Here is a 144,179-nt window from a genome sequence, read left to right on the forward strand (position 1 = left end):
ACCGTGGATAACGCAGCAATCTCGACTGCGGAAAAAGGAGACTCGGCGTTGCTGGAGACACTGAACCGGTGCGAAGGAGAGAGGTCGCTGGTATAGGGGGATCCGGGATACGTTATCCACGTACAAGTGAACGAAGGAAATTCTTCCTATACGCGGGTCGTGTTCTTCGCGAACCAGAATCACGTCCCATTCACCAAGTTTTTCTGTACTAACAGACAATGGTCGGAAGGATAAGCGGCGGTCCGCTCTATCGCAACTCTGTAAAGCTGGGTTCTATACTCCTTCGAGGTGTTGGACAGCTACCCAGTTGTATGGAAGTGACACGTGGAAGTATTCCTACCTAAGGGTTGTATTAAATGCGAGAAATAGTATTTAGATTTAGTAGATTTAGGAACTAGTAGATATGGTGATGAACTTGTAAACAGGATATAGTAAAATAAATGAAATATGTTCTAAGTTAAAACTATACAAGGTCAAAATTATTCTAAGTTATAACGTATGAAATAGAAATAATAGCCTAATCTCCACGTAGCCTAATCTCCATATAGAGGCGGCTAATGGCTTGGGTATATGATATGGTACTGGAGGATTCGACTCCATGGAGTGGTATCTCGATGTAGACTGATCTCTGGAGTCGCGTCTCAGACATCCTCGGTTTGCGTAGCGCATCGGTAGCAGTCGCTCGTAGTGGGGAGCGCGTGGTCCAGCGAGCGGGAACACGCGGCTCGTCGTGGTGATACCTGTGCGTGTCGTTCGCGCAGGTACGTCTTAATATCTAATCTCATATGTACGGAATTAGAATTACGTGTTTCTTGTGGATTGTTACAATATATATCATGAGAACTTACATCTAGGGTATGATACAGGTACATAGATATAACATTAGAAATAATATATAGGTCCTGGCAATGTAGGTTCCTTGAACTGAAATACTCCCCATTCCGGTAACGGGCTGCTGCTTCTTCCTTCTAGCCGGAGACTTCAGTGCGAGGGAGGCGGGTATATTCGTAGGTACGAACAATAGGGCGATCAGCATAGGTGCGAGTGAGACAAAGTTGCACTTTGGTGCGAACGAGACAGAGCTGCTCGTTGGTGCAAGCAAGACAGCGATGCGTATTGGCATGCATGAGACAGAGGTGCTCGTAGGTGCGAGTGGGCGCGTGGACATCTGCGAGCGCAAACGCTGCTGGTTGCAGGATACGCAGAAGTGTACGGCAGGTTCACTGCGTGCAGGGATTGATGCAGGAGGCGGCGAAAAGGCTGATGGGTGGCAGGCGCAAGGCCTGACGTAACACTACAAATCAAAAGAAAGTAAATGCCACTCTTCCTTGCTACGGAACAGCTTTCCTAGGTGCCTACGTTCCGAAGCAATAGAGTTCTAACCCTTTATAAAACGCGATATCGCAGCTCATTTCTATGTCTCATGATAAGCAGTAATATTCAATGCAACGCGTTATGTATATCTAGCCCATACCTCAAAAGAATGTAAATGCCACAATTTTATGGTACGGAATAACGCTTCTAGTTGTCTACATAACGAAATAGTAGTATTCTAATGCAGCATAAAACACGATATCGCATCTCATTTCTAAGTCTCATGATAAGATGTAGTATTCATTGCAAAGTGTTATGTATACATCGTCTACACTTCAAAAGAATGTAAATGCCACACTCCCTCGCTACAGTGTAGCGTTCCTAGATGTCAACGTACCGAAGCAATTGAGTTTTAATTCTTCATAAAACGCGATATCGCATCTCATTTCTATGTCTCATGATAAGGCGTAATATCAATGCATCGCGTTACGCATATCTCGTCTACAATTCAACAGAATATAAATGCCATACTTTCTTGCTACGGAATTGCACTTCTAGACGCCTACATATCGAAGAAATAGAGTTCTAATTCTTTATAAAACGCGATGTCGCATCTCATTTCTACGTTTCATGGTAACATGTTACATTGAATGCAACGAGATATGTATATCCCGTCTACACTTCAAAAGAGTGTAAACGCCACACTTACTTGCTACGGAACAGCATTTCTACATGTCCACATATCGAAGCAGAAGTTCCCGAATTCTTCATAAAACGCGATGTCGCATCTTAATTCTATGTTGCATGATACGATGCAATTCAACGCAACGCGTTATGTATATCTCGTCAACATTTCAAAAGAATGTTCAATCCACACTTACTTGCAACCGGATAGCGTTTCAAGATGTCTACGTATCGAAACAATTGAGTTCTATCTCTTTATAAAACGCGAAATCGCATCTCATTTCTATGTCTCATGATAAGATGTAATATTCAATGCAACGCGTTATGTGTATCTCGTCTATACCTCAAACGAATGTAAAAGCATCTCCTCCTTGCTAAGGAACAGCATTTCTAGATGCCTACGTATCGAAATAATAGGGTTCTAACTCTTTACAAAAAGCGATATCGCATCTCATTTCTGTGTATCGTGATAAGATGTAATATCCATGAAACGCGATAAGTACCTCTCCTCTGCACTTCGTAAGGATGTAAATGCAAAACATCCTTGCTGCGGATTAGCGTTTCTAGATGTCTATGCATCATAGCAATAGAGTTCTAATGCTTCATAAATCGTGATATCGCATCTCCTTTCTATGTCTCATGACAGGATGATGAATTCAATGCATCGCGTTATGTATATTTCGTCTACACTTCAAAAGAATATGTGTGCCACACTTCCTTGCTACGGAATATCTTTCCTAGATGTCGACGAATCAGAGTAATAGAGTTCTAATAATACTTCACTAATCGCTATATCGCATCTCATTTTTGTGTCTCATGATAAGATGTAATATTCAATTGCAATGTGTTATATATATGTCGTTTACACTTCAGAAGAATGTAAGTACCACACTTCCTTGCTACGGAATAGCGTTTCTAGATATCTATGTTTCGAAGAAGTGGAGTACTAATTTTTCATAAAACGCGATGTCGCATATCATTTCTATGTCTCACGATAAGATGTAATTCAATGTAACGCAACAACTATATTTTGTCAACGCTTCAATAGAATGTGAAACCCACAATTCCTTGCTACGGATTAGCGTTTCTAGATAACCACATATCAATACAATTTAGTTCCAATGCTTCATAAAACGCGATATCGCATCCCACTTCTATATCGCATGGTAAGATGTAATATCAATGCAACGCGGTATATATATATCTCATCAACACGTCAAAAGAAATTAAATCCCACACTTCTTAGCTACGGAATCGCGCTGGTAGATGTCTACATATGGAAACAATAGAGTTCTCGTCTAGATAGTCGTCTATATAGAGTATATCTCGTCTGCTCCTCAAAAGAATTTAAATGTCGCCCTTCCTTGCTACGGAACAGCGCTTTTAGATGTCTACAGTTCTAATTCTTCATAAAACGCGCCATCGTGTCTCATTTCCATGTCTCATGACAAGATGTACTATTCTATGCAATGCGTTGTGTACATCTCGTCAAAGCTTCAAAAGGATGTAAATGCCACAATTCCTTGATACGGAATAGCGTTTTTTGATGTCTACATTTCGAAGCAATAGAGTTCTAATGCTTCATAAATGGCGGTATGTCACATCCCGGGGTGCGATTTCACTCGAAACGATGACACGACGTCGTAGCCATTCCCGAAACGTACGCGAATTGCGCCTGGACCGGGTTCGTTGGCGTTCTGGACTCTAAATTACAGAATATTAACGCTAAAGCTTACGTATAAGCTTACGATACGCCGTATGGCTGCGGCATATGGCCGGAACGGTTGTATGGTCACAGGGACGAGTTTCCATACGGGCTGACCCTAGCTGGCAGGTACGGACCCTGGGACAGGGCGATCCTGAACACGAACGGGTCGAACGGCGGAAAAGGTATCCTTCGCAGGAACAGGAACTCGATTGCAGAGATTGACGTATGCAGGAATATTGCCCACGTATTCACGAATAAGACGACGTATGAACACCTTCCTCCCCGCGCGTCGTGTACGCCTTTTCGGAGTCTCGAAGTTCATCAAGAGCACTTGTACTTCGGAAGATAACGGCACGGCTAAGCGCTGGTTCGCTCTAGCAGTACAGTGTCGACCTGGGCGCAAGATACTCGATTACTGCAGAACTGAAGTAAGAGCGGCTAAGCGGTGGTTCGCTCTAGTTGTCCACCTCCGGGACTATCGCAGAAGAATTATGGAATTGTATAATATTCGCGAGCGTACCCATGGAATAGAGTTAAGGAATTTGTAATTGAATTTGAAATAAAGAAGATTTGGATCGGGTGTAAACAACGTATATTCTATGAACTTCCCTATACTAGTACACTTGTCTAACTCTAAGTTATTAAACTAAGATTGTAATAAGGAATAGAAATAGTCTAAGTTAAGTTACGGACTCCGCTAACGGAGATGAGATAGAGTCAATGCCATTGAGCTGGTAGCTAGTTGCATATGAGCTAATTGATCGAGTCGGATTGAAACTCCTCGGTTCGGAGGCGCGATTACAAGTGAAGATCAGATCTCGCGTCCGCGACCTCCTCGGGTCGCTGGGCCCTCGCGGTGGGGCGGACGGTTGGAATACGGCGGCCGCTCGGCCTTCGAGGTGGGGCGGCCGGTCGGAGTGGGGAGCAGCTCGCAACTTACCTCTAGCGTAATAACTAGGCGGCGTATGTACATGTATATACTTAACTCTAGGTGTGTGTTGTAGTGTATGTACAGAGGTGAGTAGTGTACCTATACTAGGATCGTATATACGAGAAGAGGGTATACGGGTGCGTGATCGCCGGTGACTTGATGCGGTACGTGGCGTGGTGCTCCTCGCCCTCGTAACGCAAGGTAAGGTCTTCCCGGTCGTATGTGGAGTACCCTTCCTCTCTCTCTCTCTCTCTCTCTCTCTCTCTCTCTCTCTCTCTCTCTCTCTCTCTCCCTCCCTCCCTCTCTCTCTCTCTCTCTCTCTCCCTCCCTCTCTCTCTCTCTCTCTCTCTCCCTCTCTCTCTCTCTCTCTCGTATCGTCGTCTCTGAATACTGGAGCGGCGTGTTGACGAGTGGCCCACGTACAGGGGCTCTGAATACGGATGCCGCTGGAGAAGAGGTTGACGCCGGAGGGCGGCAGGCGGTACGCCTGACGTCACAATTCATTAAACGCGATATCGCAAATCCTTTCTATGTCTCATGATAAGATGTAATATTCAACGCATCGCGTTATGTATATCTCGTCAATACTTCAAAAGAATGTAAAGCCCACACTACGTTGCGGTGGAATAGCGTTTCTAGATGTCTACATATCGAAGCAATGGTGTTCTAACTTTTCATAAAACGCGATATCGCATCTCTTATCTATGTTTCATGATAAGATGTAATTCAATACAACGCGATATGTATATCAGGTCAAGTCTTCAAGAGAATGTAAATCCCACATATGCTGCTGACTGAATAGCACTTCTAGATGTCTACGTATCGAAGCAATGGAGTTCTAATTCTTCAAGAAACGCCATAACGAATAACATTCCTATGTCTCATGATGGGATGTAATATTCATTGCTACGCGTTATGTTTATATTGTCAACACGTCAAAAGTATCTAAATCCCACAATTCCTTGTGACGGAATAGCGTTTGTAAGTGTGCGCACATCGAAGTAATAGAGTTCTAATGCTTCATAAAACGCGATATCACATTTCATTTCTAAGTCTCATGGGAAGATGTAATATTCAATGTAAGCGTGGCTGGTTCGCGTTGCAGCTAATTTAAAGCTATCGTGGAATCCGTCCAGAAGTTAATCGAGTCAAATCGGCGTGCATTACTATTTCGGACGTTAGAAAATAATGACGCCAGTAGCACCGCACCGCAAAGATCGAAACGTGCGAGGCTGACAACTTTTACTGACGCGACCCGAAATTTCGCACATAATAGTATCGTTTCAATTCGGCCGCGATTGTTGATTGACCGTACATACACGCACGCTCCGTATGCTCGTTCGCTCGCGTCGAAGAACCCATGTAATTCCACTCTTCTCACCTTTGATTGGCATACGTGTCGCTCGGAGAATGTTTCGTTATCTAATTGCAATTCCTTCACGTACGTGGACTATTCTGTACGGAGGCTGGTTGGTAGTGATTCGTCCAAGGCCAATTGCAGTTTCCAAAGGTGTTGCATAAATATTTTTGCTGTTATTATTACTGGCACCAGTAAACCTAACGTGTCGACTATTTTTGTTATGGTGGATAAGATCGTGCGTTTGGTGATCCTCGTATCGATGTTTGGATCCACGGAATACATGATTCGGTCGTTCTGCGCGTGCCACGAGGCGCCGAGAGTTTTCATGGTTGCATCTCCAAAATACTTTGGGTGAATTTCGCCTTCCGGAAGTCCTGCTAAAAGTTTCGGTTCATTCGAGACCCATTGTTGAATGTGGAGGCTGCCGCGGTTAAGTAGCTTGATTTCCTGGTCCCGTAGTTGTCTAGCGTCTTCGTAATTATCTGTGCCAGTTAGGAGATCGTCGACATATAGATCTCGCTGGAGCACGGTCGATGCGAAAGGAGCATTCACCTTTTCGTCGCCCGCTAGCTGATGAATTCACCTGATGGCGAGGAAAGGCGCTGAAGATAGACCAAACGTGACCGTGTTCAGCTCGTACGTTTTCACCTTTCCGTTGTTATCTCGCCATAATATCGTCTGGTGTCGGCGGCCTTCCGGTCTTACGAGGAACTGCCGATACATCTTCTCGATGTCTCCGGTTAAAACATAGGTGTGTTGACGAAACCTTATGAGAAGCGCGAATATGTCGTCCTGTATCGTTGGTCCTGCCAAAAGCGTGTCGTCCAATGACAGTCCACTGCTCGTTCTTGCAGATCCATCGAAGACGACGCGAACCTTCGTTGTTGAGCTGGACAGTTTGATGACGGCGTGGTGGGGGAGGTAGAAGCCATCCGAATCGCGTGGTTCTACCTGGATCATGTGTCCCATCTCGAGATACTCCTCGATGACGGCGGAGTATTCTCGTTTCAGTTCTGGACCTTTCATGAATTTTCGTTCGAGCGAAAGAAGACGGTTGAAGGCGGGCGACCGAGTTTCGGCTAACTGCATCTTCTTTTCATTGAACGGCAGTGCGACAATATAACGACCGGTTCGTATCCGTTTAACGTGGTCGTGAAAATTCTGCTCGCATTCCTGCTCCGCGGAAAATAGGTGTCGTACGTGTGTACCCTCTTCTAGCTCCCAGAATTTTTGAAATTCGAAATTCAGGATTTTAACGAACGTTTGATGTTTCCTCCACGATGCCGATGTGGATACGCTCCACGACGAACCATCCAAATTGCGTCTTTTGGAGGATTAATTCAGGATCGTTGCGAGGAGAAAGCTTGTACTGGCCTATGCTAAGAAATGATAAAGCGGGGCCGGTGCCGATTAACATATCCACATTTGCCGGTCGATGAAATTCTGGATCTGCTAGTTTTACAGTTGCCGGAATCGGAACCTTCGCCCTATCGATTTGCTCTTCCGGTATCGGTCCAGCGATTCGCGGTATCGTAAAGAATGTGAGCTTCCGGCCGAAGCCCGATAACCGGGATTTGATCTTCGTTGAGGCAATTTATTCGCGACTTTGTGTAATTGGTTCGACGCTTCGATGGTTGTCGTGTTATTCGTCGTGGGAAATCCAGGCTTTATTGCCAGGTCGTCTGTAATGAAGTTTGCACTCGAACAGGTGAGGATCAATGTCCTACACTCGATTCTGGTCGCGATCAAGAACGCCGACGATCGCGGTGGCCATCAGCTCCGTTGTGCGACTGTTGACGACTAAGCTCTTGAACTTTGGTACGAGCTTTTCGACTTTCCGTTGCAGTCATGCATATTCCGGTTGGTGGACCTCGTGCAGCTTCGCATTCTGTTGTTGGTTGCAGACACGTCGTCCTCTTTTTCTGCAGCGTATACAATTCAATACAATGTAAATGCCACACTTCCTTCCAACGGAACAGCGTTTCTAGATGTCTACGTATCGAAGCAATAGAGTTCTAATGCTTCAAAAAACGCAATATCGCATCTCATATCAGTGACTCATGATAAGATGCAATATTCAATGCAACGCGTTGCGTTCCTCTCGTCAACACTTCAAAAGAATGTAAATGCCACACTACCTTGCGATGGAGTCGCGTTTCTAGCTGTCATCGTATCGAAGCAATAGTGTTCTAATGCATCATAAACCGCAATATCGCATCTCAACACTTTGACTCACGATAAGATGTAATATTCAATGCAACGCATTACGTTTATCTCGTCTACACTTTAAGAGAATATAATACCACACTTCCGTGCTAGGGAATGGCTATTCACGATGTCTACGTATCGAAGCAATAAAGTTCTAATTCTTCATAGAACGCGATATCGCCCCTCATTTCTATTTTTCATGATAACATGTAAGTCAATGTAACGCAATAACTATATCTCATTAACACTTCAAAAGTATTTAAATCCCATACTTCCGTGGTACTTAATAGCGTTACTAGATGTCTACCTACCGAAGTAAGAGTGTCCTAATTCTTCATAAAACGCGACATCGCACCTCATTTCTAGGATTCATGATAAGATATAATATTCATTGCGATGTCTCATGTATACCACGCGTACACTTCAAATGAATGTCAAGGCGACACTTCCTTGGTAGGAAATAGCGTTTCCGGATGTCCACGTATCGTAGCAATAGAGTTAAAACGCGATATCGCATCTCATTTATATGTTTCATGATGAGACATAATATTCATTGTGCAGTGTTATGTATACCTCGTATTCACTTCAAAAGAATGTAAATGCGACACTTCCTTGCTAGGAAATAGCGTTGGCAGATGTCACCGTATCGTGGCAATAGAGTTCTACTGCTTCTCAAAACGCGATATAGCATTTCATTTCTATGTTTCATGATAAGATATAATATTCATTCCGAAGTGTTATGTATACCTCGCATACACTTCAAATGAATGTAAATGCGACACTTCCTTGCTAGGAAATGGCGTTTGTAGATGCCTACGTATCGAAGCATTAGTGTTCTAATGCTACTTTAAACGCGATATCACACCTCAGGTCTATGTTTCACTATAAGAAATAATATTCATTGCGAAGTGTTATGTATACCTCGTCTGCACTGCAAAAGAATGTAAATGCCACACTTTCTTGCTAGGAAATAGCGTTTCAGGATGTCTACTTATCGAAGCAATGGAGTTCTATTGCTTCTTAATGGGCGATATCGCATCTCATTTATATGTGTCTTGATAAGATATAATATTCATTGCGAAGTGTTATGTATACCTCGTCTACACTTCAAAAGGATGTATATCCCGCACTTCCTTGTATACCTGGTCTGCACTTCAAAAGATAGTAAATGCCACAATTCCTTGCTAGGAAATAGCGTTTCCAGATGTCTACGTATCGAAGCAAAAGAGTACTAATGCTTCTTTAAACGCGACATCGCATCTCAGGTTTATCTTTCATGATAAGATATAATATTCATTGCGAAGTGTAATGAATAACTTGTCTACACTACAAAAGAATGTAAATGGCACACATCCATGCTACGAAATATCGTTTCCAGATGTCCACGTATCGAAGCAATAGATTTCTAATGCATCTTAAAACGCGATATCGCATCTCATTTCTATGTTTCATGATAAGATATAATGTTCATTGCGAAGTGTTATGTATACCTCGTCTGCACTTCAAAAGATTGTAAATGCCACACTTCCTTGTATACCTCGTCTGCACTTCAGAAGATTGTAAATGCCACAATTAATTGCTAGGAGATAGCGTTTCCAGATGTCTACGTATCGAAGTAATAGACTTCTAATGCTTCTTAAAACGCGATATCGCATTTCAATTCCATGTTTCATGATAAGATATAATATCCATTGCGAAGTGTTATGTATACCTCTTCTACACTGCAAAGAAATGCAAATGCCACACTTCCTTGCTAGGAAATGGCGTTTCCAGATGTCTATGTATCGAAGCAATAGAGTACTAATGCTTCTTAAAACGCGATGTCGCACCTCATTTCTATGTTTCATGATAAGATATAATATTCATTGCGAAGTGTAATGAATACCTCGTCTACACTTCAAGAGAATGTAAATGCCATACTTCTTGGCTAGGAAATAGCGTTTCCAGATGTCTACGTATCGAAGCAACAGAGTTGTAATGCTTCTTAAAACGCGATATCGCCTCTCTTTTCTATGTTTGATGGTAAGATATAATATTCATTACGAAGTGTTATGTATACCTCGTCTACACTTCAAGAGAATGTAAATGCATCACTTCCTTGCTACGGAATATCGTTTCTATATCTGAAGGTTTAGAAGCAATAGAGTTCTATTGCTTCTTAAAACGCGGCTGCGCATCTTACTTCTATACTTCATGATAAGATGTAATATTCATAGCATCGCGTTATGTTTATCTGCTTCTGCACATGAATTGAGTGTGAACCCTACACTTTCTTGCCCGGGGATAGCGTTTCTGGATGTCCAGGTGCCGAAGCATTTAATTTGTCATGCTTCATGCACCGCAATATCGCATTTCATATGAACAGTTGAAAGTAAGTTAGAAGGTTGTAAAGCTCTGTGCATCGCATTATTCTTATCTGCTTCTGTGCTTTATAATGCTCTGGGATGTGCGAAGTTTCTCAACCATCCTTAACCACTTAAAGAGAAGTCAAAAGTCGAGCGGCCCTGCAGGTGGGCCATGGGAGCGTGGCGCGCGAGGCGCTACGGAATTTAAATGATCAGGAGGATCCCCTCAGAGACACCCAAGGGGGCGAGAAGAGGAAATCGCCGAAATCCACTGATCGATGGACCCGAACAATACCGAAACCTACAGCCCACTCCACCATGGAGCCCCGAGGAGGATCCAGGAGACCCGAGGACCACCAGCGAATTCAAGGAACCTGAAGATGAGAACGTGAGAGCTTATTCGCTAAAGCGTCCCATTTCTTGTGTCGCCTATTGTATATTGTATCTTATATCGTGACGCGATTTATGATACCCGGTAATTCGCGGCGTGTTGCGTAGTTTCCCGTAGCCCTTGTTAGTTAAACCCACGTCGAGACCATAAATAAACATGCCGTGACTTCAGTATCTCGCGACCTGAGTGTGTGTACTTGGCTAGGCGTAGTCGAGAGGAGGAGCATTTCGAAGTTTCAAAGGTTGTTCCGCCCCAGGGTTCCCGGAGTCGTGTAGTCTATCCCTTTGCTACTTTCTGAGCAGCTGGCGCCCAAGAAAAGTTGTACGTGATCGGATACCTTGGAACGATAGATCGCTTTAGATTAAAGTACGTTTTACACCTTAAAGCATTTAGATAATTAACCCCTTCGAGCTTCACTGACTTACTATATATAGGTTTTCGTCACAAATAATTGGAACCATCACTTTACATAGATATATAGAACACACATAGTTTTAAACGTAGAACTGAGAATTTGAGAACATACTTTGAAACGTTAGTAGTAAGGAATTACATCGGATTTCATAGAAATTCAGAACTTACTTGCTATGAAACATAGGCAGATAAGGGCCATCGCGTTGCTTAGAACTTTAGAACTTGCTTACTTCAACAAAGGTTTCTATTGGCTTCGTCCGTTCTTTTAGAAGAGTTTTTGATAAACCACATACTTTTCACGCTTCTGATATCTTTGAAAGTTCGCGAGATGTAATCGTTTAAGTTTTAAAATGATTACTTATTGTGGATTATTATTTAGTAACTCGCTTATAAACGAGTCTGCATAGGATTTAATTCATAAGTTTTTAAGCCTGGAATTTATGCAGTTATTTGTTATTCACTTATTGCTCAAACGACAAAGATTCTGACCACTTCAAAATGGTTAACTTTCATCAATTTTCTTAAAAATTGAAATACTGCCCAACCGCTTGCATTAAAGACTGTAATTAAAGCTTTCAAAACATTTTACCTCTTATAGATGAATTCTGGAATTGAAATTGAATGTTTGACTGTTCTAACTCCTGTTTAGACATCTTTCTATTGGAATATTCAAGTATTTTTCATATTCGTAATTATTAAAAATGTTCTACTTGATTCTTTAATTTAATATTTAGAATTTTCTGAGAAATATTTTTTATCGCAATGAACTATATAATTGCAATTATAATTCTTTATGAAATAATAATAACAGAAAGGTATGTATCCATTCTTGTAGTTTTGTAAAGAGTATCTAATCTTACTATCTAAAATGAAACATTGAGATCTGTTTACAATCTAATGGAATTTAATTACCTTTTGATTCAAATTCATAATGATAATCTTCCATAGTTCAACAATTTTGTGAGCTGTCCTCAGTAATCCGCAGCTCAGTACTTATAAAATGAACGACACAAAGAACAGCCTAACCAAACGTATTCGAACCGATTTTTCAATACTAATCTTATCATGTTTAACTTATGCTGCAAACTATTGGAATGCCCTTCGAAAAGTGTTTATTCACAGTGAAGTAAACGGTAAGTATTACGCCTTCCACCACTGTTTATAATACGTATGTTTTAATTACTATCAAATCCGTGAGTATTATCGCCTTTCTTTACTTTTTGTAACCTTCAATGCCTTCATGTTACAGATCGTTAAACTTGCTTTAAAATGCTCTATCGTATTACGGAAGAATGGACATACCAATTCATTTTAAAAAATGAAGGTAACCTTCATATGTCCAACATAACTCCACTTACAAAAAAACTATTTTCATCAACGGATGGGCCCTTTGTACTATGCAATTTTATATTAGCAAAAACTTCTATGAAACTTATAGTTTCGTGGATATCTGAGGTGCTAATTATTACTGCCCCACCCTGTATATTGCTATGGATGTGTCCAACAAGGCAACGATGAACAGAGTTAAATTTAATATTATGATGTTTATTATTTTACTCATAGTATATTTGTTTTTCTGGAATTTTACCAAAAAACAATGTTCACGATGTCGACAGATGAATATATTTGCCTTAGAATTACAAGAGCCAACAATTTCGAAAGTAGAATATTTCTTTACTTCGCTAACCGAATCATTGCAAACGTTAAGTAAAGTGCGTGCCTTTCAAAACAGTCAGATGCAAATTACGATACAACGTCTCCAAGAAATGGTACGTGCCACTGTTTTTTAATTTCCGTTTATTTAATCAAAGGAAATTTAATTGTAATATCCGCAAAATTTGAGGACAAAAAGTTATTGTAATTTTACGCAACATATATGATGGTGATAAAGGATAAGTATACGGAACTGAAAACGGAAAGTAGCGAAAGAAAAAGAAACTGATGGAGCTACAAAGTAGATTGATACATCCCTCAAATGATGATTCTACGTTAATAAAATCTGTTAATCAAAGAACTATTGCAAAAATCAAGTATAATCAATATCACTCAAATATATAATCAATATTACTCAAAGGCTATAATAGAATTGGACCGAAATGGGTACGAAACAGGCAATTATATCTATATGTTCCATTCTATGCAAAGGCAAATATTTCAAAGAGAAAAGATGTGTTACTTACAAATTACTTATGTTCCTAGATATCTCACTAATTCAGGCTTCTTGTCTTGCAGAACTAATCATTCATTTAACATGTAAAGGGGTCGAAGAATAGTAAAAGATTTTTATATTTCATAGCCTCACTCGATACGTCGATTGGATCACGTAAAATATCGGACATTAATTGCATCTACATCTTCAGACCTGAAATATATAATTGCAACAACATATTTAATAGCGTTTTAATAACATTTTTCTAATTGTTTATATCTATATCTAATAAATATATATTAATCGAATAAGTTGCTTTACCAAAGAATAAAAGTATCTGAGGCTTACAAGTCGGAGCATTACATAACAAACGTGCATCACATATATAATATTACATGTAACAAAAGATGAAGACCAAAAAGATCGTACATAAGTTGAATTCACAATGCGGTCATATAGATACAGAAACGGCAAAAATTCCAAACAATAATTTAAAAAATTCAAAAAGGGGAGAGTGAAAATCCATCTCCTTGACGATGATAAGGAACAAGTCTGCCTCATGCACTACAATATCCCAAACAGCCAGCGATTGGCACGCCAATGACAACGGGTGGAACGAATTCCGTGACAGAACTGTGCTAACAAAGTGCTCCTACTCAGCTTTCGAAATGGCATACTGTTAGTGCTGGGGCGGCATTCGTATCACGGCACTATTAAAGTACCGAGAAATAGCACACGGGCTACACGGCCGTGACAATGACACTATCAGCTCACCATAGCTACACGCGTGGTTGTGGCGTAGGCTCACATTTACTAATGGGGAAGCTGTTTCCATAAAAATTATAAGCAAATATGAAAAATGACTAAACTGCGCAATTTATTTATTTTGATTCCAAAATAGATACACCGGCACAAAACAAAGATATAAGAACTCGATTTTATTATTTTCTATAAACTAGCTCGATAGGGCGATTTTTTCCATAAAGTCGATAATTACTTTGTCATATAAATATATGCACTTATTTTATGTATATTTTCTACAATTTATTGTTACAAATTCATGCAATTGAGGGTTACATTAAATACGATGAGAACATGTTATTTCAAAAATTATACAAGGCGAAGTTTGGGGCGCAACAGCATAAATTTTTATTTTATAAGTAATATTTTTTTTATAAATAATATCTTTAGTCTATGATGGATTGAAAGAAATATATACGACTGGCTCAATAACTATAAATATAGGAAAACGACCATCAAAATGTCTATCAATACTCATATGCTGAACATCTACTGACATCTAACGGTTCTAATTTGTATGAAAGTACATGTTCCCCATTGCCAAATGTGATCCTGCGTCATTGCTGAGAAGATTCATGAATGGAGCTATGATACGCGTGTCACCATGGTGCTGGTGCTGCGCGATTCGCTTGTCTAGAACGTGCTGGTAACACGTTCTGGCATTTTAGTTAACGAATCCGATTACAGATGACTACGAATCAGTTGACACTCCTCGGAAGTGGCAATATAGTGCTGGCATGGTGTCGCTACCATCTTGCCGTTTGTTATCTGGGATGCTTTTTAGTGCATTATTCGGAATTGAATTTGAACACATGGCTACTTAATCGCGAATTTGTATGTACATAATTATACATGACTGCATAAAAAGGATATCATATACCTTTATAATCAATGCGATATAAGAATATAAAACGAAGAACTATCCACTCCCATCAGGAGTAAAAACAATGTTTGGTACGCAAAGTTCATTGCAAAATATAATCAAGCAGTTAATATATCAAATCACAGCACACAATAAATCACTGAATGTATAATGATATGAATAGTAAGAAAAACATATTTACCTGTTAGATGTTTATAAATTCAAATTTAAAAGTCCAAGTCACATTTAATATATTATTCTTTAACAAGGTGATTTAATGTTGTTTCAAATAGGCGTGCAGAACTAGCTCGTACTTCTGTAAATGTAATTTCATTCGAAAGATACAAAGGATAAGAGGAAGTATTCTCCAATATATAACATATATAAATCAACGGATGCAAGAGAGAATACTCGATCTCGGTGTAACGAGACCGGGGCGTCATCCTGCAGTAATCGTATAACGCCTGTTCCGAGATGGTGTAGAGAGGGAATGTAGAGGGTGAAAAGCATAAAATAACAACAATGTAACTAAAGAGAAAGAGAAAGAAAATATGTGGAAGCATTGCATTTATTAAGAGGAAATCCTAGAAATATCAAACAACAGATTATATACCATACTGTAAGGGTAAGGTACAACGAAATAGACGATATCGTGAGAGAAACTAAAAAAATCTAGAAATTTAAAAAGAAAATAATAATTTAGATTGAGCGAATCAATATCACTGATCCCGGCAAGCTTAATGGAAAACGCATAACGATGAATCGGTTAGAGTATAAGATAAATGTTGGTCGCGGTTTGAGTGGCCCTGGGAATCCTTTGCCCGCATCAGGGCAGGCAGTAGGATGGTGGAGGTCTTGCCCTCCTGTTGCTTGGATCTATAGAATTCACATTCTTTTGTTGAGTAGAAGCAGATAATTATAATGCTTTTCATAGAAGATTACAGCTTACTTAATTCGAAACGTTGAAATGAGATGAGTCATGGCATTGTATGATGCATTAGTACTCTATTGTCTCGACATGTAGATACTACGAAGGGCAATCCTGTTGCATGGAGCTGTATAATTTACATTCTTATGAAGTTTTAAAGCAGATAAGCATAGAGCTATGCATGAGAGATTACAGCATTCTTACTTTGAAACGATGAAATGGGATGCGCCAGCGCATTGCATGGAGAATTCTAGCTCGATTGCTTTAACAGACAGACACTACGGAGCGCCATGCCGTTGCATGGAATTATATAGTTCACATTCTATTGAAGACCTCTAACAGTTAAGCATAATGTTATGGATATATGATTACAGATTCTTTGCTTTGAAACGTTGAAATGAGATGCGACATCGCCCTGCGTGAAGTATTAGAAATGTCTTGCTTGGACACGTAGAGATCTGGAAACGATATTCTATTGCAAGTAAGTATAGGATTCACATCCTTTTAAGGTCTAGATGCAGACAAATGTAACATATTGCATAGAGCACTGCAATTTACCATGAATCATTGAAATGACTTGCGACATCGTGTTGAATGAAGCATAGAACTCTATTGCTTCGAAAAGTGGACATCTAAGAACGCAATTCCCTTGCAAGGAAGTGTAGAAATCACAGTCTTTTGACGTGTATATGCAGACAAGCATAACGAGATGTTTAGAGCATTTTTATCTACTTACATACTTCGACCTGTTGATATCAAATGCGATATCGCGTTTTATATAGCATTAGAAATCTATTGCTTCAAAACGTGCACATCTAGAAACGCTACCTCCTGGCAAGATATTGTAGAATTTTTATACTGTTGACGTGTAGAAGCAGATAAACGTAACGCGTTTCTTTGAATATTACATCTCTACATGCGGCATTGAAATGAGATGCGACTTCGATCTGAATAAAGTAATAGAACCTTATTGCTTCGACAAGTAGATATCTAAAAACGCTATCCCCCTGCAAGGGAGTGTAGGGTTCACATTAGCTAGAAGTGTTGAAGAGTTAAACGTAACGCGCTGCATTGAATATTACATCTTAAATTACACATTGAAATGTGGTGCGAGATCGCGATGAATGATGTATTAGAACTCTATTGCTTCGACACATTTACAACTAGAATCGCTATCCTCTTGTCCGGAAGTGTGGAAACCACACTTTTGGGGCGCAGAAGCAGATGAGCATAATGATATATATAGTGCATTAAAATCTACAGACATACTTCGAACTGTTGATATGAAATGCAATATTGCGAAGCATGAAGCATGAGAAATTAAATGCTTCGGCACCTGGACATCTAGAAACGCTATCCCCGGGCAAGGAAGTGTAGAGCTCACATTCAATTGGTGTGCAGAAGCAGGTAAACATAACGCGATACAATGAATATTACATCATATCATGCGGCATTGAAATGAGTTGCGACATCGCTTTGAATGAAGTAAGAGAACTCTTTTGCTTCTACGCGTAGATACCTAGAAACGCTATCCCGTTGGAAGAAAGAGTGGGATTTATATTTTTTTTGTATGCAGATACACAAATCGCGTTGCATTGAATACTATATCTTAACGCGGAACAATGAAATGAAATGCGACATCGCGTTTTAAAAAGCACTACAACTCTACTGCTTCGATACGCAGACACCTGCAAACGCTATTTCCTAGCAAGGAAGTTTTGCACTTACATTCTTTTGAAGTGAATACGAGGTATACATGACACTTCGCAATGAATATTATACCTTATCATGAAACATAGAAATGAGATTCGACATCTCGTTTTAAGAAGCATTAGAACTATATTGCTTCGATACGCAGACATCTGCAAACGCTATTTCCCAGCAAGGAAGTGCGGCATTTACATACTCTTGAAGTGTAGACGAGGTATACACTTCGCAATGAATGTTATATCTTATCATGATACATAGAAATGAGATGCGATATCAAGCTTAAAGAATGATTAGAACTCTATTGCGTCGATACGTAGAGATCTGGAATCGCTATTTCCTAGCATGGAAGTGTGGCATTTACATTCTATTGAAGGTTAGTGGAGATATACATAACGCTTCACAATGAATATTATATCTTATCATGAAACATAGAAATGAGATGCGATATCGCGTTTAATGAAACATTAGAACACAATTGCTTCGATACGTAGACATCTGGGAACGCATTTCCTATCACGGAAGTGTAGCATTTACATTCTTTTGAAGTGTAGACGAGGTATACATATCACTTCGCAATGAATATTATATCTTATCATTATGCTTATAACTGAGATGCGATATCGCGTTCTAAAAAGCATTTCAAATCTATTGCTTCCATACGTAGACATCTGGGAACGCATTTCCTAGCAGGGAAGTGTGGCATTTACATTATTTTATAGTGTAAACGTGGTATACATAACACTTCGCAATGACTATTATATCTTAGTATGAAATATAGAAATGTGATGCTATATCGCGTTTTAAGAAGCATTGGAACTCTATTGCTTCGATACGTAGACATCTGGGAACGATATTTCCTAGCAAGGAAGTGTGGCATTAACAATCTTTTGAAGTGTAGACGAGGAATGCATAACACTTCGCAAATCATATTATATCTTACCATAAAACATAGAAATCAGATGTAATATCGCGTTGTAAGAAGTATTCGAACTCTATTGCTTCGATACGTAGACATCTAGAAACGCTATTCCGTTCCAAGGAAGTGTGGCATTTACATTCGATTAACGTGCCGACAAGATATAAATAACGCACTGCACTGGACATTTCATCTAATCATGGGACATAAAAATGAGATGCTATAATGCGTTTTATGAAGCATTAGAACTCCGTTGCTGCGATACTTAGACATGTAGAAAAGCTATTCCGTAGCAAGTATGTCTGTGATTAACATTCTCTTGAAGTATTGGCGAGATATACGCTACGGGTTGCTTTGATTTATATCCTATCATGACAAACAACTACATTGCTACGGAATAGTGTTTCTAGATCCCTACGTATCGAATCAGTAGGGCTCCAATGCTTCGTAAATCGCGATGATGCATCTCATTACTATGTTTCATGATAAGATATAATATTCATTGCGATGTGTTATGTATACCTCGTCTACACTTCAAAAGAAAGTAAATGCGACACTTCCTTGCTAGGAAATAGCTTTTCCAGATGTCTACGTATCAAAGCAATAGAGTTCTAATGTTTCTTAAAACGCGACATAACATCTCATTTCTATTTTTCATGATAAGATATAATATTCTTAAAATATTCTTAACTTTCTTGCTACGTAATAATAGCGTTCCTAGATGTTTACGTATCGAAGCAATAGAGTTTTAATGCCTCATACAATGCGATATCGCATCTCATTTCTATGTATCACGATAAGGTGTAATATTCAATGCATCGCGTTATGTATATCTCATCTACAATTCAAAAGAATGAAAATGCCACACTTCCTTCCTACGGAATAGCGTTTGTAGATATTTACGTTTCGAAGCAATGGAGTTCTAACGCTTCATAAAACGCGATATCGCATCTAATTTCTATGTCTCATAGTAAGATGTAATTAAATGCGACGCGTTATGTTTATCTCGTCAGCACTTCAATAGAACGTATATACCACACTTCCGGGCTACGGAATAGCGTTTACAGATTTCTACATATCGAAGCAATGGGGTTCTAATGCTACATAAAACGGGATATTGCATCTCATTTCTATGTTACGCAATAAGATGTAATACAATGCAACGCGTTATGTATATCTCGTCAACACCTCAAAAGAACGTAAACTCCACAACACATGGCCATGGCATAGCGTTTCTAGATGTCTACGTTTCGAAGCAATCGAGTTCTAATGCTTCACGAAACGCACTATCGCTTCTCATTTCTATGTGTCTTAATACGATGTAATATTCAATGCAACGCAATATGTATATCGCGTCTACGCCGAGGAAGAATGTAAATTCCAGATTTCCTTGCTGCGGAATAGCGTTTCTAGGTGTCTATTTATCGATGCAATAAAGTTCAAATTCATCATTCAACGCAATATCGTATTTCAGTTCAATGTTTAATGTAAGATGTTATACTCAGTTCAACGCGTTACGTTTATCTCGTCTACACTTCAAAGGAATGTGAACCCTTTACCCCCTTTCAGAGGGATATCCTTTTAAGACACTTCTGCCCATCAATTGTATGTGTATCCTGTACGTCCTTGCAAAGGCATAGCGTTCCTAGATGCACAGAGTGTCGACGCAATAGAGTACTCGAATACTTCATTCAACGCGATATCGCATCTCACTTCAATGGTTAAAATGTAATATTCAATTCCACGCGTTATGTCTATCTCTTACACACTTCAAAACAATATGAGATCTACATTCCCTTACAAAGGGATAGCGTCTTCAGATGATTACTTTTCGATGCAATAGAGTTCTATTGCTTCAGTCAAAGCGTTTTCGCATTTCATTTCACTGCCGTATGATAAGTTGTAATATTCAATGCAACGCGTTATGTTTGTCTCGACTACACAGCCGAAAGAATGTAAATCCCACACTTTCTTGTCAGGGGATAGCGTTTTTAGATGTCTACTTTTTGAGGCAATAGAGTTCTAATGCTTCGATGTATGTCAGTGGATTTTCATGCTGTATACATCTCATTATGCTTCTACACTTCAAAATTATGTGAATTCTGCTGTTCCATGCAACGCGATAGCCCTTCATATTTTGTGCTTGACAAGGTAATGCAGTTTTATTGCTACATTCAATGCGATAGCGCAACTCATTTCACCGTTTCAAGGTAAGTGACCTGTAACCCTCTATGCATAGCAAAATGCTTCTACACTTTTAATGAATGTCAATAGAAGGAATGTCCATAAAGCGGGATCGCGCTTCATAGTTACTACGTGTCAAACAAACGTATTTCCTTGGGTCCACGCAATAAGGTGACGAATCTATTATGAAGATGGTAAAACATGTACCATGTGGTGTTATATTCATGTCATTATACTTGTCTGCTCCTACACAGCAATCGATTGTAAATTCTGTTTCTTCCAGCGGAATAGAGTTTCATATTGTCTGCGTCTCAAAGCAGTAGATACCTAAAGCATTACACCATGCAATTGCGCATTTCATTTCGACAATTCAAAGTAAAGAAACTGTAATCAAAAATGCATAGCATAATGCTTATCTGCTTCTATGCTTTATAATGCTTTTAGATGTGAGAAGAACCTCAAACTCCCTTTAACCGCCTAAAGAGAAGTCAAAGGTCCAGCGTCCCTGCAAGTGAGCCATGGGAGCGTTGTGCGCAAGGCGCTCCGCAATTCAAATGATCGGGAGGACCCCCCTCAGAAACACCCGAAGGGGCGAGAAGAGGTGATCGCTGAAATCCACTGATCGATGGCCCCGAACAATACCAAAGCGTACAGCCCACCCCACCAAGGAGCCTCAAGGAGCTTATTCGCTAAAGCATTCCATTTTCATGCCGCATTTCTTGTATCACATATTGTGTATTGTATCTTATATCGTGAAAACGGGTGGTGATCCCCGGTTATTCGCGGCGTGTTGCGTAGTTTCCCGTAGCACTTGTTAACTAAACCCACGTCAAGGCCATAAATAAAGAAGCCGTGACTTCAGTATCCCGCGACCCGAGTGCGTGTACTCGGTTAGGCGTAGGCGAGAGGTGGAGCATTTAGAAGTTTCGAGGGTTGTTCCTCCCCTTGTTTCCCGGGGTCGTGTAGTCTATTTCTCTGCTGCTTCCTGAGCAGCTGGCGCTTAAAAAACTATAGTCTCTCAGTTTCGAAATACCCCTCGTTTCGGTGAATATTGTAACGATAGATTGCTTTAGACTAAAGTACGTTTTATACTTTAAGGCATTTGGATATAACTACTTCGAGTTTCCCTGACTTACTGTAGACAGGTATCCGTCACAACTGATAGGGAACATCACTTTACATAGATATATAAAACACACATAGCTTTAAACGCAGAACTGAGAGTTTGAGAACTTCCTTCGAAACGTTGATAGTGAGGAGCTCCATCGGATTTCATAGAACTTCAGAACTTACTTGCTATGAAACGTAGGCAAATAAGGGCCATCGCGTTACTTGGAACTTTAGAACTTGCTTACTCCAACAAAGATTTCTATTGCCTTCGTCCGTTCTTTCAGAAGAGTATTTCATAAACCACATACTTTTCACGCTTCTGATATCTTTGAAAGTTCGCGAGATGTAATCGTTTAAGTTTTAAAATGATTACTTAGTGTGGATTATTATTTAGTAACTCGGTTATAAACATGTCTGCATAAGATTTAATCTATATACTTATAAGCCTGAAATTTATGCAGTCATTTGTTAGTCACTTATTGCTCAAACGACAAAGATTCTGACCACTTCAAAATGATTGACTTTCATCAATTTTCTTAAAATTGACATACGGTCCAACTGCTTGCATTAAAGACTGTAATTAAAGTTTTCAAAATATTTTACCTCATATAGATGAATTCTGGAATTGAAGGTGATTGTTTGATTTTTCTAACTCCTGTTTAGAACATCTTTCCATTGGAATGTTCAAGTATTTTTCATATTCGTAATTATTGAAAATGTTTTGCTTGGTTCTTTAATTTAATATTTAGAATTTCCTGCGAAATATTTTTTATCGTAATGAACTATATAATTGCAATTATAATTCTTTATGAAATAATAATAGCAGAGAGGAATGTATCCATTCTTGTAGTTTTGTAAAGAGTATTTAATCTCACTATTTAAAATGAAACATTAACATTTGTTTACAATCTAATGGAATTTAGTTACCTTTTGATTCAAATTCACAATGTTAATCTTCCGTAGTTCAACAATTGTGAGCTGTCCTCAGGAATCGCAGCTCAGTACTTATAAAATGGACGACAAACGAACAGCCTAACCAATTGTAATCAAACCGATATTTCAATACCAATATTATCATGTTTAACTTATTCTGCAAACTATCAAAATGCCCTTCGAACAGTGTTTACTCACTTCCTTCCATCACTGTTTGCAATACGTAAGTTTCATTTACTATCAAAACCGTAAGTATTATCGCCTTTCTTTACTTCTTGTAACCTTCAATGGCTTCATGTTTCAGGTCGTTGAACTCGTTTTGAAATACTCTATCGTATTATGCAAGAATGAACATATCAATTCATTTTAAAAAATGAAGGTGACCTTCACGTGTCCAACATACCTCCACTTACAAAAAAACTATTTTCATCAACGTCTGGGCCCTTTGTGTTATGCAATTTTATATGAGCAAAAATTTCTGTGAAACTTATAGCTTTGAGAATATCTGAGCTGCTAATTATTACTATCCAATCCTGTATGTTGTTATGGATGTGTCCAGCAAGGCAACGATGAACAAAGTTAAATTTAATATTACGATGTTTATTATACTATTTATAATATATGTGTTTTTCTGGAATTTAGCTCAAAAACAGTGTTTACGATGTCGGCAGATGAATGTATTTGCCTTAGGATTCCAAGAGCTGACAATTTCGAAAGTAGAGTATTTCTTTACTCCGCTAACCAAATCATTGCAAACGTTAAGTAAAGTGCATGTCTTTCAAAACTGTCAGATGCATATTACGATACAACGTTCCTGAGAAATGGTACTTGTCACTCTTTTTTAATTTCCGTTTTTTTAAGCAGAGGAAATTTAATTGAAATATCCGCAAAATTTAAGGACAAAAAAGTTATTATAATCTTACGGAACATATATGATGGTGATAAAGGATAAGTGTACGGAACTAGAACTACAAAGTAGATGAATACATTCCTCCAATGATGCTTCTACGTCAATAAAATCAGTTAAACAAAGAACTATTACAAAAATCAGGCATAATTAATATTACTTCTGAACAAAAGCTATAATATAATTGAACCGAAATGGATATAAAAGAGGCAATTATATCTATACGTTCTATTCTATGCAAAGGCAAATATGTCAAAGAGAAAAAATGTATTACTTACAAATTACTTATGTTCCCAGAGATCTCACTAATTCAGTCTTCTCGTCTTGCAGGACTAATCATTCATTTAACATGAAAAGGGGTCGAGAAATAGTAAAAAGTTATTACATATTTCATAGCCTCACTCGATACGTCGATTAGATCACGTAAAACATTGGACACTAATTCCATCTACACCTTCAGATCTTAAATATGTAATTTTAACAACATATTTAACACTGTTTTAATAACATTTTTCTAATTATTTATATCTATGCCTAATAAATATATATTAATCGAATAAGTTGCTTTACCAAAGAATAAAAAAACTGAGGATTACAAATCTGAGCATTACATAACAAACGTGCATTACATATATAATATTACATGTAACAAAAAATGAATATCGAAAAGATCGTACATAAGTTGAATCCACAATGCAGTTATAGAGATACAGAAATGGCAAAAATTCCAAACAATAATTAACAAAATTCAAAAAGGGGGAGTGAAAGTCCATCTCCTTAACGATAATAAGAAACAAGTCTGCCTCATGTACTATAACATCCCAAACAGCCAGCGATTGGCACATTAATGACAACGGATGGAACGAATTCCGTGGCAGAACTGTGCCAAAACTGTGCTCCTGCTCAGCTCTTGCAACGGCATACTCTTAATACTGGAGCGACACTCGTATCAGGGTACTACTAAAATACCGCGATAAAGCACACGGGTTACATGGCCGTGGCAATAACACTATCAGCTCACCATAGTTACACGCGTGTTAATGGCGTAGGATGACATTTATTAATGGGAAAGCTGTTTCCATAAAAATTATAAACGAATATGAAAAATGACCAAACTAAGCAATTTATTTATTTTGATTCCAAAATAGATACACCGACACGAAACAAAAACATAAGAACTCGATTTTATTATTTTCGGTAAACTAGCTAGATACGGCGATTTTTTCCATAGAGTCGTTAATTGCTTCATCATAAAAATATATACATTTACTTTATACATATTTTTTCATTTCATCATTACAAATTCATGCAATTGAGAGTTATATTAAATACGATGACCGCATGTTATTTAAGAAATTTCACAAGGCGAAGTTAGGGACGCAACAGCATGACTTTTTATTTTATAAGTAATATTTTATTTTATAAATAATATTTATAGTATATGACGGGATGAAAGAAATATATCTGACTCGCTCAATAACTATAAATATAGGAAAATGACTATCAAAATGTCTATCAATACTCATATTGTAAAACATCTACTGACATCTAACGGTTTTAATTTGGATGAAAGCAGAGGTTCCCCATTACCAAATGTGACCCTACGTCATTGCTGAGAAGATTCATAAATGGAGCGATGACACACATGTCACGATGGTCCTGGTGCTGCGCGATTCACACGGTGTGCTACGCTTGCCTAAAACGTGCTGGTAACACGTTCTGGCATTTTAGCTAATGAATTCGGACACAAATGGCTACGGATCAGATGACACTCCTCAGACGTGGCAATATAGTGCCGATATGGTGTCGCCACCATCTTGCAGTTTGTTATCTGGGATGCTTTCTAGAGCCTTATTCGGAATTGAATTTGAACACATAGCTACTTAATCGCGAATTTATATGTACATAATTATACATCACTGCATAAAAACAATATCATACACTTTTATAATCAATGCGATATAAGATGTGACGTGGTGACGTCACAAGGCTCGCTAACCACCCCCCCCCCCCTGCTTCGGTTAGACTAGCTCGCAGATCACCACCCATGCAAGAAGCGCGACACGGACCATCGCGATAGCTGTGTTCTTTTCTTTCTCTCCGTTCTACGGATTAGACTGGCGAGCTGATGGAAGAAGCGACCCAGAAGACGTCCCTTCGGCGGATAAGAAGACCGCAGGTTCGCGGAAGGGCTGTGCGCCGAAGTAGCGTGACGGGATCGACGGTGGAGGAGTCGGGAAGTGAGCAAGAAGAGACCCTGAAGCCCGAAGGATACGATCCAGAGCCCAGCAAACGATAAGACCGCTGCCACAGTCCATGGAGACGAACAGGATGGTTCTCGGGTGTGAGAAGGACCTCCACCCCTCCCCTGAGCCCATGGAGAGGAAAACTCAAGATGCGCAGCGGAATTGCAGGTGAGCCGTGGAAAGCGCGGCGCGCGACACGCGCCGCAGTTCAGATGATCCAGAGGACCCCCTCTAGACACACCAGAGGGGGCGATCAGGGAAGATCGCCGAAATCCACCGATCGATGCCCCGAACAATACCGAAGCGTATAGCCCTACCCCACCAAGGAGCCCTAAGGAGGATCTAAGGGGATCCGAAGACCCCCAGCAAACCTATATAATGAGCTAGCCAGCATGAAGACGGCCTACTCTACTACTATTCTTCTTCCCAGCGACTTAGCGACTATTTAGCGAGCAACCAAGCAAGCGATTATACGGAGCGATTCAGAGGAGAGAGAGAGAGAGAGAGAGAGAGAGACGGACTGAACGAGATTCATACTTGTTGGAAACGAGAACGTGAGTCCTTATACGCTAAAGCGTCCCATTTGTTCCCTGCTGCATTTGTGATATCGCGTATTATAATTTGTATTGTATAACGGGTGGTGATCCCCGGTCATTCGCGGCGTGTCGTATACCCTTTTGTAATGCCGTGTCGAGGCAATCTAGAAAGAAGCCGTGAGTTCAGTATCCCGCGACCTTATATTGCGCACTCGGCTAGAAGTAGTCGAGCGAGGGAGTATTTTGAAATTTCGGGGATTATCTTGCACCGGGTTTCCCCGGGTTGCTTGGTCTAATAGTTTTTGCTACTTCTTGAGTAGCTGGCGCCCAAAAAGTCTCCGCCTCGCAGTTACGAAATACTCGCTGGATAGGAAATTCTTTGTTCTGTATTTGGCGTTGGCGAATTCGTCGACAATCATACCACGCGGATATTTTGTACCCCGATATTCTGTACCCCGGATTAAACTTCTGTATACCCCTCTATTATTGGTTCTATATACCCCCTTTTCTTGCGGATTGTAACGGGAAAACCCGTCACAAAGAATATAAGACGAAGAACTATCCACTCGTATCAGGAATAAAAATTAATATATCAAATGACAGCACATAATATATTACCAAAAGTATAATGATATGGATAGCAAGAAAAACATATTTATTTGTTAGATGTTTATAAATTCAAATTTAAAGGACCAAGTCACATTTAATATATTATTTTTTAACAAAATGATATAATGTTGTTTCAGATAGGCGTGGAGAAGTAACTGGTACTTCTGTCAAGGTAATTTCATTTCTTCTGGATACAGTAAATACACATTTGCAATCTAAGCATGGTTTCATTGGATCTGGTGTAATTTCCAAATTTTAAAAAGGGATGATGGCAGTAGTAGTTGGTTCAGCGCCAGGTGATAAACATATGCAACAAGTAAAGCGACGTAAACGGATTTAAAATGTTCAAGATTATGTAAATTACACTATTACACTTTTTTAATCCATGTAGCGTTTCTGTTCTGTGTAACTTGCAAAGAGTCTTAAGAATATAACGCAATGTAAAAAAGTTTGGATACAAAGTAGGCTGGCCTTAATCTCAGATAAAGGAACCCTGGATCTGCTGGGTATCGTGGTTACCGGCCTGCTGTGTCAAGAGACATGTCATTCAGTTTTAATGTTCTAAACGAGAACAATTCAAATAAATCTGGAGTCAACAGATTCGAAGAAAAATTCTTCCAGTGAAGAATGCTGTCTGCTGTGCAATAACAGCTTTACACCCACTTGATATTCTGCAGAAAATCTTATGCCATTTTTTAACTATGAAACCTACTATGTGGTATTTCTGCAACTGCTACAGAAATTTAAATACGTCAAAATTGCAGCACGCAGGTGTGTAAATATCACTTCATGATCTCATTTCATTTTGGCAGTTATACTTGTATATAAGCAAGCATCCAGGCATAAAGCTTGATAATCTTTCAACTATAAAATAATTATGATACATTAGACTTTTTGCTGGCGTTGGTCTATTTTATCATTTTCGGAACCTGTGGAAATGTTGAATATGAATAGCTATGTTCATTTTATTATAAATGTATGAGTAAAGTTCAATCTACATAAATAAATATTTTCATACGTAATTTATTTAATTTTTATCATTTAGCGTTACAAAATATATAAAAATATATTTTACTTCAGTTTTTTTAATATTTTAAATAATTTATATTATCGTATTAAACTTTTACAAAAAGTAACAAAACTTTTATAAGTAGAAATAATTTTTCCTTAATTAGTTAATATGTCGGTTCTTTTTAATAAAACGGTATTTAATTTTTCAAAGTAAGTTTCCACTTTAAATTGACCATTAATTTCACTAATTTCATGCCTTTCGTAGATCACCCCTAATTTTCAACTTTCCCACTACGGCTTTGTCGATGCAAATTTTAATTCTCCGAAAGATATATAATATTATGTTATTAGTAAAATTATTTTGCATTTCCAATTAAGTTGAACGTAAAAGATATATTTTTTTTATGAGAAAGCATTGCGAGCAAATTTTGAGAATCCATTTTTAATGTTGTACCTAGTGGTTGACTAGGTTCTCCTCTCCCTGCCGCATCTTTCTACCATTTTTAAGATGTAAAAACCGTGTACCAGCTTCGTCACCATTAAAATTTACGAAATTTACATATTGTAAATTTTTGCAAAAGTGATGTTAATTAACTCTTGAATTATGGTTGCTCCGGCAATTAATCAGACTGATCTATGATGTGCTGTAATGTACGAGTTCTAATAAATTTTTTTTTAACATAATGAACAATATAGTATTTGTGCTTACAGTCTTGTTAACAAACTCGCTGTTTAAATTAGTTTGGATGACGATTGATATTTGCATGATCTTTTCCTCTGATTTATCTGTATAATTTGTTTCTTCTTTTCAATAGTCATATATAATTATCCAAATCTATCTGTTCCAAATTCTCCTCTAGGAAGGAATCAGGCAACAATTTATCTTATCAATAATATTTACATTCTATAGAATAAATTAATTTGTTTACTAAAATATATATTATACATTCATGTATTAATTGTAAATTAATTATTATTAAAAAATTAATTATTCACACCTGGATTATATGCATAATGGGTAAAATCAGACATTCCTTCAGTTTTTTAATATTGTCTCATCGATTAAAGACTAATTAGTAACAGATTTACTGTCTTTGCAAAATAAAAGCGTACTTTGCATCACACATTATTTTTAGCTTCCCACTATAATTTTGTGATTCTGAACCAACGAACATCTCTATTGCAGCCATATGTATACCTGAAACAACGCGTGCGTAAGGCAATCTCAAATTGAGAGAATTATTTTTCTTAACAATGAAATTAGAAATATATATAAGTTACTGCAGTCTTTGACAAGAGTGCATTCACAGCAATACCATTATTTCCATATTCATCGGTCCTTCCAAGAGCACACATTAACATTCCAAACTTGGATATTATATAATCGACACGAGTTTGAAACCAAATTCGTTTAATTTTTACACTTAGTGATGGGCTGATATTTACTATATGAGGATTTGTGACTCTCTTTAAACATGGTAAGGATACTTTGCATCTGAAAATAAGTATAGTGTCATATTAGAGAATTTTATTTCTGCAACTAAGACAGAACTTTTATACGTACATTAGAAATGGTCCTCCAAAATTGATATTATTCACCAGGACATAATTTTTCATACCTATGGATTCTACGCCTGGTTAAAGAAATAGCGCTAGCATTATTAACCCTTTCAGCACTGAGTTGCGTGGCAAATGGTTTTGTGAGAACCTACATGTGGCACCCGTTGTTGCCAGACCGGTGAAGTCATCTGTGTGAAAACTGCTCAAGCTGTTCGCAATTCTGTTTCAGCACAGATTGAAGGGATGGCGAAACGAGTCATTACATGCCTACGGATGGATGTTCCCATTAAGAATAACTTATAAGTTACCGATGGATGGTGCTGCTGGTGGTCGGTTACTCACAATCGACCGACGGGTGATGCTGCTTGTGCTTAATGATCCATAAATTGCCGACGACTGGTGTTACCAACAGCCGATAGCGCATGCTTACACAAACAGCTGGTGCAACTAATAGTAGGTAACTCAAGACTTATCAAAGACTGGTGTTGCCTGCGGTCAGTAACTTACCATATATCGACAGTAGGTAATGACTGCGGTCGATAACTTATGATATAATAACGGCTGGTATTGCCAATATTCGGGAATTCGAGAACTATCGAAGAATGGCATTGCCAGCTATCGGTAATCCATCTCTTACTTGGCTTAACTTAATCTAGCATCCTGTGAATTTAATTTAAACCAAGCTAACCTCAGTTGCACTTAATGTGACTTACCCTGCCTGCACTCAAATCTAACTCAACCTAACACAATCTAACATTACCTTCCTTAAACATAAACAAATCGAACCTACTCTTTCTTAAATCTAACTCAACATAACTGAGCAATCTACAAACATTCCCAAACATATTTCAATCTAACCTAACCTAGCGTAATCTAACTAAATCTAACACAATCACACTTCCATCTCGGGACGGAAGCAGCCTCCGCAACATTCCCAGGGAAGAGGCTATGCAGTAAGACAGTCCGCAGTTACGGAGTGGCAGAAATCCGCTCCGATTGAACGTTTATTCACGTAATATAATATAATAATCGGCGGGTTCAATCGCAGTGACTCCGCAATGAATACAGGAACGCCTTCGGCTAAATGAAAACAAATAGTCCGAAAAGAAAAAAACTTTACTAACAAATCGAACGGAAATCAGATATTTCGACGCATATCCAATATACAACTAAACCGTAATTCGAAGAATACAAAGAATAAGTGGAAATATTCTCCAATATGTGACATATACAAAACAGCGGATGCAAGGGAAAACACTCAATCTCGGAGTAGCGACACCGGGGCGCCATCATGAAGTAATCGTACGATGCCGGATCCGGGATGGCGCAGAGAGGAAATGTGGAAGATAGAGAACATAAAATAACAACAACGTACCTAAAGAGAAAGAAAAAGAAGATCTGTGGAAACATTGCATTTATCAAGAGGAAATCCTACAAATCAATACAATATCAAACCTATCCTACAATATCAAACAACAGATTATATACCATACCGTCAGGGCAAGGTACAATGAAATAGACGATATCGCGAGAGAAAATAAACATATCGAGAAACTTAAAAAGAAAATAATACTTTAGACTGAATGAATCAATATCATTGATTCCGGCAAGCGAATGGAAAACGCGACAACGAATCGGTTAGAGTATAAGATAGATGCTGGTCGCGGATCAAGTGGCCCTGCGTTCCTCAGGGCAGGCAGTAGGATGGTGGGGGGTCTACAACCCCCCTAACCCCCACGAAAGGTGCTGCTGGCTCACGATTCGGAATCAGTCCCATCGGGTTCTGGCAGCAAATTAATTGTTGGGCAAGCAGTTCGAAGTTCCTTGTTGATGACACCAAAGGATAGGAAAATATAAAGGAGAAAAAGAAAGCCGCCTCGGAAGACACAGGCACGAAAGGAAAAGCATCAGGAGCCGAAGTAAGGGAACCAAAAAGAAAGGGCAGGATAATGGAAAAGCTACCGATAAGAATAACGTCCTTACTTTCAAATAGAAGAATAGGCAGCCACACATCAGACGTAATGATAGATATTATGAGCGAGGATACGACGAAGGTAATGACATATTAGGAAACGTTAATGGGAAACATCAGGCATATAAAAAAAACTGAGATCGGACACTTGATCGAACTAGTGGCGAACGGTACAGGGAAAATTGAAGCAATTAAAGGAGCAGTAAGCATTCGAGGACAAACAACGGGATGAGGAGAAGCAGGAGAAACGACAGAAATACGAAAATATGACGCAAGAAAATCGAGAGCGGGAGATATAATCCTAGAATTTAACAAGAAAACAGGTATAGAGAACATAATAAAGGAGATAAAAGGAACTCTAGAAAAAGAATTCGAAGAAAAACGTACGAGTGCGAGTACAATGCTCCAACTAAAGGACATATACCCGTTAGGTGACCAGAGAAGAAATGAAGGAGTACATGAAACGAACACTGAAAATAATCGTAGTAAGGGATAGCGGTATAAACGTCAAGTTGTTGAAACAAACGTGGAGGGGCTACCGAGTCGCGTTAGCTGAATTTGGACAGGAATACAGTAAAGAGATGGAAAAGGTCAAACGACTCAGAATACCATTAACACCTTGCCTCTGCAAAGTGCTACCGAGAATAGAGAGATGCTTCAAATGCCATAATGTGGGACATATCGGCAGAAATTGCGAAGAAGTCAAAGATAATAAGGGAATCTGCAGGAAATGCGGATCTCAGATTTATACGGTAATCGGTTGTATCGCGAATAAACCGAAATGTATCATCTGCAGCGAGGAAGGAAGAAAGAATCCATACATCAGTCACGTTACCAGAGCTTTAATTGTCCGGCCGACAGAAAGGCGTTGATAGAAAAGAAAGAGAAACGAATATGGAATTGAAAGTCCTACAAATCTATCTGAACAGATGCCGAATCTCGCGAAATATCATGCAGCAAATGCGAATGCTTCAAGGGACAGACGTGGTAATAATATCGGAAACACACAGGATAGAAGAATACTGACTGCAAGACGAGAACGGTGACGCTGCGATATGGATAACCGGTGTTAATCGAAAATGTTTCACATATGGCACCACATATTCCTCGACCGGAATCGTTCATGCAATGGTCGAAGGAACAAAATCTATAAGCTGCTACTTCTCGCTTAACAGGAACGGAAAGAAAACGAAGAATATATAAACCAAGCTGAGGATAACATGGAAAAGGGAGAGAAAGCAAACAGAATAATAATCGTGGGGTGACCTGAATGAAAAATCGGTAATCTGGGGTAGTAAGACGAACAACCATAGAGAGGAAAAGATCATCAAAATGGCTCTAAGAAACGATCTAATCACGACCAATCCGAAAGAAGGCTATACATACTTTAAGAACCGAAACAGATAAAAAATAGATATAACGTTGACGGGAGGTTGCATATACGCTAAATTGAGTATAGCAGAAGTGCTTAAGATATTTTCAGCGTTGAACCATCAATACGTACTACATACCTTCTAACGTACGAATTACAAGAATAACGAAGAGGGATTTGCAAGCCTCGATGGAAAGAAAGCGAACTCGAACGATGAAAATAAATGATCGACTTATATAATATATAGATACTCATTTTTATTTAGAGGGAATGATCTATATTTAAGTAACTAAAATATATGATAAATGTAATTATATAAACCAATTTCAAATATTTATTTAAAACATCATGAAATGGTATGAAATTAGATAGGATTTTAGATGTAATGGAGTATCTTAAGGAGATATTGTATTCAGAATTAACTAAAATATAAAATATGTATTAATATTTATACCAGTTTGAAACATTTACTTGACAAATCATGAAAGCATGTGGTCCAACGAGTGGGAGATTAACGGATCGTTGCGTGGAGCATGCGGTTCAGTGAGTGTGGACTCGTGTATCGTGGTGGGACTAGCGGCGCGCCTTTCGCGTTTAACTTATGAAATTGTATAATGAAGTAAGTATAGCATGAACTTACAGTTACGCGTGTGTTGTTCGTGTCTTGGATTCTTAACGAGTGTAACTTGGATTTATGAATTCTTATATGCTGCAATACATTAGTCCGGATATAGTATATATATAATTCTGCTAAAGTCATTATAGTATATATATGTATATTATTCTGCTAAAGTCGGCTCCCTGAATTGGAAGAATCCCCATTGAGGTGATGGGCTGCGACTGCGCCTTTTAGCAGAACGAAATCACTGTTGCAAGGTAGTCAAGGGTGTTCGTCGTTAGTCCGAACGGAGATATACTCGACAGTGGGAGTGAGACAGTAGTCCTCGCCGGTGAGATTGAATCAGCGATGCCTGGTGTGTACGAGCCATGTGTACCGGTCGGTCAGTTCGAGTAACACAGCGGTACTTGGTGCGTGTGAGCGCGTGCAGGAGTGCGCGCGCGAACGCTGCGATTGCCGGCGCTGTATGCGAGCACGGCAGGTTCCCTGAATCCAGGGGTCGATGATGGAAGTGCGAGAAGACTCATGTGTAGAATGGGTGGCACGAGTTACGCATGACAGTACACTTAGAAGCGCTATTCCATTGCATGAATTTCTAGAACTTACATGCCTTTCAAGAGCAGATGCAGATAAGCATAATGCAATGCATAGAACATTACAAATAACTTACCTTGAAATGTTCAACTGAGATTGGCACTCACGTTGCATAAAGCATTAGAACTCTCATGCATTGGCACCCAGACATTATGAAACACCATCACATTTCATGCAACATTAGGATTCATGGGATTCGTAAGTATCGAAGAAATAGAGTTCTAACGATTCATGTATCACGATGACACATTTCAATCCAACGTTTCAAAGTAAGTAAGTAGTAATGCCCTTTTCAATGCAATATACTCATCTGCTACCCCTCTTTAGAAGAATTAGATTACGAATATTTCATGCAACGCGATGTCGCATCATATTTCAATGCCGCATGATAAAATGTAATAAAAATGCTACACGATACGTATATCTAATCTACATTACTAAAGAATGTAAATGCCGCACATCCTCGCTAGGGAACAGCGCTTCTAGATGTCTACGTTACGAAGCAATGGAGTTCTAATGCTTCTTAAAACGCGATATCGCATCTCATCTCTATGTTTCATGGTAAGATATAATATGATTTGCGAAGTATCATGTATTCCTCGTCGACACTTCAAATGAATGTAAGTGCGACACTTCCTTGCAAGGAAATAGCGTTTGCAGATGTCTACCTATCGTAGCAATAGAGTTTTAATGCTTCTTAAAACGCGATATCGCATCTCATCTCTATGTTTCATGGTAAGATATAATATGATTTGCGAAGTATCATGTATTCCTCGTCTACACTTCAAATGAATGTAAGTGCGACACTTCCTTGCAAGGAAATAGCGTTTGCAGATGTCTACCTATCGTAGCAATAGAGTTCTAATGCTTCTTAAAACGCGATATCGCATCTCATTTCTATGTTTCATGGTAAGATATAATATGATTTGCGAAGTGTCATGTATTCCTCGTCTACACTTCAAATGAATGTAAATGCGACACTTCCTTGCTAGGAAATAGCGTCTGCAGGTGTCTAGGTATCGTAGCAATAGAGTTCAAATGCTTCTTAAAACGAGATATAGCATCTCATATCTATGTTTCATGATCAGATATAATATTCATTGCGAAGTGTTATGCATTCCTCGTCTACGAGTCAAATGAATGTAAATGCGACACTTCCTTGCAAGGAAATAGCGTTTGCAGATGTCTACGTATCGTAGCAATAGAGTTCTTATGATTCTTAAACCGCGATATCGCATCTCATTTCTATGTTTCATGATAAGATATAATATTCATTGCGAAGTGTTATGCATTCCTCGTCTACGAGTCAAATGAATGTAAATGCGACACTTCCTTGCAAGGAAATAGCGTTTGCAGATGTCTACGTATCGTAGCAATAGAGTTCTAATGCTTCTTAAAACGCGATATCGCATCTCATTTCTATGTTTCATGGTAAAATATAATATGATTTGCGAAGTGTTATGCATTCCTCGTCTACGAGTCAAATGAATGTAAATGTGACACTTCCTTGCAAGGAAATAGCGTTTGCAGATGTCTACCTATCGTAGCAATAGAATTCTAATGCTTCTTAAAACGCGATATCGCATCTCATTTCTATGTTTCATGGCAAGATATAATATGATTTGCGAAGTGTTATGTCTTCCTCGTCTACAGTTCAAATGAATGTAAATGCGACACTTCCATGCAAAGAAATGGCGTTTGCAGATATCTACGTATCGTAGCAATAGATTTCTAATGCTTCTTAAAACGAGATATTGCATCTCATATCTATGTTTCATGATAAGATATAATATTCATTGCGAAGTGTTATGCATTCCTCGTCTACGATTCAAATGAAAGTAAATGCGACACTTCCTTGCAAGGAAATAGCGATTGCAGATGTCTACGTATCGTAGCAATAGAGTTCATATGATTCTTAGAACGCGATATCGCATCTCATTTCTATGTTTCATGATAAGATGTAATATTCACTGCGAAGTGTTATGTATTCCTCGTCTACACTTCAAATTAATGTAAATGCGACACTTCCTTGCTAGGAAATAGCGTCTGCAGATGTCTAGGTATCGTAGCAATAGAGTTCTAATGCTTCTTAAAACGCGATATCGCATCTCATTTCTATGTTTCATGGTAAGATATAATATGATTTGCGAAGTGTAATGTATTCCTAGTCTACACATCAAATGAATGTAAATGCGACACTTCCATGCAAGGAAATAGCGTTAGCAGATGTCTACCTATCGTAGCAATAGATTTCTAACGCTTCTTAAAACGCGATATCGCATCTCATTTCTATGTTCCATGGTAAGATACAATATGATTTGCGAAGTGTTATGTATTCCTCGTCTACACTCCAAATGAATGTGAACGCGACACTTCCTCGCTAGGAAATAGCGTTAGCAGATGTCTACGTATCGTAGCAATAGATTTCTAATGCTTCTTAAAACGCGATATCGCATCTCTTTTCTATGTTTCATGGTAAGATATAATATGATTTGCGAAGTGTCATGTATTCCTCGTCTACACTTCAAATGAATGTAAATGCGACACTTCCTTGCTAGGAAATAGCGTCTGCAGGTGTCTAGGTATCGTAGCAATAGGGTTCAAATGCTTCTTAAAACGAGATATAGCATCTCATATCTATGTTTCATGATCAGATATAATATTCATTGCGAAGTGTTATGCATTCCTCGTCTACGAGTCAAATGAATGTAAATGCGACACTTCCTTGCAAGGAAATAGCGTTTGCAGATGACTACGTATCGTAGCAATAGAGTTCTTATGATTCTTAAAACGCGATATCGCATCTCATTTCTATGTTTCATGGTAAAATATAATATGATTTGCGAAGTGTTATGCATTCCTCGTCTACGAGTCAAATGAATGTAAATGTGACACTTCCTTGCAAGGAAATAGCGTTTGCAGATGTCTACCTATCGTAGCAATAGAATTCTAATGCTTCTTAAAACGCGATATCGCATCTCATTTCTATGTTTCATGGTAAGATATAATATGATTTGCGAAGTGTTATGTCTTCCTCGTCTACAGTTCAAATGAATGTAAATGCGACACTTCCATGCAAAGAAATGGCGTTTGCAGATATCTACGTATCGTAGCAATAGATTTCTAATGCTTCTTAAAACGAGATATTGCATCTCATATCTATGTTTCATGATAAGATATAATATTCATTGCGAAGTGTTATGCATTCCTCGTCTACGATTCAAATGAAAGTAAATGCGACACTTCCTTGCAAGGAAATAGCGATTGCAGATGTCTACGTATCGTAGCAATAGAGTTCATATGATACTTAAAACGCGATATCGCATCCCATTTCTATGTTTCATGATAAGATGTAATATTCACTGCGAAGTGTTATGTATTCCTCGTCTACACTTCAAATTAATGTAAATGCGACACTTCCTTGCTAGGAAATAGCGTCTGCAGATGTCTAGGTATCGTAGCAATAGAGTTCTAATGCTTCTTAAAACGCGATATCGCATCTCATTTCTATGTTTCATGGTAAGATATAATATGATTTGCGAAGTGTAATGTATTCCTAGTCTACACTTCAAATGAATGTAAATGCGACACTTCCATGCAAGGAAATAGCGTTAGCAGATGTCTACCTATCGTAGCAATAGATTTCTAACGCTTCTTAAAACGCGATATCGCATCTCATTTCTATGTTCCATGGTAAGATACAATATGATTTGCGAAGTGTTATGTATTCCTCGTCTACACTCCAAAAGAATGTGAACGCGACACTTCCTCGCTAGGAAATAGCGTTAGCAGATGTCTACGTATCGTAGCAATAGATTTCTAATGCTTCTTAAAACGCGATATCGCATCTCTTTTCTATGTTTCATGGTAAGATATAATATGATTTGCGAAGTGTCATGTATTCCTCGTCTACACTTCAAATGAATGTAAATGCGACACTTCCTTGCTAGGAAATAGCGTCTGCAGGTGTCTAGGTATCGTAGCAATAGGGTTCAAATGCTTCTTAAAACGAGATATAGCATCTCATATCTATGTTTCATGATCAGATATAATATTCATTGCGAAGTGTTATGCATTCCTCGTCTACGAGTCAAATGAATGTAAATGCGACACTTCCTTGCAAGGAAATAGCGTTTGCAGATGTCTACGTATCGTAGCAATAGAGTTCTTATGATTCTTAAAACGCGATATCGCATCTCATTTCTATGTTTCATGATAAGATATAATATTCATTGCGAAGTGTTATGCATTCCTCGTCTACGATTCAAATGAATGTAAATGCGACACGTCCTTGCTAGGAAATAGCGTCTGCAGATGTCTAGGTATCGTAGCAATAGAGTTCAAATGCTTCTTAAAACGAGATATAGCATCTTATATCTATGTTTCATGATAAGATATAATATTCATTGCGAAGTGTTCTGCATTCCTCGTCTACGAGTCAAATGAATGTAAATGCGACACTTCCTTGCAAGGAAATAGCGTTTGCAGATTTCTACGTATCGTAGCAATAGAGTTTTTATGATTCTTAAAACGCGATATCGCATCTCATTTCTATGTTTCATGGTAAGATATAATATGATTTGCGAAGTGTTATGTCTTCCTCGTCTACAGTTCAAATGAATGTAAATGCGACACTTCCATGCAAAGAAATGGCGTTTGCAGATATCTACGTATCGTAGCAATAGATTTCTAATGCTTCTTAAAACGCGATATCGCATCTCATTTCTATGTTTCATGGTAAGATATAATATGATTTGCGAAGTGTCATGTATTCCTCGACTACACTTCAAATGAATGTAAATGCGACACTCCCTTGCTAGGAAATAGCGTTTGCAGATGTCTACGTATCGTAGCAATAGAGTTCTAATGCTTCTTAAAACGCGATATCGCATCTCATTTCTATGTTTCATGGTAAGATATAATATGATTTGCGAAGTGTTATGCATTCCTCGTCTAGGATTCAAATGAAAGTAAATGCGACACTTCCTTGCAAGGAAATAGCGATTGCAGTTGTCTACGTATCGTAGCAATAGTGTTCATATGATTCTTAAAACGCGATATCGCATCTCATTTCTATGTTTCATGGTAAGATATAATATGATTTGCGAAGTGTTATGCATTCCTCGTCTAGGATTCAAATGAAAGTAAATGCGACACTTCCTTGCAAGGAAATAGCGATTGCAGTTGTCTACGTATCGTAGCAATAGTGTTCATATGATTCTTAAAACGCGATATCGCATCTCATTTCTATGTTTCATGGTAAGATATAACATGATTTGCGAAGTGTTATGTATTCCTCGTCTACACTTTAAATGAATGTGAATGCGATACTTCCTCGCTAGGAAATAGCGTTTGCAGATGTCTACGTATCGTAGCATTAGCTTTCTAATGCATCTTAAAACGCGATATTGCATCTCATTTCTATGTTTCATGGTAAGATGTAATATGATTTGCGAAGTGTTATGTATTCCTCCTCTGCACTTCAAATGAATGTAAATGCGACACTTCCTTGCCAGGAAATAGCGTTTGCAAATGTCTACCTATCGTAGCAATGGAGTTCTTATGATTCTTAAAACGCGATATCGCATCTCAATTCTATGTTTCATGGTAAGATATAATATGTTTTGCGATGTGTTATGTATTCCTCGTCTACACCTCAAATGAATGTAAATGCGACACTTCCTTGCAAGGAAATGGCGTTTGCAGTTGTCTACGTATCGTAGCAATGGATTTCTAATGCTTCTTAAAACGCGATATCGCATCTCATTTCTATGTTTCATGGTAAGATATAATATGATTTGCGAAGTGTTATGTATTCCTCGTCTACACTTCAAATGAATGTAAATGCGGCACTTCCTTGCAAGGAAATAGCGTTTGCAGATGTCTACGTATCGAAGCAATAGAGTTCAAATGCTTCTTAAAACGAGATATTGCATCTCATATTTATGTTTCATGATAAGATATAATATTCATTGCGAAGTGTTATGCATTCCTCGTATACGATTCAAATGAATGTGAATGCGATACTTCCTCGCTAGGAAATAGCGTTTGCAGATGTCTACGTATCGTAGCAGTAGCTTTCTAATGGTTCTTAAAACGCGATATCGCATCTCATTTCTATGTTTCATGGTAAGATATAATATGATTTGCGAAGTGTTATGTATTCCTCGTCTACACTTCAAGTGAATGTAAATGCGACACTTCCTAGCAAGGAAATAGCGTTTGCAGATGTCTACGTATCGAAGCATTAGAGTTCAAATGCTCCTTAAAACGAGATATTGCATCTCATATCTATGTTTCATGATAAGATATAATATTCATTGCGAAGTGTTATGCATTCCTCGTCTACGATTCAAATGAATGTAAATGCGACACTTCCTTGCAAGGAAATAGCGTTTACAGATGTCTACCTATCGTAGCAATAGAGTTCTAATGCTTCTTAAAACGCGATATCGCATCTCATTTCTATGTTTCATGGTAAAATATAATATGATTTGCGAAGTGTTATGTATTCCTCGTCTACACTTCAAATGAATGTAAATGCGACACTTCCTTGCAAAGAAATAGCGTTTGCAGATGTCTACCAATCGTAGCAATAGATTCCTAATGCTTCTTAAAACGCGATATCGCATCTCATTTCTATGTTTCATGGTAAGTTATAATATGATTTGCGAAGTGTTATGTATTCCTCGTCTACACTTCAAATGAATGTAAATGCGACACTTCCTTGCAAGGAAATAGCGTTTGCAGATGTCTAGGTATCGTAGCAATAGAGTTCTAATGCTTCTTAAAACGCGATATCGCATCTCAATTCTATGTTTCATGGTAAGATATAATATGATTTGCGAAGTGTTATGTATTCCTCGTCTGCACTTCAAATGATTGTAAATGCGACACTTCCTTGCAAGGGAATTGCGTTTGCAGATGTCTACGTATCGTAGCAATAGATTTCTTATGATTCTTAAAACGCGATATCGCATCTCATTTCTATGTTTCATGGTAAGATATAATATGATTTGCGAAGTGTTATATATTCCTCGTCTACTCTTCAAATGAATGTAAATGCGATACTTCCCTGCTAGGAAATAGTGTCTGCAGATGTCTAGGTATCGTAGCGATAGAGTTCTAATGCTTCTTAAAACGCGATATCGCATCGCATTTCTATGTTTCATGGTAAGATATAATATTCACTGCGAAGTGTTATGTATTCCTCGTCTACACTTCAAATGAATGTAATTGCGACACTTCCTTGCTCGGAAATAGTGTCTGCAGATGTCTAGGCATCGTAGCGATAGCGTTCTAATGCTTCATAAAACGCGATATCGCATCTCATTTCTATGTTTCATGGTAAGATATAATATGATTTTTGAATTGCTATGTATTCCTTGTCTGCACTTCAAATGAATGTAAATGCGACACTTCCTTGCAAGGGAATAGCGTTTGCAGATGTCTACGTATCGTAGCAATAGAGTTCTAATGCTTCTTAAAACGAGATATAGCATCTCATATCTATGTTTCATGATAAGATATAATATTCATTGCGAAGTGTTCTGCATTCCTCGTCTACGAGTCAAATGAATGTAAATGCGACACTTCCTTGCAAGGAAATAGCGTTTGCAGATGTCTACGTATCGTAGCAATAGAGTTCTTATGATTCTTAAAACGCGATATCGCATCTCATTTCTATGTTTCATGATAGGATATAATATTCATTGCGAAGTGTTATGCATTCCTCGTCTACGATTCAAATGAATGTAAATGCGACACTTCCTTGCAAGGAAATAGCGTTTGCAGATGTCTACGTATCGTAGCAATAGAGTTTTTATGATTCTTAAAACGCGATATCGCACCTCATTTCTATGTTGCATGGTAAGATATAATATGATTTGCGAAGTGTTATGTATTCCTCGTCTACACTTCAAATGAATGTAAATGCGACACTTCCTTGCCAGGAAATAGCGTTTGCAGATGTCTAGGTATCGTAGCAATAGAGTTCTAATGCTTCTTAAAACGCGATATCGCATCTCAATTCTATGTTTCGTGGTAAGATATAATATGATTTGCGAAGTGTTATGTATTCCTCGTCTGCACTTCAAATGATTGTAAATGCGACACTTCCTTGCAAGGGAATTGCGTTTGCAGATGTCTACGTATCGTAGCAATAGATTTCTTATGATTCTTAAAACGCGATATCGCATCTCATTTCTATGTTTCATGGTAAGATATAATATGATTTGCGAAGTGTTATATATTCCTCGTCTACTCTTCAAATGAATGTAAATGCGATACTTCCCTGCTAGGAAATAGTGTCTGCAGATGTCTAGGTATCATAGCGATAGAGTTCTAATGCTTCTTAAAACGCGATATCGCATCGCATTTCTATGTTTCATGGTAAGATATAATATTCACTGCGAAGTGTTATGTATTCCTCGTCTACACTTCAAATGAATGTAATTGCGACACTTCCTTGCTCGGAAATAGTGTCTGCAGATGTCTAGGCATCGTAGCGATAGCGTTCTAATGCTTCATAAAACGCGATATCGCATCTCATTTCTATGTTTCATGGTAAGATATAATATGATTTGCGAATTGCTATGTATTCCTTGTCTGCACTTCAAATGAATGTAAATGCGACACTTCCTTGCAAGGGAATAGCGTTTGCAGATGTCTACGTATCGTAGCAATAGAGTTCTAATGCTTCTTAAAACGAGATATAGCATCTCATATCTATGTTTCATGATAAGATATAATATTCATTGCGAAGTGTTCTGCATTCCTCGTCTACGAGTCAAATGAATGTAAATGCGACACTTCCTTGCAAGGAAATAGCGTTTGCAGATGTCTACGTATCGTAGCAATAGTGTTTTTATGATTCTTAAAACGCGATATCGCACCTCATTTCTATGTTGCATGGTGAGATATAATATGATTTGCGAAGTGTTATGTATTCCTCGTCTACACTTCAAATGAATGTTAATGCGACACCTCCTTGCTAGGAAATAGCGTTTGCAGATTTCTACGTATCGTAGGGATAGTGTTTTAATGCTTCTTAAAACGTGATATCGCATCTCATTTCTATGTTTCATGATAAGGTATGATATTCATTGCGAAGTGTTATGTAAACCTCGCATACACTTCAAAAGTATGTAAATGCGACACTTCCTTGCAAGGAAATAGCGTTTGCAGATTTCTACGTATCGTAGCAATAGAGTTTTTATGATTGTTAAAACGCGATATCGCATCTCATTACTATGTTTCATGGTAAGATGTAATATGATTTGCGAAGTGTTATGTCTTCCTCGTCTACAGTTCAAATGAATGTAAATGCGACACTTCCATGCAAGGAAATGGCGTTTGCAGATATCTACGTATCGTAGCAATAGATTTCTAATGCTTCTTAAAACGAGATATTGCATCTCATATCTATGTTTCATGATAAGATATAATATTCATTGCGAAGTGTTATGCATTCCTCGTCTACGATTCAAATGAAAGTAAATGCGACACTTCCTTGCAAGGAAATAGCGATTGCAGATGTCTACGTATCGTAGCAATAGAGTTCATATGATTCTTAAAACGCGATATCGCATCTCATTTCTATGTTTCATGATAAGATGTAATATTCACTGCGTAGTGTTATGTATTCCTCGTCTACACTTCAAATGAATGTAATTGCGACACTTCCTTGCTCGGAAATAGTGTCTGCAGATGTCTAGGCATCGTAGCGATAGCGTTCTAATGCTTCATAAAACGCGATATCGCATCTCATTTCTATGTTTCATGGTAAGATATAATATGATTTGCGAATTGTTATGTATTCCTTGTCTGCACTTCAAATGAATGTAAATGCGACACTTCCTTGCAAGGGAATAGCGTTTGCAGATGTCTACGTATCGTAGCAATAGAGTTCTAATGCTTCTTAAAACGAGATATAGCATCTCATATCTATGTTTCATGATAAGATATAATATTCATTGCGAAGTGTTCTGCGTTCCTCGTCTACGAGTCAAATGAATGTAAATGCGACACTTCCTTGCAAGGAAATAGCGTTTGCAGATGTCTACGTATCGTAGCAATAGAGTTCTTATGATTCTTAAAACGCGATATCGCATCTCATTTCTATGTTTCATGATAGGATATAATATTCATTGCGAAGTGTTATGCATTCCTCGTCTACGATTCAAATGAATGTAAATGCGACACTTCCTTGCAAGGAAATAGCGTTTGCAGATGTCTACGTATCGTAGCAATAGAGTTTTTATGATTCTTAAAACGCGATATCGCACCTCATTTCTATGTTGCATGGTAAGATATAATATGATTTGCGAAGTGTTATGTATTCCTCGCATACACTTCAAAAGTATGTAAATGCGACACTTCCTTGCAAGGAAATAGCGTTTGCAGATATCTACGTATCGTAGCAATAGAGTTTTTATGATTCTTAAAACGCGATATCGCATCTCATTTCTATGTTTCATGGTAAGATATAATATGATTTGCGAAGTGTTATGTCTTCCTCGTCTACAGTTCAAATGAATGTAAATGCGACACTTCCATGCAAAGAAATGGCGTTTGCAGATATCTACGTATCGTAGCAATAGATTTCTAATGCTTCTTAAAACGCGATATCGCATCTCATTTCTATGTTTCATGGTAAGATATAATATGATTTGCGAAGTGTCATGTATTCCTCGACTACACTTCAATTGAATGTAAATGCGACACTCCCTTGCTAGGAAATAGCGTTTGCAGATGTCTACGTATCGTAGCAATAGAGTTCTAATGCTTCTTAAAACGCGATATCGCATCTCATTTCTATGTTTCATGGTAAGATATAATATGATTTGCGAAGTGTTATGCATTCCACGTCTAGGATTCAAATGAAAGTAAATGCGACACTTCCTTGCAAGGAAATAGCGATTGCAGTTGTCTACGTATCGTAGCAATAGTGTTCATATGATTCTTAAAACGCGATATCGCATCTCATTTCTATGTTTCATGGTAAGATATAACATGATTTGCGAAGTGTTATGTATTCCTCGTCTACACTTCAAATAAATGTGAATGCGATACTTCCTCGCTAGGAAATAGCGTTTGCAGATGTCTACGTATCGTAGCATTAGCTTTCTAATGCTTCTTAAAACGCGATATCGCATCTCATTTCTATGTTTCATGGTAAAATGTAATATGATTTGCGAAGTGTTACGTATTCCTCGTCTACACTTCAAATGAATGTAAATGCGACACTTCCTTGCAGGGAAATAGCGTTTGCAGATGTCTACGTATCGAAGCAATAGAGTTCAAATGCTTCTTTAAACGAGATACTGCATCTCATATCTATGTTTCATGATAAGATATAATATTCATTGCGAAGTGTTATGTATTCCTCGTCTACACTTCAAATGAATGTGAATGCGATACTTCCTCGCTAGGAAATAGCGTTTGCAGATGTCTACGTATCGTAGCAATAGCTTTCTAATGCTTCTTAAAACGCGATATCGCATCTCATTTCTATGTTTCATGGTAAGATGTAATATGATTTGCGAAGTGTTATGTATTCCTCGTCTACACTTCGAATGAATGTAAATGCGACACTTCCTTGCCAGGAAATAGCGTTTGCAAATGTCTACCTATCGTAGCAATGGAGTTCTTATGATTCTTAAAACGCGATATCGCATCTCAATTCTATGTTTCATGGTAAGATATAATATGATTTGCGATGTGTTATGTATTCCTCGTCTACACCTCAAATGAATGTAAATGCGACACTTCCTTGCAAGGAAATGGCGTTTGCAGTTGTCTACGTATCGTAGCAATGGATTTCTAATGCTTCTTAAAACGCGATATCGCATCTCATATCTGTATTTCATGGTAAGATATAATATGATTTGCGAAGTGTTATGTATTCCTCGTCTACACTTCAAATGAATGTAAATGCGGCACTTCCTTGCAAGGAAATAGCGTTTGCAGATGTCTACGTATCGAAGCAATAGAGTTCAAATGCTTCTTAAAACGAGATATTGCATCTCATATCTATGTTTCATGATAAGATATAATATTCATTGCGAAGTGTTATGCATTCCTCGTATACGATTCAAATGAATGTGAATGCGATACTTCCTCGCTAGGAAATAGCGTTTGCAGATGTCTACGTATCGTAGCAGTAGCTTTCTAATGGTTCTTAAAACGCGATATCGCATCTCATTTCTATGTTTCATGGTAAGATATAATATGATTTGCGAAGTGTTATGTATTCCTCGTCTACACTTCAAGTGAATGTAAATGCGACACTTCCTAGCAAGGAAATAGCGTTTGCAGATGTCTACGTATCGAAGCAATAGAGTTCAAATGCTTCTTAAAACGAGATATTGCATCTCATATCTATGTTTCATGATAGGATATAATATTCATTGCGAAGTGTTATGCATTCCTCGCCTACGATTCAAATGAATGTAAATGCGACACTTCCTTGCAAGGAAATAGCGTTTACAGATGTCTACCTATCGTAGCAATAGAGTTCTAATGCTTCTTAAAACGCGATATCGCATCTCATTTCTATGTTTCATGGTAAAATATAATATGATTTGCGAAGTGTTATGTATTCCTCGTCTACACTTCAAATGAATGTAAATGCGACACTTCCTTGCAAAGAAATAGCGTTTGCAGATGTCTACGAATCGTAGCAATAGATTCCTAATGCTTCTTAAAACGCGATATCGCATCTCATTTCTATGTTTCATGGTAAGTTATAATATGATTTGCGAAGTGTTATGTATTCCTCGTCTACACTTCAAATGAATGTAAATGCGACACTTCCTTGCAAGGAAATAGCGTTTGCAGATGTCTAGGTATCGTAGCAATAGAGTTCTAATGCTTCTTAAAACGCGATATCGCATCTCAATTCTATGTTTCATGGTAAGATATAATATGATTTGCGAAGTGTTATGTATTCCTCGTCTGCACTTCAAATGATTGTAAATGCGACACTTCCTTGCAAGGGAATTGCGTTTGCAGATGTGTACGTATCGTAGCAATAGATTTCTTATGATTCTTAAAGCGCGATATCGCATCTCATTTCTATGTTTCATGGTAAGATATAATATGATTTGCGAAGTGTTATATATTCCTCGTCTACTCTTCAAATGAATGTAAATGCGATACTTCCCTGCTAGGAAATAGTGTCTGCAGATGTCTAGGTATCGTAGCGATAGAGTTCTAATGCTTCTTAAAACGCGATATCGCATCGCATTTCTATGTTTCATGGTAAGATATAATATTCACTGCGAAGTGTTATGTATTCCTCGTCTACACTTCAAATGAATGTAATTGCGACACTTCCTTGCTCGGAAATAGTGTCTGCAGATGTCTAGGCATCGTAGCGATAGCGTTTTAATGCTTCATAAAACGCGATATCGCATCTCATTTCTATGTTTCATGGTAAGATATAATATGATTTGCGAATTGCTATGTATTCCTTGTCTGCACTTCAAATGAATGTAAATGCGACACTTCCTTGCAAGGGAATAGCGTTTGCAGATGTCTACGTATCGTAGCAATAGAGTTCTAATGCTTCTTAAAACGAGATATAGCATCTCATATCTATGTTTCATGATAAGATATAATATTCATTGCGAAGTGTTCTGCATTCCTCGTCTACGAGTCAAATGAATGTAAATGCGACACTTCCTTGCAAGGAAATAGCGTTTGCAGATGTCTACGTATCGTAGCAATAGTGTTTTTATGATTCTTAAAACGCGATATCGCACCTCATTTCTATGTTGCATGGTGAGATATAATATGATTTGCGAAGTGTTATGTATTCCTCGTCTACACTTCAAATGAATGTTAATGCGACACCTCCTTGCTAGGAAATAGCGTTTGCAGATTTCTACGTATCGTAGGGATAGTGTTTTAATGCTTCTTAAAACGTGATATCGCATCTCATTTCTATGTTTCATGATAAGGTATGATATTCATTGCGAAGTGTTATGTAAACCTCGCATACACTTCAAAAGTATGTAAATGCGACACTTCCTTGCAAGGAAATAGCGTTTGCAGATTTCTACGTATCGTAGCAATAGAGTTTTTATGATTGTTAAAACGCGATATCGCATCTCATTACTATGTTTCATGGTAAGATGTAATATGATTTGCGAAGTGTTATGTCTTCCTCGTCTACAGTTCAAATGAATGTAAATGCGACACTTCCATGCAAGGAAATGGCGTTTGCAGATATCTACGTATCGTAGCAATAGATTTCTAATGCTTCTTAAAACGAGATATTGCATCTCATATCTATGTTTCATGATAAGATATAATATTCATTGCGAAGTGTTATGCATTCCTCGTCTACGATTCAAATGAAAGTAAATGCGACACTTCCTTGCAAGGAAATAGCGATTGCAGATGTCTACGTATCGTAGCAATAGAGTTCATATGATTCTTAAAACGCGATATCGCATCTCATTTCTATGTTTCATGATAAGATGTAATATTCACTGCGTAGTGTTATGTATTCCTCGTCTACACTTCAAATGAATGTAATTGCGACACTTCCTTGCTCGGAAATAGTGTCTGCAGATGTCTAGGCATCGTAGCGATAGCGTTCTAATGCTTCATAAAACGCGATATCGCATCTCATTTCTATGTTTCATGGTAAGATATAATATGATTTGCGAATTGTTATGTATTCCTTGTCTGCACTTCAAATGAATGTAAATGCGACACTTCCTTGCAAGGGAATAGCGTTTGCAGATGTCTACGTATCGTAGCAATAGAGTTCTAATGCTTCTTAAAACGAGATATAGCATCTCATATCTATGTTTCATGATAAGATATAATATTCATTGCGAAGTGTTCTGCATTCCTCGTCTACGAGTCAAATGAATGTAAATGCGACACTTCCTTGCAAGGAAATAGCGTTTGCAGATGTCTACGTATCGTAGCAATAGAGTTCTTATGATTCTTAAAACGCGATATCGCATCTCATTTCTATGTTTCATGATAGGATATAATATTCATTGCGAAGTGTTATGCATTCCTCGTCTACGATTCAAATGAATGTAAATGCGACACTTCCTTGCAAGGAAATAGCGTTTGCAGATGTCTACGTATCGTAGCAATAGAGTTTTTATGATTCTTAAAACGCGATATCGCACCTCATTTCTATGTTGCATGGTAAGATATAATATGATTTGCGAAGTGTTATGTATTCCTCGCATACACTTCAAAAGTATGTAAATGCGACACTTCCTTGCAAGGAAATAGCGTTTGCAGATTTCTACGTATCGTAGCAATAGAGTTTTTATGATTCTTAAAACGCGATATCGCATCTCATTTCTATGTTTCATGGTAAGATGTAATATGATTTGCGAAGTGTTATGTCTTCCTCGTCTACAGTTCAAATGAATGTAAATGCGACACTTCCTTGCAGGGAAATAGCGTTTGCAGATGTCTACGTATCGAAGCAATAGAGTTCAAATGCTTCTTTAAACGAGATACTGCATCTCATATCTATGTTTCATGATAAGATATAATATTCATTGCGAAGTGTTATGTATTCCTCGTCTACACTTCAAATGAATGTGAATGCGATACTTCCTCGCTAGGAAATAGCGTTTGCAGATGTCTACGTATCGTAGCAATAGCTTTCTTATGCTTCTTAAAACGCGATATCGCATCTCATTTCTATGTTTCATGGTAAGATGTAATATGATTTGCGAAGTGTTATGTATTCCTCGTCTACACTTCGAATGAATGTAAATGTGACACTTCCTTGCCAGGAAATAGCGTTTGCAAATGTCTACCTATCGTAGCAATGGAGTTCTTATGATTCTTAAAACGCGATATCGCATCTCAATTCTATGTTTCATGGTAAGATATAATATGATTTGCGAAGTGTAATGTATTCCTAGTCTACACTTCAAATGAATGTAAATGCGACACTTCCATGCAAGGAAATAGCGTTAGCAGATGTCTACCTATCGTAGCAATAGATTTCTAACGCTTCTTAAAACGCGATATCGCATCTCATTTCTATGTTGCATGGTAAGATATAATATGATTTGCGAAGTGTTATGTATTCCTCGTCTACACGCCAAATGAATGTGAACGCGACACTTCCTCGCTAGGAAATAGCGTTAGCAGATGTCTACGTATCGTAGCAATAGATTTCTAATGCTTCTTGAAACGCGATATCGCATCTCTTTTCTATGTTTCATGGTAAGATATAATATGATTTGCGAAGTGTCATGTATTCCTCGTCTACACTTCAAATGAATGTAAATGCGACACTTCCTTGCTAGGAAATAGCGTCTGCAGGTGTCTAGGTATCGTAGCAATAGGGTTCAAATGCTTCTTAAAACGAGATATAGCGTCTCATATCTATGTTTCATGATCAGATATAATATTCATTGCGAAGTGTTATGCATTCCTCGTCTACGAGTCAAATGAATGTAAATGCGACACTTCCTTGCAAGGAAATAGCGTTTGCAGATTTCTACGTATCGTAGCAATAGATTTCTTATGATTCTTAAAACGCGATATCGCATCTCATTTCTATGTTTCATGATAGGATATAATATTCATTGCGAAGTGTTATGCATTCCTCGTCTACGATTCAAATGAATGTAAATGCGACACTTCCTTGCAAGGAAATAGCGTTTGCAGATGTCTACGTATCGTAGCAATAGAGTTTTTATGATTCTTAAAACGCGATATCGCATCTCATTTCTATGTTGCATGGTAAGATATAATATGATTTGCGAAGTGTTATGTATTCCTCGTCTACACTTCAAATGAATGTAAATGCGACACCTCCTTGCTAGGAAATAGCGTTTGCAGATTTCTACGTATCGTAGGGATAGTGTTTTAATGCTTCTTAAAACGTGATATCGTATCTCATTTCTATGTTTCATGATAAGGTATAATATTCATTGCGAAGTGTTATGTAAACCTCGCATACACTTCAAAAGTATGTAAATGCGACACTTCCTTGCAAGGAAATAGCGTTTGCAGATATCTACGTATCGTAGCAATAGAGTTTTTATGATTCTTAAAACGCGATATCGCATCTCATTTCTATGTTTCATGGTAAGATATAATATGATTTGCGAAGTGTTATGTCTTCCTCGTCTACAGTTCAAATGAATGTAAATGCGACACTTCCATGCAAAGAAATGGCGTTTGCAGATATCTACGTATCGTAGCAATAGATTTCTAATGCTTCTTAAAACGCGATATCGCATCTCATTTCTATGTTTCATGGTAAGATATAATATGATTTGCGAAGTGTCATGTATTCCTCGACTACACTTCAATTGAATGTAAATGCGACACTCCCTTGCTAGGAAATAGCGTTTGCAGATGTCTACGTATCGTAGCAATAGAGTTCTAATGCTTCTTAAAACGCGATATCGCATCTCATTTCTATGTTTCATGGTAAGATATAATATGATTTGCGAAGTGTTATGCATTCCACGTCTAGGATTCAAATGAAAGTAAATGCGACACTTCCTTGCAAGGAAATAGCGATTGCAGTTGTCTACGTATCGTAGCAATAGTGTTCATATGATTCTTAAAACGCGATATCGCATCTCATTTCTATGTTTCATGGTAAGATATAACATGATTTGCGAAGTGTTATGTATTCCTCGTCTACACTTCAAATAAATGTGAATGCGATACTTCCTCGCTAGGAAATAGCGTTTGCAGATGTCTACGTATCGTAGCATTAGCTTTCTAATGCTTCTTAAAACGCGATATCGCATCTCATTTCTATGTTTCATGGTAAAATGTAATATGATTTGCGAAGTGTTACGTATTCCTCGTCTACACTTCAAATGAATGTAAATGCGACACTTCCTTGCAGGGAAATAGCGTTTGCAGATGTCTACGTATCGAAGCAATAGAGTTCAAATGCTTCTTTAAACGAGATACTGCATCTCATATCTATGTTTCATGATAAGATATAATATTCATTGCGAAGTGTTATGTATTCCTCGTCTACACTTCAAATGAATGTGAATGCGATACTTCCTCGCTAGGAAATAGCGTTTGCAGATGTCTACGTATCGTAGCAATAGCTTTCTAATGCTTCTTAAAACGCGATATCGCATCTCATTTCTATGTTTCATGGTAAGATGTAATATGATTTGCGAAGTGTTATGTATTCCTCGTCTACACTTCGAATGAATGTAAATGCGACACTTCCTTGCCAGGAAATAGCGTTTGCAAATGTCTACCTATCGTAGCAATGGAGTTCTTATGATTCTTAAAACGCGATATCGCATCTCAATTCTATGTTTCATGGTAAGATATAATATGATTTGCGATGTGTTATGTATTCCTCGTCTACACCTCAAATGAATGTAAATGCGACACTTCCTTGCAAGGAAATGGCGTTTGCAGTTGTCTACGTATCGTAGCAATGGATTTCTAATGCTTCTTAAAACGCGATATCGCATCTCATATCTGTATTTCATGGTAAGATATAATATGATTTGCGAAGTGTTATGTATTCCTCGTCTACACTTCAAATGAATGTAAATGCGGCACTTCCTTGCAAGGAAATAGCGTTTGCAGATGTCTACGTATCGAAGCAATAGAGTTCAAATGCTTCTTAAAACGAGATATTGCATCTCATATCTATGTTTCATGATAAGATATAATATTCATTGCGAAGTGTTATGCATTCCTCGTATACGATTCAAATGAATGTGAATGCGATACTTCCTCGCTAGGAAATAGCGTTTGCAGATGTCTACGTATCGTAGCAGTAGCTTTCTAATGGTTCTTAAAACGCGATATCGCATCTCATTTCTATGTTTCATGGTAAGATATAATATGATTTGCGAAGTGTTATGTATTCCTCGTCTACACTTCAAGTGAATGTAAATGCGACACTTCCTAGCAAGGAAATAGCGTTTGCAGATGTCTACGTATCGAAGCAATAGAGTTCAAATGCTTCTTAAAACGAGATATTGCATCTCATATCTATGTTTCATGATAGGATATAATATTCATTGCGAAGTGTTATGCATTCCTCGCCTACGATTCAAATGAATGTAAATGCGACACTTCCTTGCAAGGAAATAGCGTTTACAGATGTCTACCTATCGTAGCAATAGAGTTCTAATGCTTCTTAAAACGCGATATCGCATCTCATTTCTATGTTTCATGGTAAAATATAATATGATTTGCGAAGTGTTATGTATTCCTCGTCTACACTTCAAATGAATGTAAATGCGACACTTCCTTGCAAAGAAATAGCGTTTGCAGATGTCTACGAATCGTAGCAATAGATTCCTAATGCTTCTTAAAACGCGATATCGCATCTCATTTCTATGTTTCATGGTAAGTTATAATATGATTTGCGAAGTGTTATGTATTCCTCGTCTACACTTCAAATGAATGTAAATGCGACACTTCCTTGCAAGGAAATAGCGTTTGCAGATGTCTAGGTATCGTAGCAATAGAGTTCTAATGCTTCTTAAAACGCGATATCGCATCTCAATTCTATGTTTCATGGTAAGATATAATATGATTTGCGAAGTGTTATGTATTCCTCGTCTGCACTTCAAATGATTGTAAATGCGACACTTCCTTGCAAGGGAATTGCGTTTGCAGATGTGTACGTATCGTAGCAATAGATTTCTTATGATTCTTAAAGCGCGATATCGCATCTCATTTCTATGTTTCATGGTAAGATATAATATGATTTGCGAAGTGTTATATATTCCTCGTCTACTCTTCAAATGAATGTAAATGCGATACTTCCCTGCTAGGAAATAGTGTCTGCAGATGTCTAGGTATCGTAGCGATAGAGTTCTAATGCTTCTTAAAACGCGATATCGCATCGCATTTCTATGTTTCATGGTAAGATATAATATTCACTGCGAAGTGTTATGTATTCCTCGTCTACACTTCAAATGAATGTAATTGCGACACTTCCTTGCTCGGAAATAGTGTCTGCAGATGTCTAGGCATCGTAGCGATAGCGTTTTAATGCTTCATAAAACGCGATATCGCATCTCATTTCTATGTTTCATGGTAAGATATAATATGATTTGCGAATTGCTATGTATTCCTTGTCTGCACTTCAAATGAATGTAAATGCGACACTTCCTTGCAAGGGAATAGCGTTTGCAGATGTCTACGTATCGTAGCAATAGAGTTCTAATGCTTCTTAAAACGAGATATAGCATCTCATATCTATGTTTCATGATAAGATATAATATTCATTGCGAAGTGTTCTGCATTCCTCGTCTACGAGTCAAATGAATGTAAATGCGACACTTCCTTGCAAGGAAATAGCGTTTGCAGATGTCTACGTATCGTAGCAATAGAGTTCTTATGATTCTTAAAACGCGATATCGCATCTCATTTCTATGTTTCATGATAGGATATAATATTCATTGCGAAGTGTTATGCATTCCTCGTCTACGATTCAAATGAATGTAAATGCGACACTTCCTTGCAAGGAAATAGCGTTTGCAGATGTCTACGTATCGTAGCAATAGAGTTTTTATGATTCTTAAAACGCGATATCGCACCTCATTTCTATGTTGCATGGTAAGATATAATATGATTTGCGAAGTGTTATGTATTCCTCGTCTACACTTCAAATGAATGTAAATGCGACACCTCCTTGCTAGGAAATAGCGTTTGCAGATTTCTACGTATCGTAGGGATAGTGTTTTAATGCTTCTTAAAACGTGATATCGTATCTCATTTCTATGTTTCATGATAAGGTATAATATTCATTGCGAAGTGTTATGTAAACCTCGCCTACACTTCAAAAGTATGTAAATGCGACACTTCCTTGCAAGGAAATAGCGTTTGCAGATGTCTACGTATCGTAGCAATAGAGTTTTTATGATTCTTAAAACGCGATATCGCATCTCATTTCTATGTTGCATGGTAAGATATAATATGATTTGCGAAGTGTTATGTATTCCTCGTCTACACTTCAAATGAATGTAAATGCGACACCTCCTTGCTAGGAAATAGCGTTTGCAGATTTCTACGTATCGAAGGGATAGTGTTTTAATGCTTCTTAAAACGTGATATCGTATCTCATTTCTATGTTTCATGATAAGGTATAATATTCATTGCGAAGTGTTATGTAAACCTCGCATACACTTCAAAAGTATGTAAATGCGACACTTCCTTGCAAGGAAATAGCGTTTGCAGATTTCTACGTATCGTAGCAATAGAGTTTTTATGATTCTTAAAACGCGATATCGCATCTCATTTCTATATTTCATGGTAAGATATAATATGATTTGCGAAGTGTTATGTCTTCCTCGTCTACAGTTCAAATGAATGTAAATGCGACACTTCCATGCAGAGAAATGGCGATTGCAGATATCTACGTATCGTAGCAATAGATTTCTAATGCTTCTTAAAACGCGATATCGCATCTCATTTCTATGTTTCGTGGTAAGATATAATATGATTTGCGAAGTGTCATGTATTCCTCGACTACACTTCAAATGAATGTAAATGCGACACTCCCTTGCTAGGAAATAGCGTTTGCAGATGTCTACGTATCGTAGCAATAGGGTTCTAATGCTTCTTAAAACGCGATATCGCATCTCATTTCTATGTTTCATGGTAAGATATAATATGATTTGCGAAGTGTTATGCATTCCTCGTCTAGGATTCAAATGAAAGTAAATGCGACACTTCCTTGCAAGGATATAGCGATTGCAGTTGTCTACGTATCGTAGCAATAGTGTTCATATGATTCTTAAAACGCGATATCGCATCTCATTTCTATGTTTCATGGTAGGATATAACATGATTTGCGAAGTGTTATGTATTCCTCGTCTACACTTCAAATGAATGTGAATGCGATACTTGCTCGCTAGGAAATAGCGTTTGCAGATGTCTACGTATCGTAGCATTAGCTTTCTAATGCATCTTAAGACGCGATATCGCATCTCATTTCTATGTTTCATGGTAAGATGTAATATGATTTGCGAAGTGTTATGTATTCCTCCTCTACACTTCAAATGAATGTAAATGCGACACTTCCTTGCAAGGAAATAGCGTTTGCATATGTCTACCTATCGTAGCAATAGTGTTCTAATGCTTCTTAAAACGCGATATCGCATCTCATTTCTATGTTTCATGGTAAGATGTAATATGATTTGCGAAGTGTTACGTATTCCTCCTCTACACTTCAAATGGATGTAAATGCGACACTTCCTTGCCAGGAAATAGCGTTTGCAAATGTCTACCTATCGTAGCAATAGTGTTCTAATGCTTCTTAAAACGCGATATCGCATCTCATTTCTATGCTTCATGGTAAAATGTAATATGATTTGCGAAGTGTTACGTATTCCTCGTCTACACTTCAAATGAATGTAAATGCGACACTTCCTTGCAGGGAAATAGCGTTTGCAGATGTCTACGTATCGAAGCAATAGAGTTCAAATGCTTCTTTAAACGAGATACTGCATCTCATATCTATGTTTCATGATAAGATATAATATTCATTGCGAAGTGTTATGTATTCCTCGTCTACACTTCAAATGAATGTGAATGCGATACTTCCTCGCTAGGAAATAGCGTTTGCAGATGTCTACGTATCGTAGCAATAGCTTTCTAATGCTTCTTAAAACGCGATATCGCATCTCATTTCTATGTTTCATGGTAAGATGTAATATGATTTGCGAAGTGTTATGTATTCCTCGTCTACACTTCGAATGAATGTAAATGCGACACTTCCTTGCCAGGAAATAGCGTTTGCAAATGTCTACCTATCGTAGCAATGGGGTTCTTATGATTCTTAAAACGCGATATCGCATCTCAATTCTTTGTTTCATGGTAAGATATAATATGATTTGCGATGTGTTATGTATTCCTCGTCTACACCTCAAATGAATGTAAATGCGACACTTCCTTGCAAGGAAATGGCGTTTGCAGTTGTCTACGTATCGTAGCAATGGATTTCTAATGCTTCTTAAAACGCGATATCGCATCTCATTTCTATGTTTCATGGTAAGATATAATATGATTTGCGAAGTGTTATGTATTCCTCGTCTACACTTCAAATGAATGTAAATGCGTCACTTCCTTGCAAGGAAATAGCGTTTGCAGATGTCTACGTATCGAAGCAATAGAGTTCAAATGCTTCTTAAAACGAGATATTGCATCTCATATCTATGTTTCATGATAAGATATAATATTCATTGCGAAGTGTTATGCATTCCTCGTATACGATTCAAATGAATGTGAATGCGATACTTCCTCGCTAGGAAATAGCGTTTGCAGATGTCTACGTATCGTAGCAGTAGCTTTCTAATGGTTCTTAAAACGCGATATCGCATCTCATTTCTATGTTTCATGGTAAGATATAATATGATTTGCGAAGTGTTATGTATTCCTCGTCTACACTTCAAGTGAATGTAAATGCGACACTTCCTAGCAAGGAAATAGCGTTTGCAGATGTCTACGTATCGAAGCAATAGAGTTCAAATGCTTCTTAAAACGAGATATTGCATCTCGTATCTATGTTTCATGATAAGATATAATATTCATTGCGAAGTGTTATGCATTCCTCGTCTACGATTCAAATGAATGTAAATGCGACACTTCCTTGCAAGGAAATAGCGTTTGCAGATGTCTACCTATCGTAGCAATAGAGTTCTAATGCTTCTTAAAACGCGATATCGCATCTCATTTCTATGTTTCATGGTAAAATATAATATGATTTGCGAAGTGATATGTATTCCTCGTCTACACATCAAATGAATGTAAATGCGACACTTCCTTGCAAAGAAATAGCGTTTGCAGATGTCTACGAATCGTAGCAATAGATTCCTAATGCTTCTTAAAACGCGATATCGCATCTCATTTCTATGTTTCATGGTAAGTTATAATATGATTTGCGAAGTGTTATGTATTCCTCGTCTACACTTCAAATGATTGTAAATGCGACACTTCCTTGCAAGGGAACTGCGTTTGCAGATGTCTACGTATCGTAGCAATAGATTTCTTATGATTCTTAAAACGCGATATCGCATCTCATTTCTATGTATCATGGTAAGATATAATATGATTTGCGAAGTGTTATATATTCCTCGTCTACTCTTCAAATGAATGTAATTGCGATACTTCCCTGCTAGGAAATAGTGTCTGCAGATGTCTAGGTATCGTAGCGATAGAGTTCTAATGCTTCTTAAAACGCGATATCGCATCGCATTTCTATGTTTCATGGTAAGATATAATATTCACTGCGAAGTGTTATGTATTCCTCGTCTACACTTCAAATGAATGTAATTGCGACACTTCCTTGCTCGGAAATAGTGTCTGCAGATGTCTAGGCATCGTAGCGATAGCGTTCTAATGCTTCATAAAACGCGATATCGCATCTCATTTCTATGTTTCATGGTAAGATATAATATGATTTGCGAATTGCTATGTATTCCTTGTCTGCACTTCAAATGAATGTAAATGCGACACTTCCTTGCAAGGGAATAGCGTTTGCAGATGTCTACGTATCGTAGCAATAGAGTTCTAATGCTTCTTAAAACGCGATATCGCATCTCATTTCTATGTTTCATGGTAAGATATAATATTATTTGCGAAGTGTTATGTATTCCTCGTCTGCACTTCAAATGAATGTAAATGCGACACTTCCTTGCAAGGGAATAGCGTTTGCATATGTCTACGTATCGTAGCAATAGATTTCTAATGCTTCTTAAAACGCGATATCGCATCTCATTTCTATGTTTCATGGTAAGATATAATATGATTTGCGAATTGCTATGTATTCCTTGTCTGCACTTCAAATGAATGTAAATGCGACACTTCCTTGCAAGTTAATAGCGTTTGCAGATGTCTACGTATCGTAGCAATAGATTTCTAATGCTTCTTAAAACGCGATATCGCATCTCATTTCTATGTTTCATGGTAAGATATAATATGATTTGCGAAGTGTCATGTATTCCTCGTCTACACTTCAAATGAATGTAAATGCGACACTTCCTTGCAAGGAAATAGCGTCTGCAGATGTCTACGTATCGTAGCAACAGAGTTCTTATGATTCTTAAAACGCGATATCGCATCTCATTTCTATGTTTCATGATAAGATATAATATTCATTGCGTAGTGTTATGCATTCCTCGTCTACGATTCAAATGAATGTAAATGCGACACTTCCTTGCAAGGAAATAGCGTTTGGAGATGTCTAGGTATCGTAGCAATGGAGTTCTAATGCTTCTTAAAACGCGATATCGCATCTCAATTCTATGTTTCATGGTAAGATATAATATGATTTGCGAAGTGTTATGTATTCCTCGTCTGCACTTCAAATGAATGTAAATGCGACACTTCCTTGCAAGGGAATTGCGTTTGCAGATGTCTACGTATCGTAGCAATAGATTTCTTATGATTCTTAAAACGCGATATCGCATCTCATTTCTATGTTTCATGGTAAGATATAATATGATTTACGAAGTGTTATATATTCCTCGTCTACTCTTCAAATGAATGTAAATGCGATACTTCCCTGCTAGGTAATAGTGTCAGCAGATGTCTAGGTATCGTAGCGATAGAGTTCTTATGATCCTTAAAACGCGATATCGCATCGGATTTCTATGTTTCATGGTAAGATATAATATGATTTGCGAAGTGTTATGTATTCCTCGTCTACACTTCAAATGAATGTAAATGCGACACTTCCTTGCTAGGAAATAGCGTTTGCAGATGTCTACGTATCGAAGCAATAGAGTTCAAATGCTTCTTAAAACGAGATATTGCATCTCATATCTATGTTTCATGATAAGATATAATATTCATTGCGAAGTGTTATGCATTCCTCGTATACGATTCAAATGAATGTGAATGCGATACTTCCTCGCTAGGAAATAGCGTTTGCAGATGTCTACGTATCGTAGCAGTAGCTTTCTAATGGTTCTTAAAACGCGATATCGCATCTCATTTCTATGTTTCATGGTAAGATATAATATGATTTGCGAAGTGTTATGTATTCCTCGTCTACACTTCAAGTGAATGTAAATGCGACACTTCCTAGCAAGGAAATAGCGTTTGCAGATGTCTACGTATCGAAGCAATAGAGTTCAAATGCTTCTTAAAACGAGATATTGCATCTCATATCTATGTTTCATGATAAGATATAATATCCATTGCGAAGTGTTATGCGTTCCTCGTCTACGATTCAAATGAATGTAAATGCGACACTTCCTTGCAAGGAAATAGCGTTTACAGATGTCTACCTATCGTAGCAATAGAGTTCTAATGCTTCTTAAAACGCGATATCGCATCTCATTTCTATGTTTCATGGTAAAATATAATATGATTTGCGAAGTGTTATGTATTCCTCCTCTACACTTCAAATGAATGTAAATGCGACACTTCCTTGCAAAGAAATAGCGTTTGCAGATGTCTACGAATCGTAGCAATAGATTCCTAATGCTTCTTAAAACGCGATATCGCATCTCAGTTCTATGTTTCATGGTAAGATATAATATGATTTGCGAAGTGTTATGTATTCCTCGTCTACACTTCAAATGAATGTAAATGCGACACTTCCTTGCAAGGAAATAGCGTTTGCAGATGTCTAGGTATCGTAGCAATAGAGTTCTAATGCTTCTTAAAACGCGATATCGCATCTCAATTCTATGTTTCATGGTAAGATATAATATTCACTGCGAAGTGTTATGTATTCCTCGTCTGCACTTCAAATGATTGTAAATGCGACACTTCCTTGCAAGGGAATTGCGTTTGCAGATGTCTACGTATCGTAGCAATAGATTTCTTATGATTCTTAAAACGCGATATCGCATCTCATTTTTACGTTTCATGGTAAGATATAATATGATTTGCGAAGTGTTATATATTCCTCGTCTACTCTTCAAATGAATGTAAATGCGATACTTCCCTGCTAGGAAATAGTGTCTGCAGATGTCTAGGTATCGTAGCGATAGAGTTCTAATGCTTCTTAAAACGCGATATCGCATCGCATTTCTATGTTTCATGGTAAGATATAATATGATTTGCGAAGTGTTATGTATTCCTCGTCTACACTTCAAATGAATGTAAATGCGACACTTCCTTGCTAGGAAATAGCGTTTGCAGATGTCTAGGTATCGTAGCAATAGAGTTCAAATGCTTCTTAAAACGAGATATTGCATCTCATATCTATGTTTCATGATAAGATATAATATTCACTGCGAAGTGTTATGCATTCCTCGTCTACGATTCAAATGAATGTAAATGCGACACCTCCTTGCTAGGAAATAGCGTCTGCAGATGTCTAGGTATCGTAGCAATAGAGTTCAAATGCTTCTTAGAACGAGATATTGCATCTCATATCTATGTTTCATGATAGGATATAATATTCATTGCGAAGTGTTATGCATTCCTCGTATACGATTCAAATGAATGTGAATGCGATACTTCCTCGCTAGGAAATAGCGTTTGCAGATGTCTACGTATCGTAGCAGTAGCTTTCTAATGGTTCTTAAAACGCGATATCGCATCTCATTTCTATGTTTCATGGTAAGATATAATATGATTTGCGAAGTGTTATGTATTCCTCGTCTACACTTCAAATGAATGTAAATGCGACACTTCCTTGCTAGGAAATAGCGTTTGCAGATGTCTAGGTATCGTAGCAATAGAGTTCAAATGCTTCTTAAAACGAGATATTGCATCTCATATCTATGTTTCATGATAAGATATAATATTCACTGCGAAGTGTTATGCATTCCTCGTCTACGATTCAAATGAATGTAAATGCGACACCTCCTTGCTAGGAAATAGCGTCTGCAGATGTCTAGGTATCGTAGCAATAGAGTTCAAATGCTTCTTAGAACGAGATATTGCATCTCATATCTATGTTTCATGATAGGATATAATATTCATTGCGAAGTGTTATGCATTCCTCGTATACGATTCAAATGAATGTGAATGCGATACTTCCTCGCTAGGAAATAGCGTTTGCAGATGTCTACGTATCGTAGCAGTAGCTTTCTAATGGTTCTTAAAACGCGATATCGCATCTCATTTCTATGTTTCATGGTAAGATATAATATGATTTGCGAAGTGTTATGTATTCCTCGTCTACACTTCAAATGAATGTAAATGCTACACTTCCTTGCAAGCAAATAGCGTTTGCAGATGTCTACGTATCGAAGCAATAGAGTTCTTATGATTCTTAAAACGCGATATCGCATCTCATTTCTATGTTTCATGGTAAGATATAATATTCATTGCGAAGTGTTATGCATTCCTCGTCTACACTTCAAATGAATGTAAATGCGAAACTTCCTTGCAAGGAAATAGCGTTTGCAGATGTCTACGTATCGTAGCAATAGATTTCTAATGCTTCTTAAAACGCGATATCGCATCTCATTTCTATGTTTCATGGTAAGATATAATATGATTTGCGAAGTGTTATGTATTCCTCGTCTACACTTCAAATGAATGTGAATGCGATACTTCCACGCTAGGAAATAGCGTTTGCAGATGTCTACGTATCGTAGCATTAGCTTTCTGATGCTTCTTAAAACGCGATATCGCATCTCATTTCTATCTTTCATGGTAAGATATAACATGATTTGCGAAGTGTCATGTATTTCTCGTCTGCACATCAAATGAATGTAAATGCGACACCTCCTTGCTAGGAAATAGCGTCTGCAGATGTCTAGGTATCGTAGCAATGGAGTTCAAATGCTTCTTGAAACGAGATATTGCATCTCATATCTATGTTTCATGACAAGATATAATATTCATTACGAAGTGTTAAGCATTCCTCGCCTACGATTCAAATGAATGTAAAGTCGGCGCTTCCTTGCAAGGAAATAGCGTTTGCAGATGTCTACGTATCGTAGCAATAGAGTTTTTATGATTCTTAAAACGCGATATCGCATCCCATTACTATGTTTCATGGTATGATATAATATGATTTGCGAAGTGTTATGTATTCCTCGTCTACACTTCAAATGAATGTGAATGCCACACTTCCACGCTAGGAAATAGCGTTTGCAGATGTCTACGTATCGTAGCAATGGAGTTCTTATGATTCTTAAAACGCGATATCGCATCTCAATTCTATGTTTCATGGTAAGATACAATATGATTTGCGAAGTGTTATGCATTCCTCGTCTACACTTCAAATGAATGTAAATGCGAAACTTCCTTGCAAGGAAATAGCGTTTGCAGATGTCTACGTATCGTAGCAATAGATTTCTAATGCTTCTTAAAACGCGATATCGCAACTCATTTCTATGTTTCATGGTAAGATATAATATGATTTGCGAAGTGTTATGTATTCCTCGTCTACACTTCAAATGAATGTGAATGCGATACTTCCTCGCTAGGAAATGGCGTTTGCAGATGTCTACGTATCGTAGCATTAGCTTTCTAATGCTTCTTAAAACGCGATATCGCATCTCATTTCTATATTTCATGGTAAGGTATAACATGATTTGCGAAGTGTCATGTATTTCTCGTCTACACTTCAAATGAATGTAAATGCGACACTTCCTTGCTAGGAAATAGCGTCTGCAGATGTCTAGGTATCGTAGCAATAGAGTTCAAATGCTTCTTAAAACGAGATATTGCATCTCATATCTATGTTTCATGATAAGATATAATATTCATTGCGAAGTGTTATGCATTCCACGTCTACGATTCAAATGAATGCAAATGGGACACTTCCTTGCAAGGAAATAGCGTTTGCAGATGTCTACGTATCGTAGCAATAGAGTTTTTATGATTCTTATAACGCGATATCGCATCTCATTTCTATATTTCATGGTAAGGTATAACATGATTTGCGAAGTGTCATGTATTTCTCGTCTACACTTCAAATGAATGTAAATGCGACACTTCCTTGCTAGGAAATAGCGTCTGCAGATGTCTAGGTATCGTAGCAATAGAGTTCAAATGCTTCTTAAAACGAGATATTGCATCTCATATCTATGTTTCATGATAAGATATAATATTCATTGCGAAGTGTTATGCATTCCACGTCTACGATTCAAATGAATGCAAATGGGACACTTCCTTGCAAGGAAATAGCGTTTGCAGATGTCTACGTATCGTAGCAATAGAGTTTTTATGATTCTTATAACGCGATATCGCATCTCATTTCTATGTTTCATGGTAAGATATAATATGATTTGCGAAGTGTTATGTATTCCTCGTCTACACTCCAAATGATTGTGAATGCGACACTTCCTTGCAAGGAAATAGCGTTTGCAGATGTCTACGTATCGTAGCAATGGAGTTCTTATGATTCTTAAAACGCGATATCGCATCTCATTTCTATGTTTCATGATAAGATAAAATATTCATAGCGTAGTGTTATGCATTCCTCGTCTACGGTTCAAATGAATGTAAATGCGACACTTCCTTGCAAGGAAATAGCGTTTGCAGATGTCTAGGTATCGTAGCAATAGAGTTCTTATGATCCTTAAAACGCGATATCGCATCGCATTTCTATGTTTCATGGTAAGATATAATATGATTTGCGAAGTGTTATGTATTCCTCGTCTACACTCCAAATGATTGTGAATGCGACACTTCCTTGCAAAGAAATAGCGTTTGCAGATGTCTACGTATCGTAGCAATGGAGCTCTTATGATTCTTAAAACGCGATATCGCATCTCTATTCTATGTTTCATGATAAGATACAATATGATTTGCGAAGTATTATGCATTCCTCGTCTACACTTCAAATGAATGTAAATGCGAAACTTCCTTGCAAGGATATAGCGTTTGCAGATGTCTACGTATCGTAGCAATGGAGTTCTTATGATTCTTAAAACGCGATATCGCATCTCAATTCTATGTTTCATGGTAAGATACAATATGATTTGCGAAGTGTTATGCATTACCCGTCTACGATTCAAATGATTGTAAGTGCGACACTTCCTTGCAAGGAAATAGCGTTTGGAGATGTCTACGTATCGAAGCAATAGAGTTCAAATGCTTCTTAAAACGAGATATTGCATCTCATATCTATGTTTCATGATAAGATATAATATACATTGCGAAGTGTTATATATTCCTCGTCTACTCTTCAAATGAATGTAAATGTGACACTTCCTTGCTAGGAAATAGAGTCTGCAGATGTCTAGGTATCGTAGCGATAGAGTTCTAATGCTTCTTAAAACGCGATATCGCATCCCATTTCTATGTTTCATGGTAAGATATAATATGATTTGCGAAGTGTTATGTATTCCTCGTCTATACTTCAAATGAATGTAATTGCGACACTTCCTTGCTAGGAAATAGCGTTTGCAGATGTCTACGTATCGAAGCAATAGAGTTCAAATGCTTCTTAAAACGAGATATTGCATCTCATATCTATGTTTCATGATAAGATATAATATTCATTGCGAAGTGTTATGCATTCCTCGTCTACAATTCAAATGAATGTAAATGCGACACTTCCTTGCAAGGAAATAGCGTTTACAGATGTCTACCTATCGTAGCAATAGAATTCTAATGCTTCTTAAAACGCGATATCGCATCTCATTTCTATGTTTCATGGTAAGATATAATATGATTTGCGAAGTGTTATGTATTCCTCGTCTACACTTCAAATGAATGTAAATGCGACACTTCCTTGCAAAGAAATAGCGTTTGCAGATGTCTACGTATCGTAGCAATAGATTCCTAATGCTTCTTAAAACGCGATATCGCATCTCATTTCTATGTTTCATGGTAAGATATAATATGATTTGCGAAGTGTTATGTATTCCTCGTCTACACTTCAAATGAATGTAATTGCGACACTTCCTTGCTCGGAAATAGTGTCTGCAGATGTCTAGGCATCGTAGCGATAGCGTTCTAATGCTTCTTAAAACGCGATATCGCATCTCATTTCTATGTTTCATGGTAAGATATAATATAATTTGCGAAGGGTTATGTATTCCTCGTCTACACTTCAAATGAATGTGAATGCGACACTTCCTCGCTAGGAAATAGCGTTTGCAGATGTCTACGTATCGTAGCAATAGAATTCTAATGCTTCTTAAAACGCGATATCGCATCTCATTTCTATGTTTCATGGTAAGATATAATATGATTTGCGAAGTGTTATGTATTCCTCGTCTACACTTCAAATGAATGTAAATGCGACACTTCCTTGCAAAGAAATAGCGTTTGCAGATGTCTACGTATCGTAGCAATAGATTCCTAATGCTTCTTAAAACGCGATATCGCATCTCATTTCTATGTTTCATGGTAAGATATAATATGATTTGCGAAGTGTTATGTATTCCTCGTCTACACTTCAAATGAATGTAATTGCGACACTTCCTTGCTCGGAAATAGTGTCTGCAGATGTCTAGGCATCGTAGCGATAGCGTTCTAATGCTTCTTAAAACGCGATATCGCATCTCATTTCTATGTTTCATGGTAAGATATAATATAATTTGCGAAGGGTTATGTATTCCTCGTCTACACTTCAAATGAATGTGAATGCGACACTTCCTCGCTAGGAAATAGCGTTTGCAGATGTCTACGTATCGTAGCAATAGATTTCTAATGCTTCTTAAAACGCGATATCGCATCTCATTTCTATGTTTCATGGTAGGATATAATATGATTTGCGAAGTGTCATGTATTCCTCGCCTACACTTCAAGTGAATGTAAATGCGACACTTCCTTGCAAGGAAATAGCGTCTGCAGATGTCTACGTATCGTAGCAATAGAGTTCTTATGATTCTTGAAACGCGATATCGCATCTCATTTCTATGTTTCATGGTAAGATATAATATGATTTGCGAAGTGTTATATATTCCTCGTCTACACTTCAAATGAATGTATATGCGGCACTTGCTTGCTAGGAAATAGTGTCTGCAGATGTCTAGGTATCGTAGCGATAGAGTTCTAATGCTTCTTAAAACGCGATATCGCATCTCATTTCTATGTTTCATGGTAAGATATAATATGATTTGCGAAGTGTTATGTATTCCTCGTCTACACTTCAAATGAATGTAATTGCGACACTTCCTTGCTAGGAAATAGAGTCTGCAGATGTCTAGGTATCGTAGCGATAGAGTTCTAATGCTTCTTAAAACGCGATATCGCATCCCATTTCTATGTTTCATGGTAAGATATAATATGATTTGCGAAGTGTTATGTATTCCTCGTCTATACTTCAAATGAATGTAATTGCGACACTTCCTTGCTAGGAAATAGCGTTTGCAGATGTCTACGTATCGAAGCAATAGAGTTCAAATGCTTCTTAAAACGAGATATTGCATCTCATATCTATGTTTCATGATAAGATATAATATTCATTGCGAAGTGTTATGCATTCCTCGTCTACAATTCAAATGAATGTAAATGCGACACTTCCTTGCAAGGAAATAGCGTTTACAGATGTCTACCTATCGTAGCAATAGAATTCTAATGCTTCTTAAAACGCGATATCGCATCTCATTTCTATGTTTCATGGTAAGATATAATATGATTTGCGAAGTGTTATGTATTCCTCGTCTACACTCCAAATGATTGTGAATGCGACACTTCCTTGCAAGGAAATAGCGTTTGCAGATGTCTACGTATCGTAGCAATGGAGTTCTTATGATTCTTAAAACGCGATATCGCATCTCATTTCTATGTTTCATGATAAGATAAAATATTCATAGCGTAGTGTTATGCATTCCTCGTCTACGGTTCAAATGAATGTAAATGCGACACTTCCTTGCAAGGAAATAGCGTTTGCAGATGTCTAGGTATCGTAGCAATAGAGTTCTTATGATCCTTAAAACGCGATATCGCATCGCATTTCTATGTTTCATGGTAAGATATAATATGATTTGCGAAGTGTTATGTATTCCTCGTCTACACTCCAAATGATTGTGAATGCGACACTTCCTTGCAAAGAAATAGCGTTTGCAGATGTCTACGTATCGTAGCAATGGAGCTCTTATGATTCTTAAAACGCGATATCGCATCTCTATTCTATGTTTCATGATAAGATACAATATGATTTGCGAAGTATTATGCATTCCTCGTCTACACTTCAAATGAATGTAAATGCGAAACTTCCTTGCAAGGATATAGCGTTTGCAGATGTCTACGTATCGTAGCAATGGAGTTCTTATGATTCTTAAAACGCGATATCGCATCTCAATTCTATGTTTCATGGTAAGATACAATATGATTTGCGAAGTGTTATGCATTACCCGTCTACGATTCAAATGATTGTAAGTGCGACACTTCCTTGCAAGGAAATAGCGTTTGGAGATGTCTACGTATCGAAGCAATAGAGTTCAAATGCTTCTTAAAACGAGATATTGCATCTCATATCTATGTTTCATGATAAGATATAATATACATTGCGAAGTGTTATATATTCCTCGTCTACTCTTCAAATGAATGTAAATGTGACACTTCCTTGCTAGGAAATAGAGTCTGCAGATGTCTAGGTATCGTAGCGATAGAGTTCTAATGCTTCTTAAAACGCGATATCGCATCCCATTTCTATGTTTCATGGTAAGATATAATATGATTTGCGAAGTGTTATGTATTCCTCGTCTATACTTCAAATGAATGTAATTGCGACACTTCCTTGCTAGGAAATAGCGTTTGCAGATGTCTACGTATCGAAGCAATAGAGTTCAAATGCTTCTTAAAACGAGATATTGCATCTCATATCTATGTTTCATGATAAGATATAATATTCATTGCGAAGTGTTATGCATTCCTCGTCTACAATTCAAATGAATGTAAATGCGACACTTCCTTGCAAGGAAATAGCGTTTACAGATGTCTACCTATCGTAGCAATAGAATTCTAATGCTTCTTAAAACGCGATATCGCATCTCATTTCTATGTTTCATGGTAAGATATAATATGATTTGCGAAGTGTTATGTATTCCTCGTCTACACTTCAAATGAATGTAAATGCGACACTTCCTTGCAAAGAAATAGCGTTTGCAGATGTCTACGTATCGTAGCAATAGATTCCTAATGCTTCTTAAAACGCGATATCGCATCTCATTTCTATGTTTCATGGTAAGATATAATATGATTTGCGAAGTGTTATGTATTCCTCGTCTACACTTCAAATGAATGTAATTGCGACACTTCCTTGCTCGGAAATAGTGTCTGCAGATGTCTAGGCATCGTAGCGATAGCGTTCTAATGCTTCTTAAAACGCGATATCGCATCTCATTTCTATGTTTCATGGTAAGATATAATATAATTTGCGAAGGGTTATGTATTCCTCGTCTACACTTCAAATGAATGTGAATGCGACACTTCCTCGCTAGGAAATAGCGTTTGCAGATGTCTACGTATCGTAGCAATAGAATTCTAATGCTTCTTAAAACGCGATATCGCATCTCATTTCTATGTTTCATGGTAAGATATAATATGATTTGCGAAGTGTTATGTATTCCTCGTCTACACTTCAAATGAATGTAAATGCGACACTTCCTTGCAAAGAAATAGCGTTTGCAGATGTCTACGTATCGTAGCAATAGATTCCTAATGCTTCTTAAAACGCGATATCGCATCTCATTTCTATGTTTCATGGTAAGATATAATATGATTTGCGAAGTGTTATGTATTCCTCGTCTACACTTCAAATGAATGTAATTGCGACACTTCCTTGCTCGGAAATAGTGTCTGCAGATGTCTAGGCATCGTAGCGATAGCGTTCTAATGCTTCTTAAAACGCGATATCGCATCTCATTTCTATGTTTCATGGTAAGATATAATATAATTTGCGAAGGGTTATGTATTCCTCGTCTACACTTCAAATGAATGTGAATGCGACACTTCCTCGCTAGGAAATAGCGTTTGCAGATGTCTACGTATCGTAGCAATAGATTTCTAATGCTTCTTAAAACGCGATATCGCATCTCATTTCTATGTTTCATGGTAGGATATAATATGATTTGCGAAGTGTCATGTATTCCTCGCCTACACTTCAAGTGAATGTAAATGCGACACTTCCTTGCAAGGAAATAGCGTCTGCAGATGTCTACGTATCGTAGCAATAGAGTTCTTATGATTCTTAAAACGCGATATCGCATCTCATTTCTATGTTTCATGGTAAGATATAATATGATTTGCGAAGTGTTATATATTCCTCGTCTACACTTCAAATGAATGTATATGCGGCACTTGCTTGCTAGGAAATAGTGTCTGCAGATGTCTAGGTATCGTAGCGATAGAGTTCTAATGCTTCTTAAAACGCGATATCGCATCTCATTTCTATGTTTCATGGTAAGATATAATATGATTTGCGAAGTGTTATGTATTCCTCGTCTACACTTCAAATGAATGTAATTGCGACACTTCCTTGCTAGGAAATAGAGTCTGCAGATGTCTAGGTATCGTAGCGATAGAGTTCTAATGCTTCTTAAAACGCGATATCGCATCCCATTTCTATGTTTCATGGTAAGATATAATATGATTTGCGAAGTGTTATGTATTCCTCGTCTATACTTCAAATGAATGTAATTGCGACACTTCCTTGCTAGGAAATAGCGTTTGCAGATGTCTACGTATCGAAGCAATAGAGTTCAAATGCTTCTTAAAACGAGATATTGCATCTCATATCTATGTTTCATGATAAGATATAATATTCATTGCGAAGTGTTATGCATTCCTCGTCTACAATTCAAATGAATGTAAATGCGACACTTCCTTGCAAGGAAATAGCGTTTACAGATGTCTACCTATCGTAGCAATAGAATTCTAATGCTTCTTAAAACGCGATATCGCATCTCATTTCTATGTTTCATGGTAAGATATAATATGATTTGCGAAGTGTTATGTATTCCTCGTCTACACTTCAAATGAATGTAAATGCGACACTTCCTTGCAAAGAAATAGCGTTTGCAGATGTCTACGTATCGTAGCAATAGATTCCTAATGCTTCTTAAAACGCGATATCGCATCTCATTTCTATGTTTCATGGTAAGATATAATATGATTTGCGAAGTGTTATGTATTCCTCGTCTACACTTCAAATGAATGTAATTGCGACACTTCCTTGCTCGGAAATAGTGTCTGCAGATGTCTAGGCATCGTAGCGATAGCGTTCTAATGCTTCTTAAAACGCGATATCGCATCTCATTTCTATGTTTCATGGTAAGATATAATATAATTTGCGAAGGGTTATGTATTCCTCGTCTACACTTCAAATGAATGTGAATGCGACACTTCCTCGCTAGGAAATAGCGTTTGCAGATGTCTACGTATCGTAGCAATAGAATTCTAATGCTTCTTAAAACGCGATATCGCATCTCATTTCTATGTTTCATGGTAAGATATAATATGATTTGCGAAGTGTTATGTATTCCTCGTCTACACTTCAAATGAATGTAAATGCGACACTTCCTTGCAAAGAAATAGCGTTTGCAGATGTCTACGTATCGTAGCAATAGATTCCTAATGCTTCTTAAAACGCGATATCGCATCTCATTTCTATGTTTCATGGTAAGATATAATATGATTTGCGAAGTGTTATGTATTCCTCGTCTACACTTCAAATGAATGTAATTGCGACACTTCCTTGCTCGGAAATAGTGTCTGCAGATGTCTAGGCATCGTAGCGATAGCGTTCTAATGCTTCTTAAAACGCGATATCGCATCTCATTTCTATGTTTCATGGTAAGATATAATATAATTTGCGAAGGGTTATGTATTCCTCGTCTACACTTCAAATGAATGTGAATGCGACACTTCCTCGCTAGGAAATAGCGTTTGCAGATGTCTACGTATCGTAGCAATAGATTTCTAATGCTTCTTAAAACGCGATATCGCATCTCATTTCTATGTTTCATGGTAGGATATAATATGATTTGCGAAGTGTCATGTATTCCTCGCCTACACTTCAAGTGAATGTAAATGCGACACTTCCTTGCAAGGAAATAGCGTCTGCAGATGTCTACGTATCGTAGCAATAGAGTTCTTATGATTCTTAAAACGCGATATCGCATCTCATTTCTATGTTTCATGGTAAGATATAATATGATTTGCGAAGTGTTATATATTCCTCGTCTACACTTCAAATGAATGTATATGCGGCACTTGCTTGCTAGGAAATAGTGTCTGCAGATGTCTAGGTATCGTAGCGATAGAGTTCTAATGCTTCTTAAAACGCGATATCGCATCTCATTTCTATGTTTCATGGTAAGATATAATATGATTTGCGAAGTGTTATGTATTCCTCGTCTACACTTCAAATGAATGTAATTGCGACACTTCCTTGCTCGGAAATAGTGTCTGCAGATGTCTAGGCATCGTAGCGATAGCGTTCTAATGCTTCTTAAAACGCGATATCGCATCTCATTTCTATGTTTCATGGTAAGATATAATATGATTTGCGAAGGGTTATGTATTCCTCGTCTACACTTCAAATGAATGTGAATGCGACATTTCCTTGCAAGGACATAGCGTCTGCAGATGTCTACGTATCGTAGCAATAGAGTTCTTATGATTCTTAAAACGCGATATCGCATCTCATTTCTATGTTTCATGATAAGATATAATATTCATTGCGAAGTGTTATGCATTCCTCGTCTACGATTCAAATGAATGTAAATGCGACACTTCCTTGCAAGGAAATAGCGTTTACAGATGTCTCCCTATCGTAGCAATAGAGTTCTAATGCTTCTTAAAACGCGATATCGCATCTCATTTCTATGTTTCTTGGTAAGCTATAATATGATTTGCGTAGTGTTATGTATTCCTCGTCTACACTTCAAATGAATGTAAATGCGACACTTCCTTGCAAAGAAATAGTGTTTGCAGATGTCTACGTATCGTAGCAATAGATTCCTAATGCTTCTTAAAACGCGATATCGCATCTCATTTCTATGTTTAATGGTAAGATATAATATGATTTGCGAAGTGTTATGTATTCCTCGTCTACACTTCAAATGAATGTAATTGCGACACTTCCTCGCTAGGAAATAGCGTTTGCAGATGTCTACGTATCGTAGCAATAGATTCCTAATGCTTCTTAAAACGCGATATCGCATCTCAATTCTATGTTTCATGGTAAGATATAATATGATTTGCGAAGGGTTATGTATTCCTCGTCTACACTTCAAATGAATGTGAATGCGACACTTCCTCGCTAGGAAATAGCGTTTGCAGATGTCTACGTATCGTAGCAATAGATTCCTAATGCTTCTTAAAACGCGATATCGCATCTCATTTCTATGTTTCATGGTAAGATATAATATGATTTGCGAAGTGTTATGTATTCCTCGTCTACACTTCAAATGAATGTAATTGCGACACTTCCTTGCTCGGAAATAGTGTCTGCAGATGTCTAGGCATTGTAGCGATAGCGTTCTAATGCTTCTTAAAACGCGATATCGCATCTCATTTCTATGTTTCATGGTAAGATATAATATGATTTGCGAAGGTTTATGTATTCCTCGTCTACACTTCAAATGAATGTGAATGCGACATTTCCTCGCTAGGAAATAGCGTTTGCAGATGTCTACGTATCGTAGCAATAGATTTCTAATGCTTCTTAAAACGCGATATCGCATCTCATTTCTATGTTTCATGGTAGGATATAATATGATTTGCGAAGTGTCATGTATTCCTCGTCTACACTTCAAATGAATGTAAATGCGACACTTCCTTGCAAGGAAATAGCGTCTGCAGATGTCTACGTATCGTAGCAATAGAGTTCTTCCGATTCTTAAAACGCGATATCGCATCTCATTTCTATGTTTCATGATAAGATATAATATTCATTGCGAAGTGTTAAGCATTCCTCGCCTACGATTCAAATGAATGTAAAGTCGGCACTTCCTTGAAAGGAAATAGCGTTTGCAGATGTCTACGTATCGTAGCAATAGAGTTTTTATGATTCTTAAAACGCGATATCGCATCCCATTACTATGTTTCATGGTAAGATATAATATTCATTGCGAAGTGTTAAGCATTCCTCGCCTACGATTCAAATGAATGTAAAGTCGGCACTTCCTTGCAAGGAAATAGCGTTTGCAGATGTCTACGTATCGTAGCAATATTGTTTTTATGATTCTTCAAACGTGATATCGCATCCCATTACTATGTTTCATGGTAAGATATAATATGATTTGCGAAGTGTTATGTATTCCTCGTCTACACTTCAAATGAATGTGAATGCCACACTTCCACGCTAGGAAATTGTGTTTGCAGATGTCTACGTATCGTAGCAATAGAGTTCTTATGATTCTTAAAACGCGATATCGCATCTCATTTCTATGTTTCATGGTAAGATATAATATGATTTGCGAAGTGTTATGTATTCCTCGTCTACACTTCAAATGAATGTAAATGCGACACTTCCTTGCAAAGAAATAGCGTTTGCAGATGTCTACGTATCGTAGCAATAGATTCCTAATGCTTCTTAAAACGCGATATCGCATGTCATTTCTATGTTTCATGGTAAGTTATAACATGATTTGCGAAGTGTTATGTATTCCTCGTCTACACTTCAAATGAATGTAAATGCGACACTTCCTTGCAAAGAAATAGCGTTTGCAGATGTCTACGTATCGTAGCAATAGATTCCTGATGCTTCTTAAAACGCGATATCGCATCTCATTTCTATGTTTCATGGTAAGATATAATAAGATTTGCGAAGTGTTATGTATTCCTCGTCTACACTTCAAATGAATGTGAATGCCACACTTCCTCGCTAGGAAATAGCGTTTGCAGATGTCTACGTATCGCAGCAATAGAGTTCTTATGATTCTTAAAACGCGATATCGCATCTCATTTCTATGTTTCATGGTAAGATATAATATGATTTGCGAAGTGTTATGTATTCCTCGTCTACACTTCAAATGAATGTAAATGCGACACTTCCTTGATAGGAAATAGCGTTTGCAGATGTCTACGTATCGAAGCAATAGAGTTCAAAAGCTTCTTAAAACGAGATATTGCATCTCATATCTATGTTTCATGATAAGATATAATATTCACTGCGAAGTGTTATGCATTCCTCGTCTACGATTCAAATGAATGTAAATGCGACTCTTCCTTGCTAGGAAATAGCGTCTGCAGATGTCTAGGTATCGTAGCAATAGAGTTCAAATGCTTCTTAAAACGAGATATTGCATCTCATATCTATGTTTCATGATAAGATATAATATTCATTGCGAAGTGTTATGCATTCCTCGTATACGACTCAAATGAATGTAAATGCGACACTTCCTAGCAAGGAAATAGCGTTTGCAGATGTCTACGTATCGTAGCAATGGAGTTCTTATGATTCTTAAAACGCGATATCGCATCCCAATTCTATGTTTCATGGTAAGATACAATATGATTTGCGAAGTGTTATGTATTCCTCGTCTACACTTCAAATGAATGTGAATGCCACACTTCCTCGCTAGGAAATAGCGTTTGCAGATGTCTACGTATCGCAGCAATAGAGTTCTTATGATTCTTAAAACGCGATATCGCATCTCATTTCTATGTTTCATGGTAAGATATAATATGATTTGCGAAGTGTTATGTATTCCTCGTCTACACTTCAAATGAATGTAAATGCGACACTTCCTTGCAAAGAAATAGCGTTTGCAGATGTCTACGTATCGTAGCAATAGATTCCTAATGCTTCTTAAAACGCGATATCGCATCTCATTTCTATGTTTCATGGTAAGTTATAACATGATTTGCGAAGTGTTATGTATTCCTCGTCTACACTTCAAATGAATGTGAATGCCACACTTCCTCGCTAGGAAATAGCGTTTGCAGATGTCTACGTATCGCAGCAATAGAGTTCTTATGATTCTTAAAACGCGATATCGCATCTCAATTCTATGTTTCATGGTAAGATACAATATGATTTGCGAAGTGTTATGCATTCCTCGTCTACACTTCAAATGAATGTAAATGGTGAAACTTCCTTGCAAGGAAATAGCGTTTGCAGATGTCTACGTATCGTAGCAATAGATTTCTAATGCTTCTTAAAACGCGATATCGCATCTCATTTCTATGTTTCATGGTAAGATATAATATGATTTGCGAAGTGTTATGTATTCCTCGTCTACACTTCAAATGAATGTAAATGCGACACTTCCTTGCTAGGAAATAGCGTTTATAGATGTCTACGTATCGAAGCAATAGAGTTCAAATGCTTTTTAAAACGAGATATTGCATCTCATATCTATGTTTCATGATAAGATATAATATTCACTGCGAAGTGTTATGCATTCCTCGTCTACGATTCAAATGAATGTAAATGCGACACTTCCTTGCTAGGAAATAGCGTCTGCAGATGTCTAGGTATCGTAGCAATAGAGTTCAAATGCTTCTTAAAACGAGATATTGCATCTCATATCTATGTTTCATGATAGGATATAATATTCATTGCGAAGTGTTATGCATTCCTCGTATACGATTCAAATGAATGTGAATGCGATACTTCCTCGTTAGGAAATAGCGTTTGCAGATGTCTACGTATCGTAGCAGTAGCTTTCTAATGCTTCTTAAAACGCGATATCGCATCTCATTTCTATGTTTCATGGTAAGATATAATATGATTTGCGAAGTGTTATGTATTCCTCGTCTACACTTCAAGTGAATGTAAATGCGACACTACCTAGCAAGGAAATATCGTTTGCAGATGTCTACGTATCGAAGCAACAGAGTTCAAATGCTTCTTAAAACGCGATATCGCATCTCATTTCTATGTTTCATGGTAAGATATAACATGATTTGCGAAGTGTTATGTATTCCTCGTCTACGCTTCAAATGAATGTGAATGCGATACTTCCTCGCTAGGGAATAGCGTTTGCAGATGTCTACGTATCGCAGCAATAGAGTTCTTATGATTCTTAAAACGCGATATCGCATCTCATTTCTATGTTTCATGGTAAGATATAATATGATTTGCGAAGTGTTATGTATTCCTCGTCTACACTTCAAATGAATGTAAATGCGACACTTCCTTGCAAAGAAATAGCGTTTGCAGATGTCTACGTATCGTAGCAATAGATTCCTAATGCTTCTTAAAACGCGATATCGCATCTCATTTCTATGTTTCATGGTAAGTTATAACATGATTTGCGAAGTGTTATGTATTCCTCGTCTACACTTCAAATGAATGTGAATGCCACACTTCCTCGCTAGGAAATAGCGTTTGCAGATGTCTACGTATCGCAGCAATAGAGTTCTTATGATTCTTAAAACGCGATATCGCATCTCAATTCTATGTTTCATGGTAAGATACAATATGATTTGCGAAGTGTTATGCATTCCTCGTCTACACTTCAAATGAATGTAAATGGTGAAACTTCCTTGCAAGGAAATAGCGTTTGCAGATGTCTACGTATCGTAGCAATAGATTTCTAATGCTTCTTAAAACGCGATATCGCATCTCATTTCTATGTTTCATGGTAAGATATAATATGATTTGCGAAGTGTTATGTATTCCTCGTCTACACTTCAAATGAATGTAAATGCGACACTTCCTTGCTAGGAAATAGCGTTTATAGATGTCTACGTATCGAAGCAATAGAGTTCAAATGCTTTTTAAAACGAGATATTGCATCTCATATCTATGTTTCATGATAAGATATAATATTCACTGCGAAGTGTTATGCATTCCTCGTCTACGATTCAAATGAATGTAAATGCGACACTTCCTTGCTAGGAAATAGCGTCTGCAGATGTCTAGGTATCGTAGCAATAGAGTTCAAATGCTTCTTAAAACGAGATATTGCATCTCATATCTATGTTTCATGATAGGATATAATATTCATTGCGAAGTGTTATGCATTCCTCGTATACGATTCAAATGAATGTGAATGCGATACTTCCTCGTTAGGAAATAGCGTTTGCAGATGTCTACGTATCGTAGCAGTAGCTTTCTAATGCTTCTTAAAACGCGATATCGCATCTCATTTCTATGTTTCATGGTAAGATATAATATGATTTGCGAAGTGTTATGTATTCCTCGTCTACACTTCAAGTGAATGTAAATGCGACACTACCTAGCAAGGAAATATCGTTTGCAGATGTCTACGTATCGAAGCAACAGAGTTCAAATGCTTCTTAAAACGCGATATCGCATCTCATTTCTATGTTTCATGGTAAGATATAACATGATTTGCGAAGTGTTATGTATTCCTCGTCTACGCTTCAAATGAATGTGAATGCGATACTTCCTCGCTAGGAAATAGCGTTTGCAGATGTCTACGTATCGTAGCAATAGCTTTCTAATGCTTCTTAAAACGCGATATCGCATCTCATTTCTATGTTTCATGGTAAGATATAATATGATTTGCGAAGTGTTATGTATTCCTCGTCTACACTTCAAATGAATGTAAATGCGACACTTCCTTGCTAGGAAATAGCGTTTGCAGATGTCTACGTATCGAAGCAATAGAGTTCAAATGCTTCTTAAAACGAGATATTGCATCTCATATCTATGTTTCATGATAAGATATAATATTCATTGCGAAGTGTTATGTATTCCTCGTCTACACTTCAAATGAATGTGAATGCCACACTTCCTCGCTAGGAAATAGCGTTTGCAGATGTCTACGTACCGCAGCAATAGAGTTCTTATGATTCTTAAAACGCGATATCGCATCTCAATTCTATGTTTCATGGTAAGATACAATATGATTTGCGAAGTGTTATGCATTCCTCGTCTACACTTCAAATGAATGTAAATGGTGAAACTTCCTTGCAAGGAAATAGCGTTTGCAGATGTCTACGTATCGTAGCAATAGATTTCTAATGCTTCTTAAAACGCGATATCGCATCTCATTTCTATGTTTCATGGTAAGATATAATATGATTTGCGAAGTGTTATGTATTCCTCGTCTACACTTCAAATGAATGTAAATGCGACACTTCCTTGCTAGGAAATAGCGTTTACAGATGTCTACGTATCGAAGCAATAGAGTTCAAATGCTTTTTAAAACGAGATATTGCATCTCATATCTATGTTTCATGATAAGATATAATATTCACTGCGAAGTGTTATGCATTCCTCGTCTACGATTCAAATGAATGTAAATGCGACACTTCCTTGCTAGGAAATAGCGTCTGCAGATGTCTAGGTATCGTAGCAATAGAGTTCAAATGCTTCTTAAAACGAGATATTGCATCTCATATCTATGTTTCATGATAGGATATAATATTCATTGCGAAGTGTTATGCATTCCTCGTATACGATTCAAATGAATGTGAATGCGATACTTCCTCGTTAGGAAATAGCGTTTGCAGATGTCTACGTATCGTAGCAGTAGCTTTCTAATGCTTCTTAAAACGCGATATCGCATCTCATTTCTATGTTTCATGGTAAGATATAATATGATTTGCGAAGTGTTATGTATTCCTCGTCTACACTTCAAGTGAATGTAAATGCGACACTACCTAGCAAGGAAATATCGTTTGCAGATGTCTACGTATCGAAGCAACAGAGTTCAAATGCTTCTTAAAACGCGATATCGCATCTCATTTCTATGTTTCATGGTAAGATATAACATGATTTGCGAAGTGTTATGTATTCCTCGTCTACGCTTCAAATGAATGTGAATGCGATACTTCCTCGCTAGGAAATAGCGTTTGCAGATGTCTACGTATCGTAGCAATAGCTTTCTAATGCTTCTTAAAACGCGATATCGCATCTCATTCCCATGTTTCATGGTAAGATATAATATGATTTGCGAAGTGTTATGTATTCCTCGTCTACACTTCAAATGAATGTAAATGCGACACTTCCTTGCTAGGAAATAGCGTTTGCAGATGTCTACGTATCGAAGCAATAGAGTTCAAATGCTTCTTAAAACGAGATATTGCATCTCATATCTATGTTTCATGATAAGATATAATATTCATTGCGAAGTGTTATGCATTCCTCGTCTACGATTCAAATGAATGTGAATGCGATACTTCCTCGCTAGGAAATAGCGTTTGCAGATGTCTACGTATCGTAGCAATAGATTTCTAATGCTTCTTAAAACGCGATATCGCATCTCATTTCTATGTTTCATGGTAAGATATAATATGATTTGCGAAGTGTTATGTATTCCTCGTCTACACTTCAAATGAATGTAAATGCGACACTTCCTTGCAAAGAAATAGCGTTTGCAGATGTCTACGTATCGTAGCAATAGAAACCTAATGCTTCTTAAAACGAGATCTCATATCTATGTTTCATGATAAGATATAATATTCACTGCGAAGTGTTATGAATTCCTCGTCTACGATTCAAATGAATGTAAATGCGACACTTCCTTGCTAGGAAATAGCGTCTGCAGATGTCTAGGTATCCTAGCAATAGAGTTCAAATGCTTCTTAAAACGAGATATTGCATCTCATATCTATGTTTCATGATAAGATATAATATTCATTGCGAAGTGTTATGCATTCCTCGTATACGATTCAAATGAATGTGAATGCGATACTTCCTCGCTAGGAAATAGCGTTTGCAGATGTCTACGTATCGTAGCAGTAGCTTTCTAATGCTTCTTAAAACGCGATATCGCATCTCATTCCCATGTTTCATGGTAAAATATAATATGATTTGCGAAGTGTTATGTATTCCTCGTCTACACTTCAAGTGAATGTAAATGCGACACTTCCTAGCAAGGAAATATCGTTTGCAGATGTCTACGTATCGAAGCAACAGAGTTCAAATGCTTCTTAAAACGCGATATCGCATCTCATTTCTATGTTTCATGGTAAGATATAACATGATTTGCGAAGTGTTATGTATTCCTCGTCTACGCTTCAAATGAATGTGAATGCGATACTTCCTCGCTAGGAAATAGCGTTTGCAGATGTCTACGTATCGTAGCAATAGATTTCTAATGCTTCTTAAAACGCGATATCGCATCTCATTTCTATGTTTCATGGTAAGATATAATATGATTTGCGAAGTGTTATGTATTCCTCGTCTACACTTCAAATGAATGTGAATGCGATACTTCCTCGCTAGGAAATAGCGTTTGCAGATGTCTACGTATCGTAGCATTAGCTTTTTAATGCTTCTTAAAACGCGATATCGCATCTCATTTCTATATTTCATGGTAAGATATAACATGATTTGCGAAGTGTCATGTATTCCTCGTCTACACTCCAAATGATTGTGAATGCGACACTTCCTTGCTAGGAAATAGCGTCTGCAGATGTCTAGGTATCGTAGCAATAGAGTTCAAATGCTTCTTAAAACGAGATATTGCATTTCATATCTATGTTTCATGATAAGATATAATATTCATTGCGAAGTGTTATGCATTCCACGTCTACGATTCAAATGAATGTAAATGCGACACTTCCTTGCAAGCAAATAGCGTTTGCAGATGTCTACGTATCGTAGCAATAGGGTTTTTATGATTCTTAAAACGCGATATCGCATCTCAGTTCTATGTTTCATGGTAAGATATAATATGATTTGCGAAGTGTTATGTATTCCTCGTCTACACTTCAAATGAATGTGAATGCCACACTTCCTCGCTAGGAAATAGCGTTTGCAGATGTCTACGTATCCTAGCAATAGAGTTCTTATGATACTTAAAACGCGATATCGCATCTCATTTCTATGTTTCATGGTAAGATATAATATGATTTGCGAAGTGTTATGTATTCCTCGTCTACACTTCAAATGAATGTAAATGCGACACATCCTTGCAAGCAAATAGCGTTTGCAGATGTCTACGTATCGTAGCAATAGAGTTTTTATGATTCTTAAAACTCGATATCGCATCTCATTTCTATATTTCACGGTAAGATATAATATGATTTGCGAAGTGTTACGTATTCCTCGTCTACACTCCAAATGATTGTGAATGCGACACTTCCTTGCTAGGAAATAGCGTCTGCAGATCTCTAGGTATCGTAGCAATAGAGTTCAAATGCTTCTTAAGACGAGATATTGCATCTCATATCTATGTTTCATGATAAGATATAATATTCATTGCGAAGTGTTATGCATTCCACGTCTACGATTCAAATGAATGTAAATGCGACACTTCCTTGCAAGGAAATAGCGTTTGCAGATGTCTACGTATCGTAGCAATAGAGTTTTTATGATTCTTAAAACGCGATATCGCATCTCATTTCTATGTTTCATGGTAAAATACAATATGATTTGCGAAGTGTTATGTACTCCTCGTCTACACATCAAATGAATTAGAATGCGACACTTCCTCGCTAGGAAATAGCGTTTGCAGATGTCTACGTATCGTAGCAACAGATTTCTAATGCTTCTTGAAACGAGATATTGCATCTCATATCTATGTTTCATGATAAGATATAATATTCATTGCGAAGTGTTAAGCATTCCTCGCCTACGATTCAAATGAATGTAAAGTCGGCACTTCCTTGCAAGGAAATAGCGTTTGCAGATGTCTACGTATCGTAGCAATAGAGTTTTTATGATTCTTAAAACGCGATATCGCATCCCATTACTGTGTTTCATGGTAAGGTATAATATTCATTGCGAAGTGTTAAGCATTCCTCGCCTACGATTCAAATGAATGTAAAGTCGGCACTTCCTTGCAAGGAAATAGCGTTTGCAGATGTCTACGTATCGTAGCAATGGAGTTCTTATGATTCTTAAAACGCGATATCGCATCTCAATTCTATGTTTCATGGTAAGATACAATATGATTTGCGAAGTGTTATGCATTCCTCGTCTACACTTCAAATGAATGTAAATGGTGAAACTTCCTTGCAAGGAAATAGCGTTTGCAGATGTCTACGTATCGTAGCAATAGATTTCTAATGCTTCTTAAAACGCGATATCGCATCTCATTTCTATGTTTCATGGTAAGATATAATATGATTTGCGAAGTGTTATGTATTCCTCGTCTACACTTCAAATGAATGTAAATGCGACACTTCCTTGCTAGGAAATAGCGTCTGCAGATGTCTAGGTATCGTAGCAATAGAGTTCAAATGCTTCTTAAAACGAGATATTGCATCTCATATCTATGTTTCATGATAGGATATAATATTCATTGCGAAGTGTTATGCATTCCTCGTATACGATTCAAATGAATGTGAATGCGATACTTCCTCGCTAGGAAATAGCGTTTGCAGATGTCTACGTATCGTAGCAGTAGCTTTCTAATGCTTCTTAAAACGCGATATCGCATCTCATTTCTATGTTTCATGGTAAGATATAATATGATTTGCGAAGTGTTATGTATTCCTCGTCTACACTTCAAGTGAATGTAAATGCGACACTACCTAGCAAGGAAATATCGTTTGCAGATGTCTACGTATCGAAGCAACAGAGTTCAAATGCTTCTTAAAACGCGATATCGCATCTCATTTCTATGTTTCATGGTAAGATATAACATGATTTGCGAAGTGTTATGTATTCCTCGTCTACGCTTCAAATGAATGTGAATGCGATACTTCCTCGCTAGGAAATAGCGTTTGCAGATGTCTACGTATCGTAGCAATAGCTTTCTAATGCTTCTTAAAACGCGATATCGCATCTCATTTCTATGTTTCATGGTAAGATATAATATGATTTGCGAAGTGTTATGTATTCCTCGTCTACACTTCAAATGAATATAAATGCGACACTTCCTTGCAAAGAAATAGCGTTTGCAGATGTCTACGTATCGTAGCAATAGAATCCTAATGCTTCTTAAAACGCGATATCGCATCTCATTTTTATGTTTCATGGTAAGATATAATATGATTTGCGAAGTGTTATGTATTCCTCGTCTACACTTCAAATGAATGTAAATGCGACACTTCCTTTCTAGGAAATAGCGTTTGCAGATGTCTACGTATCGAAGCAATAGAGTTCAAATGCTTCTTAAAACGAGATATTGCATCTCATATCTATGTTTCATGATAAGATATAATATTCACTGCGAATTGTTATGCATTCCTCGTCTACGATTCAAATGAATGTAAATGCGACACTTTCTTGCTAGGAAATAGCATCTGCAGATGTCTAGGTATCGTAGCAATAGAGTTCAAATGCTTCTTAAAACGAGATATTGCATCTCATACCTATGTTTCATGATATGATATAATATTCGTTGCGAAGTGTTATGCATTCCTCGTCTACGATTCAAATGAATGTAAATGCGACACTTCCTTGCAAGGAAATAGCGTTTGCAGATGTCTACGTATCGTAGCAGTAGCTTTCTAATGCTTCTTAAAACGCGATATCGCATCTCATTTCTATGTTTCATGGTAAGATATAATATTATTTGCGAAGTGTTATGTATTCCTCGTCTGCACTTCAAATGAATGTAAATGCGACACTTCCTAGCAAGGCAATAGCGTTTGCAGATGTCTACGTATCGAAGCAATAGAGTTCAAATGCTTCTTAAAACGAGATATTGCATCTCATATCTATGTTTCATGATAAGATATAATATTCATTGCGAAGTGTTATGCATTCCTCGTCTACGATTCAAATGAATGTAAATGCGACACTTCCTTGCAAGGAAATAGCGTTTACAGATGTCTACCTATCGTAGCAATAGAGTTCTAATGCTTCTTAAAACGCGATATCGCATCTCATTTCTATGTTTCATGGTAAGATATAATATGATTTGCGAAGTGTTATGTATTCCTCGTCTACACTTCAAATGAATGTAAATGCGATACTTCCTCGCTAGGAAATAGCGTTTGCAGATGTCTACGTATCGTAGCAATAGAAACCTAATGCTTCTTAAAACGAGATCTCATATCTATGTTTCATGATAAGATATAATATTCATTGCGAAGTGTTATGCATTCCACGTCTACGATTCAAATGAATGTAAATGCGACACTTCCTTGCAAGCAAATAGCGTTTGCAGATGTCTACGTATCGTAGCAATAGGGTTTTTATGATTCTTAAAACGCGATATCGCATCTCAGTTCTATGTTTCATGGTAAGATATAATATGATTTGCGAAGTGTTATGTATTCCTCGTCTACACTTCAAATGAATGTGAATGCCGCACTTCCTCGCTAGGAAATAGCGTTTGCAGATGTCTACGTATCGTAGCAATAGAGTTCTTATGATACTTAAAACGCGATATCGCATCTCATTTCTATGTTTCATGGTAAGATATAATATGATTTGCGAAGTGTTATGTATTCCTCGTCTACACTTCAAATGAATGTAAATGCGAAACTTCCTAGCAAGGAAATAGCGTTTGCAGATGTCTACGTATCGTAGCAATAGATTTCTAATGCTTCTTAAAACGCGATATCGCATCTCATTTCTATGTTTCATGGTAAGATATAATATTATTTGCGAAGTGTTATGCATTCCACGTCTACGATTCAAATAAATGTAAATGCGACACTTCCTTGCAAGGAAATAGCGTTTGCAGATGTCTACGTCTCGTAGCAATAGAGTTTTTATGATTCTTAAAACGCGATATCGCATCTCATTTCTATGTTTCATGGTAAAGTACAATATGATTTGCGAAGTGTTATGTATTCCTCGTCTACACTTCAAATGAATGTGAATGCCACACTTCCCCGCTAGGAAATAGCGTTTGCAGATGTCTACGTATCGTAGCAATAGAGATCTTATGATTCTTAAAACGCGATATCGCATCTCATTTCTATGTTTCATGGTAAGATATAATATGATTTGCGAAGTGTTATGTATTCCTCGTCTACACTTCAAATGAATGCAAATACGACACTTCCTTGCAAGGAAATAGCGTTTGCAGATGTCTACGTATCGAAGCAATAGCTTTCTAAAGCTTCTTAAAACGCGATATCGCATCTCATTTCTATGTTTCATGGTAAGATATAATATGATTTGCGAAGTGTTATGTATTCCTCGTCTACACTTCAAATGAATGTAATTGCGACACTTCCTTGATAGGAAATAGTGTCTGCAGATGTCTAGGTATCGTAGCAATAGAGTTCTTATGATCCTTAAAACGCGATATCGCATCGCATTTCTATGTTTCATGGTAAGATATAATATGATTTGCGAAGTGTTATGTATTCCTCGTCTACACTTCAAATGAATGTAAATGCGACACTTCCTTGCTAGGAAATAGCGTTTGCAGATGTCTACGTATCGAAGCAATAGAGTTCAAATGCTTCTTAAAACGAGATATTGCATCTCATATCTATGTTTCATGATAAGATATAATATTCATTGCGAAGTGTTATGCATTCCTCGTCTACGATTCAAATGAATGTAAATGCGACACCTCCTTGCAAGGAAATAGCGTTTACAGATGTCTACCTATCGTAGCAATAGAGTTCTAATGCTTCTTAAAACGTGATATCGCATCTCATTTCTATGTTTCATGGTAGGATATAATATGATTTGCGAAGTGTTATGTATTCCTCGTCTACACTTCAAATGAATGTAAATGCGACACTTCCATGCAAAGAAATAGCGTTTGCAGATGTCTACGTATCGTAGCAATAGATTCCTAATGCTTCTTAAAACGCGATATCGCATCTCATTTCTATGTTTCATGGTAAGATATAACATGATTTGCGAAGTGTTATGTATTCCTCGTCTACACTTCAAATGAATGTGAATGCGATACTTCCTCGCTAGGAAATAGCGTTTGCAGATGTCTACGTATCGTAGCAATAGCTTTCTAATGCTTCTTAAAACGCGATATCGCATCTCATTTCTATGTTTCATGGTAAGATATAATATGATTTGCGAAGTGTTATATATTCCTCGTCTACACTTCAAATGAATGTAAATGCGATACTTCCTCGCTAGGAAATAGCGTTTGCAGATGTCTACGTATCGTAGCATTAGCTTTCTAATGCTTCTTAAAACGCGATATCGCATCTCATTTCTATATTTCATGGTAAGATATAACATGATTTGCGAAGTGTCATGTATTTCTCGTCTACACTTCAAATGAATGTAAATGCGACACTTCCTTGCTCGGAAATAGCGTCTGCAGATGTCTAGGTATCGTAGCAATAGAGTTCAAATGCTTCTTAAAACGAGATATTGCATCTCATATCTATGTTTCATGATAGGATATAATATTCATTGCGAAGTGTTATGCATTCCTCGTATACGATTCAAATGAATGTGAATGCGATACTTCCTCGCTAGGAAATAGCGTTTGCAGATGTCTACGTATCGTAGCAGTAGCTTTCTAATGCTTCTTAAAACGCGATATCGCATCTCATTTCTATGTTTCATGGTAAGATATAATATGATTTGCGAAGTGTTATGTATTCCTCGTCTACACTTCAAGTGAATGTAAATGCGACACTACCTAGCAAGGAAATATCGTTTGCAGATGTCTACGTATCGAAGCAACAGAGTTCAAATGCTTCTTAAAACGCGATATCGCATCTCATTTCTATGTTTCATGGTAAGATATAACATGATTTGCGAAGTGTTATGTATTCCTCGTCTACGCTTCAAATGAATGTGAATGCGATACTTCCTCGCTAGGAAATAGCGTTTGCAGATGTCTACGTATCGTAGCAATAGCTTTCTAATGCTTCTTAAAACGCGATATCGCATCTCATTTCTATGTTTCATGGTAAGATATAATATGATTTGCGAAGTGTTATGTATTCCTCGTCTACACTTCAAATGAATATAAATGCGACACTTCCTTGCAAAGAAATAGCGTTTGCAGATGTCTACGTATCGTAGCAATAGAATCCTAATGCTTCTTAAAACGCGATATCGCATCTCATTTTTATGTTTCATGGTAAGATATAATATGATTTGCGAAGTGTTATGTATTCCTCGTCTACACTTCAAATGAATGTAAATGCGACACTTCCTTTCTAGGAAATAGCGTTTGCAGATGTCTACGTATCGAAGCAATAGAGTTCAAATGCTTCTTAAAACGAGATATTGCATCTCATATCTATGTTTCATGATAAGATATAATATTCACTGCGAATTGTTATGCATTCCTCGTCTACGATTCAAATGAATGTAAATGCGACACTTTCTTGCTAGGAAATAGCATCTGCAGATGTCTAGGTATCGTAGCAATAGAGTTCAAATGCTTCTTAAAACGAGATATTGCATCTCATACCTATGTTTCATGATATGATATAATATTCGTTGCGAAGTGTTATGCATTCCTCGTCTACGATTCAAATGAATGTAAATGCGACACTTCCTTGCAAGGAAATAGCGTTTGCAGATGTCTACGTATCGTAGCAGTAGCTTTCTAATGCTTCTTAAAACGCGATATCGCATCTCATTTCTATGTTTCATGGTAAGATATAATATTATTTGCGAAGTGTTATGTATTCCTCGTCTGCACTTCAAATGAATGTAAATGCGACACTTCCTAGCAAGGCAATAGCGTTTGCAGATGTCTACGTATCGAAGCAATAGAGTTCAAATGCTTCTTAAAACGAGATATTGCATCTCATATCTATGTTTCATGATAAGATATAATATTCATTGCGAAGTGTTATGCATTCCTCGTCTACGATTCAAATGAATGTAAATGCGACACTTCCTTGCAAGGAAATAGCGTTTACAGATGTCTACCTATCGTAGCAATAGAGTTCTAATGCTTCTTAAAACGCGATATCGCATCTCATTTCTATGTTTCATGGTAAGATATAATATGATTTGCGAAGTGTTATGTATTCCTCGTCTACACTTCAAATGAATGTAAATGCGATACTTCCTCGCTAGGAAATAGCGTTTGCAGATGTCTACGTATCGTAGCAATAGAAACCTAATGCTTCTTAAAACGAGATCTCATATCTATGTTTCATGATAAGATATAATATTCATTGCGAAGTGTTATGCATTCCACGTCTACGATTCAAATGAATGTAAATGCGACACTTCCTTGCAAGCAAATAGCGTTTGCAGATGTCTACGTATCGTAGCAATAGGGTTTTATGATTCTTAAAACGCGATATCGCATCTCAGTTCTATGTTTCATGGTAAGATATAATATGATTTGCGAAGGTGTTATGTATTCCTCGTCTACACTTCAAATGAATGTGAATGCCGCACTTCCTCGCTAGGAAATAGCGTTTGCAGATGTCTACGTATCGTAGCAATAGAGTTCTTATGATACTTAAAACGCGATATCGCATCTCATTTCTATGTTTCATGGTAAGATATAATATGATTTGCGAAGTGTTATGTATTCCTCGTCTACACTTCAAATGAATGTAAATGCGAAACTTCCTAGCAAGGAAATAGCGTTTGCAGATGTCTACGTATCGTAGCAATAGATTTCTAATGCTTCTTAAAACGCGATATCGCATCTCATTTCTATGTTTCATGGTAAGATATAATATTATTTGCGAAGTGTTATGCATTCCACGTCTACGATTCAAATAAATGTAAATGCGACACTTCCTTGCAAGGAAATAGCGTTTGCAGATGTCTACGTCTCGTAGCAATAGAGTTTTTATGATTCTTAAAACGCGATATCGCATCTCATTTCTATGTTTCATGGTAAAGTACAATATGATTTGCGAAGTGTTATGTATTCCTCGTCTACACTTCAAATGAATGTGAATGCCACACTTCCCCGCTAGGAAATAGCGTTTGCAGATGTCTACGTATCGTAGCAATAGAGATCTTATGATTCTTAAAACGCGATATCGCATCTCATTTCTATGTTTCATGGTAAGATATAATATGATTTGCGAAGTGTTATGTATTCCTCGTCTACACTTCAAATGAATGCAAATACGACACTTCCTTGCAAGGAAATAGCGTTTGCAGATGTCTACGTATCGAAGCAATAGCTTTCTAAAGCTTCTTAAAACGCGATATCGCATCTCATTTCTATGTTTCATGGTAAGATATAATATGATTTGCGAAGTGTTATGTATTCCTCGTCTACACTTCAAATGAATGTAATTGCGACACTTCCTTGATAGGAAATAGTGTCTGCAGATGTCTAGGTATCGTAGCAATAGAGTTCTTATGATCCTTAAAACGCGATATCGCATCGCATTTCTATGTTTCATGGTAAGATATAATATGATTTGCGAAGTGTTATGTATTCCTCGTCTACACTTCAAATGAATGTAAATGCGACACTTCCTTGCTAGGAAATAGCGTTTGCAGATGTCTACGTATCGAAGCAATAGAGTTCAAATGCTTCTTAAAACGAGATATTGCATCTCATATCTATGTTTCATGATAAGATATAATATTCATTGCGAAGTGTTATGCATTCCTCGTCTACGATTCAAATGAATGTAAATGCGACACCTCCTTGCAAGGAAATAGCGTTTACAGATGTCTACCTATCGTAGCAATAGAGTTCTAATGCTTCTTAAAACGTGATATCGCATCTCATTTCTATGTTTCATGGTAGGATATAATATGATTTGCGAAGTGTTATGTATTCCTCGTCTACACTTCAAATGAATGTAAATGCGACACTTCCATGCAAAGAAATAGCGTTTGCAGATGTCTACGTATCGTAGCAATAGATTCCTAATGCTTCTTAAAACGCGATATCGCATCTCATTTCTATGTTTCATGGTAAGATATAACATGATTTGCGAAGTGTTATGTATTCCTCGTCTACACTTCAAATGAATGTGAATGCGATACTTCCTCGCTAGGAAATAGCGTTTGCAGATGTCTACGTATCGTAGCAATAGCTTTCTAATGCTTCTTAAAACGCGATATCGCATCTCATTTCTATGTTTCATGGTAAGATATAATATGATTTGCGAAGTGTTATATATTCCTCGTCTACACTTCAAATGAATGTAAATGCGATACTTCCTCGCTAGGAAATAGCGTTTGCAGATGTCTACGTATCGTAGCATTAGCTTTCTAATGCTTCTTAAAACGCGATATCGCATCTCATTTCTATATTTCATGGTAAGATATAACATGATTTGCGAAGTGTCATGTATTTCTCGTCTACACTTCAAATGAATGTAAATGCGACACTTCCTTGCTCGGAAATAGCGTCTGCAGATGTCTAGGTATCGTAGCAATAGAGTTCAAATGCTTCTTAAAACGAGATATTGCATCTCATATCTATGTTTCATGATAAGATATAATATTCATTGCGAAGTGTTATGCATTCCACGTCTACGATTCAAATGAATGTAAATGCGACACTTCCTTGCAAGGAAATAGCGTTTGCAGATGTCTACGTATCGTAGCAATAGAGTTTTTATGTTTCTTAAAACGCGATATCGCATCCCATTTCTATGTTTCATGGTAAGATATAATATGATTTGCGAAGTGTTATGTATTCCTCGTCTACACTTCAAATGAATGTAAATGCGACACTTCCTTGCTAGGAAATAGTGTCTGCAGATGTCTAGGTATCGTAGCGATAGAGTTCTAATGCTTCTTAAAACGCGATATCGCATCCCATTTCTATGTTTCATGGTAAGATATAATATGATTTGCGAAGTGTTATGTATTCCTCGTCTACACTTCAAATGAATGTGAATGCCACACTTCCACGCTAGGAAATAGCGTTTGCAGATGTCTACGTATCGTAGCAATAGAGTTTTTATGATTCTTAAAACTCGATATCGCATCTCATTTCTATATTTCACGGTAAGATATAATATGATTTGCGAAGTGTTATGTATTCCTCGTCTACACTCCAAATGATTGTGAATGCGACACTTCCTTGCAAGGAAATAGCGTTTGCATATGTCTACGTATCGTAGCAATGGAGTTCTTATGATTCCTAAAACGCGATATCGCATCTCAATTCTATGTTTCACGGTAAGATATAATATGATTTGCGAAGTGTTATGTATTCCTCGTCTACACTTCAAATGAATGTAAATGCGACACTTCCTTGCAAGGAAATAGCGTTTGCAGATGTCTACGTATCGCAGCAATAGAGTTCTTATGATTCTTAAAACGCGATATCGCATCTCATTTCTATGTTTCATGGTAAGATATGATATTCATTGCGAAGTTTTATGCATTCCTCGTCTACATTCCATATGATTGTGAATGCGACACTTCCTTGCAAGGAAATAGCGTTTGCATATGTCTACGTATCGTAGCAATGGAGTTCTTATGATTCCTAAAACGCGATATCGCATCTCAATTCTATGTTTCATGGTAAGATATAATATGATTTGCGAAGTATTATGCATTCCTCGTCTACACTTCAAATGAATGTAAATGCGAAACTTCCTTGCAAGGAAATAGCGTTTGCAGATGTCTACGTATCGTAGAAATAGATTTCTAATGCTACTTAAAACGCGATATCGCATCTCATTGCTATGTTTCATGGTAAGATATAATATGATTTGCGAAGTGTTATGTATTCCTCGTCTACACTTCAAATGAATGTGAATGCGATACTTCCTCGCTAGGAAATAGCGTTTGCAGATGTTTACGTACCGTAGCATTAGCTTTCTAATGCTTCTTAAAACGCGATATCGCATCTCATTTCTATATTTCATGGTAAGATATAACATGATTTGCGAAGTGTCATGTATTTCTCGTCTACACTTCAAATGAATGTAAATGCCACACTTCCACGCTAGGAAATAGCGTTTGCAGATGTCTACGTATCGTAGCAATAGAGTTCTTATGATACTTAAAACGCGATATCGCATCTCATTTCTATGTTTCATAGTAAGATATAATATGATTTGCGAAGTGTTATGTATTCCTCGTCTACACTTCAAATGAATGTAAATGCGACACTTCCTTGCAAGCAAATAGCGTTTGCAGATGTCTACGTATCGAAGCAATAGAGTTCTTATGATTCTTAAAACGCGATATCGCATCTCATTTCTATGTTTCATGGTAAGATATAATATTCATTGCGAAGTTTTATGCATTCCTCGTCTACACTCCAAATGATTGTGAATGCGACACTTCCTTGCAAGGAAATAGCGTTTGCATATGTCTACGTATCGTAGCAATGGAGTTCTTATGATTCCTAAAACGCGATATCGCATCTCAATTCTATGTTTCATGGTAAGATATAATATGATTTGCGAAGTATTATGCATTCCTCGCCTACACTTCAAATGAATGTAAATGCGAAACTTCCTTGCAAGGAAATAGCGTTTGCAGATGTCTACGTACCGCAGCATTAGCTTTCTAATGCTTCTTAAAACGCGATATCGCATCTCATTTCTATATTTCATGGTAAGATATAACATGATTTGCGAAGTGTCATGTATTTCTCGTCTACACTTCAAATGAATGTAAATGCGACACTTCCTTGCTAGGAAATAGCGTCTGCAGATGTCTAGGTATCGTAGCAATAGAGTTCTTATGCTTCTTAAAACACGAAATCGCATCTCATTTCTATATTTCACGGTAAGATATAATATGATTTGCGAAGTGTCATGTATTTCTCGTCTACACTTCAAATGAATGTAAATGCGACGCTTCCTTGCTAGGAAATAGCGTCTGCAGATGTCTAGGTATCGTAGCAATAGAGTTCTTATGATCCTTAAAACGCGATATCGCATCGCATTTCTATGTTTCATGGTAAGATATAATATGATTTGCGAAGTGTTATGTATTCCTCGTCTACACTTCAAATGAATGTAAATGCGACACTTCCTTACTAGGAAATAGCGTTTGCAGATGTCTACGTATCGAAGCAATAGAGTTCAAATGCTTCTTAAAACGGGATATTGCATCTCATATCTATGTTTCATGGTAAGACATAATATTCATTGCGAAGTGTTATGCATTCCTCGTATACGATTCAAATGAATGTGAATGCGATACTTCCTCGCTAGGAAATAGCGTTTGCAGATGTCTACGTATCGTAGCAGTAGCTTTCCAATGCTTCTTAAAACGCGATATCGCATCTCATTTCTATGTTTCATGGTAAGATATAATATGATTTGCGAAGTGTTATGTATTCCTCGTCTACACTTCAAATGAATGTAAATGCGACACTTCCTTGCAAAGAAATAGCGTTTGCAGATGTCTACGTATCGTAGCAATAGATTCCTAATGCTTCTTAAAACGCGATATCGCATCTCATTTCTATGTTTCATGGTAAGATATAACATGATTTGCGAAGTGTTATGTATTCCTCGTCTACACTTCAAATGAATGTGAATGCGATACTTCCTCGCTAGGGAATAGCGTTTGCAGATGTCTACGTATCGTAGCAATAGCTTTCTAATGCTTCTTAAAACGCGATATCGCATCTCATTTCTATGTTTCATGGTAAGATATAATATGATTTGGGAAGTGTTATGCATTCCTCGTCTACACTTCAAATGAATGTAAGTGCGACACTTCCTTGCAAGGAAATAGCGTTTGCAGATGTCTACGTATCGTAGCAATAGATTTCTAATGCTTCTTAAAACGCGATATCGCATCTCATTTCTATGTTTCATGGTAAGATATAATATGATTTGCGAAGTGTTATGTATTCCTCGTCAACACTTCAAATGAATGCAAATGCGACACTTCCTTGCAAGGAAATAGCGTTTGCAGATGTCTACGTATCGAAGCAATAGCTTTCTAAAGCTTCTTAAAACGCGATATCGCATCTCATTTCTATGTTTCATGGTAAGATATAGCATGATTTGCGAAGTGTCATGTATTCCTCGTCTACACTTCAAATGAATGTAAATGCGACACTTCCTTGCAAGGAAATAGCGTTTGCAGATGTCTACGTATCGTAGCAATAGAGTTTTTATGATTCTTAAAACGCGATATCGCATCTCATTTCTATGTTTCATGGTAAGATATAATATGATTTGCGAAGTGTTATGTATTCCTCGTCTACACTTCAAATGAATGTGAATGCCACACTTCCTCGCTAGGAAATAGCGTTTGCAGATGTCTACGTATCGTAGCAATAGAGTTTTTATGATTCTTAAAACGCGATATCGCATCTCATTTCTATGTTTCATGGTAAGATATAATTAGATTTGCGAAGTCTCTTGTATTCCTCGTCTACACTTCAAAGGTCTGTGAACGCGACACTTCCTCGCTAGGAAATAGCGTTTGCAGATGTCTACGTATCGTAGCAATGGAGTTCTTATGATTCTTAAAACGCGATATCGCATCTCAATTCTATGTTTCATGGTAAGATATAATATGATTTGCGAAGTGTCTTGTATTCCTCGTCTACGATTCAAATGAACGTAAATGCGACACTTCCTTGCAAGGAAATAGCGTTTGCAGATGTCTACGTATCGAAGCAATAGGGATCAAATGCTTCTTAAATCGAGATATTGCATCTCATTTCTATGTTTCATGGTAAGATATAATATGATTTGCGAAGTGTTATGTATTCCTCGTCTACACTTGAAGTGAATGTAAATGCGACACTTCCTAGCAAGGAAATAGCGTTTGCAGATGTCTACGTATCGAAGCAATAGAGTTCAAATGCTTCTTAAAACGAGATATTGCATCTCATATCTATGTTTCATGATAAGATATAATATTCATTGCGAAGTGTTATGCATTCCTCGTCTACGATACAAATGAATGTAAATGCGACACTTCCTTGCAAGGAAATAGCGTTTACAGATGTCTACCTATCGTAGCAATAGAGTTCTAATGCTTCTTAAAACGCGATATCGCATCTCATTTCTATGTTTCATGGTAAGATATAATATGATTTGCGAAGTGTTATGTATTCCTCGTCTACACTTCAAATGAATGTGAGTGCGATACTTCCTCGCTAGGAAATAGCGTTTGCAGATGTCTACGTATCGTAGCAATAGCTTTCTAATGCTTCTTAAAACGCGATATGGCATCTCATTTCTATGTTTCATGGTAAGATATAATATGATTTGCGAAGTGTTATGCATTCCTCGTATACGATTCAAATGAATGTGAATGCGATACTTCCTCGCTAGGAAATAGCGTTTGCAGATGTCTACGTATCGTAGCAGTAGCTTTCCAATGCTTCTTAAAACGCGATATCGCATCTCATTTCTATGTTTCATGGTAAGATATAATATGATTTGCGAAGTGTTATGCATTCAACGTCTACGATTCAAATGAATGTAAATGCGACACTTCCTTGCAAGGAAATAGCGTTTGCAGATGTCTACGTATCGTAGCAATAGATTCCTAATGCTTCTTAAAACGCGATATCGCATCTCATTTCTATGTTTCATGGTAAGATATAACATGATTTGCGAAGTGTTATGTATTCCTCGTCTACACTTCAAATGAATGTGAATGCGATACTTCCTCGCTAGGGAATAGCGTTTGCAGATGTCTACGTATCGTAGCAATAGCTTTCTAATGCTTCTTAAAACGCGATATCGCATCTCATTTCTATGTTTCATGGTAAGATATAATATGATTTGGGAAGTGTTATGCATTCCTCGTCTACACTTCAAATGAATGTAAGTGCGACACTTCCTTGCAAGGAAATAGCGTTTGCAGATGTCTACGTATCGTAGCAATAGATTTCTAATGCTTCTTAAAACGCGATATCGCATCTCATTTCTATGTTTCATGGTAAGATATAATATGATTTGCGAAGTGTTATGTATTCCGCGTCAACACTTCAAATGAATGCAAATGCGACACTTCCTTGCAAGGAAATAGCGTTTGCAGATGTCTACGTATCGAAGCAATAGCTTTCTAAAGCTTCTTAAAACGCGATATCGCATCTCATTTCTATGTTTCATGGTAAGATATAGTATGATTTGCGAAGTGTCATGTATTCCTCGTCTACACTTCAAATGAATGTAAATGCGACACTTCCTTGCAAGGAAATAGCGTTTGCAGATGTCTACGTATCGTAGCAATAGAGTTTTTATGATTCTTAAAACGCGATATCGCATCTCATTTCTATGTTTCATGGTAAGATATAATATGATTTGCGAAGTGTTACGTATTCCTCGTCTACACTTCAAATGAATGTGAATGCCACACTTCCTCGCTAGGAAATAGCGTTTGCAGATGTCTACGTATCGTAGCAATAGAGTTTTTATGATTCTTAAAACGCGATATCGCATCTCATTTCTATGTTTCATGGTAAGATATAATTAGATTTGCGAAGTCTCTTGTATTCCTCGTCTACACTTCAAAGGTCTGTGAACGCGACACTTCCTCGCTAGGAAATAGCGTTTGCAGATGTCTACGTATCGTAGCAATGGAGTTCTTATGATTCTTAAAACGCGATATCGCATCTCAACTCTATGTTTCATGGTAAGATATAATATGATTTGCGAAGTGTCTTGTATTCCTCGTCTACGATTCAAATGAACGTAAATGCGACACTTCCTTGCAAGGAAATAGCGTTTGCAGATGTCTACGTATCGAAGCAATAGGGATCAAATGCTTCTTAAATCGAGATATTGCATCTCATTTCTATGTTTCATGGTAAGATATAATATGATTTGCGAAGTGTTATGTATTCCTCGTCTACACTTGAAGTGAATGTAAATGCGACACTTCCTAGCAAGGAAATAGCGTTTGCAGATGTCTACGTATCGAAGCAATAGAGTTCAAATGCTTCTTAAAACGAGATATTGCATCTCATATCTATGTTTCATGATAAGATATAATATTCATTGCGAAGTGTTATGCATTCCTCGTCTACGATACAAATGAATGTAAATGCGACACTTCCTTGCAAGGAAATAGCGTTTAGAGATGTCTACCTATCGTAGCAATAGAGTTCTAATGCTTCTTAAAACGCGATATCGCATCTCATTTCTATGTTTCATGGTAAGATATAATATGATTTGCGAAGTGTTATGTATTCCTCGTCTACACTTCAAATGAATGTGAGTGCGATACTTCCTCGCTAGGAAATAGCGTTTGCAGATGTCTACGTATCGTAGCAATAGCTTTCTAATGCTTCTTAAAACGCGATATGGCATCTCATTTCTATGTTTCATGGTAAGATATAATATGATTTGCGAAGTGTTATGCATTCCTCGTCTACGATTCAAATGAATGTAAATGCGACACTTCCTTGCAAGGAAATAGCGTTTGCAGATGTCTACGTATCGTAGCAATAGAGTTTTTGTGATTCTTAAAACTCGATATCGCATCTCATTTCTATATTTCATGGTAAGATATAATATGATTTGCGAAGTGTTATGTATTCCTCGTCTACACTCCAAATGATTGTGAATGCGACACTTCCACGCTAGGAAATAGCGTTTGCAGATGTCTACGTATCGTAGCAATAGAGTTCTTATGATTCTTAAAACGCGATATCGCATCTCATTTCTATATTTCACGGTAAGATATAATATGATTTGCGAAGTGTTATGTATTCCTCGTCTACACTCCAAATGATTGTGAATGCGACACTTCCTTGCAAGGAAATAGCGTTTGCAGATGTCTACGTATCGTAGCAATGGAGTTCTTATGATTCTTAAAACGCGATATCGCATCTCAATTCTATGTTTCATGGTAAGATATAATATGATTTGCGAAGTGTTATGCATTCCTCGTCTACACTTCAAATGAATGTAAATGCGAAACTTCCTTGCAAGGAAATAGCGTTTGCAGATGTCTACGTATCGTAGCAATAGATTTCTAATGCTTCTTAAAACGCGATATCGCATCTCATTTCTATGTTTCATGGTAAGATATAATATGATTTGCGAAGTGTTATGTATTCCTCGTCTACACTTCAAATGAATGTGAATGCGATACTTCCTCGCTAGGAAATAGCGTTTGCAGATGTCTAGGTATCGTAGCAATAGCTTTCTAATGCTTCTTAAAACGCGATATGGCATCTCATTTCTATGTTTCATGGTAAGATATAATATGATTTGCGAAGTGTTATGTATTCCTCGTCTACACTTCAAATGAATGTAAATGCGACACTTCCTTACTAGGAAATAGCGTTTGCAGATGTCTACGTATCGAAGCAATAGAGTTCAAATGCTTCTTAAAACGGGATATTGCATCTCATATCTATGTTTCATGGTAAGACATAATATTCATTGCGAAGTGTTATGCATTCCTCGTATACGATTCAAATGAATGTGAATGCGATACTTCCTCGCTAGGAAATAGCGTTTGCAGATGTCTACGTATCGTAGCAGTAGCTTTCCAATGCTTCTTAAAACGCGATATCGCATCTCATTTCTATGTTTCATGGTAAGATATAATATGATTTGCGAAGTGTTATGTATTCCTCGTCTACACTTCAAATGAATGTAAATGCGACACTTCCTTGCAAAGAAATAGCGTTTGCAGATGTCTACGTATCGTAGCAATAGATTCCTAATGCTTCTTAAAACGCGATATCGCATCTCATTTCTATGTTTCATGGTAAGATATAACATGATTTGCGAAGTGTTATGTATTCCTCGTCTACACTTCAAATGAATGTGAATGCGATACTTCCTCGCTAGGGAATAGCGTTTGCAGATGTCTACGTATCGTAGCAATAGCTTTCTAATGCTTCTTAAAACGCGATATCGCATCTCATTTCTATGTTTCATGGTAAGATATAATATGATTTGGGAAGTGTTATGCATTCCTCGTCTACACTTCAAATGAATGTAAGTGCGACACTTCCTTGCAAGGAAATAGCGTTTGCAGATGTCTACGTATCGTAGCAATAGATTTCTAATGCTTCTTAAAACGCGATATCGCATCTCATTTCTATGTTTCATGGTAAGATATAATATGATTTGCGAAGTGTTATGTATTCCTCGTCAACACTTCAAATGAATGCAAATGCGACACTTCCTTGCAAGGAAATAGCGTTTGCAGATGTCTACGTATCGAAGCAATAGCTTTCTAAAGCTTCTTAAAACGCGATATCGCATCTCATTTCTATGTTTCATGGTAAGATATAGCATGATTTGCGAAGTGTCATGTATTCCTCGTCTACACTTCAAATGAATGTAAATGCGACACTTCCTTGCAAGGAAATAGCGTTTGCAGATGTCTACGTATCGTAGCAATAGAGTTTTTATGATTCTTAAAACGCGATATCGCATCTCATTTCTATGTTTCATGGTAAGATATAATATGATTTGCGAAGTGTTATGTATTCCTCGTCTACACTTCAAATGAATGTGAATGCCACACTTCCTCGCTAGGAAATAGCGTTTGCAGATGTCTACGTATCGTAGCAATAGAGTTTTTATGATTCTTAAAACGCGATATCGCATCTCATTTCTATGTTTCATGGTAAGATATAATTAGATTTGCGAAGTCTCTTGTATTCCTCGTCTACACTTCAAAGGTCTGTGAACGCGACACTTCCTCGCTAGGAAATAGCGTTTGCAGATGTCTACGTATCGTAGCAATGGAGTTCTTATGATTCTTAAAACGCGATATCGCATCTCAATTCTATGTTTCATGGTAAGATATAATATGATTTGCGAAGTGTCTTGTATTCCTCGTCTACGATTCAAATGAACGTAAATGCGACACTTCCTTGCAAGGAAATAGCGTTTGCAGATGTCTACGTATCGAAGCAATAGGGATCAAATGCTTCTTAAATCGAGATATTGCATCTCATTTCTATGTTTCATGGTAAGATATAATATGATTTGCGAAGTGTTATGTATTCCTCGTCTACACTTGAAGTGAATGTAAATGCGACACTTCCTAGCAAGGAAATAGCGTTTGCAGATGTCTACGTATCGAAGCAATAGAGTTCAAATGCTTCTTAAAACGAGATATTGCATCTCATATCTATGTTTCATGATAAGATATAATATTCATTGCGAAGTGTTATGCATTCCTCGTCTACGATACAAATGAATGTAAATGCGACACTTCCTTGCAAGGAAATAGCGTTTACAGATGTCTACCTATCGTAGCAATAGAGTTCTAATGCTTCTTAAAACGCGATATCGCATCTCATTTCTATGTTTCATGGTAAGATATAATATGATTTGCGAAGTGTTATGTATTCCTCGTCTACACTTCAAATGAATGTGAGTGCGATACTTCCTCGCTAGGAAATAGCGTTTGCAGATGTCTACGTATCGTAGCAATAGCTTTCTAATGCTTCTTAAAACGCGATATGGCATCTCATTTCTATGTTTCATGGTAAGATATAATATGATTTGCGAAGTGTTATGCATTCCTCGTATACGATTCAAATGAATGTGAATGCGATACTTCCTCGCTAGGAAATAGCGTTTGCAGATGTCTACGTATCGTAGCAGTAGCTTTCCAATGCTTCTTAAAACGCGATATCGCATCTCATTTCTATGTTTCATGGTAAGATATAATATGATTTGCGAAGTGTTATGCATTCAACGTCTACGATTCAAATGAATGTAAATGCGACACTTCCTTGCAAGGAAATAGCGTTTGCAGATGTCTACGTATCGTAGCAATAGATTCCTAATGCTTCTTAAAACGCGATATCGCATCTCATTTCTATGTTTCATGGTAAGATATAACATGATTTGCGAAGTGTTATGTATTCCTCGTCTACACTTCAAATGAATGTGAATGCGATACTTCCTCGCTAGGGAATAGCGTTTGCAGATGTCTACGTATCGTAGCAATAGCTTTCTAATGCTTCTTAAAACGCGATATCGCATCTCATTTCTATGTTTCATGGTAAGATATAATATGATTTGGGAAGTGTTATGCATTCCTCGTCTACACTTCAAATGAATGTAAGTGCGACACTTCCTTGCAAGGAAATAGCGTTTGCAGATGTCTACGTATCGTAGCAATAGATTTCTAATGCTTCTTAAAACGCGATATCGCATCTCATTTCTATGTTTCATGGTAAGATATAATATGATTTGCGAAGTGTTATGTATTCCGCGTCAACACTTCAAATGAATGCAAATGCGACACTTCCTTGCAAGGAAATAGCGTTTGCAGATGTCTACGTATCGAAGCAATAGCTTTCTAAAGCTTCTTAAAACGCGATATCGCATCTCATTTCTATGTTTCATGGTAAGATATAGTATGATTTGCGAAGTGTCATGTATTCCTCGTCTACACTTCAAATGAATGTAAATGCGACACTTCCTTGCAAGGAAATAGCGTTTGCAGATGTCTACGTATCGTAGCAATAGAGTTTTTATGATTCTTAAAACGCGATATCGCATCTCATTTCTATGTTTCATGGTAAGATATAATATGATTTGCGAAGTGTTACGTATTCCTCGTCTACACTTCAAATGAATGTGAATGCCACACTTCCTCGCTAGGAAATAGCGTTTGCAGATGTCTACGTATCGTAGCAATAGAGTTTTTATGATTCTTAAAACGCGATATCGCATCTCATTTCTATGTTTCATGGTAAGATATAATTAGATTTGCGAAGTCTCTTGTATTCCTCGTCTACACTTCAAAGGTCTGTGAACGCGACACTTCCTCGCTAGGAAATAGCGTTTGCAGATGTCTACGTATCGTAGCAATGGAGTTCTTATGATTCTTAAAACGCGATATCGCATCTCAACTCTATGTTTCATGGTAAGATATAATATGATTTGCGAAGTGTCTTGTATTCCTCGTCTACGATTCAAATGAACGTAAATGCGACACTTCCTTGCAAGGAAATAGCGTTTGCAGATGTCTACGTATCGAAGCAATAGGGATCAAATGCTTCTTAAATCGAGATATTGCATCTCATTTCTATGTTTCATGGTAAGATATAATATGATTTGCGAAGTGTTATGTATTCCTCGTCTACACTTGAAGTGAATGTAAATGCGACACTTCCTAGCAAGGAAATAGCGTTTGCAGATGTCTACGTATCGAAGCAATAGAGTTCAAATGCTTCTTAAAACGAGATATTGCATCTCATATCTATGTTTCATGATAAGATATAATATTCATTGCGAAGTGTTATGCATTCCTCGTCTACGATACAAATGAATGTAAATGCGACACTTCCTTGCAAGGAAATAGCGTTTAGAGATGTCTACCTATCGTAGCAATAGAGTTCTAATGCTTCTTAAAACGCGATATCGCATCTCATTTCTATGTTTCATGGTAAGATATAATATGATTTGCGAAGTGTTATGTATTCCTCGTCTACACTTCAAATGAATGTGAGTGCGATACTTCCTCGCTAGGAAATAGCGTTTGCAGATGTCTACGTATCGTAGCAATAGCTTTCTAATGCTTCTTAAAACGCGATATGGCATCTCATTTCTATGTTTCATGGTAAGATATAATATGATTTGCGAAGTGTTATGCATTCCTCGTCTACGATTCAAATGAATGTAAATGCGACACTTCCTTGCAAGGAAATAGCGTTTGCAGATGTCTACGTATCGTAGCAATAGAGTTTTTGTGATTCTTAAAACTCGATATCGCATCTCATTTCTATATTTCATGGTAAGATATAATATGATTTGCGAAGTGTTATGTATTCCTCGTCTACACTCCAAATGATTGTGAATGCGACACTTCCACGCTAGGAAATAGCGTTTGCAGATGTCTACGTATCGTAGCAATAGAGTTCTTATGATTCTTAAAACGCGATATCGCATCTCATTTCTATATTTCACGGTAAGATATAATATGATTTGCGAAGTGTTATGTATTCCTCGTCTACACTCCAAATGATTGTGAATGCGACACTTCCTTGCAAGGAAATAGCGTTTGCAGATGTCTACGTATCGTAGCAATGGAGTTCTTATGATTCTTAAAACGCGATATCGCATCTCAATTCTATGTTTCATGGTAAGATATAATATGATTTGCGAAGTGTTATGCATTCCTCGTCTACACTTCAAATGAATGTAAATGCGAAACTTCCTTGCAAGGAAATAGCGTTTGCAGATGTCTACGTATCGTAGCAATAGATTTCTAATGCTTCTTAAAACGCGATATCGCATCTCATTTCTATGTTTCATGGTAAGATATAATATGATTTGCGAAGTGTTATGTATTCCTCGTCTACACTTCAAATGAATGTGAATGCGATACTTCCTCGCTAGGAAATAGCGTTTGCAGATGTCTAGGTATCGTAGCAATAGCTTTCTAATGCTTCTTAAAACGCGATATGGCATCTCATTTCTATGTTTCATGGTAAGATATAATATGATTTGCGAAGTGTTATGTATTCCTCGTCTACACTTCAAATGAATGTAAATGCGACACTTCCTTACTAGGAAATAGCGTTTGCAGATGTCTACGTATCGAAGCAATAGAGTTCAAATGCTTCTTAAAACGGGATATTGCATCTCATATCTATGTTTCATGACAAGATATAATATTCATTGCGAAGTGTTATGCATTCCTCGTATACGATTCAAATGAATGTGAATGCGATACTTCCTCGCTAGGAAATAGCGTTTGTAGATGTCTACGTATCGTAGCAGTAGCTTTCCAATGCTTCTTAAAACGCGATATCGCATCTCATTTCTATGTTTCATGGTAAGATATAATATGATTTGCGAAGTGTTATGTATTCCTCGTCTACACTTCAAGTGAATGTAAATGCGACACTTCCTAGCAAGGAAATAGCGTTTGCAGATGTCTACGTACCGAAGCAATAGAGTTCAGATGCTTCTTAAAACGAGATATTGCATCTCATATCTATGTTTCATGATAAGATACAATATTCATTGCGAAGTGTTATGCACTCCTCGTCTACGATTCAAATGAATGTAAATGCGACACTTCCTTGCAAGGAAATAGCGTTTACAGGTGTCTACCTATCGTAGCAATAGAGTTCTAATGCTTCCTAAAACGCGATATCGCATCTCATTTCTATGTTTCATGGTAAGATATAATATGATTTGCGAAGTGTTATGTATTCCTCGTCTACACTTCAAATGAATGTAAATGCGACACTTCCTTGCAAAGAAATAGCGTTTGCAGATGTCTACGTATCGTAGCAATAGATTTCTAATGCTTCTTAAAACGCGATATCGCATCTCATTTCTATGTTTCATGGTAAGATATAACATGATTTGCGAAGTGTTATGTATTCCTCGTCTACACTTCAAATGAATGTGAATGCGATACTTCCTCGCTAGGAAATAGCGTTTGCAGATGTCTACGTATCGAAGCAATAGAGTTCAAATGCTTCTTAAAACGAGATATTGCATCTCATATCTATGTTTCATGATAAGATATAATATTCATTGCGAAGTGTTATGCATTCCTCGTCTACGATACAAATGAATGTAAATGCGACACTTCCTTGCAAGGAAATAGCGTTTACAGATGTCTACCTATCGTAGCAATAGAGTTCTAATGCTTCTTAAAACGCGATATCGCATCTCATTTCTATGTTTCATGGTAAGATATAATATGATTTGCGAAGTGTTATGTATTCCTCGTCTACACTTCAAGTGAATGTAAATGCGACACTTCCTAGCAAGGAAATAGCGTTTGCAGATGTCTACGTACCGAAGCAATAGAGTTCAGATGCTTCTTAAAACGAGATATTGCATCTCATATCTATGTTTCATGATAAGATGCAATATTCATTGCGAAGTGTTATGCACTCCTCGTCTACGATTCAAATGAATGTAAATGCGACACTTCCTTGCAAGGAAATAGCGTTTACAGGTGTCTACCTATCGTAGCAATAGAGTTCTAATGCTTCCTAAAACGCGATATCGCATCTCATTTCTATGTTTCATGGTAAGATATAATATGATTTGCGAAGTGTTATGTATTCCTCGTCTACACTTCAAATGAATGTAAATGCGACACTTCCTTGCAAAGAAATAGCGTTTGCAGATGTCTACGTATCGTAGCAATAGATTTCTAATGCTTCTTAAAACGCGATATCGCATCTCATTTCTATGTTTCATGGTAAGATATAACATGATTTGCGAAGTGTTATGTATTCCTCGTCTACACTTCAAATGAATGTGAATGCGATACTTCCTCGCTAGGAAATAGCGTTTGCAGATGTCTACGTATCGAAGCAATAGAGTTCAAATGCTTCTTAAAACGAGATATTGCATCTCATATCTATGTTTCATGATAAGATATAATATTCACTGCGAAGTGTTATGCATTCCTCGTCTACGATACAAATGAATGTAAATGCGACACTTCCTTGCAAGGAAATAGCGTTTACAGATGTCTACCTATCGTAGCAATAGGGTTCTAATGCTTCTTAAAACGCGATATCGCATCTCATTTCTATGTTTCATGGTAAGATATAATATGATTTGCGAAGTGTTATGTATTCCTCGTCTACACTTCAAATGAATGTGAGTGCGATACTTCCTCGCTAGGAAATGGCGTTTGCAGATGTCCACGTATCGTAGCAATAGCTTTCTAATGCTTCTTAAAACGCGATATGGCATCTCATTTCTATGTTTCATGGTAAGATATAATATGATTTGCGATGTGTCATGTATTCCTCGTCTACACTTCAAATGAATGTAAATGCGACACTTCCTTGCAAGCAAATAGCGTTTGCAGATGTCTACGTATCGAAGCAATAGAGTTCTTATGATTCTTAAAACGCGATATCGCATCTCATTTCTATGTTTCATGGTAAGATATAATATGATTTGCGAAGTCTCTTGTATTCCTCGTCTACACTTCAAAGGAATGTGAACGCGACACTTCCTCGCTAGGAAATAGCGTTTGCAGATGTCTACGTATCGTAGCAATGGAGTTCTTATGATTCTTAAAACGCGATATCGCATCTCAATTCTATGTTTCATGGTAAGATATAATATGATTAGCGAAGTGTCTTGTATTCCTCGTCTACGATTCAAATGAACGTAAATGCGACACTTCCTTGCATGGAAATAGCGTTTGCAGATGTCTACGTATCGAAGCAATAGAGATCAAATGCTGCTTAAATCGAGATATTGCATCTCATTTCTATGTTTCATGGTAAGATATAATATGATTTGCGAAGTGTTATGTATTCCTCGTCTACACTTGAAGTGAATGTATATGCGACACTTCCTAGCAAGGAAATAGAGTTTGCAGATGTCTACGTATCGTAGCAATAGAGTTTTTATGATTCTTAAAACGCGATATCGCATCTCATTTCTATGTTTCATGGTAAGATATAATGTGATTTGCGTAGTGTTATGTATTCCTCGTCTACACTTCAAATGAATGTGAATGCCACACTTCCTCGCTAGGAAATAGCGCTTGCAGATGTCTACGTATCGTAGCAATAGAGTTTTTATGATTCTTAAAACGCGATATCGCATCTCATTTCTATGTCTCATGGTAAGATATAATATGATTTGCGAAGTGTTATGTATTCCTCGTCTACACTCCAAATGATTGTGAATGCGACACTTCCACGCTAGGAAATAGCGTTTGCAGATGTCTACGTATCGTAGCAATAGAGTTCTTATGATTCTTAAAACGCGATATCGCATCTCATTTCTATATTTCACGGTAAGATATAATATGATTTGCGAAGTGTTATGTATTCCTCGTCTACACTCCAAATGATTGTGAATGCGACACTTCCTTGCAAGGAAATAGCGTTTGCAGATGTCTACGTATCGTAGCAATGGAGTTCTAATGATTCTTAAAACGCGATATCGCATCTCAATTCTATGTTTCATGGTAAGATATAATATGATTTGCGAAGTGTTATGCATTCCTCGTTTACACTTCAAATGAATGTAAATGCGAAACTTCCTTGCAAGGAAATAGCGTTTGCAGATGTCTACGTATCGTAGCAATAGATTTCTAATGCTTCTTAAAACGCGATATCGCATCTCATTTCTATATTTCATGGTAAGATATAATATGATTTGCGAAGTGTTATGTATTCCTCGTCTACACTTCAAATGAATGTGAATGCGATACTTCCTCGCTAGGAAATGGCGTTTGCAGATGTCTAGGTATCGTAGCAATAGAGTTCTTATGATCCTTAAAACGCGATATCGCATCGCATTTCTATGTTTCATGGTAAGATATAATATGATTTGCGAAGTGTTATGTATTCCTCGTCTACACTTCAAATGAATGTAAAAGCGACACTTCCTTACTAGGAAATAGCGTTTGCAGATGTCTACGTATCGAAGCAATAGAGTTCAAATGCTTCTTAAAACGGGATATTGCATCTCATATCTATGTTTCATGACAAGATATAATATTCATTGCGAAGTGTTATGCATTCCTCGTATACGATTCAAATGAATGTGAATGCGATACTTCCTCGCTAGGAAATAGCGTTTGCAGATGTCTACGTATCGTAGCAGTAGCTTTCCAATGCTTCTTAAAACGCGATATCGCATCTCATTTCTATGTTTCATGGTAAGATATAATATGATTTGCGAAGTGTTATGTATTCCTCGTCTACACTTCAAGTGAATGTAAATGCGACACTTCTTAGCAAGGAAATAGCGTTTGCAGATGTCTACGTATCGTAGCAATAGATTCCTAATGCTTCTTAAAACGCGATATCGCATCTCATTTCTATGTTTCATGGTAAGATATAACATGATTTGTGAAGTGTTATGTATTCCTCGTCTACACTTCAAATGAATGTGAATGCGATACTTCCTCGCTAGAAAATAGCGTTCGCAGATGTCTACGTATCGTAGCAATAGCTTTCTAATGCTTCTTAAAACGCGATATCGCATCTCATTTCTATGTTTCATGGTAAGATATAACATGATTTGCGAAGTGTTATGTATTCCTCGTCTACACTTCAAATGAATGTGAATGCGATACTTCCTCGCTAGAAAATAGCGTTTGCAGATGTCTACGTATCGTAGCAATAGCTTTCTAATGCTTCTTAAAACGCGATATCGCATCTCATTTCTATGTTTCATGGTAAGATATAATATGATTTGCGAAGTGTTATGCATTCCTCGCCTACACTTCAAATGAATGTAAATGCGAAACTTCCTTGCAAGGAAATAGCGTTTGCAGATGTCTACGTATCGTAGCAATAGATTTCTAATGCATCTTAAAACGCGATATCGCATCTCATTTCTATGTTTCATGGTAAGATATAATATGATTCGCGAAGTGTTATGTATTCCTCGTCAACACTTCAAATGAGTGCAAATGCGACACTTCCTTGCAAGGAAATAGCGTTTGCAGATGTCTACGTATCGAAGCAATAGCTTTCTAAAGCTTCTTAAAACGCGATATCGCATCTCATTTCTATGTTTCATGGTAAGATATAGTATGATTTGCGAAGTGTCATGCATTCCTCGTCTACACTTCAAATGAATGTAAATGCGGCACTTCCCTGCAAGGAAATAGCGTTTGCAGATGTCTACGTATCGTAGCAATAGAGTTTTTATGATCCTTAAAACGCGATATCGCATCTCATTTCTATGTTTCATGGTAAGATATAATATGATTTGCGTAGTGTTATGTATTCCTCGTCTACACTTCAAATGAATGTGAATGCCACACTTCCTCGCTAGGAAATAGCGTTTGCAGATTTCTACGTATCGTAGCAATAGAGTTTTTATGATTCTTAAAACGCGATATCGCATCTCATTTCTATGTTTCATGGTAAGATATAATATGATTTGCGAAGTCTCTTGTATTCCTCGTCTACACTTCAAAGGAATGTGAACGCGACACTTCCTCGCTAGGAAATAGCGTTTGCAGATGTCTACGTATCGTAGCAATGGAGTTCTTATGATTCTTAAAACGCGATATCGCATCTCAATTCTATGTTTCATGGTAAGATATAATATGATTTGCGAAGTGTCTTGTATTCCTCGTCTACGATTCAAATGAACGTAAATGCGACACTTCCTTGCATGGAAATAGCGTTTGCAGTAGTCTACGTATCGAAGCAATAGAGATCAAATGCTTCTTAAATCGAGATATTGCATCTCATTTCTATGTTTCATGGTAAGATATAATATGATTTGCGAAGTGTTATGTATTCCTCGTCTACACTCCAAATGATTGTGAATGCGACACTTCCTTGCAAGGAAATAGCGTTTGCAGATGTCTACGTATCGTAGCAATGGAGTTCTTATGATTCTTAAAACGCGATATCGCATCTCAATTCTATGTTTCATGGTAAGATATAATATGATTTGCGAAGTGTTATGCATTCCTCGTCTACACTTCAAATGAATGTAAATGCGAAACTTCCTTGCAAGGAAATAGCGTTTGCAGATGTCTACGTATCGTAGCAATAGATTTCTAATGCTTCTTAAAACGCAATATCGCATCTCATTTCTATGTTTCATGGTAAGATATAATATGATTTGCGAAGTGTTATGTATTCCTCGTCTACACTTCAAATGAATGTGAATGCGATACTTCCTCGCTAGGAAATAGCGTTTGCAGATGTCTAGGTATCGTAGCAATAGAGTTCTTATGATCCTTAAAACGCGATATCGCATCGCATTTCTATGTTTCATGGTAAGATATAATATGATTTGCGAAGTGTTATGTATTCCTCGTCTACACTTCAAATGAATGTAAATGCGACACTTCCTTACTAGGAAATAGCGTTTGCAGATGTCTACGTATCGAAGCAATAGAGTTCAAATGCTTCTTAAAACGGGATATTGCATCTCATATCTATGTTTCATGACAAGATATAATATTCATTGCGAAGTGTTATGCATTCCTCGTATACGATTCAAATGAATGTGAATGCGATACTTCCTCGCTAGGAAATAGCGTTTGCAGATGTCTACGTATCGTAGCAGTAACTTTCCAATGCTTCTTAAAACGCGACATCGCATCTCATTTCTATGTTTCATGGTAAGATATAACATGATTTGCGAAGTGTTATGTATTCCCCGTCTACACTTCAAATGAATGTGAATGCGATACTTCCTCGCTAGGAAATAGCGTTTGCAGATGTCTACGTATCGTAGCAATAGAGTTCAGATGCTTCTTAAAACGAGATATTGCATCTCATATCTATGTTTCATGATAAGATACAATATCCATTGCGAAGTGTTAAGCACTACTCGTCTACGATTCAAATGAATGTAAATGCGACACTTCCTTGCAAGGAAATAGCGTTTACAGGTGTCTACCTATCGTAGCAATAGAGTTCTAATGCTTCCTAAAACGCGATATCGCATCTCATTTCTATGTTTCATGGTAAGATATAATATGATTTGCGAAGTGTTATGTATTCCTCGTCTACACTTCAAATGAATGTAAATGCGACACTTCCTTGCAAAGAAATAGCGTTTGCAGATGTCTACGTATCGTAGCAATAGATTTCTAATGCTTCTTAAAACGCGATATCGCATCTCATTTCTATGTTTCATGATAAGATATAACATGATTTGCGATGTGTTATGTATTCCTCGTCTACACTTCAAATGAATGTGAATGCGATACTTCCTCGCTAGGAAATAGCGTTTGCAGATGTCTACGTATCGTAGCAATAGCTTTCTAATGCTTCTTAAAACGCGATATCACATCTCATTTCTATGTTTCATGGTAAGATATAGTATGATTTGCGAAGTGTCATGTATTCCTCGTCTACACTTCAAATGAATGTAAATGCGACACTTCCTTGCAAGGAAATAGCGTTTGCAGATGTCTACGTATCGTAGCAATAGAGTTTTTATGATTCTTAAAACGCGATATCGCATCTCATTTCTATGTTTCATGGTAAGATATAATATGATTGGCGAAGTCTCTTGTATTCCTCGTCTACACTTCAAAGGAATGTGAACGCGACACTTCCTCGCTAGGAAATAGCGTTTGCAGATGTCTACGTATCGTAGCAATGGAGTTCTTATGATTCTTAAAACGCGATATCGCATCTCAATTCTATGTTTCATGGTAAGATATAATATGATTAGCGAAGTGTCTTGTATTCCTCGTCTACGATTCAAATGAACGTAAATGCGACACTTCCTTGCATGGAAATAGCGTTTGCAGATGTCTACGTATCGAAGCAATAGAGATCAAATGCTTCTTAAATCGAGATATTGCATCTCATTTCTATGTTTCATGGTAAGATATAATATGATTTGCGAAGTGTTATGTATTCCTCGTCTACACTTGAAGTGAATGTAAATGCGACACTTCCTAGCAAGGAAATAGAGTTTGCAGATGTCTACGTATCGTAGCAATAGAGTTCTTATGATTCTTAAAACGTGATATCGCATCTCATTTCTATATTTCACGGTAAGATATAATATGATTTGCGAAGTGTTATGTATTCCTCGTCTACACTCCAAATGATTGTGAATGCGACACTTCCTTGCAAGGAAATAGCGTTTGCAGATGTCTACGTATCGTTGCAATGGAGTTCTAATGATTCTTAAAACGCGATATCGCATCTCAATTCTATGTTTCATGGTAAGATATAATATGATTTGCGAAGTGTTATGCATTCCTCGTCTACACTTCAAATGAATGTAAATGCGAAACTTCCTCGCTAGGAAATAGCGTTTGCAGATGTCTAGGTATCGTAGCAATAGAGTTCTCATGATCCTTAAAACGCGATATCGCATCGCATTTCTATGTTTCATGGTAAGATATAATATGATTTGCGAAGTGTTATGTATTCCTCGTCTACACTTCAAATGAATGTAAATGCGACACTTCCTTACTAGGAAATAGCGTTTGCAGATGTCTACGTATCGAAGCAATAGAGTTCAAATGCTTCTTAAAACGGGATATTGCATCTCATATCTATGTTTCATGACAAGATATAATATTCATTGCGAAGTGTTATGCATTCCTCGTATACGATTCAAATGAATGTGAATGCGATACTTCCTCGCTAGGAAATAGCGTTTGCCGATGTCTACGTATCGTAGCAGTAGCTTTCCAAAGCTTCTTAAAACGCGATATCGCATCTCATTTCTATGTTTCATGGTAAGATATAATATGATTTGCGAAGTGTTATGTATTCCTCGTCTACACTTCAAGTGAATGTAAATGCGACACTTCTTAGCAAGGAAATAGCGTTTGCAGATGTCTACGTATCGTAGCAATAGATTCCTAATGCTTCTTAAAACGCGATATCGCATCTCATTTCTATGTTTCATGGTAAGATATATTATGATTTGCGAAGTGTTATGTATTCCTCGTCTACACATCAAATGAATGTGAATGCGATACTTCCTCGCTAGAAAATAGCGTTTGCAGATGTCTACGTATCGTAGCAATAGCTTTCTAATGCTTCTTAAAACGCGATATCGCATCTCATTTCTATGTTTCATGGTAAGATATAATATGATTTGGGAAGTGTTATGCATTCCTCGTCTACACTTGAAATGAATGTAAATGCGGCACTTCCTTGCAAGGAAATAGCGTTTACAGATGTCTACCTATCGTAGCAATAGAGTTCTAATGCTTCTTAAAACGCGATATCGCATCTCGTTTCTATGTTTCATGGTAAGATATAATATGATTTGCGAAGTGCTATGTATTCCTCGTCTACACTTCAAATGAATGTAAATGCGACACTTCCTTGCAAAGAAATAGCGTTTGCAGATGTCTACGTATTGTAGCAATAGATTCCTAATGCTTCTTAAAACGCGATATCGCATCTCATTTCTATGTTTCATGGTAAGATATAACATGATTTGCGAAGTGTTATGTATTCCTCGTCTACACTTCAAATGAATGTGAGTGCGATACTTCCTCGCTAGGAAATAGCGTTTGCAGATGTCTACGTATCGTAGCAATAGCTTTCTAATGCTTCTTAAAACGCGATATGGCATCTCATTTCTATGTTTCATGGTAAGATATAATATTCTTTGCGAAGTGTTATGCATTCCTCGTCTACGATTCAAATGAATGTAAATGCGACACTTCCTTGCAAGGAAATAGCGTTTGCAGATGTCTACGTATCGTAGCAATAGAGTTTTTATGATTCTTAAAACTCGATATCGCATCTCATTTCTATATTTCATGGTAAGATATAATATGATTTGCGAAGTGTTATGTATTCCTCGTCTACACTCCAAATGATTGTGAATGCGACACTTCCTTGCAAGGAAATAGCGTTTGCAGATGTCTACGTATCGTAGCAATGGAGTTCTTATGATTCTTAAAACGCAATATCGCATCTCAATTCTATGTTTCATGGTAAGATATAATATGATTTGCGAAGTGTTATGCATTCCTCGTCTACACTTCAAATGAATGTAAATGCGAAACTTCCTTGCAAGGAAATAGCGTTTGCAGATGTCTACGTATCGTAGCAATAGATTTCTAATGCTGCTTAAAACGCGATATCGCATCTCATTTCTATGTTTCATGGTAAGATATAATATGATTTGCGAAGTGTTATGTATTCCTCGTCAACACTTCAAATGAATGCAAATGCGACACTTCCTTGCAAGGAAATAGCGTTTGCAGATGTCTACGTATCGAAGCAATAGAGATCAAATGCTTCTTAAATCGAGATATTGCATCTCATTTCTATTTTTCATGGTAAGATATAATATGATTTGCGAAGTGTTATGTATTCCTCGTCTACACTTGAAGTGAATGTAAATGCGACACTTCCTAGCAAGGAAATAGCGTTTGCAGATGTCTACGTATCGAAGCAATAGAGTTCTAATGCTTCTTAAAACGAGATATTGCATCTCATATCTATGTTTCATGATAAGATATAATATTCATTGCGAAGTGTTATGCATTCCTCGTCTTCGATACAAATGAATGTAAATGCGACACTTCCTTGCAAGGAAATAGCGTTTACAGATGTCTACCTTTCGTAGCAATAGCGTTCTAATGCTTCTTAAAACGCGATATCGCATCTCATTTCTATGTTTCATGGTAAGATATAATATGATTTGCGAAGTGTTATGTATTCCTCGTCTACACTTCAAATGAATGTAAATGCGACACTTCCTTGCAAAGAAATAGCGCTTGCAGATGTCTACGTATCGTAGCAATAGAGTCTTTATGATTCTTAAAACTCGATATCGCATCTCATTTCTATATTTCATGGTAAGATATAATATGATTTGCGAAGTGTTATGTATTCCTCGTCTACACTCCAAATGTTTGTGAATGCGACACTTCCTTGCAAGGAAATAGCGTTTGCAGATGTCTACGTATCGTAGCAGTGGAGTTCTTATGATTCTTAAAACGCGATATCGCATCTCTATTCTATGTTTCATGGTAAGATATAATATGATTTGCGAAGTGTTATGTATTCCTCGTCTACACTTCAAATGAATGTGAATGCGATACTTCCTCGCTAGGAAATAGCGTTTGCAGATGTCTACGTATCGTAGCATTAGCTTTCTAATGCTTCTTAAAACGCGATATCGCATCTCATTTCTATCTTTCGTGGTAAGATATAACATGATTTGCGAAGTGTCATGTATTTCTCGTCTACACTTCAAATGAATGTAAATGCGACACTTCCTTGCTAGGAAATAGCGTCTGCAGATGTCTAGGTATCGTAGCAATAGAGTTCTTATGATCCTTAAAACGCGATATCGCATCTCATTTCTATGTTTCATGGTAAGATATAATATGATTTGCGAAGTGTTATGTATTCCTCGTCTACACTTCAAATGAATGTGAGTGCGATACTTCCTCGCTAGGAAATAGCGTTTGCAGATGTCTACGTATCGTAGCAATAGCTTTCTAATGCTTCTTAAAACGCGATATGGCATCTCATTTCTATGTTTCATGGTAAGATATAATATGATTTGCGAAGTGTCATGTATTCCTCGTCTACACTTCAAATGAATGTAAATGCGACACTTCCTTGCAAGCAAATAGCGTTTGCAGATGTCTACGTATCGTAGCAATCGATTTCTAATGCTGCTTAAAACGCGATATCGCATCTCATTTCTATGTTTCATGGTAAGATATAATATGATTTGCGAAGTGTTATGTATTCCTCGTCAACACTTCAAATGAATGCAAATGCGACACTTCCTTGCAAGGAAATAGCGTTTGCAGATGTCTACGTATCGAAGCAATAGAGATCAAATGCTTCTTAAATCGAGATATTGCATCTCATTTCTATTTTTCATGGTGAGATATAATATGATTTGCGAAGTGTTATGTATTCCTCGTCTACACTTCAAATGAATGTAAATGCGACACTTCCTTGCAAAGAAATAGCGTTTGCAGATGTCTACGTATCGTAGCAATAGATTCCTAATGCTTCTTAAAACGCGATATCGCATCTCATTTCTATGTTTCATGGTAAGATATAATATGATTTGCGAAGTGTTATGTATTCCTCGTCTACACTTCAAATGAATGTAAATGCGACACTTCCTTGCAAAGAAATAGCGTTTGCAGATGTCTACGTATCGTAGCAATAGATTCCTAATGCTTCTTAAAACGCGATATCGCATCTCATTTCTATGTTTCATGGTAAGATATAATATGATTTGCGAAGTGTTATGCATTCCTCGTCTACACTTCAAATGAATGTAAATGCGAAACTTCCTTGCAAGGAAATAGCGTTTGCAGATGTCTACGTATCGTAGCAATAGATTTCTAATGCTTCTTAAAACGCGATATCGCATCTCATTTCTATGTTTCATGGTATGATATAATATGATTTGCGAAGTGTTATGTATTCCTCGTCAACACTTCAAATGAATGCAAATGCGACACTTCCTTGCAAGGAAATAGCGTTTGCAGATGTCTACGTATCGAAGCAATAGCTTTCTAAAGCTTCTTAAAACGCGATATCGCATCTCATTTCTAAGTTTCATGGTAAGATATAATATGATTTGCGAAGTGTCATGTATTCCTCGTCTACACTTCAAATGAATGTAAATGCGACACTTCCTTGCAAGGAAATAGCGTTTGCAGATGTCTACGTATCGTAGCAATAGAGTTTTTATGATTCTTAAATCGCGATATTGCATCTCATATCTATGCTTCATGATAAGATATAATATTCATTGCTAAGTGTTATGCATTCCTCGTCTACGATTCAAATGAATGTAAATGCGACACTTCCTTGCAAGGAAATAGCGTTTACAGATGTCTACCTATCGTAGCAATAGAGTTCTAATGCTTCTTAAAACGCGATATCGCATCTCATTTCTATGTTTCATGGTAAGATATAATATGATTTGCGAAGTGTTATGCATTCCTCGTCTACACTTCAAATGAATGTAAATGCGAAACTTCCTTGCAAGGAAATAGCGTTTGCAGATGTCTACGTATCGTAGCAATAGATTTCTAATGCTTCTTAAAACGCGATATCGCATCTCATTTCTATGTTTCATGGTATGATATAATATGATTTGCGAAGTGTTATGTATTCCTCGTCAACACTTCAAATGAATGCAAATGCGACACTTCCTTGCAAGGAAATAGCGTTTGCAGATGTCTACGTATCGAAGCAATAGAGATCAAATGCTTCTTAAATCGAGATATTGCATCTCATTTCTATTTTTCATGGTAAGATATAATATGATTTGCGAAGTGTTATGTATTCCTCGTCTACACTTGAAGTGAAGGTAAATGCGACACTTCCTAGCAAGGAAATAGCGTTTGCAGATGTCTACGTATCGAAGCAATAGAGTTCTAATGCTTCTTAAAACGAGATATTGCATCTCATATCTATGTTTCATGATAAGATATAATATTCATTGCGAAGTGTTATGCACTCCTCGTCTACGATACAAATGAATGTAAATGCGACACTTCCTTGCAAGGAAATAGCGTTTGCAGATGTCTACCTATCGTAGCAATAGAGTTCTAATGCTTCTTAAAACGCGATATCGCATCTCATTTCTATGTTTCATGGTAAGATATAATATGATTTGCGAAGTGTTATGTATTCCTCGTCTACACTTCAAATGAATGTAAATGCGACACTTCCTTACAAAGAAATAGCGTTTGCAGATGTCTACGTATCGTAGCAATAGATTCCTAATGCTTCTTAAAACGCGATATCGCATCTCATTTCTATGTTTCATGGTAAGATATAACATGATTTGCGAAGTGTTATGTATTCCTCGTCTACACTTCAAATGAATGTGAGTGCGATACTTCCTCGCTAGGAAATAGCGTTTGCAGATGTCTACGTATCGTAGCAATAGCTTTCTAATGCTTCTTAAAACGCGATATGGCATCTCATTTCTATGTTTCATGGTAAGATATAATATGATTTGCGAAGTGTCATGTATTCCTCGTCTACACTTCAAATGAATGTAAATGCGACACTTCCTTGCAAGCAAATAGCGTTTGCAGATGTCTACGTATCGTAGCAATCGATTTCTAATGCTGCTTAAAACGCGATATCGCATCTCATTTCTATGTTTCATGGTAAGATATAATATGATTTGCGAAGTGTTATGTATTCCTCGTCTACACTTCAAGTGAATGTAAATGCGACACTTCTTAGCAAGGAAATAGCGTTTACAGGTGTCTACGTATCGAAGCAATAGAGTTCAAATGCTTCTTAAAACGAGATATTGCATCTCATATCTATGTTTCATGATAAGATATAATATTCATTGCGAAGTGTTATGCATTCCTCGTCTACGATTCAAATGAATGTAAATGCGACTCTTCCTTCCAAGGAAATAGCGTTTACAGATGTCTACCTATCGTAGCAATAGAGTTCTAATGCTTCTTAAAACGCGATATCGCATCTCATTTCTATGTTTCATGATAAGATATAACATGATTTGCGAAGTGTTATGTATTCCTCGTCTACACTTCAAATGAATGTGAATGCGATACTTCCTCGCTAGGAAATAGCGTTTGCAGATGTCTACGTATCGTAGCAATAGCTTTCTAATGCTTCTTAAAACGCGATATCGCATCTCATTTTTATGCTTCATGGTAAGATATAATATGATTTGCGAAGTGTTATGTATTCCTCGTCTACACTTCAAGTGAATGTAAATGCGACACTTCCTTGCTAGGAAATAGTGTCTGCAGATGTCTAGGTATCGTATCAATAGATTTCTAATGCTTCTTAAAACGCGATATGGCATCTCATTTCTATGTTTCATGGTAAGATATAATATGACTTGCGAAGTGTTATGTATTCCTCGTCTGCACTTCAAATGAATGTAAATGCGACACTTCCTTGCAAGGAAATAGCGTTTGCAGATGTCTACGTATCGTAGCAATGGAGTTCTTATGATTCTTAAAACGCGATATCGCATCTCAATTCTATGTTTCATGGTAAGATATAATATGATTTGCGAAGTGTTATTTTTCCTCGTCTACACTTCAAATGAATGTAAATGCGACACTTCCTTGCAAGGAAATAGCGTTTGCAGATGTCTACGTGTCGAAGCAATAGAGTTCTTATGATTCTTAAAGCGCGATATCGCATCTCATTTCTATGTTTCATGGTAAGATATAATATGATTTGCGAAGTGATATGTACTCCTCGTCTACACTTCAAATTAATGTAAATGCGACACTTCCTTGCAAGGAAATAGCGTTTGCAGATGTCTACGTATCGAAGCAATAGAGTTCAAATGCTTCTTAAAACGAGATATTGCATCTCATATCTATGTTTCATGATAGGATATAATATTCATTGCGAAGTGTTATGCATTCCTCGTCTACGATTCAAATGAAAGTAAATGCCACACTTCCTTGCAAGGAAATTGCGATTGCAGATGTCTACGTATCGTAGCAATAGAGTTCCTATGATTCTTAAAACGCGATATCGCATCTCATTTCTATGTTTCATGGTAAGATATAATATGATTTGCGAAGTGTTGTGTATTCCTCGTCTACACTTCATATGAATGTAAATGCGACTCTTCCTTGCAAGGAAATAGTGTATACAGATGTCTACCTATCGTAGCAATAGAGTTCTAATGCTTCTTAAAACGCGATATCGCATCTCATTTCTATGTTTCATGGTAAGGTATAACATGATTTGCGAAGTGTTATGTATTCCTCGTCTACACTTCAAATGAATGTGAATGCGATACTTCCTCGCTAGGAAATAGCGTTTGCAGATGTCTACGTATCGTAGCAATAGCTTTCTAATGCTTCTTAAAACGCGATATCGCATCTCATTTCTATGTTTCATGGTAAGATATAATATGATTTGCGAAGTGTTATGTATTCCTCGTCTACACTTCAAGTGAATGTAAATGCGACACTTCTTAGCAAGGAAATAGCGTTTGCAGATGTCTACGTATCGAAGCAATAGAGTTCAAATGCTTCTTAAAACGAGATATTGCATCTCATATCTATGTTTCATGATAAGATATAATATTCATTGCGAAGTGTTATGCATTCCTCGTCTACGATTGAAATGAATGTAAATGCGACACTTCCTCGCTAGGAAATAGCGTTTGCAGATGTCTACGTATCGTAGCAGTAGCTTTCTAATGCTTCTTAAAACGCGATATCGCATCTCATTTCTATGTTTCATGGTAAGATATAATATGATTTGCGAAGTGTTATGTATTGCTCGTCTACACTTCAAGTGAATGTAAATGCGACACTTCTTAGCAAGGAAATAGCGTTTGCAGATGTCTACGTATCGAAGCAATAGAGTTCAAATGCTTCTTAAAACGAGATATTGCATCTCATATCTATGTTTCATGATAAGATATAATATTCATTGCGAAGTGTTATGCATTCCTCGTCTACGATTCAAATGAATGTAAATGCGACTCTTCCTTCCAAGGAAATAGCGTTTACAGATGTCTAACTATCGTAGCAATAGAGTTCTAATGCTTCTTAAAACGCGATATCGCATCTCATTTCTATGTTTCATGATAAGATTTAACATGATTTGCGAAGTGTTATGTATTCCTCGTCTACACTTCAAATGAATGTGAATGCGATACTTCCTCGCTAGGAAATAGCGTTTTTAGATGTCTACGTATCGTAGCAATAGCTTTCTAATGCTTCTTAAAACGCGATATCGCATCTCATTTTTATGCTTCATGGTAAGATATAATATGATTTGCGAAGTGTTATGTATTCCTCGTCTACACTTCAAATGAATGTAAATGCGACACTTCCTTGCTAGGAAATAGTGTCTGCAGATGTCTAGGTATCGTATCAATAGATTTCTAATGCTTCTTAAAACGCGATATGGCATCTCATTTTTATGTTTCATGGTAAGATATAATATGACTTGCGAAGTGTTATGTATTCCTCGTCTGCACTTCAAATGAATGTAAATGCGACACTTCCTTGCAAGGAAATAGCGTTTGCAGATGTCTACGTATCGTAGCAATGGAGTTCTTATGATTCTTAAAACGCGATATCGCATCTCAATTCTATGTTTCATGGTAAGATATAATATGACTTGCGAAGTGTTATGTATTCCTCGTCTACACTTCAAATGAATGTAAATGCGACACTTCCTTGCAAGGAAATAGCGTTTGCAGATGTCTACGTGTCGAAGCAATAGAGTTCTTATGATTCTTAAAGCGCGATATCGCATCTCATTTCTATGTTTCATGGTAAGATATAATATGATTTGCGAAGTGATATGTACTCCTCGTCTACACTTCAAATTAATGTAAATGCGACACTTCCTTGAAAGGAAATAGCGTTTGCAGATGTCTATGTATCGTAGCGATAGAGGTCTGATGCTTCTCAAAACACAATATCGCATCTCATTTCTATGTTTCATGGTAAGATATAATATGATTAGTGAAGTGTCATGTATTCCTCGTCTACACTTCAAATGAATGTAAATGCGACACTTCCTTGCAAGGAAATAGCGTTTGCAGATGTCTACGTATCGAAGCAATAGAGTTCAAATGCTTCTTAAAACGAGATATTGCTTTTCATATCTATGTTTCATGATAGGATATAATATTCATTGCGAAGTGTTATGCATTCCTCGTCTACGATTCAAATGAAAGTAAATGCCACACTTCCTTGCAAGGAAATTGCGATTGCAGATGTCTACGTATCGTAGCAATAGAGTTCCTATGATTCTTAAAACGCGATATCGCATCTCATTTCTATGTTTCATGGTAAGATATAATATGATTTGCGAAGTGTTGTGTATTCCTCGTCTACACTTCATATGAATGTAAATGCGACTCTTCCTTGCAAGGAAATAGCGTATACAGATGTCTACCTATCGTAGCAATAGAGTTCTAATGCTTCTTAAAACGCGATATCGCATCTCATTTCTATGTTTCATGGTAAGGTATAACATGATTTGCGAAGTGTTATGTATTCCTCGTCTACACTTCAAATGAATGTGAATGCCACACTTCCTAGCTAGGAAATAGCGTTTGCAGATGTCTGCGTATCGTAGCAATAGAGTACTTATCATTCTTAAAACGCGATATCGCATCTCATTTCTATGTTTCATGGTAATATATAATATGATTTGCGAAGTGTCATGTATTCCTCGTCTACACTTCAAATGAATGTAAATGCGACACTTCCTTGCCAGGAAATAGCGTCTGCAGATGTCTAGGTATCGTAGCAATAGAGTTCAAATGCTTCTTGAAACGAGATATTACATCTCATATCTATGATTCATGATAAGACATAATATTCATTGCGAAGTGTTATGCATTCCTCTTATACGATTCAAATGAATGCAAATGCGACACTTCCTTGCAAGGAAATAGCGTTTGCAGATGTCTACGTATCGAAGCAATAGAGTTCAAATGCTTGTTAAAACGAGATATTGCATCTCATATCTATGTTTTATGATAAGATATAGTATTCATTTGGAAGTGTTATGCATTCCTCGTCAACGATTCAACTGAACGTAAATGCGACACTTCCTTGCAAGGAAATAGCGTTTGCAGTTGTCTACGTATCGTAGCAATAGAGTTCTTATGATTCTTAAAACGCGATATCGCATCTCATTTCTATGTTTCATGGTAAGATATAATATGATTTGCGAAGTGTTATGTATTTCTCGTCTACACTTCAAATGAATGTAAATGCGACACTTCCTTGCAAGGAAATCGCGTCTGCAGATGTCTACGTATCGTAGCAATAGATTTCTAATGCTTCTTAAAACGCGATATCGCATCTCATTTCTATGTTTCATGGTAAGATATAATATGATCTGCGAGGTGTCATGTATTCCTCGTCTACAACTTCAAATGAATGTAAATGCGACACTTACTTGCCAGGAAATAGCGTCTGCAGATGTCTAGGTATCGTAGCGATAGTGTTCTAATGCTTCTTAAAACGCGATATCGCATCTCATTTCTATGTTTCTTGGTAAGATATAATATGATTTGCGAAGTGTTATGTATTCCTTGTCTACACTTCAAATGAATGTAAATGCGACACTTCCTTGCAAGGAAATAGCGTTTGCAGATGTCTACGTATCGAAGCAATAGAGTTCAAATGCTTCTTAAAACGAGATATTGCATCTCATATCTATGTTTCATGATAGGATATAATATTCAAAGCGAAGTGTTATGCATTCCTCGTCAACGATTCAAATGAACGTAAATGCGACACCTCCTTGCAAGGAGATAGCGTTTGCAGATGTCCACGTATCGTAGCAATAGTGTTCTTATGATTCTTAAAACGCGATATCGCATCTCATTTCTATGTTTCATGGTAAGATATAATATGATTTGCGAAGTGATATGTACTCCTCGTCTACACTTCAAATTAATGTAAATGCGACACTTCCTTGAAAGGAAATAGCGTTTGCAGATGTCTATGTATCGTAGCGATAGAGGTCTGATGCTTCTCAAAACACAATATCGCATCTCATTTCTATGTTTCATGGTAAGATATAATATGATTAGTGAAGTGTCATGTATTCCTCGTCTACACTTCAAATGAATGTAAATGCGACACTTCCTTGCAAGGAAATAGCGTTTGCAGATGTCTACGTATCGAAGCAATAGAGTTCAAATGCTTCTTAAAACGAGATATTGCATCTCATATCTATGTTTCATGATAGGATATAATATTCATTGCGAAGTGTTATGCATTCCTCGTCTACGATTCAAATGAAAGTAAATGCCACACTTCCTTGCAAGGAAATTGCGATTGCAGATGTCTACGTATCGTAGCAATAGAGTTCCTATGATTCTTAAAACGCGATATCGCATCTCATTTCTATGTTTCATGGTAAGATATAATATGATTTGCGAAGTGTTGTGTATTCCTCGTCTACACTTCATATGAATGTAAATGCGACTCTTCCTTGCAAGGAAATAGTGTATACAGATGTCTACCTATCGTAGCAATAGAGTTCTAATGCTTGTTAAAACGCGATATCGCATCTCATTTCTATGTTTCATGGTAAGGTATAACATGATTTGCGAAGTGTTATGTATTCCTCGTCTACACTTCAAATGAATGTGAATGCGATACTTCCTCGCTAGGAAATAGCGTTTGCAGATGTCTACGTATCGTAGCAATAGCATTCTAATGCTTCTTAAAACGCGATATCGCATCTCATTTCTATGTTTCATGGTAAGATATAATATGATTTGCGAAGTGTTATGTATTCCTCGTCTACACTTCAAGTGAATGTAAATGCGACACTTCTTAGCAAGGAAATAGCGTTTGCAGATGTCTACGTATCGAAGCAATAGAGTTCAAATGCTTCTTAAAACGAGATATTGCATCTCATATCTATGTTTCATGATAAGATATAATATTCATTGCGAAGTGTTATGCATTCCTCGTATACGATACAAATGAATGTGAATGCGATACTTCCTCGCTAGGAAATAGCGTTTGCAGATGTCTACGTATCGTAGCAGTAGCTTTCTAATGCTTCTTAAAACGCGATATCGCATCTCATTTCTATGTTTCATGGTAAGATATAATATGATTTGCGAAGTGTTATGTATTCCTCGTCTACACTTCAAGTGAATGTAAATGCGACACTTCTTAGCAAGGAAATAGCGTTTGCAGATGTCTACGTATCGAAGCAATAGAGTTCAAATGCTTCTTAAAACGAGATATTGCATCTCATATCTATGTTTCATGATAAGATATAATATTCATTGCGAAGTGTTATGCATTCCTCGTCTACGATTCAAATGAATGTAAATGCGACTCTTCCTTCCAAGGAAATAGCGTTTACAGATGTCTAACTATCGTAGCAATAGAGTTCTAATGCTTCTTAAAACGCGATATCGCATCTCATTTCTATGTTTCATGATAAGATTTAACATGATTTGCGAAGTGTTATGTATTCCTCGTCTACACTTCAAATGAATGTGAATGCGATACTTCCTCGCTAGGAAATAGCGTTTTTAGATGTCTACGTATCGTAGCAATAGCTTTCTAATGCTTCTTAAAACGCGATATCGCATCTCATTTTTATGCTTCATGGTAAGATATAATATGATTTGCGAAGTGTTATGTATTCCTCGTCTACACTTCAAATGAATGTAAATGCGACACTTCCTTGCTAGGAAATAGTGTCTGCAGATGTCTAGGTATCGTATCAATAGATTTCTAATGCTTCTTAAAACGCGATATGGCATCTCATTTTTATGTTTCATGGTAAGATATAATATGACTTGCGAAGTGTTATGTATTCCTCGTCTGCACTTCAAATGAATGTAAATGCGACACTTCCTTGCAAGGAAATAGCGTTTGCAGATGTCTACGTATCGTAGCAATGGAGTTCTTATGATTCTTAAAACGCGATATCGCATCTCAATTCTATGTTTCATGGTAAGATATAATATGACTTGCGAAGTGTTATGTATTCCTCGTCTACACTTCAAATGAATGTAAATGCGACACTTCCTTGCAAGGAAATAGCGTTTGCAGATGTCTACGTGTCGAAGCAATAGAGTTCTTATGATTCTTAAAGCGCGATAGCGCATCTCATTTCTATGTTTCATGGTAAGATATAATATGATTTGCGAAGTGATATGTACTCCTCGTCTACACTTCAAATTAATGTAAATGCGACACTTCCTTGAAAGGAAATAGCGTTTGCAGATGTCTATGTATCGTAGCGATAGAGGTCTGATGCTTCTCAAAACACAATATCGCATCTCATTTCTATGTTTCATGGTAAGATATAATATGATTAGTGAAGTGTCATGTATTCCTCGTCTACACTTCAAATGAATGTAAATGCGACACTTCCTTGCAAGGAAATAGCGTTTGCAGATGTCTACGTATCGAAGCAATAGAGTTCAAATGCTTCTTAAAACGAGATATTGCTTTTCATATCTATGTTTCATGATAGGATATAATATTCATTGCGAAGTGTTATGCATTCCTCGTCTACGATTCAAATGAAAGTAAATGCCACACTTCCTTGCAAGGAAATTGCGATTGCAGATGTCTACGTATCGTAGCAATAGAGTTCCTATGATTCTTAAAACGCGATATCGCATCTCATTTCTATGTTTCATGGTAAGATATAATATGATTTGCGAAGTGTTGTGTATTCCTCGTCTACACTTCATATGAATGTAAATGCGACTCTTCCTTGCAAGGAAATAGCGTATACAGATGTCTACCTATCGTAGCAATAGAGTTCTAATGCTTCTTAAAACGCGATATCGCATCTCATTTCTATGTTTCATGGTAAGGTATAACATGATTTGCGAAATGTTATGTATTCCTCGTCTACACTTCAAATGAATGTGAATGCCACACTTCCTAGCTAGGAAATAGCGTTTGCAGATGTCTGCGTATCGTAGCAATAGAGTACTTATCATTCTTAAAACGCGATATCGCATCTCATTTCTATGTTTCATGGTAATATATAATATGATTTGCGAAGTGTCATGTATTCCTCGTCTACACTTCAAATGAATGTAAATGCGACACTTCCTTGCCAGGAAATAGCGTCTGCAGATGTCTAGGTATCGTAGCAATAGAGTTCAAATGCTTCTTGAAACGAGATATTGCATCTCATATCTATGATTCATGATAAGATATAATATTCATTGCGAAGTGTTATGCATTCCTCTTATACGATTCAAATGAATGCAAATGCGACACTTCCTTGCAAGGAAATAGCGTTTGCAGATGTCTACGTATCGAAGCAATAGAGTTCAAATGCTTGTTAAAACGAGATATTGCATCTCATATCTATGTTTTATGATAAGATATAGTATTCATTTGGAAGTGTTATGCATTCCTCGTCAACGATTCAACTGAACGTAAATGCGACACTTCCTTGCAAGGAAATAGCGTTTGCAGTTGTCTACGTATCGTAGCAATAGAGTTCTTATGATTCTTAAAACGCGATATCGCATCTCATTTCTATGTTTCATGGTAAGATATAATATGATTTGCGAAGTGTTATGTATTTCTCGTCTACACTTCAAATGAATGTAAATGCGACACTTCCTTGCAAGGAAATCGCGTCTGCAGATGTCTACGTATCGTAGCAATAGATTTCTAATGCTTCTTAAAACGCGATATCGCATCTCATTTCTATGTTTCTTGGTAAGATATAATATGATTTGCGAAGTGTTATGTATTCCTTGTCTACACTTCAAATGAATGTAAATGCGACACTTCCTTGCAAGGAAATAGCGTTTGCAGATGTCTACGTATCGAAGCAATAGAGTTCAAATGCTTCTTAAAACGAGATATTGCATGTCATATCTATGTTTCATGATAGGATATAATATTCAAAGCGAAGTGTTATGCATTCCTCGTCAACGATTCAAATGAACGTAAATGCGACACCTCCTTGCAAGGAGATAGCGTTTGCAGATGTCCACGTATCGTAGCAATAGTGTTCTTATGATTCTTAAAACGCGATATCGCATCTCATTTCTATGTTTCATGGTAAGATATAATATGATTTGCGAAGTGTTATGTATTCCTCGTCTACACTTCAAATGAATGTAAATGCGACACTTCCTTCCAAGGAAATAGCGTTTGCAGATGTCTACGTATCGAAGCAATAGAGTTCAAATGCTTCTTAAAACGCGATATCGCATCTCATTTCTATGTTTCATGGTAAGATATAATATGATTTGCGAAGTGTTATGTATTCCTTGTCTACACTTCAAATGAATGTAAATGCGACACTTCCTTGCAAGGAAATAGCGTTTGCAGATGTCTGCGTATCGAAGCAATAGAGTTCAAATGCTTCTTAAAACGAGATATTGCATCTCATATCTATGTTTCATGATAAGATATAATATTCATTGCGAAGTGTTATGCATTCCTCGTATACGATTCAAATGAATGAAAATGCGACACTTCCTTGCAAGGGAATAGCGTCTGCAGTTGTCTACGTATCGTAGCAATAGAGTTCTTATGATTCTTAAAACGCGATATCGCATCTCATTTCTATGTTTCATGGTAAGATATAATATGATTTGCGAAGTGTCATGTATTCCTCGTCTACGATTCAAATGAATGTAAATGCGACACTTCCTTGCAAGGAAATAGCGTTTGCAGATGTCTACGTATCGTAGCAGTAGAGTTCTTACGATTCTTAAAACGCGATATTGCACCTCATTTCTATGTTTCATGGTAAGATATAATATGATTTGCGAAGTGTTATGTATTCCTCGTCTACACTTCATATGAATGTAAATGCGACACTTCCTTGCAAGGAAATAGCGTTTGCAGATGTCTACGTATCGTAGCAATAGAGTTTTTATGATTCTTAAAGCGCGATATCGCATCTCATTTCTATGATTCATGGTAAGATATAATATGATTTGCGAAGTGTTATGTATTCCTCGTCTACACTTCAAATGAATGTGAGTGCGATACTTCCTCGCTAGGAAATAGCGTTTGCAGATGTCTACGTATCGTAGCAATAGCTTTCTAATGCTACTTAAAACGCGATATCGCATCTCATTTCTATGTTTCATGGTAAGATATAATATGATTTGCGAAGTGTCATGTATTCCTCGTCTACACTTCAAATGAATGTAAATGCGACACTTCCTTGCAAGGAAATAGCGTTTGCAGATGTCTACGTATCGTAGCAATAGAGTTTTTATGATTCTTAAAACGCGATATCGCATCTCATTTCTATGTTTCATGGTAAGATATAATATGATTTGCGAAGTGTTATGCATTCGTCGTCTACACTTCAAATGAATGTGAATGCCACACTTCCTCGCTAGGAAATAGCGTTTGCAGATGTCTACGTATCGTAGCAATAGAGTTTTTATGATTCTTAAAACGCGATATCGCATCTCATTTCTATGTTTCATGGTAAGATATAATATGATTTGCGAAGTGTCTTGTATTCCTCGTCTACACTTCAAAGGAATGTGAACGCGACACTTCCTCGCTAGGAAATGGCGTTTGCAGATGTCTACGTATCGTAGCAATGGAGTTCTTATGATTCTTAAAACGCGATATCGCATCTCATTTCTATGTTTCATGGTAAGATATAATATGATTTGCGAGGTGTTATGTATTCCTCGTCTACACTTCAAATGAATGTAAATGCGACACTTCCTTGCAAAGAAATAGCGTTTGCAGATGTCTACGTATCGTAGCAATAGGTTCCTAATGCTTCTTAAAACGCGATATCGCATCTCATTTCTATGTTTCATGGTAAGATATAACATGATTTGCGAAGTGTTATGTATTCCTCGTCTACACTTCAAATGAATGTGAGTGCGATAGTTCCTCGCTAGGAAATAGCGTTTGCAGATGTCTACGTATCGTAGCAATAGCTTTCTAATGCTTCTTAAAACGCGATATGCCATCTGATTTCTATGTTTCATGGTAAGATATAATATGATTTGCGAAGTGTCATGTATTCCTCGTCTACACTTCAAATGAATGTAAATGCGACACTTCCTTGCTAGGAAATAGCGTTTGCAGATGTCTAGGTATCATAGCAATAGAGTTCAAATGCTTCTTGAAACGAGATATTGCATCTCATATCTATGATTCATGATAAGATATAATATTCATTGCGAAGTGTTATGCATTCCTCGTATACGATTCAAATGAATGCAAATGCGACACTTCCTTGCAAGGAAATAGCGTTTGCAGATGTCTACGTATCGAAGCAATAGAGTTCAAATGCTTGTTAAAACGAGATATTGCATCTCATATCTATGTTTTATGATAAGATATTATATTCATTTGGAAGTGTTATGTATTCCTCGTCTACGATTCAAATGAATGTAAATGCGACACTTCCTTGCAAGGAAATAGCGTTTGCAGATGTCTACGTATCGTAGCAATAGAGTTTTTATGATACTTAAAACGCGATATCGCATCCCATTTCTATGTTTCATGGTAAGATATAATATGATTTGCGAAGTGTTACGTATTCCTCGTCTACACTTCAAATGAATGTGAATGCTACACTTCCTCGCTGGGAAATAGCGTTTGCAGATGTCCACGTATCGTAGCAATAGAGTTCTTATGATTCTTAAAACGCGATATCGCATCTCATTTCTATGTTTCATGGTAAGATATAATATGATTTGCGAAGTGTTATGTATTCCTCGTCTACACTTCCAGTGAATGTAAATGCGACACTTCCTAGCAAAGAAATAGCGTTTGCAGATGTTTACGTATCGAAGCAATAGAGTTCAAATGCTTCTTAAAACGAGATATTGCATCTCATATCTATGTTTCATGATAAGATATAATATTCATTGCGAAGTGTTATGCATTCCTCGTCTACGATTGAAATGAATGTAAATGCGACACTTCCTTGCTAGGAAATAGCGTTTACAGATGTCTACCTATCGTAGCAATAGAGTTCTTATGATTCTTAAAACGCGATATCGCATCTCATTTCTATGTTTCATGGTAAGATATAATATGATTTGCGAGGTGTTATGTATTCCTCGTCTACACTTCATATAAATGTAAATGCGACACTTCCTTGCAAGGAAATAGCGTTTGCAGATGTCTACGTATCGTAGCAGTAGAGTTCTTATGATTCTTAAAACGCGATATTGCATATCATATCTATGTTTCATGATAAGATATAATATTCATAGCGAAGTGTTATGCATTCCTCGTATACGATTCAAATGAATGTAAATGCGACACTTCCTTGCAAGGAAATAGCGTTTGCAGATGTCTACGTGTCGAAGCAATAGAGTTCAAATGCTTGTTAAAACGAGATATTGCATCTCATATCTATGTTTTATGATAAGATATAATATTCATTTGGAAGTGTTATGCATTCCTCGTCTACGATTCAAATGAATGTAAATGCGACACTTCCTGGCAAGGAAATAGCGTTTGCAGATGTCTACGTATCGTAGCAATAGAGTTTTTATGATTCTTAAAACGCGAAATCGCATCCCATTTCTATGTTTCATGGTAACATGTAATATGATTTGCGAAGTGTTATGTATTCCTCGTCTACACTTCAAATGAATGTGAATGCCACACTTCCTAGCTAGGAAATACCGTTTGCAGATGTCTGCGTATCGTAGCAATAGTGTTTTTTGATTCTTAAAACGCGATATCGCATCTCATTTCTATCTTTCATGGTAAGATATAATATGATTTGCGAAGTGTCTTGTATTCCTCGTCTACACTTCAAAGGAATGTGAACGCGACACTTTCTCGCTAGGAAATGGCGTTTGCAGATGTCTACGTATCGTAGCAATGGAGTTCTTATGATTCTTAAAACGCGATATCGCATCTCATTTCTATGTTTCATGGTAAGATATAATATGATTTGCGAGGTGTTATGTATTCCTCGTCTACACTTCAAATGAATGTAAATGCGACACTTCCTTGCAAGGAAATAGCGTTTGCAGATGTCTACGTATCGAAGCAATAGAGTTCAAATGCTTCTTAAAACGAGATATTGCATCTCATATCTATGTTTCATGATAGGATATAATATTCAAAGCGAAGTGTTATGCATTCCTCGTCAACGATTCAAATGAACGTAAATGCGACACCTCCTTGCAAGGAGATAGCGTTTGCAGATGTCCACGTATCGTAGCAATAGTGTTCTTATGATTCTTAAAACGCGATATCGCATCTCATTTCTATGTTTCATGGTAAGATATAATATGATTTGCGAAGTGTTATGTATTCCTCGTCTACACTTCAAATGAATGTAAATGCGACACTTCCTTGCAAGGAAATAGCGTTTGCAGATGTCTACGTATCGAAGCAATAGAGTTCAAATGCTTCTTAAAACGCGATATCGCATCTCATTTCTATGTTTCATGGTAAGATATAATATGATTTGCGAAGTGTTATGTATTCTTGTCTACACTTCAAATGAATGTAAATGCGACACTTCCTTGCAAGGAAATAGCGTTTGCAGATGTCTACGTATCGAAGCAATAGAGTTCAAATGCTTCTTAAAACGAGATATTGCATCTCATATCTATGTTTCATGATAAGATATAATATTCATTGCGAAGTGTTATGCATTCCTCGTATACGATTCAAATGAATGAAAATGCGACACTTCCTTGCAAGGGAATAGCGTCTGCAGTTGTCTACGTATCGTAGCAATAGAGTTCTTATGATTCTTAAAACGCGATATCGCATCTCATTTCTATGTTTCATGGTAAGATATAATATGATTTGCGAAGTGTCATGTATTCCTCGTCTACGATTCAAATGAATGTAAATGCGACACTTCCTTGCAAGGAAATAGCGTTTGCAGATGTCTACAGCAGTAGAGTTCTTACGATTCTTAAAACGCGATATTGCACCTCATTTCTATGTTTCATGGTAAGATATAATATGATTTGCGAAGTGTTATGTATTCCTCGTCTACACTTCATATGAATGTAAATGCGACACTTCCTTGCAAGGAAATAGCGTTTGCAGATGTCTACGTATCGTAGCAATAGAGTTTTTTATGATTCTTAAAGCGCGATATCGCATCTCATTTCTATGATTCATGGTAAGATATAATATGATTTGCGAAGTGTTATGTATTCCTCGTCTACACTTCAAATGAATGTGAGTGCGATACTTCCTCGCTAGGAAATAGCGTTTGCAGATGTCTACGTATCGTAGCAATAGCTTTCTAATGCTACTTAAAACGCGATATCGCATCTCATTTCTATGTTTCATGGTAAGATATAATATGATTTGCGAAGTGTCATGTATTCCTCGTCTACACTTCAAATGAATGTAAATGCGACACTTCCTTGCAAGGAAATAGCGTTTGCAGATGTCTACGTATCGTAGCAATAGAGTTTTTATGATTCTTAAAACGCGATATCGCATCTCATTTCTATGTTTCATGGTAAGATATAATATGATTTGCGAAGTGTTATGCATTCGTCGTCTACACTTCAAATGAATGTGAATGCCACACTTCCTCGCTAGGAAATAGCGTTTGCAGATGTCTACGTATCGTAGCAATAGAGTTTTTATGATTCTTAAAACGCGATATCGCATCTCATTTCTATGTTTCATGGTAAGATATAATATGATTTGCGAAGTGTCTTGTATTCCTCGTCTACACTTCAAAGGAATGTGAACGCGACACTTCCTCGCTAGGAAATGGCGTTTGCAGATGTCTACGTATCGTAGCAATGGAGTTCTTATGATTCTTAAAACGCGATATCGCATCTCATTTCTATGTTTCATGGTAAGATATAATATGATTTGCGAGGTGTTATGTATTCCTCGTCTACACTTCAAATGAATGTAAATGCGACACTTCCTTGCAAAGAAATAGCGTTTGCAGATGTCTACGTATCGTAGCAATAGGTTCCTAATGCTTCTTAAAACGCGATATCGCATCTCATTTCTATGTTTCATGGTAAGATATAACATGATTTGCGAAGTGTTATGTATTCCTCGTCTACACTTCAAATGAATGTGAGTGCGATAGTTCCTCGCTAGGAAATAGCGTTTGCAGATGTCTACGTATCGTAGCAATAGCTTTCTAATGCTTCTTAAAACGCGATATGCCATCTGATTTCTATGTTTCATGGTAAGATATAATATGATTTGCGAAGTGTCATGTATTCCTCGTCTACACTTCAAATGAATGTAAATGCGACACTTCCTTGCTAGGAAATAGCGTTTGCAGATGTCTAGGTATCATAGCAATAGAGTTCAAATGCTTCTTGAAACGAGATATTGCATCTCATATCTATGATTCATGATAAGATATAATATTCATTGCGAAGTGTTATGCATTCCTCGTATACGATTCAAATGAATGCAAATGCGACACTTCCTTGCAAGGAAATAGCGTTTGCAGATGTCTACGTATCGAAGCAATAGAGTTCAAATGCTTCTTAAAACGAGATATTGCATATCATATCTATGTTTCATGATAAGATATAATATTCATAGCGAAGTGTTATGCATTCCTCGTATACGATTCAAATGAATGTAAATGCGACACTTCCTTGCAAGGAAATAGCGTTTGCAGATGTCTACGTGTCGAAGCAATAGAGTTCAAATGCTTGTTAAAACGAGATAATTGCATCTCATATCTATGTTTTATGATAAGATATAATATTCATTTGGAAGTGTTATGCATTCCTCGTCTACGATTCAAATGAATGTAAATGCGACACTTCCTGGCAAGGAAATAGCGTTTGCAGATGTCTACGTCTCGTCAGCAATAGAGTTTTTATGATTCTTTAAAACGCGAAATCGCATCCCATTTCTATGGTTTCATGGTAACATGTAATATGATTTGCGAAGTGTTATGTATTCCTCGTCTACACTTCAAATGAATGTGAATGCCACACTTCCTAGCTAGGAAATACCGTTTGCAGATGTCTGCGTATCGTAGCAATAGTGTTTTTTGATTCTTAAAACGCGATATCGCATCTCATTTCTATCTTTCATGGTAAGATATAATATGATTTGCGAAGTGTCTTGTATTCCTCGCCTACACTTCAAAGGAATGTGAACGCGACACTTTCTCGCTAGGAAATGGCGTTTGCAGATGTCTACGTATCGTAGCAATGGAGTTCTTATGATTCTTAAAACGCGATATCGCATCTCATTTCTATGTTTCATGGTAAGATATAATATGATTTGCGAGGTGTTATGTATTCCTCGTCTACACTTCAAATGAATGTAAATGCGACACTTCCTTGCAAGGAAATAGCGTTTGCAGATGTCTACGTATCGAAGCAATAGAGTTCAAATGCTTCTTAAAACGAGATATTGCATCTCATATCTATGTTTCATGATAGGATATAATATTCAAAGCGAAGTGTTATGCATTCCTCGTCAACGATTCAAATGAACGTAAATGCGACACCTCCTTGCAAGGAGATAGCGTTTGCAGATGTCCACGTATCGTAGCAATAGTGTTCTTATGATTCTTAAAACGCGATATCGCATCTCATTTCTATGTTTCATGGTAAGATATAATATGATTTGCGAAGTGTTATGTATTCCTCGTCTACACTTCAAATGAATGTAAAATGCGACACTTCCTTGCAAGGAAATAGCGTTTGCAGATGTCTACGTATCGAAGCAATAGAGTTCAAATGCTTTCTTAAAACGCGATATCGCATCTCATTTCTATGTTTTCATGGTAAGATATAATATGATTTGCGAAGTGTTATGTATTCTTGTCTACACTTCAAATGAATGTAAATGCGACACTTCCTTGCAAGGAAATAGCGTTTGCAGATGTCTACGTATCGAAGCAATAGAGTTCAAATGCTTCTTAAAACGAGATATTGCATCTCATATCTATGTTTCATGATAAGATATAATATTCATTGCGAAGTGTTATGCATTCCTCGTATACGATTCAAATGAATGAAAATGCGACACTTCCTTGCAAGGGAATAGCGTCTGCAGTTGTCTACGTATCGTAGCAATAGAGTTCTTATGATTCTTAAAACGCGATATCGCATCTCATTTCTATGTTTCATGGTAAGATATAATATGATTTGCGAAGTGTCATGTATTCCTCGTCTACGATTCAAATGAATGTAAATGCGACACTTCCTTGCAAGGAAATAGCGTTTGCAGATGTCTACGTATCGTAGCAGTAGAGTTCTTACGATTCTTAAAACGCGATATTGCACCTCATTTCTATGTTTCATGGTAAGATATAATATGATTTGCGAAGTGTTATGTATTCCTCGTCTACACTTCATATGAATGTAAATGCGACACTTCCTTGCAAGGAAATAGCGTTTGCAGATGTCTACGTATCGTAGCAATAGAGTTTTTATGATTCTTAAAGCGCGATATCGCATCTCATTTCTATGATTCATGGTAAGATATAATATGATTTGCGAAGTGTTATGTATTCCTCGTCTACACTTCAAATGAATGTGAGTGCGATACTTCCTCGCTAGGAAATAGCGTTTGCAGATGTCTACGTATCGTAGCAATAGCTTTCTAATGCTACTTAAAACGCGATATCGCATCTCATTTCTATGTTTCATGGTAAGATATAATATGATTTGCGAAGTGTCATGTATTCCTCGTCTACACTTCAAATGAATGTAAATGCGACACTTCCTTGCAAGGAAATAGCGTTTGCAGATGTCTACGTATCGTAGCAATAGAGTTTTTATGATTCTTAAAACGCGATATCGCATCTCATTTCTATGTTTCATGGTAAGATATAATATGATTTGCGAAGTGTTATGCATTCGTCGTCTACACTTCAAATGAATGTGAATGCCACACTTCCTCGCTAGGAAATAGCGTTTGCAGATGTCTACGTATCGTAGCAATAGAGTTTTTATGATTCTTAAAACGCGATATCGCATCTCATTTCTATGTTTCATGGTAAGATATAATATGATTTGCGAAGTGTCTTGTATTCCTCGTCTACACTTCAAAGGAATGTGAACGCGACACTTCCTCGCTAGGAAATGGCGTTTGCAGATGTCTACGTATCGTAGCAATGGAGTTCTTATGATTCTTAAAACGCGATATCGCATCTCATTTCTATGTTTCATGGTAAGATATAATATGATTTGCGAGGTGTTATGTATTCCTCGTCTACACTTCAAATGAATGTAAATGCGACACTTCCTTGCAAAGAAATAGCGTTTGCAGATGTCTACGTATCGTAGCAATAGGTTCCTAATGCTTCTTAAAACGCGATATCGCATCTCATTTCTATGTTTCATGGTAAGATATAACATGATTTGCGAAGTGTTATGTATTCCTCGTCTACACTTCAAATGAATGTGAGTGCGATAGTTCCTCGCTAGGAAATAGCGTTTGCAGATGTCTACGTATCGTAGCAATAGCTTTCTAATGCTTCTTAAAACGCGATATGCCATCTGATTTCTATGTTTCATGGTAAGATATAATATGATTTGCGAAGTGTCATGTATTCCTCGTCTACACTTCAAATGAACGTAAATGCGACACTTCCTTGCTAGGAAATAGCGTTTGCAGATGTCTAGGTATCATAGCAATAGAGTTCAAATGCTTCTTGAAACGAGATATTGCATCTCATATCTATGAATCATGATAAGATATAATATTCATTGCGAAGTGTTATGCATTCCTCGTATACGATTCAAATGAATGCAAATGCGACACTTCCTTGCAAGGAAATAGCGTTTGCAGATGTTTACGTATCGAAGCAATAGAGTTCAAATGCTTCTTAAAACGAGATATTGCATCTCATATCTATGTTTCATGATAAGATATAATATTCATTGCGAAGTGTTATGCATTCCTCGTCTACGATTCAAATGAATGTAAATGCGACACTTCCTTGCAAGGAAATAGCGTTTACAGATGTCTACCTATCGTAGCAATAGAGTTCTTATGATTCTTAAAACGCGAATGATTCTTAAAACGCGATATCGCATCTCATTTCTATGTTTCATGGTAAGATATAATATGATTTGCGAGGTGTTATGTATTCCTCGTCTACACTTCATATAAATGTAAATGCGACACTTCCTTGCAAGGAAATAGCGTTTGCAGATGTCTACGTATCGTAGCAGTAGAGTTCTTATGATTCTTAAAACGCGATATTGCACCTCATTTCTATGTTTCATGGTAAGATATAATATGATTTGCGAAGTGTTATGTATTCCTCGTCTACACTTCATATGAATGTAAATGCGACACTTCCTTGCAAGGAAATAGCGTTTGCAGACGTCTACGTATCGTAGCAATAGAGTTTTTATGATTCTTAAAGCGCGATATCGCATCTCATTTCTATGATTCATGGTAAGATATAATATGATTTGCAAAGTGTTATGTATTCCTCGTCTACACTTCAAATGAATGTGAATGCCACACTTCCTCGCTAGGAAATAGCGTTTGCAGATATCTACGTATCGTAGCAATGGAGTTCTTATGATTCTTAAAACGCCATATCGCATCTCATTTCTATGTTTCATGGTAGGATATAATATGATTTGCGAAGTGTTATGTATTCCTCGTCTACACTTCAAATGAATGTAAATGCGACACTTCCTTGCAAGGAAATAGCGTTTGCAGATGTCTACGTATCGAAGCAATAGAGTTCAAATGCTTCTTAAAACGAGATATTGCATATCATATCTATGTTTCATGATAAGATATAATATTCATAGCGAAGTGTTATGCATTCCTCGTATACGATTCAAATGAATGTAAATGCGACACTTCCTTGCAAGGAAATAGCGTTTGCAGATGTCTACGTGTCGAAGCAATAGAGTTCAAATGCTTGTTAAAACGAGATATTGCATCTCATATCTATGTTTTATGATAAGATATAATATTCATTTGGAAGTGTTATGCATTCCTCGTCTACGATTCAAATGAATGTAAATGCGACACTTCCTGGCAAGGAAATAGCGTTTGCAGATGTCTACGTATCGTAGCAATAGAGTTTTTATGATTCTTAAAACGCGAAATCGCATCCCATTTCTATGTTTCATGGTAACATGTAATATGATTTGCGAAGTGTTATGTATTCCTCGTCTACACTTCAAATGAATGTGAATGCCACACTTCCTAGCTAGGAAATACCGTTTGCAGATGTCTGCGTATCGTAGCAATAGTGTTTTTTGATTCTTAAAACGCGATATCGCATCTCATTTCTATCTTTCATGGTAAGATATAATATGATTTGCGAAGTGTCTTGTATTCCTCGTCTACACTTCAAAGGAATGTGAACGCGACACTTTCTCGCTAGGAAATGGCGTTTGCAGATGTCTACGTATCGTAGCAATGGAGTTCTTATGATTCTTAAAACGCGATATCGCATCTCATTTCTATGTTTCATGGTAAGATATAATATGATTTGCGAGGTGTTATGTATTCCTCGTCTACACTTCAAATGAATGTAAATGCGACACTTCCTTGCAAGGAAATAGCGTTTGCAGATGTCTACGTATCGAAGCAATAGAGTTCAAATGCTTGTTAAAACGAGATATTGCATCTCATATCTATGTTTTATGATAAGATATAATATTCATTTGGAAGTGTAATGCATTCCTCGTCTACGATTCAAATGAATGTAAATGCGACACTTCCTTGCAAGGAAATAGCGTTTGCAGATGTCTACGTATCGTAGCAATAGAGTTTTTATGATTCTTAAAACGCGATATCGCATAGCATTTCTATGTTTCATGGTAAGATATAATATGATTTGCGAAGTGTTACGTATTCCTCGTCTACACTTCAATTGAATGTGAATGCCACACTTCCTCGCTGGGAAATAGCGTTTGCAGATGTCCACGTATCGTAGCAATAGAGTTCTTATGATTCTTAAAACGCGATATCGCATCTCATTTCTATGTTTCATGGTAAGATATAATATGATTTGCGAAGTGTTATGTATTCCTCGTCTACACTTCCAGTGAATGTAAAAGCGACACTTCCTAGCAAAGAAATAGCGTTTGCAGATGTTTACGTATCGAAGCAATAGAGTTCAAATGCTTCTTAAAACGAGATATTGCATCTCATATCTATGTTTCATGATAAGATATAATATTCATTGCGAAGTGTTATGCATTCCTCGTCTACGATTCAAATGAATGTAAATGCGACACTTCCTTGCAAAGAAATAGCGTTTGCAGATGTCTACGTATCGTAGCAATAGGATCCTAATGCTTCTTAAAACGCGATATCGCATCTCATTTCTATGTTTCATGGTAAGATATAACATGATTTGCGAAGTGTTATGTATTCCTCGTCTACACTTCAAATGAATGTGAGTGCGATAGTTCCTCGCTAGGAAATAGCGTTTGCAGATGTCTACGTATCGTAGCAATAGCTTTCTAATGCTTCTTAAAACGCGATATGCCATCTGATTTCTATGTTTCATGGTAAGATATAATATGATTTGCGAAGTGTCATGTATTCCTCGTCTACACTTCAAATGAATGTAAATGCGACACTTCCTTGCTAGGAAATAGCGTTTGCAGATGTCTAGGTATCATAGCAATAGAGTTCAAATGCTTCTTGAAACGAGATATTGCATCTCATATCTATGATTCATGATAAGATATAATATTCATTACGAAGTGTTATGCATTCCTCGTATACGATTCAAATGAATGCAAATGCGACACATCCTTGCAAGGAAATAGCGTTAGCAGATGTCTACGTATCGAAGCAATAGAGTTCAAATGCTTGTTAAAACGAGATATTGCATCTCATATCTATGTTTTATGATGAGATATAATATTCATTTGGAAGTGTTATGCATTCCTCGTCTACGATTCAAATGAATGTAAATGCGACACTTCCTTGCAAGGAAATAGCGTTTGCAGATGTCTACGTATCGTAGCAATAGAGTTTTTATGATTCTTAAAACGCGATATCGCATAGCATTTCTATGTTTCATGGTAAGATATAATATGATTTGCGAAGTGTTACGTATTCCTCGTCTACACTTCAAATGAATGTGAATGCCACACTTCCTCGCTGGGAAATAGCGTTTGCAGATGTCCACGTATCGTAGCAATAGAGTTCTTATGATTCTTAAAACGCGATATCGCATCTCATTTCTATGTCTCATGGTAAGATATAATATGATTTGCGAAGTGTTATGTATTCCTCGTCTACACTTCCAGTGAATGTAAATGCGACACTTCCTAGCAAAGAAATAGCGTTTGCAGATGTTTACGTATCGAAGCAATAGAGTTCAAATGCTTCTTAAAACGAGATATTGCATCTCATATCTATGTTTCATGATAAGATATAATATTCATTGCGAAGTGTTATGCATTCCTCGTCTACGATTCAAATGAATGTAAATGCGACACTTCCTTGCAAGGAAATAGCGTTTGCAGATGTCTACGTGTCGAAGCAATAGAGTTCAAATGCTTGTTAAAACGAGATATTGCATCTCATATCTATGTTTTATGATAAGATATAATATTCATTTGGAAGTGTTATGCATTCCTCGTCTACGATTCAAATGAATGTAAATGCGACACTTCCTGGCAAGGAAATAGCGTTTGCAGATGTCTACGTATCGTAGCAATAGAGTTTTTATGATTCTTAAAACGCGAAATCGCATCCCATTTCTATGTTTCATGGTAAGATGTAATATGATTTGCGAAGTGTTATGTATTCCTCGTCTACACTTCAAATGAATGTGAATGCCACACTTCCTAGCTAGGAAATACCGTTTGCAGATGTCTGCGTATCGTAGCAATAGAGTACTTATGATTCTTAAAACGCGATATCACATCTCATTTCTATGTTTCATGGTAATATATAATATGATTTGCGAAGTGTCATGTATTCGTCGTCTACACTTCAAATGAATGTGAATGCCACACTTCCTCGCTAGGAAATAGCGTTTGCAGATATCTACGTATCGTAGCAATAGAGTTTTTATGATTCTTAAAACGCGATATCGCATCTCATTTCTACGTTTCATGGTAAGATATAATATGATTTGCGAAGTGTCTTGTATTCCTCGTCTACACTTCAAAGGAATGTGAACGCGACACTTCCTCGCTAGGAAATGGCGTTTGCAGATGTCTACGTATCGTAGCAATGGAGTTCTTATGATTCTTAAAACGCGATATCGCATCTCATTTCTATGTTTCATGGTAAGATATAATATGATTTGCGAAGTGTTATGCATTCCTCGTCTACGATTCAAATGTATGTAAATGCGACACTTCTTTGCAAGGAAATAGCGTTTGCAGATGTCTACGTATCGTAGCAATAGAGTTTTTATGATTCTTAAAACTCGATATCGCATTTCATTTCTATATTTCATGGTAAGATATTATATGATTTGCGAAGTGTTATGTATTCCTCGTCTACACTCCAAATGATTGTGAGTGCGACACTTCCTTGCAAGGAAATAGCGTTTGCAGATGTCTACGTATCGTAGCAAAAGAGTTCCTATGATTCTTAAAACGCGATATCGCATCTCAATTCTATGTTTCATTATATCTTCATGGTAAGATATAATATGATTTGCGAAGTGTTATGCATTCCTCGTCTACACTTCAAATGAATGTAAATGCGAAACTTCCTTGCAAGGAAATAGCGTTTGCAGATGTCTACGTGTCGAAGCAATAGCTTTCTAAAGCTTCCTAAAACGCGATATCGCATCTCATTTCTATGTTTCATGGTAAGATATAACATGATTTGCGAAGTGTTATGTATTCCTCGTCTACACTTCAAATGAATGTGAGTGCGATACTTCCTCGCTAGGAAATAGCGTTTGCAGATGTCTACGTACCGTAGCAATAGCTTTCTAATGCTTCTTAAAACGCGATATGCCATCTCATTTCTATGTTTCATGGTAAAATATAATATGAATTGCGAAGTGTCATGTATTCCTCGTCTACACTTCAAATGAATGTAAATGCGACACTTCCTTGCTAGGAAATAGCGTTTGCAAATGTCTAGGTATCATAGCAATAGAGTTCAAATGCTTCTTGAAACGAGATATTGCATCTCATATCTATGTTTTATGATAAGATATAATATTCATTTGGAAGTGTTATGCATTCCTCGTCTACGATTCAAATGAATGTAAATGCGACACTTCCTTGCAAGGAAATAGCGTTTGCAGATGTCTACGTATCGTAGCAATAGAGTTTTTATGATTCTTAAAACGCGATATCGCATCCCATTTCTATGTTTCATGGTAAGATATAATATGATTTGCGAAGTGTTATGTATTCCTCGTCTACACTTAAATGAATGTGAATGCCACACTTCCTCGCTGGGAAATAGCGTTTGCAGATGTCCACGTATCGTAGCAATAGAGTTCTTATGATTCTTAAAACGCGATATCGCATCTCATTTATATGTTTCATGGTAAGATATAATATTCATTGCGAAGTGTTATGCATTCCTCGTCTACGATTCAAATGAATGTAATTGCGACACTTCCTTGCAAGAAATAGCGTTTGCAGATGTCTACGTATCGTAGCAATAGAGTTTTTATGATTCTTAAAAATCGATATCGCATCTCATTTCTATGTTTCATGGTAAGATATAATATGATTTGCGAAGTGTTATGTATTCCTCGTCTACACTTCAAATGAATGTAAATGCGACACTTCCTTGCAAGCAAATAGCGTTTGCAGATGTCTACGTATCGAAGCAATAGAGTTCTTATGATTCTTAAAACGCGATATCGCATCTCATTTCTATGTTTCATGGTAAGATATAATATTCATTGCGAAGTGTTATGCATTCCTCGTCTACGATTCAAATGTATGTAAATGCGACACTTCCTTGCAAGGAAATAGCGTTTGCAGATGTCTACGTATCGTAGCAATAGAGTTTTTATGATTCTTAAAACTCGATATCGCATTTCATTTCTATATTTCATGGTAAGATATTATATGATTTGCGAAGTGTTATGTATTCCTCGTCTACACTCCAAATGATTGTGAGTGCGACACTTCCTTGCAAGGAAATAGCGTTTGCAGATGTCTACGTATCGTAGCAAAAGAGTTCTTATGATTCTTAAAACGCGATATCGCATCTCAATTCTATGTTTCATGGTAAGATATAATATGATTTGCGAAGTGTTATGCATTCCTCGTCTACACTTCAAATGAATGTAAATGCGAAACTTCCTTGCAAGGAAATAGCGTTTGCAGATGTCTACGTGTCGAAGCAATAGCTTTCTAAAGCTTCCTAAAACGCGATATCGCATCTCATTTCTATGTTTCATGGTAAGATATAACATAATTTGCGAAGTGTTATGTATTCCTCGTCTACACTTCAATGAATGTGAGTGCGATACTTCCTCGCTAGGAAATAGCGTTTGCAGATGTCTACGTACCGTAGCAATAGCTTTCTAATGCTTCTTAAAACGCTATATGCCATCTCATTTCTATGTTCATGGTAAAATATAATATTCATTGCGAAGTGTTATGCATTCCTCGTATACGATTCAAATGAATGCAAATGCGACACTTCCTTGCAAGGAAATAGCGTTTGCAGATGTCTACGTATCGAAGCAATAGAGTTCAAATGCTTGTTAAAA

Source organism: Xylocopa sonorina, unplaced genomic scaffold (assembly GCF_050948175.1).
Source record: "Xylocopa sonorina isolate GNS202 unplaced genomic scaffold, iyXylSono1_principal scaffold0234, whole genome shotgun sequence".
NCBI classification, from domain to species: Eukaryota; Metazoa; Arthropoda; class Insecta; order Hymenoptera; family Apidae; genus Xylocopa; species Xylocopa sonorina.